The following is a 144,179-nucleotide window of genomic DNA, read 5'->3' as shown; positions in this document are numbered from 1 at the left end:
CATGGAAATTAAACAACCTGCTGCTGAATGATCTTTGTGTCAACAGCAAAGTCAAGATGAAAATAAAAAAAAAAAAAAACAATGTTGCATTGAATGACAATGATGACAAAAGCTATAAAAATCTCTTAGATACAGTAAAAGCAGTGCTGAGATAGAATTTTATAGCACTTAATGACTACATCAAAAAGACAGAAATATCATAAATTAACAAAGTAATGTCACACCTCAGGGAACAAGAAAAACAAAAACAAACTAAACTCAAAGGTAGCAGAAGAGAACAAATAACAAAGATGAAAACAGAACCAAATGAAATTGAAAAAAAAATACAAAGGATCAATGAATGAAAAAGTTGGTTCTTGAAAAGGTAAACCAAACTGATATACTACTAGCTAGATTAGCCAAGAAAAGAAAATAGAGGCTTCATAAAAGCTCAATCAGAAATGAAAAAGGAGACATTATAACTGATATCACAGCAATATAAAAAAATCATCTGAGACAAGTATGGAAATCTACATACACATAAATTAGAAAATCTAGAGAAATTGGTAAAATTTTTAGAAACTAATGACCTCCTAAGCTTGAATCAGGAAGAAATGGAAATCCTGAATAGACCAATAATGTGTAGGAAGATTAAATCTGTAATAAAAAGTCTACCACCACCACCAACAAAAAAGCCCAGGACTATCATGCCTTGTAGGTATGATAGGATTCACAGCTGAATTCTATCATACTTACAAGGAAGAACTGGTATCTATCCTACTGAAATTGTTCCATAATGTCAAGAAAGAGGGAACACTCCCCAAGTCATTCTTTTTTTTTTCCAACATGAATACATCTTTTAGACAATTCCCTAACTCATTCTACAAACCCAACATCACCCTGATACCCACTCCAAAAAAGGACACAACAATAAAAAAAACTACACGCTAATATCTTTCATGAACATAGATGCAAAAATAATTAACAAAATACCAGCAAACCAAATCCAAAAGCACATCAAAAAATAATTCACCACGATCAAGTGGATTTTATCCCAGGGATGTAAGGATGGTTCAACATAAGCAAATCAAAGTGTAATTCACCAAATAAACAGAATTAAAAACAAAGACCATACAATCACCTCAATAGATACAGAAAAAGAATTCAATAAACTACAGCTCTCCTTCATGATAAAAATCCTTAACAAACTAGGCTTAGAAGGAAAGTATCTCAAACTAATGAAAGCCATGTATGACAAACCCATAGCCAAAATCATACTGATTATAATACAATTAAAAACAATTCCTCTCACAACTCTAACAAGACAAAGATGCCCACTTTCACCATTTCTAATCAACATAGGACTGGAAGTTCTTGTCAAAGCAATCAGCCAAGAAAAAGAAATAAAGGACATCCAAATCAGAAAAGGGGAGGTAAAACTATCCCTGTTTGCTGATGATATGACCTTATATTGAGAAAACCCTAAAGGCTCCACCAAAAGAACCCTAGAATTGATAAATAAATTCAGCAAAGTGTTGGGTTACAAAATTAATGTAAGCAAATCAGTAGCATTTTTGTACACTAATGACAGCCAAGCTGAGAATCAATATGGTATGTATGTGTGTGTGTATACATGAATATATGTGTGTGTATATAAATATATATACATATATATAAACATATATAAATATATATTTCTATATATTATATTTATATATATAAATATATATAAATATATATAAATATGTATATAAATATACATATATATAAATATATATGTATATTTGTGTATATAAATATATATGTATATTTATATACACACAGAGACCCTATGAAATACTAATCAGCCATAAAAAAAGAATAAAACACTGTATTTTGCTGCAACTTGGGTGGAACTGTATGCCATTATTCTAAGTGAATCATCTCAGGAATGGAAAAATAAATATTATATACTCTCATTTATAAGTGGGTGCTAAACAACAGGTATATATGAGCCTACAGAGTGGTATAATGGATGTGGGAGACTCAGAAGTGGAGAAAGTGGGAGGGGTATGAGGGGTGAAAAAGTACCCATCGGGTACAATGTACACTATTCAGGTGATGGGTACACTAAAAGGCCTGACTTCACCCCTATACAATTTATCTATATAACGAAAAAAACCACTGTACCCCCTAAATTCATTGAAACAAAGAAAAACTTAATAAAAATACACACAAAAATAAAATAGTACTTATGAGACTATAAACATTTTACCTTTTTATCTTGTACATGTGCGTTCATGTTTTCATTTTAATACCCTTATGTGGTATATTGCTATGTGGTACATAGCAATCTACTCATACCTTGTCAAGCCAGGTTTTGTTTGTTTGCTTTTTTTTGTTTCCATTTCTGTTTTTGCAGCAATAGGAATACATAATAATAGATTCACAAAGGAACCATGATATAGCATAAGGTTGACAGCTATTTAATGGATTATAAATCAGAATTATAAAAAAACCAGCCAAGCTCTGGGTGCTTTCCTTTTCCTTCCTGCCTTCTGTCTTCCTGCATTAGTGCCAGCCTGCCTGATTCCAGCACAGCAGAATATCTTTGACTAACTATGAGATAAACCTAAAAGTCGATTTGTACTCAGCCAAACCTATTAATTATAGATATGCTAAACAGTAGTTTTTCATGTGTAGGCTTCAGGAAATTTGTTGGAAATGAAAATTACCATGACCCACCTTTTACCTACTAAATCAGAAACTTGGAGTAGGGCCCAGTAATCTGTGTTTTAACCATTCCTCCAGGTAACATTAAATTTTCAGAACACTGATCTAGTCGGTAATATTACAAAACAGTGATTCTACATCTCTTTCAATAGGACATTATTTTTATTTTACTATGAAAACCCTTATATCTTTTTTTTTAAATTTCCAATTGAATTGGTTACTTCCCTTATATCTTTTTAAATTTCTGATTGAATTGGTTACTTAAGTCACTGAAACAGTGATCTCTTGATTATATCATAATCTATTTAGAACCAGATAAAAGCATTTATTAAAATAGTATAGGTAGCCAGGCATGGTAGCTCATGTCTGTAATCCTAGCACTTTGGAAGGCAGAGGTGGGAGGATCACTTGAGACCAGGTATTCAAGACCAGCCTAAGAAAAATAGCGAGATACCATCTCTATAGAAAGTAGAAAAACAGTTGGACATGGTGGCATGTACCTGTAGTCCCAGCTACTTGGGAAGCTGTGGCAGGAGGATCACTTGAGACTAGTTAAAGGCTGCAGTTAGCTATGATGATGCCACTGCACTCCAGCCTGGGTGACAGAGTGATATCCTGTCTCAAAATAAAACTAAATAAAATCATAGTATAGGTAAGAATTCAATTTATGCCTCTAGAATGGGTGAAACTGGAGGAGGAGGGACATATATCTGGTCCCCACAGAGGTCACTCTGGGTCTAGATAGCAAGGATCATACTTTTCTTTCTACTATTTCAAGTCTTTTGTTTGCCATTGTAGTTTAGTAGCAAATCTATTTGGTTTAAATGAATTTAATCTCATTAAAGGACATAGACTTGAGAGTTATAGGTAGAGACAAGCAGTGAGAGCCCATCTGTAGAAAGAGAAATATGAAAAAATAAAATAAACACAAGCAAAGATGAAAGGCCATGAAGCAATAAGGAAAGAGAGAAACAAACTCATAGGATGAGTAGCTTTCAAATGGCTCTTCAGTCTATGCTTCCAGTGCTTCATGAGGCCTAATTGTATTTATACTCTTGAGGGTCTAAAGAAAGAAGTGCATTGTTACAATAACCGCTCCCCTGCCCTGCCCCGCTTATGCTAGTGTGAGTTTCCATTGCATACCACTCAAAACTAGCATGGACATTTTTTCTTTTGTGCCAGAATCTCTGTTCCATACTTTCTGTCACCCTGCTATGACTTCTAATTAATTTATTTCAATATGGTATAGTATCAGCTGGTAAATGCCTTTGTGTAAATGAAACTACTACGTTGAAATAAAATTAGGAAATAATTTCTTGTTATTATGACATTATATATTAAAGATGTCAAAGAAGAAATATGTTTTCTTCCTTAAATATTAATAGGTTTATTGATGACATCCTCTTATATGACTTGAAAGGTTCTCAGATAATAAGAGGATATTTTACAACTGAAGTGACATTGCTATGGATCATTAAAAATCCAGAATGAAAGCACTTGCTTCTGATCAAGTGTTTTCTCTAAAATATAAAATGAAGTTCTTGTTTGTTTTATGAAAAACACTCCTCATTAGAGTTATGTGCCAATGTTCTATGAGATGAAAAATATAATATTACAGTCATATTTGGCCTTATATTTATATAATTTCACTTAGGCAATTGAATTGTAAAATTAAAGATGAACAAAACAATGTTCTAAACTACTCAGTAAAGAGTAAGAAGTAAGTTGTGGCAAAACATCAGAGGTCACCCTGTATCACTTTGCTTCTGCCACCCAAGGGCTTAAAAAGACCCAAGTCTCGTCTTCAAGTTATATAGTATTTTAAACAACCACATGCCAAAACTTTCTGCCATTTCACACCAGAAATATAAGAATACTGCATTTTTTTATGATTTGCTTTATTTTACTTCCCAGATATTACATTTTTAAAAGAAAATTGAAGTTTATGCCAACTTTGAATCGAGCAAGTCTATCTGTGTCATTTTTCCAACAACATATGCTCACTTTATGTCTCTACATCAGGCATCCTCAAACTACGGCCCACGGGCCACATGTGGGTGTTTTTGCCTGTGTGTTTTTTTACTTCAAAATAAGATATGTGCAATGTGCATAGGAATTTGTTCATAGTTGTTTTTAACCTATAGTCTGACCCTCCAATGGTCTGAAGGACAGTGAACTGGCCCCCTGTTTAAAAGTTTGAGAACCCTTGCTCTACATCATCTTTTGGTAATTCTTGAAATATTTTAAACTTTTTATTATAACTATATATTATAATATGTGATCAGTTATCTTTGATGTTACCAATGTAGTTGTTTGGGGCCGCCATGAACTTTACCCATATAAGACTATAAAGTTAATAAATGTTGTGTGTTCTGACTGCTGCACTCAGTGGCTGTTCTGTCTCTCTCCTTTCTCCTTGGCACTTCCTATTCTGTGAGAATAGAGAATATTGAAATTAGGTGAGCTAATAACTCTATAATGGCTTCTAAGTTTCCAAGTGAAAAGAAGAGTTACACAACTCTCACCTTAAATCAAAAGCTGGAAATGATTATTTTTAGTGAGAAAGTGTGTCAAAAACCAAGATAGGCCAAAAGCTAGGCCTCTTGTGCCAGTTTGCCTAGTTGTGAATGTCAAGAAGAAGTTCTTAAAATAATTAAAAATGCTACTCCAGTGAACACATAAATGATCAGAAAGCAGAACAAACTTATTGCTAATATGGAGTAAGTTTTAGTGGTCTGAATAGAAGATTAAAGCAGCCGCAGCATTCTGTTAAGCTAAAGCCTAGTCCAAAGCAAGGCCCTAACTTTCTTCAATTCTATGAATGTTGTGAGAGGTGAGGATGCTACGAAGAGAAGTTTGAATCTGGCGGAGTTTGGTTTAAGTAAAAAAGGTTTAAGTAAAAGAGCTGTTTCTATAACACAAAAGTGCAAGGTGAAGCAGAAAGTGCTAATGGAAAAGCTGATGCAAGTTATCCAAAAGATCTAGCTAAGATAATTGATAAAGGTGGCTACACTAAACAAAAGATTTTCAATGTAGATGAAACACTATTCTAGTGGAAGGAGATGCCATCTAGGTATTTCATACATAGAGAGGAGAAGTCAATTCCTGGCTTCAAAGGACAGGCTGACTCTTTTGTTAGAATGTAAAGCAGCTGGTGACTTTAACTGAAAGCGAATGCTCACTTACCATTCCCCAAATCCTAAGGCCCTTAAAAATCATGCTGAACCTGATCTTCCTGTGCCTTATAAATGAAACAACAAAGCCTGGATGATAAGACATCAGTTACAGCATGATTTACTGAATATTTGAAGCCCACTATTAAGAGCTACTGCTCAGGGAAAAAAAAAAAGGACTTTTTTCAAAATAGTATTGCTCATTGACAATGCACCTGGTCACTCAAGAGTTCTTATGGAGATGCATAAGGACAGTAATGTTGTTTTAATGCCTACATATACAACATCCATTCTGTAGCCCAAAGATCAAGGAATAGTTTTGACTTTCAACTATTATTACTTAAGAAATACATTGCATAAAGATATAGCTGTATAGATAGTGATTTTTCTGATGGATCTGTGCAAAATATATTAAAACCTTTTAGAAAGGAATCACTTTTCAATGCTATTAAGATATTTGTAATTTATGGGAGGAGATCAAATATCAACATTAACAGGAATTTGGAAAAAGTTGATTCCTCATGGGTGAATTTGAGAGGGGTTCAAGACTTCATCTGAAGAATTAACTGAAGATGTGAGTGGAAATAGCAAGAGAACTAGAATTAGAAGTGGAGCTTGAAGATGTGATTGAATTGCTATGATTTCATGACAAAACTTAAACAGATGAGAAGTTGCTTCTGATAGATAAGCTAAGTGGTTTGTTGAGATGGAAACTACTCTTGGTGAAAATGCTATAAACATTGTTGAAATGACATAAAAAGATTTAGAATATATATATTTTTGAGTCGGAGTCTCACTCTGTTGCCTGGGCTAGAGTACCGTGGTGTCAGCCTAGCTCACAGCAACCTCAAACTCCTGAGCTCAAGAGATCCTCCTGCCTCAGCCTCCTGAGTAGCTGGGACTACAGGCATGTGCCACAATGCCCGGCTAATTTTTTCTATATATTTTTAGTTGGCCAATTAATTTCTTTCTATTTTTAGTAGAGATGGGGGTCTTGCTCTTGCTCAGGCTAGTTTTGAACTCCTGGCCTTGAGTGATCTGCCCGCCTCAGCCTCCCAGAGTGCTAGGAATACAGGTGTGAGCCAATGCACCCGGCAATAAAAACAAAATGGGAAGTATCAATTTAGCAGACTTCAAACTATACTGCAAGGCTATAATAATTAAAATAGCTTGGCACTGGCACAAGAACATGGACATTGACCTATAACAGAACAGAGAACCCAGATATAAAACCATCTTCGTATAGCTGTCTAAACTTTGACAAAGCAGACATAAACATACACTGAAGAAAAGAATCCTTATTCAATAAATGGTGCTGGGAAAACTGGATAGCCACACGTAGAAGATTGAAACAGGATCCACACCTTTCACCTCTCACAAAAATCAACTCACACTGGGTAACAGACTTCAACCTTACACGTGAAACTACTAGAATTCTAGAGGAAAACATTGGAAATACTCTTCTAGACACTGGGCTAGGCAAAGGATTTATGAAGGGGACCCCAAAGGCAATCACAGCATCAACAAAAATAAATAAATGGGACCTAACCAAATTAAAAAGCTTCTGCACAGCCAAAGAAACTGTCAAGAGAGCAAACAGACAACCTACAAAATGGGAGAAAATTTTCGCAAGCTTCACATCCGATAAAGGGCTGGTAACTAGAATCTATTTAGAACTCAGGAAAATCAGCAAGGAAAAAAATCAAACAATCCTATCAAAAAGTGGGCAAAGAATATGAACAGAAACTTTCCAAAAGAAGACATAATAATGGCCAACAAACATATGAAAAAATGCTCAACATCTCTAATCGTCAAGGAAATGCAAATCAAAACCACAATGAGATATCACTTATCTCCAGTGAGAATGGCCCTTATTAACAAGTCCCAAACAATAAGTGTTGGCATGGATGCAGAGAGAGAGGAACACTCCTACACTGTTAGTGAGACTGCAAACTAGTTCAACCTCTTTGGAAAGCAATATGGAGATACCTTAAAGCAACATAAGTAGATATACGATTTGATCCAGCAATCACATTACTAGGCATCTACCCAAAAGAACAAAAGTCACTCTATGAAAAAGACACATGTACTCGAATGTTTATAGCAGCACAATTCATAATTGCAAAGATGTGTAAAAAACCAAAGTGCCCATCAATACATGAGTGGATTAATAAAATGTGGTATATGTATACTATGGAGTACTATTCAGCTATAAGAAACAACGGCGATATAGCACTTCTTGTATTTTCCTGGATAGAGCTGGAACCCATTCTATTAAGTGAAGTATCCCAAGAATGGAAAAACAAGCACCACATGTACTCACCAGCAAATTGGTATTAACTGATCAACACCTAAGTGGACATATAGGAATAACATTTATTGGGTGTCCGACAGGTGGTGGGGGAAAGGATGAGTATATACATGCATAATGAATGTGATTCACACCAACTGGGGTATAGACACGCTTGAAGCTCTGACTTGAAGTGGAGGGCAAGGGCAATATACGTAACCTTAACATTTGTACCCCCACAATATGCTGGAAAAAAATAAATAAATAAATAATTTTTTAAAAAAGGGATTTAGAATATTCCTTAAACCTACCTGTTAAGGCAGTGGCAGGATTTGAGATGACTGACTCCAATGTTGAAAAAAGTTCTACTATGTGTAAAATATGATGCTATCAAATAGCATAACATGTTACAGAGAATTTTTGTGAAAGGAAGAGTCAATCCATGCAACCTACTTCATTGTTGTCTTATTTTAAGAAATTGCCACTGCCTCTGCAACTTTTAGGAACCACCAACTTCATCAGTCAGCAGCCATCAATGTCAAGACAACATCCTCCGCCATCAAAATGTTTATGACTAGCTGAGAGCTCAGGTGGTTGTTAGCATTTTTTAGCCACAAAGTGTTTTTAATTAAGTTGTGTACATTTTTTAAAAACTATAATGGTATTGTACACTTAATAGACTACAGTATAGTGTAAACATAACTTTTATGTTTACTTGGAAACCAAAAAATACATGTGAGTTCCTGTATTGTGATATTCACTTTATTGTGATGGTCTGGAATCAAGCCTGCCATATCTCCTGGGTATGTCTGTACTAAATTAGCAGTAATGGTTAAGAGTACAAGAAATTAATCTCATAGAGTGAACAATCTTGAGCTATAGTTAGCTAAATTTCTTCCTTTTTTTAGCGTATTATGGGGGTATGAGTGTTAAGGTTACATATATTGCCCATGCCCACTCTCCCCCCTCGATTCAGAGCCTCAAGCAAACCCTTTTAGGTGCAGCTTACCTCTTGCCTCATTTTCAGGATTTTACTTAATTTGACCCTGCTTTTCTACCCTCTAGGTCAGGTAGAGCCCACTTACTCAACTCTTTTAAATACTAAAGAATTAAGATCCTTTCTATCTGATCACTTAGGCACCAACTGACTTTTTAGTAGATTGCAGGGATTGGGTTACATTCATATCCATATTTTCGGAGCCACTATGTGCCCACATTTCACTTTTGTATAAAATGGTTGAAAGTGTCTCTTTTGTGGTAAATGTGTGCCCTTAGGTTCAAGAATTGATGAATGGATAATGGGCTATATTTCAGCTCCCCTTTACCCCTTAGCTGGGTACATTTTGCAGGGCACAACTTTTACAACCCTGCCTAGTGACTGTATAGCTTGCACAGAAACTTGCATGAGGCAAGCACTGGATACATATGCACAGATGGAATAAAAAGATCACCTATGCTTAACTAAAGTCCAGGCCATGACTTCACAGGTTAGGGGTAATTCCCTAAACTTCCTTTGGTCTCCAAACTCAGAAATCTCTCTGGCAAAAGAGAATCATATGTACTTTCATTTAAATACCTGCTGGTACCTCATAGCTGTGCTATGTTTCTTGCCAGCTTTTAAACCTTGGATAAATTACTCAATTAAAGTTTCCTCATTTGTTAAGTAGGAATAATATTTACTCAGTCTGCTGTGAGAGTTAAATAAAATTATGTATGCAAAGTACCTAAAAGAACATTTGGCATATTGCATGTTATCAGCACATGTTGCTTTCTTTCATTGTCTCTCTTCTTTAACCTTACTTTTCCCTTAATTGAATAGTTGTTTTCCTCTGGAAAGAATGGAACCTAAATCTCTCTGTTTTATTTTGTTCTGTGTTCTGTCTGGTAATAAACATCATAATAATATTTAATATTAATTAATTGATTACTGTATCCCAAGTACTATTCTAAGCTCTTCCGTTTATTATCTCATTTAATGTTCGCAACATTATGAGGTAGGGATTAATACGGACACCATTTCCCATTTGATGAAACGAATCTAAAGGAGGTTAGGTAACTTCCCCCAAATTATACAAGTAGCTATTGCCTGAGTTGGGATTTGAATTTAGGCACTCCTATTCCAGAGTCCTCATTCTTGATCACTCAAATTATACTGTATCCTAGGCTATCTCTGGTTCACTGCAAATTAAGGTTTATACTTTTTAACATGCACATCTATTTAACATGTACATCTTTTTAACATGTACATCTAAAATTTCTCTGTTTTGTGATCCAATAGAACATAACACTACATACAAATAACACAATCCCTCAGTTGAACACAGATTCATAAGAGACGTGGCATACTATTGTGAGATGCTAAGCTACAGATTCTGAGTACTGTAGTTTGAATATTCTTGCTATGTGACTTTGGGCAAATTGCTTATTCCCCATCCCTCTCCAGCTTCAGTTTCTTCATGTGTAAAATGAGAGTAGAAAACATCTACTTAATTTTTTTTTGTGAGGATTAAATATGGTCATACATATAAGAAACAAGCATTTTGAATAGTGTCTGGCATACAGTAAGAGCTCAGTAAAATTTATATAATAGTCTATATATTTCCATTTATGACCTAATTACCATATTTTGGGTTACTGTATGCATCCTAAGGAATTCTTTTTTTTTTTTTTTTGAGACAGACTCTCATTTTGTTGCCCGGGCTAGAGTGAGTGCAGTGGCATCAACCTAGTTCACAGCAACCTCAAATTCCTGGGCTCAAGCAATCCTGCTGCCTCAGCCTCCCGAATAGCTGGGACTACAGGCATGCAGCACCATGCCCGGCTAATCTTTTCTATATGTATTAGTTGGCCAATTAATTTCTTTCTATTTATAGTAGAGACGGGGTCTCGCTCTTGCTCAGGCTGGTTTCAAACTCCTGACCTCAAACAATCCACCCGCCTTGGCCTCCCAGAGTGCTAGGATTACAGGTGTGAGCCACCGCACCTGGCCAGAAATTCTTGTTATAAAAAAATTGAATTTAACAAAACTAATCATTTGGAGTGAGTTATGTATATTGATCTTTATTTTGAGAAAAAAGTCATCCCTTATAATTTTAAAATTTTCCCAGCATTATTAAGGTATAATTACAAATAAAAATTATATATATTTAAGGTATACAACATGTTTTAATATATGTGTACATTGTGACATGATCACTGCAAACTAATTATATTCATAACCTCACCTTTTTTTGTGCTGAAACCATTTAAGACTCATTTACTCTATTAGCAAATTTCAATATAATACAATATTATTAATGATAGTCACCATGCTATACATTAGAGGGAATCACTCTCCCCATACATGCAAAATGGGATGATTTGTAAAACTCCAAACAGAATACACTTTTCTAGGAGCAAAATTCACAGCTGCACTACTTATTTATTGCTGCTTTAACAAATTACCCGAAAACTTAGTAGTTTAAAACAACACTTACTTCACAGTTTCTGTGGGTCAGAGATTTGATCCTGGCTTAGCTGAGTACTTCTGACTTAGGGTCTCTAACATGGCTCCAATGAGAGAGGATTTGCTTTCAAGCTCACCCAGGTAGAGTTCAACAGGCTTTAAAAAATTCACTTCCAAGGTTGCCTGTGTAGCTATTAGCCAGACATACCAGTGCCTTGTCATTGGACCTCTCCTCAGAACTACTCACAATATGGCAGCAGGCTTCCCCAGAGTAATGGCTCCAAGAAAGACTATAAAAGAAAAAGAACGAGAGTGAGAAAGGGCAACAAATAATGAAAGCCAGAGTCTTTTTATGACCTAATATGGAGAAGTAACTCCCTATCACTTTTATCACTTTTTATATATACTATTTGTTAGAATCAAGTCACTAGGTCCATTCCACACTCAAGGAGAATGATTGCACAGGATGTTAATGCGAAAAGATAGAGTTCTTTGGGGCTATTTTAGAGACCACCTACCATACCAGAATGGAAAAAGAAAACAACAGATACCTATTCATCCATTTTGGAAAATCCAAATTATTAGTTAAGGACTAGTTTTTCTTTCTTTCTTTTTTGGAAATGCTATCAATTAGAAGTCTCTTACTAGTTTTTTCCACACTTAAGTATAACTTTCATCACTGTGCCTCCCTTGAAATCATTCTCCTTTCAATCTTCAGTGTCACTTCCCCTGGACTCTCATCTTTTCTTCCAGTTGTATTGGCCTTCTGCCTATGTTTCCCACCAAAAATGTTCAGGAAAAAGAGAACCAGTCAGCTAGACAGGCTGTATTAAATCAAGAACATAATTATTTTCATTTCCTCAAATGTGATACATAAGGCTAGGGGACTGAGTCATTTTCTCAAACTGTATTTAATTAAAAGACCAAACGTTAGTATTAAGATGGGGGCCAATTTTTACCATTACTATGAGACTCTAGATTAGAATAAGAGAAATCGCATCCAGAAATGACTTTATCGATGTCAGCTTGGTAGCCTACATTATACTTGAAGCTATTCTCCTACGATGCTATTTTTCTGCCTACTTATATGCATTGTAAAAATTGTCAAAATGTGTCAGAAACATTTAGACTTATTCTCATTTTTGCACACTAACAGTGGTGAAGTTGGAAGCTGACAGAGTTTGAATATTAATATATATTTTTGTAAGTTTAAGAAGCTATTTATGATTTTCCCTCACCTTTCCACATACCACTGTGGCAAATAATTCCCAATTCATAATGGAAATGGAAAGATTTAATGGCTCTATAATATGCCATATCTTCTACACTTCTGTTGCAGTGTTCAAATAGAGCTCCTCAGTGGCATCTGGAAATGTCAAGAATGTTGTGGAATCTGTTATATATGTATTTAACTAAACTGACTTTGTGCCTTTATCTGGCTCTGTAAACAATAAGTAAACCCAGGGGTTTTTTGATCATTACCTTGTGTACCAAACCTACCAAAAATCATTGATCACTGATTTCCTAGCTATCGATGCAGGCAGTGACAAAAATGAAATGCTGAGACTAGTGTTTTCTAAATAACTGTTCATTTTTTTCCTATTGAAAAAAATATCAGCTAGACAACAAAGTGAAAAGTAAGTATAGTCTCAAATCCCAGTCTGCCCTTTTCCCAGGAGTCCCCACTTTAGCATGTGTATATACTTTCAGGGTGGTTCCAAGAATCTACAAGCACCCATATCCAGCTATCTATGTAACTAACCTATCCAATCTTCATGTTTCTTATTTGCCCAGCTGGGATAGTAACATGCATGTTGTGTTGTAAATTGTTTTATTTGCTTAACAATATATCTTCAACAATTTTCATGGCAGTATAAATAGAGATAATGTTACAGCACACTTTAATAGCTGCATTGTATAATTGAACCATGATTATTTAACAATTCTGATGCTGATGGACATTTATATTGTCACCAATGTTTCCCTACTAAAACAATGCTGCTGAATATTTATATATATTTGTATATATATATATATGTGTGCCTGTGTGTGTGTGTATATATATATATATATATATATATATATATATATGTGTGTGTCTGTATATATATATATATATAAAATTTTGCCTACATGTGAGATTTGGTATGACACATATTTTTGAGTCAAAGGAAATATGCTTTATAAATTTTGATATAGATCACAAAATTATTCTCCAAAATATTGATATTAATTTATAATTGTGTGAATTCATTATGTAGAGTTTTCAAAATTGCAGAATCTACTTAAGGAATTTATATAAAGGGAAGACAGACATTTCTGAGAGTTGAACAGTATGGTATCTGAACAATCTTGAGAATATATACGTATTGCTTTCCTTGTTTAGCTTTCTTCTGAATTTGGATTTTGTGCCCATTGTGAGTAATTTTTTTCATAGTAACTCAGTATTTTTTTATTTTTATTTATTTTTTCCAGCATATTATGGGGGTACAAATTTTAAGGTTATGTATATTGCCCTTGCACCCCACCCCCTAGAGTCAGAGCTTTAAGCGTGTCCATCCCCCAGTTGGTGCACATCGCACTCATTATGTATGCATATACCCATCCTCTTCCCCCCACCTGCCCTCGTAATTTTTTTATCATCTCTGACTCTACCCTGATATCCAGCAGGAAAATTCTGTTCTTTCAATTATATTATTTAATCTTTCAATGAGTTGTTAAGTTCAATTTATGTTCTTAAACTGTGTGGTTAGTGTAGAGGATCCCTTTTTTTATAAGGTTTAATGTTCTGTGGGGAAAGCCTGACATAGCCTTAGAAAAGGTTAATAATATAAGATTACATTGGAGGTAGGTAGTGGTGTATGGTGGTTAGGTGCATTAGCAACTTTACCACTAGAATAGGACAAAACTTTGTTCAAATGCTTGCTCCTCCACTAACTAGATCTGTAAACTTGTGCAAGTTAATAAACTTGCTTCAGCCTCACTTTCATCTTCCCATATAATGGTGGTAGTAATAATAATACCTACTGCATAAGGATTTTAAAAATATTTAAAGGAATTAACATATTTAAAATATTTAACAGTGTCTGATACATATTAAGTATTTATTATTTCTATTACAGGACCTTAATTGAATGACAAATGAATTGAACTGCTTGAGTTTTTTTTTTAATTTTTTTTTTATTTTGGCATATTATGGGGGTACAGATTTTAAGGTTTCAATAAATGCCCATTTCCCCCCTCCCCCCAAAAGTCTGAGTCTCCATCATGACCATCCACCAGATGGTGCACATCTCACTCATTATGTATGTATATACCCGCCCCCCTCCCCCCTCCCACCTGCCCAATACCCTATTACTGTAGTACCTATGTGCCCACTTAGGTGCTACTCAGTTAATACCAGTTTGCTGGAGAATATATCTGGTGCTTGTTTTTCCATTCTTGGGATACTTCACTTAGTAGTATGGGTTCCAGCTCTAACCAGGAAAATATAAGATGTGCTATATCACCATTGTTTCTTAGAGCTGAATAGTACTCCATGGTATACATATACCACATTTTATTAATCCATTCTTGGATTGATGGGCACTTGGGCTGTTTCCACAGCCTTGCAATTATGAATTGTGCTGCTATAAACATTCGAGTGCAGGTGTCTCTTTTGTAGAGTGTCACTGGATCATTTGGGTAGATGCCCAGCAATGGGATTGCTGGATCAAATGGTAGATTCACTTGTATCGCTTTAAGGTATCTCCATATTGCTTTCCATAGAGGTTGAACTAGTTTGCAGTCCCACCAGCAGTGTAGGAGTGTTCCTCTCTCTCCACAACCACGCCAGCATTTATTGTTTGGAGATGTTTGATAAAGGCCATTCTCACTGGGGTTAAGTGATATCTCATTGTGGTTTTGATTTGCATTTCCCTGATGATTAGAGATGTTGAGCATTTCTTCATATGTTTGTTGGCCATTCTTCTGTCTTCTATAGAAAAATTTCTGTTCAAGTCCTTTGCCCACTTTTTAATGGGGTTATTTGATTTTTTCTTCCTAATTTTCGTGAGTTCTAAGTATATTCTAGTTATCAGTCCCTTATCGGATGCATAGGATGCAAAAATTTTCTCCCATTCTGTAGGTTGTCTGTTTACTTTCATGACTATTTCTTTGGCTGTGCAGAAGCTTTGTAGTTTGATCATGTCCCATTTATTTATTTTTGTTGCTGCTGTGATTGCCTTTGGGGACTTCTTCATAAACTCTTTGCCCAGGCCGATGTCTAGGAGAGTGTTTCCAACTTTTTCCTCTAGAGTTCTAATAGTTTCATATCTTAGGTTTAAGTCTGTTATCCAGCGTGAGTTGGTTTTTGTGAGAGGTGAAAGGTGTGGGTCCTGTATTAGCCTTCTACAGGTGGCTATCCAGTTTTCCCAGCACCATTTATTGAAGAGAGATTCTTTTCCCCAGCGTATGTTTTTGTCTGCTTTGTCAAAGATGAGATGGCTATATGAGGATGGTTTTATATCAGGATTCTCACATCTGTTCCACTGGTCAATATTCCTGTTTTTGTGCCAATACCATATTGTTTTAATTACTACAGCTTTGTAGTATAGTTTGATATCTGGCATATTAATGCCTCCCATTTTGTTTTTGTTGCCTAGAATTGCTCTTGATATTCGGGGTCTTCTTTGGTTCCATACGAAGCGTAAAATTATTTTTTCTATATCTGTGAAGAATGCTGATGGGATTTTGATAGGTATTGCATTGAATCTGTAGATCAGTTTGGGTAGTATAGACATTTTGATGATATTGAGTCTGCCGATCCACGAGCATGGTATGGATTTCCATCTGTTTACATCCTCTGCTATTTCCTTCCTCAGTGTTTCATAGTTCTCCCTGTAGAAGTCTTTTACCTCTTTGGTTAAATATATTCCTAGGTACTTTAATTGCTTTGTTGCTATTGTGAAGGGAATTGAGTCTTTGATTTGGTTCTCAATTAGATTGTTGTTGGCGTATATGAATGCCTCTGATTTCTGTATATTGATTTTGTATCCTGAGACTTTACTAAATTCATTGATCAGTTCCAGGAGTTTCTTGGTTGAATCCTTGGGGTTTTCTAGATACAATATCATATCATCAGCAAACAGTGAAAGTTTGATCTCTTCTGCCCCTATTTGGATACCTTTGATTCCATTTTCCTGTCTGATTGCTGTAGCCAAGACTTCCAGCACTATGTTGAACAGAAGTGGGGATAGTGGGCAGCCTTGTCTGGTTCCAGTTCTAAGTGGGAATGATTTCAATCTTTCCCCATTCAGTATGATGTTGGCTATGGGTCTGTCATATATGGCTTGTATCATGTTTAGGTATGTCCCTTCTATGCCTATTTTCTTAAGTGTTCGTATCATGAAAGGGTGTTGAATTTTGTCAAAAGCTTTTTCTGCATCTATTGAAAGAATCATGTGGTCTTTGTTTTTGCTTCTGTTTATGTGGTGAATTGCATTTATAGATTTACATATGTTGAACCATCCATGCATCCCTGGGATGAAGCCCACTTGGTCGTGGTGGATTATTTTTTTGATAAGTGTCTGGATTCGGTTAGCTAAGGTTTTGTTGAAAATTTTTGCATCTATATTCATTAGGGATATTGGTCTGTAGTTTTCTTTTTTTGTTGCATCCTTTCCTGGTTTTGGTATCAGAGTAATATTCGCTTCATAAAAGGTGTCGGGGAGGTTTCCGTTCTTCTCGATGTTGTGGAATAGTTTCTGCAAGATAGGTACTAGTTCTTCTTTGTAAGTATGGTAAAATTCAGGTGTGAAGCCATCTGGACCGGGACTTTTCTTTTTAGGGATATATTTCATTGCTGTTTCTATTTCAGCTGTTGAGATTGGTCTGTTCAGGGAATCTATTTCTTCCTGGTTGAGCCTAGGGAGGCTGTGTGTTTCTAGAAATTTGTCCATTTCCTCCACATTTTCTGGTTTGTGTGCATAAAGATTTTTGTAGTATTCATAAATTGTATCTTGTATCTCTTTGGGATCAGTTGTGATATCTCCTTTTTTATTCCTGATGGAGCGTATTAGAGATTTCTCTTTTCTGCTTTTCGTTAGCTTAGCCAATGGTGTGTCAATTTTGTTTATTTTTTCAAAGAACCAACTTTTTGTTTTATTAATCTCCTGAATAGCTTTCCTGTTTTCAATTTCATTTAGTTTTGATTTGATCTTGTTGATTTCACTTCTTCTGCTGGGTTTGGGGTTGGTCTGTTCTTCTTTTTCCAGCTCTTTGAGTCGTTTCATTAGATTGTCTATTTGTGATCTTCTTGTCTTTTGGTTATAGGCATTTATGGAGATAAACTTTCCTCTCAGAACTGCTTTAGCTGTGTCCCAGAGGAGTTGATAACTTGTCTCTCCATTGTCGTTTTCTTCATAGAACTTTTTTATTTCCATCTTGATTTCTTCATTTACGAAGTAATCATTTAGTAGGAGGTTGTTTAATTTCCACGTTTTTGTGTAGAAATGTGAGTTTCTGTTAGGGTTGATTTCTAGTTTTATTCCACTGTGATCTGAGAAGGTACATGGTATGATTTCTATTTTTTTAAATTTCTTGAGATTTTCTTTGTGTCCTAGGATATGGTCAATCTTAGAGAATGTCCCGTGAGCTGATGAGAAGAACGTATATTCAGTGGATTTTGGGTAGAATGTTCTGTAGATGTCTGTCAGACCCAATTGTTCTAGAGTTTTGTTTAAGTCCATTATTTTTTTCTTAATTTTCTGTTTGGAGGATCTGTCTCGTGCCGTCAGTGGGGTGTTGAAATCTCTGGCGATTATGGAGTTGCTATTAATCCATTTGCTTAGCTCCAGTAAGGTTTGCTTTATGAATCTGGGTGCACCTAAGTTGGGTGCATATATATTTAAAATTGTTATCTCTTCTTGTTGGACTGTGCCCTTCACCATTATATAATAACCCTCTTTGTCTTTTACTACTTTTGTTGGTTTAAAAACTAAATCGTCTGAAATTGGAACTGCCACACCAGCCTTCTTTTGGCTTCTATTTGCTTGGAATATTGATCTCCACCCTTTTATTTTTAGTCTATATGCATCCTTGCAGGTTAGATGTGTTTCCTGAAGACAGCATATACTTGGCCTGTATTTTCTTATCCATTCAGCCAGCCTATGTCTCTTGAGTGGAGAGTTTAAGGCATTCACATTTATTGAGAGAACTGATAGGTAAGGTACATTACTGATCATTCTGTTGGGTTGGATGTTGTTGCTATGATTTCTGTCTTGAGCCATTGTACTATCTGGCCTTTAATATCTTTGGGTTTTGGTTGTTTTTGTATTCATGGGTTATTATTATGATGTTCCCTGCATAACGCTGTTTTAAGTACTTCTTGTAGGGCTGGTCTTGTCTTGGTGAATTCTCTGAGCCTTTATTTGTCTGAGAATGTGTTTATTTCTCCTTCATATACGAAGCTTAGTTTTGCAGGGAATAATATTCTAGGCTGGGCATTGTTTTGTTTCAAAAGAGTGAGAATGGGGCCCCAGTCTCTCCTTGCTTGTAAAGTCTCATTAGAGAAGTCTGATGTTATTCGAATTGGCTTTCCCTTGTATGTTACTTGCTTCTTTTGTCTTACATCTCTTAGAAGGGCCTCTTTAGTTGATACTTTGGTTAGTCTGATGACTGCATGTCGTGACGTCTTCCTGTTTGCGTTGAATCTCCCAGGGGTCCTCTGAGCTTCTTGAACTTGTATATCAAGATTTTGAGCAAGGCCTGGGAAATTTTCCTCTATTATATCTTCAAACAACTTGTCCAACCCTTGAGTGTTGTCTTCTTCCCCTTCTTGTAAACCTATGACCCTCACATTAGGTTACTTCACATAATCCCACAGCTCTTGTAGGCTTTGCTCTTTTCTCTTGTTTCTCTGCTCTATTTCTGTGACTGATTTATTTAATTGGAGGGTGTTATCTTCAAGCTCTGAGATTCTTTCTTCTGTTTCATCTACCCTGTTCTTGAGACTTTCCACTGTATTTTGTAGTTCCTTGAATTGATTCTTCATTTCCAGGAGTTCGGTTACACTTTTCTTCAGTGTGTCTATTTCTTTTCTCATATCCTGGAGACTTTTTGTGGTTTCTTGGTGTTGGTTATTGAGTTGTTGTTGCAGCTGCGTGAGTGTTCTTATGTTCCTCATATGAAATTCCTCTTCTGTCATATTGGTTGCCTGATTTTGGTCGGTGTCCGTTTCTACGGGGCTGGTGCTCCTCTTTGGGGGTGTGTTTTCCGTTTGGTTCTTCATATTTCCTGAGTTCTTTTGCTGATTTCTTCCCATGTCGACCAGTTGTTGTTTCTTTCCTTAGGTTATTGTTTGGGTATTCACACACCTTGTTTAGTTTCTGAGGCTTTAGGTGGTGCCTGTGGGTGAAATTGGACCACTCCCTGTTTATTGAGTCAGTGGGTGCCGTGGAAAGGCTGTGCAAGATGCCGTCCCTTTCAGTAGGTGGCGTTTGCTTGGAGGAACAGGCTATGCTGTTGATTTTGTGTCCTGTTATCCGCTCTTGTTCTGGGTGGAGCTGGGTTGGGTAAGCCTGCCCTCAGGCAGTTAGCAGGGGTCAAAGTTCTGTACTCTGCTTCCAGGGAAAGCTGTCAGGGCGGGGCTGGAATGGTCCCGCTCAGCCAGAAAGTCTGGGTGTGGGGCTGGGGCTGTCTGAGACCCGCAGTATGCAGCAGGCCTCGCTTCTTTCCACCTTCTCCAACTCCGCAGCTATTCCTGGGCCTCTGCCAGCAGGCCAGACCACACGTCACCAGGCCTCCCCGGACTGTGCTGCCGGCGGGGAGGTTCCCTGCACAGGAACGCCACCTGTGTTGGGCACACGGCCTCTTCCTGGGAGGAGGGTTGCCCTCTAGGACACCGATCCGCCCCTGGAGGCACACAGACCTCAGTAGGCTGTTCACGTATAACCCTTTTGTGCCCCGGGCAATGCTAGCCCTCGGTGCAGGGGATCTGGTCTGCAGGTCCGACCTCTGGGTCCCAGATTTCAAACTGTATTCCCACCAGGGAGAGGATTTCCGGTCCTAATTCACCCACAGGGAGCCCAAGCTGGGTCTATGTCTCTCAGCCTCTGAGTCGGCACCGTTTTCCCGGGAACACGGTGCCAGCAGCACCTGGGAGGGCGGGCCGGGTCCCAAACGGGAAGGTCCCGTTCCCTGGAGGTGCCTCCGGCTGGTGGCTGTATTGTCTCTCTGGGCAGCCGCGGGTAGGGTCAGCGGAGGGGAGGAGGAGGCAATATGGCGCCTGCCGAGCGGCTCGGGTCCGTGCACATGGAGGTGCCCGGAGGAATTTGGGAACCTGGTGCCACGTCTGCTACAGGCTCACCGTTGGCAGGCGGCGGCAGTCTCTGGGCTGGTGTCCGCAGGTCTCTCCACCCGCTGGGGAGCCCACCAGCAGTCCCGAATGCAGGGGAGGGGAAACAGCAATTCCACCTACCCTTGCCGCTGGTCTCCGGGCTGCTCCGGTGGTCTCAGCCTCCAGTTCTCCTCCGCAACCTCCTCCCGTGGAGTCTCCCGGGGTCTCAGGTACCCCTCCTTCCGGCCCTTGTTCGCTGTATGCTCATCTTCTTGCTTCTTTCCTCTAGTTTCTGCTAGAATCTGTCTTTTCTGCAGAGACCCTCTGTCTGGCGATGTTATTCGTCCGCCATCTTGCTCCGCCTGTCTGCTTGAGTTTTAATTATGATCTGATATGAGTTTACTTTATTGATCCAAGTTTGTAAATTCAGTGTTTTCCTAACCTGGCTGTGGCTATGTCCCTTAGTGTATTTGCTATCACTCACAAATATATCTAACATCTATATTCTGACTCTTGCCTCAGTGCCACATTCTCTTGTCCATTCTTCAAGGTCTATTTTCACATTTTCAGAGAATACTCATTCAAAAGTTATAGGTAGACCTTTTTCTTTTGCTGGTCTGTTTTATTCTGGCTTTATTGAAGCATAAATATAGTAGTAAATGCTCAATAATTGGCTATCTGAATAAATGGATATGTACATATATGTGCATAATGTATTATATATTTTATGATATAAAGGTTGTATAACACAATTTATAAATAATAATAAAATATACTAGGCTCTTTATCATAAATTTCACATAATTAATGATTCTCACTGAAAGTTTTGACTGTTTTGGGCAAACTTGTATATCTGTGGCTAACCTGTGTTTGTAATTGACAAATGAGTGTAGTTCACACATGAATGTTGATTGATATTTTTGTTTTCCTCAATGAGTAAGATAAAAACAAGCAAAAAAATGGTGTCAGAAGTTAACATGTTCATTAATGATGTGAGTGACCTCTTTGTTGAATTGCATAATAATAGCTTTTGAATACTAGAAAAAGAGTTTCCTCAATTTTTTTTTTTTTTTGGCTATTCACAATAGAATGGCCACAGACACAATTTTTAAGTTTAATCATCATTGTTGAGATTTTCTCTATGTCTTCTTAGACAATCCACAACAACAAAAATATCAAAAATCAAGCCCTTATTTTAAATATTTGCCAATTTCTGTGGTGTAAATACTCCCACTATTGCCAATTTCAACCTACCAACATGATGTCACTAAACATAGAATTGAGAAAAGCTGTGCAGTAGCAAACCATTATATAATATTTCTACTATAAGATACAATTGATATAAATAATTTTGAGTATACATATCTAATATATTTAAATAATTAAGAAACAATTAGTTTTGAATATTTATTACCTTGGTTTTAATGTAATTTACTTAATTTTAAGTTTATATAATGTTTTAACGTGGCTGTGTTTAACAATGGCTTGCAAAATTCCTGAAAATTTAAAAGTTGACTCTCATGAGCCAGCTCCAGCATACCATTCTTAATAAATGTTCTAATTTTTTCCTTCCAAAAAAAAAGCAGCCTTTCATAACTCTTCTCTCTGGCAACTTCCTTCTATATCTCAATTTTTTGTACCTATGAGGCCAAAAAATCTTTAAAAATTGCTTTTATTTACTGTTTCTATTCTTTGTCTTCCATTCACTAACTCCAATTTAGCTTTCTGCCCCATCCCTCTATAAACATCAGTCTGAGGTCATCAGTATCACTAAATAAACTTTACAGTTCCCACTTTATTTGACCTCTTAGCAGCAATATTTACTGTTAACAAACTACTCAACTCTTATTGAAATACTCTTCTCCCTTAGGTTCTATAATACAATACTTATTTGTGAGTTATTTTTCTGCCTTTCTACCCATTTCTTCTCTGCTCCTTTGCAAGCTCATATTCCTCTACTCAGTTGTTTGTTATATGTTGTATTTAATCGAAATTTGTTCCTAGACCCCACTTGCTATTAATTTTGTAATCATTTCCATGTCTTTGATTGCTACATGTACCCAGATTTTATATATATATAAAATTATATGTATAATTTTATATATATATTTAATATATAATATATATATTATTTAAATATTTAAATATTTAAAGGGTAAAATCTGGTGAGCTTTACATATATAAACCATAATCAAAATCAAGATAATTAACATATAGTTTACTCTCAAAAGTTTCCTGGTACCCATTTGTAATATTTCCCTCTCAAGCTAATTCAACTACCATTTCCAAAGCAATCACTGATCTGCTTCCTAGTTTGGTTTGCATTTTATAAAGTTTTATATAAATATCCTATCCTATAGTACATACTCATTTTTTCTTGCTTTTTTTCACTCAGGATAATTAAAATTAATCTAAGTTGTTGCATATATCATCTTATTTATTTGTATTACTTAGTAGCATTTTATTATATCGCAACACCAAAATTTGTTCATCTTTCATCTATTGACAGACATTTAAGTGGTTTCAAGTTTGAGATTATTATACAGAAAACTGCTATGAACATTCATGTACAAATCTTTGTGTGTACACATGCTTTTATTTCTTTTGAGAGAATACCTGGGAGTGGAATGACTGATTTGTATGGCAGCTGTATATTTAATGTTACAAGAAATTACTGTTTTTAAAGTGGTTGTATAATTTTGTATTTCCACCAGCAGTTTTTCTGGTATTTTCATTTCTATATCCTCACTAATCCTTTGTATTGTTAGTCTTTCTTAGCTTTTCCAATGTGTATGTGGTAGTATTTTATTGACATATTCTTAATGGCTAATCATATTAAGCATTATTTAACATGCCTTTTTATGATATTAGTTTCTTCATTTAACAATTCAAATATTTTGCCCATTTTTAATTTTCTTGTTTATATTCTAGCAATTAAGTTGTGAAAGATATAAGTATTATAGATCGAAGTTCTTTGTCAGATATTTGCTTTGCAAATATTTTCTCCCAGCCTATAGTTTACCTTCTCATAACTGTTTCATTGTATTTTTAAGAACAAAAGCTTTAAATTTTGATGAAATGTGATTTAATAATTGCTTTCTTTATTAATTTGTACTTTTTGTTTTCAGAAATTTTTGTCAAATCCAAAGTTACTAAGATTACCAGCTATTATTTTCTAAAAATTTTATAATTTGTATATTTGCGTCTGGGACACATGTGTTAATTTTTATATATGGTATGAGACATGGTTGAAGTTCAATTTTTTTCACATGTCTATCTAATTTTTCCAGCATATTTGTTCAAAAGATCATCCTTTTCACAGGAGTCATCTTGGCAAATTTGTCAAGAGTCAATTGACTATATATGTGTGAGTCTACATCTGGAATCTGTTCTAGTCCATTTATCTATATGCCTATACTTTCACAAACACTAAATTTTCATGATTACTATATCTTTAGAATAAGTCATGAAATTAGGTAGTAACTCCCCCAAGTTTGTTCTTTTTGAAAAGTTGTGTATATATTAATATGTGAGTAAAGAAGCACACTAAAGCAATCATGAAGATAATTGTGATGATTCTCAATATTCTGTTGGTGGCAATAGCCATTGCTTAGTGTCTTCCAAGTATTTATTTTGCTATTTCATTTTCCTATAGTTGATATGGATGTGAATATTATGTAGGCCAAAAAGTGATACATGGAAACCTTCTACTTGGGATACGTAATTCTAATTGTGCCAGGCCATGATTAATGAAGTTAAGCCAGGACATTAATCTGCCAAGAATATGGTGACATAAATTCATGGCTTGGGAGGTCTACCTAAAGGAAATTCCTATGATTCCATGCCACTATATGATTATATTTTGTTAATTTTAACAGTAATTTTACTCAACTTTTTCATAGTTTCTGATTGATGTGATAAAAGTGACTACTAATGAATACCTATATTGCACCATTCTCTTAACCCTTTTCAATATGAAAAGAACTTTAATGTTATAGCTATACAAGCATAAAAGCAACCAGCTGCAATTTGAATAATTCATCCAATCATGTAACTAGATTTTTTTATGACATCAAACGACCAGTTTGACTTTCACTAAACTGACTGGTTGGTTGGCACTTTGAGGAGCATTAACTTGTCATCATCATCATTACCATGAAATAGTATTTATTAAGGATCTGCAGTCACAAGCAATATAAAGTTAGCCAAATAATCATAGACTCTGCCCTTTAGGAGTTTATGATCTGGAAATTCAACACATCCAGATGAGCTAGATGCCATTTAGCAGAGCACTGCTATAGGATTTTGAGATATGTTACTAAGTGGCTGTAAAAGATCAATTTTCTTCCCAAAGTGCCAAATTATCAACTGGAAAGTAAAGTAGTGCACATGTTGGGTGGGTGTAAGTGATCTTCTCATTTGAGATGGTGTTATTTGGGCTGAATTTGAACTAGAGATATCCTTTCCCCTCAAAAGATTGAAGCAGCACTTAAAAGAGAGATAATTACATGTCTGAGCTCATCAAAAGCAAACTAGTCCAGGAATCTGGGAGCAGGTAATAATGAAACGACAGCAGGGAAAATGGAATTTTTAACACCAGAATACTATGCTCTATTCTAGCTTTGTCCCTCATGAGTGGGCATTGGATAATTCTTTTAACTTTTCTGCATCCTAGTTTAGTCAGTAACCTATAAAATGAGAAAGTTGTAATCATGTTTTTGCCTTCATGATATTTGAAATGATGGTGATCTAGCACCTCTTACATTATCCTGGATGGATTTGGCGCCCATCCTTTGAAGTGAAGTATCACAAGAATGGAAAAACAAGCACCACATATACTTGCCATCAAATTGGTCCTAACTTATCAACACTAAGGTGCTCACATAGAAGTAATATTAATCGGGTGCCGGTCAGGTGCGAGGGGGTGGTGTGGGTAGGTAAACTCACAACTAAGAGGTGTGCTTGTAGCTCTGGCTTGAGTGAGGCAAAAGCATTATGTGTAACCAAAATGGTTGTACGCCCATAATATTCTGAAATTTAAAAAAATAAAAATAAAATGATACTATATTAAAAAAAAAAGAAACTTGTGCAGAGATCCTGCAGTGTAAAATGAACTGAAAATGAATTTATGTAAGAACAATCATGATAATGAATATTTCTTTTTAACTAGGCTGAGAGGTCTATGTTTTTTAAGAAAATTAAAATATTTGAATAAGATGTGATTCTATCTCTGCAGAATATTTTTGGGTTGCAATAGTTTTGCCTCTTAAAAATAATCCAGTTAAATGTATTCTCTTACATGGTTCAATTTAGAGTTTAGTTTTTGCTGTCACAAATGAACTATGCTTAATCAATAATTCATTTATTAGAATGTTTTGAAAATCATAGAATATAATCTTTGGTAAACCTCTTAGAAATAGTGTGATTCTACCTCTTTATATGAAAACAGGAATAGTTAAGAGTTAACTACTTACCCAAGGTCCAGCAATAAGCTAATAAGAAAGCCAGTGCCAGAATCCAGGTTTCCGGACTTTTTATCCTCGTATTTTTATAACTATTCCTGTCTCCTAATCTTTCATTTCTACAAAGAGAATGACATAGTGTAAAACCACTGTAGTAAAACAAATCATATGAACTAAAGAAGAGTAACTGGTGTTTGGGGAGAGGGGAACTACTATATGCTATACACAGTGCTAAAGACTGTGTATGTGCTGTTTCATGTAGTCCTCACAATTCTGATGAGGCATTATGAGCTATTCAATAGATAAGGAAACAAGATGAGAACATGTGAATAACTTATTCAGAGTCACACTGCTAGAAGTGGTAGAGTGAGGGTTCACACCTTAGTCTGTCTGACCAAAGAAGCACATCATCTTTCTGCTACATCATTCTCTCTCTCTCTGGGGAAAGTGCCACTACCATCTTGGTGTTCATAAGAGAGAATTACGGGTTGGTATTAAATTATAGACATTATAAACACTTGGCAATGTTGTTTACATTAAATAAGCTAATGAGTGTAAGTGTTTAACACATATATAAATGTTCAACAAGTTAATATCATATATTGCCTTGGATCTTATAAGAAAATGCAAAAAATAAAGAGAATCTGATTTAGCTTGGAGTTAGAAAGGTCCATTCTTGTTTTAGAGTTACTTTTAAAGATTGACTCTGAGAGTGGTGTGGGGGTAGAGAATTATGCAGATACAATATATTTTCTAGAACAACTTGTAAAATAATCTGATATGATCTCAATTTTCCTTGATATTTGGGATAAGTTAATAAAAATTACCTTTAACTAATGATATTATAAGTAAATCCCAAAGCCCTTAATTGTCAAAGATCAAACGTTTTCCCCCAGGCAGGTACGTGTAAGATAAAATATCATTGCCTGTCTTCCAATAAGCATGTTAAAATGTAAGGATTAAGCCTGCACATTTGCATGCCCTGATTACTCAAAATAGGAGAGAATACTGTATATTTTAATAGATAATTAAATTCAGCAAATAACACAGCAAATAAAGAAGGATTACTCATTTTCATTCTGGTGAGAAATAGTTTCTAAAAATACCCAGAATTGAATCCGCCTGGAGACATGTAATGAAAGCTTTTATTTGGCTTTAAAATCCTTGATACAAATTGAAACTATCAGGCAGATATGTTAATATAGGCTTTGTTACTGGCCAGAGTAGTATCTATATTGCTTGGACAGACTTCTCTGCCATCATTGCCTATTTATAGAAGAATGTAGCACAAGTTAGGCATATCTGTAGGACAAAATATTTTTTATTTCCACTCTAGGATTGTATATTAACCTGGAGTAGGAAGCTATCTTTTCCCATCACCTAATTTCAAAACAAATGCACAGAATAATTTTTCAACTTATATAAATCTATTATTTATATTTCTTTCACAAAACCTACTATTATGTTATCTCATATTTAGCTGAATGAATATGTAATTAATTCTAACCCTATAAGAAGTTTCACTACCTATAAACCCCAGAATTTAATGAATTTAGACTTCAGATAAGGTATAATATAAAATGCTAGATTAGATTTCCTTTTATAAATACTTAATTATATTAACTTTAAAAAGACTAGATCACTGAGAAAATTTGACACTTTATATAATCATTTGTATGCAGTGGTTTTAAAAAATAGACATGTCTCACTGCTACTTGAATGTATATCACTAAATACAGTGATCAGACAAAATAGTGATTTGGAAAACCATCTGATTTAATTTTTAGCAAATCATGTCATTCAGTGATTCAAATTAGTGGTGTACTTTGAAAATATTTTTGGGGGAGTAAAATTACACATAACCTATCTTCAGCTAATCAGACCCTTTAGCATGACTTTAAGGCATGTTTGATGATTTTTTAATATATATGAAAATGATGAACTGGTAATTTGAAACAGAATCTGATCTTAGGAAAGGAGAATTCACAAAATATGTGCTTTATCACAACCTGACCTCACTCAATCTACAAATAAGCATTTACTGAAGTGCTCTGGTTTCGGAAAGGACAGTGCATAACACAAGACACAGTGGGATCTATATGGACATGTCTGTAAATGTGTGTGGGTTGGGATTTAATGGAGGAATTGATGTTATCAGTATTAAAAATCTCAAGACTATCACTTTTCAGAAAACATCTCCTATTCAGCCTCTCCCTCTTCCATTATTCCAGTATCATGCTGCTTTTAACACAACAGAGAAGTGGAAGACAGACTGTACTAGTCATGGTTTAAAAGGTTTCTATTGATGCTAATAAGTTAATAAATAGATAAAAGGGCTTTCTGGGCCTTCCTCTTCATGCAAGAACCACACAAAAAGGCATTATTTAAAAAACAATGAAAAATAACCCATGACTTCAATCAGTTTTTTTCTCTTGTGACTGGTCTTTTTGTCTCAAAGAACTGTGTCAAATCTGGCCTGTTTTTTCCCACAATGTACCTATTGTGTGGAGTCAGCACTAGATAGCCAAAAAACATGGACTTTAGAAATAGACAAATTCGAACTCCACCAGTGTATGATCTTAGGGAATTTGCTTTACTTTTTTTTCTTTTCTCTGAGACTTAGGGTTTTTTTCTAATTTGTAAAATAATAGGGAGGATATAATTGTCTCTAAAAAAGTCAGTTTATCTTGTGTGAAATTCTAATGTACATGGACTTCTGTTTACTTTTTCCTTAGTGTAGTGTGCTTTGAGATATATCATGGATATAAGATTAATGATAGGCACAGGCCCACTCAAACATCTCACAGGACCTATACTATGTGTCACTTAGCTCTGTGATACAACCTAGCTTGGGGATTTACAGGGTCTCTATGACAATGGGACCTAAAAGCTTTGGTTGTCCTAGAGATAAGGTCGCTTCAGCACAAATTAAGCTTTGTATTAAGGTTTACCTACACAAGAATAGCTTAAACTCTCCTTATGAAAGAAATACCAGGTAACTGGCCTGGACTAAATACAGGTATAAGAGAGGGAAAGAGTTCCCCAAATTCTGAAAATGGTCTCCAAATGAAGACCCTCCTGGTCAGGTGATCATCTGACCTCTGACTGTATGTGGCCCATGCCTCCAGCCTACTCCTGTTATCCATCTTATAAGAGTGCTGCCAGAATAAACTGCCTGAACATCAGTATCTAAGACTCATCTTTGACATAACAGACCAAAGGGAGAATTCACCCCTGGGAAAGCTGGTCAACTAGGACCACCTGAGAGCCCCCAAAATGACACTCAGACATAAGAATTTTGGTTTAAGTATTTATTTGAATTTCAAGTTATACCTGATTAGGATATTCATAGATTAAAATAGGGATTCTACATGCAAATAGAAAAAGGAAAGTAAATTAAAGAGTAAAGACAGAGGGATTTTATACTGAAACTTTAAGCAACATAAAGGAAATAATGAAAATAACATCAGCTTTAGAATTTTCTTTCTCCACTTTTTGGAAATAAGAAAGCTAATTAGTGGCAGTGCCAAGGAGAAGGCTTAGCCCATCCATAATCTCAGCCCTTCACATATGTCTTGTTACCCACAAATAAAAATACTTTTAAAATCAAAACAATGTGCGGCATATGCAAATGCCACCCCAAGACAAATGCCCTACATCACCTATACAACCAGATTATTCCTATAAAGCACTTTTAGATAGAAATTCTGAAGCCAGAATTTATGGAGTTGAGACTTGCATAAGATATGACAGTAAATGCTTTAGCCTGAAATTATCCTGGGAATAACTAGCCATAACTACACTGGAAGGGACTGAGAAATAAAAATTCCATTGTGATTAGGATAAAAATCCAATAAAATATCTCAAATATCCAGGTGTCTCTTTGACCATGGTATAAGACTTGAAATTAAGGTTCAATATAATGTGTGCCTTGATATGTGGGGAATCTGAGAGGACCTTGAATGTACTACCTACAAGTTCTTCTTCTCATTGTGTTTCTGCACAAAAAGTCCCCTAGTAAACCAATCCTCTTTATCATATGAACCAGGCAAAGTGCCTACTTAACTCTGAGTAACAGCATTTAGTTTCCTATCAGTCAGTTAAATTGTTCAAACAAGCCAATTACATCTTCCTGTGGGAGTCAGGGGTCATCCCATCCTCTTTTTACTGCAAAGTCTGCCTACTACAGGCTCTGCTTGTTCACTCTGCTCCTGGCTGCAACACCCATGTGGACCTGGGTGATACATTACAACCCTCCCATTGGCTGTGAATACAGTTATGCATTGCTTAATGATAGGGATACATTCTGAGATATGTGTCATTAGGCAATTTTATCACTGTGCCAACATCACAGAGTGTACTTATGCAAACCTAGATGGGATAACCAACTACACACCTAAGCTATATAGCCTTTTGCTCCTAGGCTATAAGCCTGTATGCATATTATTGTACTGAATATTGTAGGCAATTATAACACAATGGTAATTGTTTATGTATCTAAACATAGAAAAGATACTGTAAAAATACAGTATTATAATCTATGAGACCACTGTTTTCTGTGTGGTCCATTGTTAACTGAAATGTCATTATGTATGTGGTGTATGATTATATATATAACTAATACACTGCTGTTCATCTCATCTATGAGCATCAGTGTCATGAGATGACCAAACCCCATAAACCTGAGGCAGAAACACCCTCACCAATGAGAGGAAGATGAGATGAGAAAAAACAACTAGTATTGTGAACAAGGTGGCCCAACAAAAACCAATGATACCCAGTTAGCTTTATACAGCAAAGACTGCCTGGAATGGAACTGGCAATTACTGGAAGCTTTGCTTTTTGGTTTTCAGGGCATTTTTTTTTTTTTTTGAGATGGAGAACAGTTTTTTATTTTGTAGTTCATCAAAAGACTAGGACTTATCAGGTGATTCAGGAACTACAAATAGGCACTTTGTTGTCTCTCGCTCATACGTTGTCATTTCTTCTTACCTACCCTAAAATATTCTTGTTCCCAAGATAAAACTTGTTAACTGGCCATACCCCAGAGTTACATGCCATTGGGTTCAGCCTGTGATAAGCCAATGGTCTCTGAGGCTTCTGACTATAAAGGTGGCAAAAACACTGTGCCCTACTCAGTTTGTGTTTGAGTCCCACTTACTAAAGGTTGGGTTGGTGACCATCGCTGGCTGTTTTGGGCAGCTGTACAAATATTGTTTGTGATTTTGCACACTAGGATTGGCCCAGGGAAAGCCCTTTGTGGGGAAGGAAGAATACCACTCCAGGGAGAAGTAAGCATTGCACCTTGATTGCTTAATAGCCACTGTTTTTTAGGTAAGGTTAGTAACCTTGCTTTTCTTCTGTGCTGTTTCCTTGCTACCATCATATGTTCTCCAGATCTCCAGGCTTTCAAAGTGGAAACCTATGGCAACTTGTGCCCCAGGCACTGACAAGAAAAGAAAAGGAAAAGGACTGTTTGATTTCAGCTTCTCCCAAAATACCACCAGAGGTAATTCAACAGCTCTACTAATGTAAAAGCCCTAGCCAGTGTGCCTGGGCTTTGCTTAGCACTGCTGTTTACAAGCATGTCAAAGGACTAATCTTGAAATTATGGTGTTTGAGGGATCTCAGCTGGGCCATAGACAAAACAAGCTTACTGGATGTGGACCTCAACCTGGGAAGACTGACTGGAGGAAGAGGTGACTGTCGGCCAAGTGGGCTACCAGTCTCCTGCACCTTTTTGTCACTACCCACAATATCCACACCATGAACAGACAAACAAGAGCTTAAAGCTTCAACTTTATGTGGCTAGAAATCCAAAATATTCTGGGAGAATTTTTCCAGATAGAAAAGGAAGGAAGGAGAAAGGGAGAGAAGGGAGGAAAGAAAAAGGGAGGGAAGGAAGGACATAAGGAAGGAGAGAGAGAGGGAGGAAAGGAAGGAGGAAGGGAGAGTTGGAGGGAGAAAGAGAGGAAGGAAGGAAGGAAAAAGGGAGAGAAGGAAGAAAGGGAGGAAATGAAGGAGAAAGAGAGCATTGGAGGCAAAGAGGGAGGGAGGAAAGAAGGAAAGGAGAGAGAGAGAAGGAAGGAAGGAAAGAGAGAGAAGGAAGGAAGGAGAGAGGGAAGGAAGAAAGGAGAGAAGGAAGGAAGGAAGGAAGGAAGGAAGGAAGGAAGGAAGGAAGGAAGGAAGGAAGGAAGGAAGGAAGGGAGGGAGGAAAGGAAGGAGAAAGGGAGGGTTGGAGGGAAGAAGGAAGGAAGAAAGGAAAAAGGGAAGGAAGGAAGGAGGGAAGGAATGAGGGAGGGAGGGAGGGAGGGAGGAAGGAAGGAAGCCTGAGCAGAAAATGGTTTTGAGCCATGAACATCGGAATTAGGGTCCCAGTGCTTTTCTGTTGCACCACTCTGCTGCCTGTGTCTCTATGGCAACAAAAATTCTGAATCCTAGTTACAGGGAGAAAAATCCATGGTAACCATGTAGCACATTGAAGAAGTTAATTCAACCCCAACTTGAACCCTGGTTCCTTAAACTATACAACCATTACCATGGAGGATGCCCTTAAATTTGATAACACTGATTTGAGACTCTCTGTAGGAAAAAAATTATAAATATGAACAGGATAAACAGAATTCTTATCCCTGAAGTATATTCAGTGACAAACAACAGCAACAGAAAATAAGATAAAATAAAGAAAATTGTATACTAGAGAAGAAAACAAACAAAAGAATTAAAGATCAACAATTTGACCTAATTGGCAATCCAAAATTCAATAAAATAATATTAACAACAAAGATAAAAGGGTGCTGTTTGGCTTTTGTACATGTACAACATAGGTTCTGAATTAAGTGTTAATACTTTCTAAGTTGCACCAGCTGGCAAACCTTCATTGACTTAATACTGGGGCTTAAATTAGAGTTATACCTGGGGATACACTGAAGTTAAATATGATTTATAAAAGTTACAAAATAAAAATTAGAAGACAAATAGGTATGCCTCACCTTAACCATCAAAACTATTTCCTAAATTTCCCATGGTCATAATGCCCATTGACCTAAAATAGTCCATAGTGGCATGGATGCTCTGACCCAATGAGCAATAATTAAAATTAAATAAAGTAGTTGGTATTTACAAATTGACTTGACAAAGTGGGATTCCATAGATACTCCTTCCTAGCTTAAAATAATTAATATGGCCCAATATAAATTAAAAGAGACTTCAAGGATGAAAACTTGTTATAAAAGACATAATTAGTGAAGGGCTGATTATCCCCACTGTTTCTCTATTTAACAGCCCAAAATGGCCTGTTTTTAAACCTAGACAGAATGAGTGGTGCTTCACAATGGATTACTGCATATCTAATACTGTGGTTCCATCCATTAAGCTCCAACACCCAACATCCAGTATTACTGAAATTGCTGTCTCCATTAAATTACTAACCAGTAAATATTTTGCTACTATAGATTTGGCTAATATGTTCTGTTTAGTGCCTATTTCAACAACCTCTCCACAGCAGTTTTCTTTCACCTCCAAAAGGACTCAACACTCCTTTACCAGGCTAACCATGGTATACTTCAGCAACTTTGCCATTGTACACTGTCGTTACAGGCAAAATCTTAACTGCATACACCTCTCTCCAAGAGCACATGTATGACATTATGTTAATGACAGCCTCCTCTGAGAAAGCTTATTTCACAAACTCACTAAGGACATATAAATACGAAGGAGCTTACAGAAAGGAAATGTACCACTGCCTCACGTATAGTGCAACTCCACCATTTCCGCCTTTTCTGTTAAATTATATTTCTGCTAAAAATTATTTGGTAAACCATGGGCTGATTCATCGTTGACACTGTCATGAAACAGCTATTGACTCTTTCAGCACCCACAATATTAATTTAAATCTAACATCTTTTACTCCCATTTGAATTCTGGAGGCAACAAATTCCTCATTAACAATTTTACTTAATCTAATTGATTCCCTTTCTTGTATATGGGCCTATATTTTTTATTTCAGAATATTATGGGGGTACAAATGTTTTAATTACATGGATTTCTTTTGTATTAGTTGAATCAAAGTTGTAAGTATGCCCATCAACCAGATACTGTACATTGTGCCAGTTAGGTGTGATTTCACCCATCCCCTCCTACCCCCTCCCACCTGCATGATTTTCATTGAATTTTATGTACATCTATGAACTTGAGTGCTTATTGATTAGTTCCATTGATTAGTTTAATAGTGAGTACATATGGTGTTTGTTTTTCCATTCTTGTGATACTTCACTTAGGAGAATGGTCTCTATTCCTGTCTATATTGTTGCCAAAGGTATTAATTCTTTTTTTAATGGTTGAGTAGTATTCCATGCTGTGTGTGTATACATAAATTACATATATAATTATATATAAATTGTATATATAAAACTTTTATCTATATAAAATTATAAATATATAATTAATCCACTCATGAATTAACAGGTACTTGGATTGATTGCAGTTCTTTGTGACCGTGAATTATGCTGCAATAAGCATTCCAGTGGAAGTATTTTTTGGATTAAATGACTTTTTTTCTTTGGGGTAAATACACAGTAGTGGAATTGCTGGATCAAATGGTATGTCTACTTTTATTTCTTTGAGGAATCTCCATACTATTTTCCATAGAGGTTACAGTAGTTTGCAATCACACCAACAGTGAATAAGTGTTCCTTTCTCTTCACATCCATTCCAGAATCTATTGTTTTAGGACTTTTTAATAAAAGCCATTCTCACTAGGTTTAGGTAACATCTCTATTTGGTTTTGATTTGCATTTCTCTGATGATTAATGACATTGAACATTTTTTCATATGTTTATTGGCAATTAGTCTATCTTTTGAGAAGCCTCTTTTCATGTATTTTGCCCAATTTTTAATGGAGTTGTTTGTTTTTTTCTCGCTAATTTTATTGAATTCCTTGTAAATTCTGGTTATTAGCCCTTTATTGGATGTAGAGCATGCAAATATTTTTTCCAATTCTGTAGGTTGTCTATTTTCTCTGTTGATTTTTTCCTTGGCTGTGCAGCAGCTTTTTAATTGTATCAAGTTCCACTTATTTATTTTTATTGTTGCTGTAATTGTCCTTGGGGTCTTCTTCATAAATTCTTTGCCTAGGCCCATATCTACAAGAGTTTTCGAAACCTTTTCTTCTAGAATTCTTATGGTTTCATGTCTTAGATTTAAGTCTGTTATTCATGTTGACTTAATTTTTGTGAGTGGTAAGAGATATGGACCCTGTTTCAGTCTTCTATATGTGACTATACCATTTTCCCAACACCATTAATTGAATAAGGATTCTTTTTATCCAGCATATATTGTTGGCTGCTTTGTCAAAGATCAGATGGCAATATGTGGATGGCTTTATATCTGGGATATCTGTGCTGTTCCATTGGTCTATGTCTCTATTTTTATGCCAGTACCATGCTGTTTTGGTTACCACCTTGTAGTATAGCTTAAAGTCTATTAAAGTGATGCCTACAGATTTGTTCCTTTTGCTTAAGTTTGCTTTGACTATTTGGGCTCTTTTCTAGTTCCAAACTATGTATAAATTTATTTTTTCTAGAGCTGCAAAAAAATGACTTTGATATTTTGATGGGGATTGCATTGAAACTATAAATCACTTTGGGTAGTATGGACATTTTAATGATGTTGATTCTGCTGATCCATGAGCATGATATGTTTTTCCATTTGCTTACATGTTTTTCCATTGCTTTCCATTTGCTTACATATATTTGCTGCCATTTCATTCCTCAGTGATTTGTAGTTCTCTTTGTAGAGATCTTTCACCTCCTTAATTAAATATATTCCTAGGTATTTTCTTTTCTTTTTAGCTGTTGTGAAAGGTATTGTGACTTTGATTTGATTCTCAGCTTGACTGTTGGTGTATATAAATGCTACTGATTTGTGTACATTGATTTTGTAGCCTAAGACTTTGCAAAATTTATTTATCAATTCTAGGATTCTCTTGGTGGACTATTTGGGGTTTTTTAGATATAAGATCACATCAGCAGCAAAGAAAGATAGTTATACCTCCTCTTTCCCCATTTGAATACCCTTAATTTTCTCCTCTTGCTTGATTGCTTTGGCTAAGACTTTCAGCACTATGTTGAATAGAAGTGATGACAGTGGGTATTCTTGTTTTGTTCCCATTCTGAGTGGGAATGCTTTCAACTTTTCCCCATTCAGTGTGATGTTGGCTGTGGGTTTTTTGAATGTGGCTTTTATAATTTTGGAGTCATGCAGATCACCTGGGACCTACTGGGCCCCTGTGGCTCCTGCAGTCTGGACCTCAGTTGGGAAATATCTGTGTGGAAATGAGCAAGGCAAAACCTCAGGAGTTGAAGCCCCCTGGGGTGGACAAAGGTGTAATGGGTAGAGAAGCAATATATGGTACCTGCTATCCAATCTCGGGTCTGTGGAGATGGGAGGTGCCCCAGGGGGCTGTTGGGAGCCCAGTGACCTGTCCACAAGAAGCTCCCAGCTATGCCTATTTTGTTTAGAGTTTTTATCATAAAAGGGTGCTTACTTTTGTTCAATGCTTTTTCTGCATCTATTAAGGTGATCATATGATATTTCCTTTTGCTTCAGTTTATGTGGTGAATCACATTTATGGGTTTACTTATATTGAATCATTCTTGCATCCCTGGGATGAAGCCTACTTGGTCATGGTGGATATATATATATATATATATATATATATATATATATATATATATATATAGATGTGCTGCTGAATTCAGTTTGCTAGAATTTTTGCATTTATATTCATAAAGGATATTGGTCTGTAGTTTTTTTGTATTTTCTTTCTTTTTTTTTTTTCCTTGTTGTTGTTGTATCCTTTCCTGGCTTTAGTATCAAGATGATACTGGCTTCGCAGAATGAGTTCAGGAGGATTCCTTCCTTCTCAATGTTATCAAATAATTTCTGCAGTATGAGTACCAATTCTTCTTTGTATTTCTGATAAAGTTTCACTGTGAAACTATCTGGTCCAGGACTTTTTTTCTTGGAAGAATTTTTTTTTATTGCTGCTTCAGTTTCATTGCTCATAAGTAGTTTGTTCTAGAGACCAGAGACACCAGACGTCAGAGTGTCTCAGTAAGAAGGAGAAATTTTAGATGAAAAAGAAAAAAATGAACAAACTGACAAATAGAGATCAGGTGTGAATCTGAGGGAAGGGTGCCAGAACCTTCAGGAAACTCCATGGGAAGAAGTTGCAAAGTAGAATGGGAAAGAGCAGGGTATCAGCAGAGATCAACCCCCAAGAGTCTTGGTGTCCAGTGAGAATGGTAGGTAGAGCAGTTTGTTTCTCCCTTCCTTGTATCTTTGACAGTTAGTGGATTCCCAAGCTGCTGGAGAGACTTTCTGCTCACACAAGCCCAGAGGCTGCTGCCACCAATGAGCTGGGAGCTTCTCATGGACAGATAACTGGGCTCCCAACACCCCCTGGGGTGCCTCCCATCTCCACAGATCCAAGCTTGGATAGCAGGCACCAAATATTGCTTCTCTACCCACTGCACCTTTGTCCTCCCCAGGGGGCTTCATCTCCTCAGGTTTTGTCTTGCTCGTTCCCACACAGACATTTCCCAACTCAGGTCCAGACTGCAGGAGCCACAGGGGTCCAGTGGGTCCCAGGGGAATCTATGTGACTCTAGAACCTGGACATTCTGGGTGTGTGGCCTCACAAAGTATGGGATGGACCCAATCAGAGTGCTAGCTTTCCTTCATTCAGATTTTATTTACTCTTCTTTGCCTCCCCCACACTCAGCTTCCAAGAGAGACAATTGAACGAACACACTGAGGCTTCCACAGAGAGTGGAGCTCAAACCTTTCCTTCTGGGGTCCAGCAATAGACTGAGGGGTGCTCAGACTCTGAGCTCCTTGTGTGCTGGCCCTCCCTGGTGCTGCTTGCCTGGCAACTCTATCAGAGTGAGGCATGCCCCGAGGTGGAAAGACATTGAATCTGTTTGATCACCCTGTGGGCAACTGGAGACCAGTGTGCTTACCCTGGCATAGTCAGGGATTGATCTTCAGGGACTCAGGGATGGGCCCACAGGCCAGATTCTGTATCCCCAGGTCTCAATCACATTGCTCAGAGGCACAGAGAGAAGATTGGATAATTAGCCTGGGGAGGCAAGGAAGCCCACATGGGTAGATCAGGGGAGAGAATGTAGTGTGGATCCTAGCTACAGCATGCTCACAAGGCACCCCTCCCCACCACAGGAGGGTCATGCTGTCAGCTCTTCCTGGGATCCTGGGCAGGTAACTTCATGGCCTGCATCACAGTTGTGGGGGAGCTAAGCTGGCTTCAGCTCTTGCCTGCAGGCAGAAGCTGGAGGAAAACTATAGAGCAGGTGAGGATATAGAGGAGCAAGACCTGCTCCAGACTGCCAGATTTTGAATCTCAAATGGCCCACCTCCACAAGCAAACATGGGCCTATCTTGAGTGAGGTCTCCTCCAACCAAAAGCTCTAGAATCTGTCCAAATTGAAATCAACAGGCCACTCTTATTAGGGCCCTCAGAGAATCCTACACTGTTGAGGCTTTAGCAACCTCTTCTTATGGCTCCTGGATTTTCTGGACTGTCTACCATGGCCATAAATAGCCCATGGGTATCTGATGCAAGAAGTTGAACTTCTCAGCCCTGTACTATTTACCACTGAAGTGGGAATTGCTGGCCACATACTACGCGTTTTTGGAAGTAGAGACTTTCATAGATTTTAGGCCTATGACTCTATGTACTCAGCTGCCCATTATGCGTGGGATCATGGAAACAGTACCACACAAGCTCAGCACAACTACCAAGTCCTGTTGTTACACTATCAATCCACACCTGGGCCCTTTGGCATACACCACCTGAAGGAAAGGTGGCCTCCCCTGTCCTCAGTCTTTTGTCAAGTAGTATGTTCCTAAAGGAGGATTTCCCTCCCCCCAAACCTTTGGCTACATGTCAAGCCCCTTGGGATCAACAAAGTGAATAACAGTGGTTTATATACTTTGCAGCTGACGTTGCCATTATCATACACAATAGAGTTCAGTGGAAGGTTGTTGTTTGTCCCTTAACCAAATGTCCCTGATACAGAGTGAAGCCCAATTGGCCACATTGTCAGACAGCACAGAATGCTCTGGCCAGCAAATGGCCTCATCTGTACATTTTTACAAACTCTTGGGACATTACCTAAGAGTTGCCACCTTTAGGGTAAAAAATTCTGGGGAGGTCTTGCCTTACAGATATCCAAATTGTAAATCAAAGTAACAGATGTCTCTACATTTGCTAAAGCCACATTATAAGGCCTTAGCAGTACACTCCTTATCCTCTTTGGAGTTCCAGTCATTGTTGATAGTGACAAAGGTACTCATTTTGCTTCTCAGAATATACAATGCTGGCTCTTGAAGAAGGAATTCAATGGCTCTTCCACCTTCTCTATCAGTCCTTGGCAGGTGATTTCACTAAGACATAATAGGCTCCTCAAAGAATTCATATTTAAGTTAGAAAATGTCACATAAACCTCATGCTGGGTGTCAGTGCCACAGGCATTGATTAGTCTAAGTTTATGCCCCCAGGGACAGGTACTCCCTATACCAATGCCATATGTGGACTTTAAGTGCCTTCATTGGCCATAAAGGGGGGCATTGCTAAGAATTATCTTACTATGTGGCCCTCTCCCTCCTGGTCAAATGCCTGCTTTGCTTCCTAGGGAGGTATTTCTCCTATTCCCCAGTTTAAAATTGATGTCAAGGCTTCAATGTGTCAATTGTGGTAATAGGACTATAAATATAGCCCAATATTATATGAGCCTTGACATCTGGGGAAAACTTGAAGGGCATCCAATGCCCTAACTACAAGTTCCCCTTTCCAGATGCTTCCATTGATAAGGTCCCCTAGTTAAACCTCTTTGTCACAGGGACCAGGCACAATGCCTGCTTTTACAGATTTCAATTTCCTCCTAGACAGAATTGTTCAAATAAGCCAATCACATATTCCCACAAGAACCATGGTACACCTTCTTGCTACTGCAAAACCTGCCTTCCACAGCTCCTGCTTGTTCACTCTATTCCTGGGTACAATACTGTGTGGCCCTTCATGGCACAATGTCCTCTTCCCCCAGGCTCTGAACATATGTGATTAGTAAACTGCTATGGATCTAATATGTCAGTCGCTGGATGTATTGTTTTAACTATCCACATAACCTAGAAAGGACTCCCTCCCTCACTAGCAGAGTGAAGCAGAGGTGAATAAAACATTGACTACTCTAGGATCAAGGAGATAGACATTAATTTTTAAAGATATAAATCAGTACAGAATGGATAAAGAGTTTTCTGGAAAAAAAATGTAACAAGGGAAGCCTCACCAGATGAGATACTAAAATGTACTCTGCAGGCACAGTAAGTAAAACAGTTTGGTACTGGCACATGAATAGATAGTCAGATCAATGGAGCAGAAGAGTTCAAAAGTTCACCCAAGTAAATATGGGAATTGAGTATATAATATAGTATTTCAAAAAAATGATGAAAAAATAAATTTATCAATAAGTGATGTTGGGATCACTGACCATCCATTTTAAGGGAAAAAGAGAAAAACCAACCTGGATTCCTACCTCACTTCTTACTGAAAAATAAATGTCAGATGGCTCAAAGATTTAAACATAAAGAATATATTTGGAATATATTAGAAGAAAACATGAGAAAATATTTATATTCATAGAAACAAAAAATCCTGATTTAAAAATGAGCACAATAGTATGACTATAGCAAGAAACAATTCAGTGTGCATCTCAATATAGATAGAAGAGAAGATTTTGAATGTTGTCAGCACAAAGAAATGATAAATGTTTAAAGTAGTGGATATGGTAATTATCCACTTTGATCATTATACCATGCATGTATACATGTATGCATAGTATAATGCATTGAGGCATCACATTTCTTTCCATAAATATGTAAAATTAATATATGTCAATTATAATAAAAACTAAAAAGTATTACTAAAAAACAGCCAAAATTTAGATATTTTTCCAAGGAAGACATTTCAATGTCTAAGACATATATGAAAAAGTTCTCAACATCACTAATTACCAGGGAGATCAAATCAAAACCACAATAAACATTTATACCCCTATAACATTCTGAAATTTAAAAAAATAGAAATTAAAAAAAAAGGTATTACCTTACACCTGTTAGAACAGCTTTTATCAAAAAGTCAAAACGTAAAATTGTTGGCAAGGATGTGGAAAAAATGGAATCCTTACACATTGGGAGAATGTAAATTTGTATAGCCCTTATGGAAAAGAGTATGAAGGTTTATCGAAATTTGAGACTGGAACCATATGTTCCAGCAATCCTGATTTTGGACATATATCCTCAAGAAATGAGATCACTACCTCAAAGAGATATCTACACTCTCATGTTCATTGCAGCCTTATTCACAATAATCAAGATATGTAAACAACCTAAGTATCCATTGATATGTGAGTGGATAAAGAAATTGTGATGTGTGTGTGTGTGTGTGTGTGTATACATATACACAATAGAATATTATTCGGCTATAAAATAAAGATATCCTGTTATTTGTGACAACATGGATGAACCTGGAGGGAATTATGCTGCGTGAAAGAAGTAAGCCAAACTGAGAAAGACAAATATCATATGGTATCACACACATATAGAATCTAAAAAATAATAAAAATTAAATTCATAGAAACAGAGAGTAGAATGGTTTTCAGAACCCGGGTGGTGGAACAAATGGGGAGATGTTAGTCAATGTGTACAATTTTCAGCTATCAGATATATAATTTATTAGAATTTAATATAGAACATGGCAATAGTCATTATAAATACTGTGTTTTATACTTGAAATTTGCTAAGAGTGTAGATCTTAAGAATTATCGCAAAAAAGGTAACTATATTAATTAATCAATGATGTTTCAATTAGCTTGATTAGGGCAATCATTTCATAAGGTATCACATATATCAAGTAATCATGTTGCACACTTTAAATACATACAATGTTATTGTCAATTATAGCTCAATAAAACTAAAATAAAAAGAAGATGGCATTTTCAGACTCATCATCCCAGGTAATCACCTAAATTGCAAAAATTTTCTTTTGACAATTGGTAGATAGCTTGTTTTCCAAAATCTGAGCTCTTTAACCCGGTGATCATATAGAAAGTATTGAGTGCTTAAGTGGGTCTATATGACATGGTTGTGCCTTTTGAGAAATTTGCAATCTGGTTCAGGAGATAGATTACTTTTTCATTGTCTTGTCTATCACTTTATTGAAAGTGTCTCATACTTCTGAATTTGTATATAGGTGGTGTTTACCAACCATCCTGGTTTGCTCTGAGCTGTCTAGTTTTAGCATTGCAATTCCCATCCTGAGAAACCCATCAACCCTAGACAAACTGGATGGTCATCCTAAGATACTCAGTTTCTTCATCCTTTTCATAAACCAGAACTAGGCCAAAAATTTGTATGTATACTGTTGACATAAATTCTGTCCTTACCGTGCTTTCTAGGAATACATGTAGAAGGGAAAGGGGGTGAGGGCTAATTTAAAAGGGAGTCCCCCTTCTCTGAAGATCAGTTTGTTTCCCAAGGAAAACTAATGAATAGGGGTTCTAACTGATATTTTGGATTCAGGGCCAAAAATCACAGTTTATCTTGTTAAGGGAAAGAAGTCAGATTTTTTTTAAAGGATTATTTATGGTTTTAGTTAGTTGGAGTAACAGAAGTGATCTTTTTCACAGACAGGTTTCCTTGCAGCCCAGTGCAGACTGGTCCAAAATGTCAGATATTAGGAATAAGGGAAAAGTTAACTATGGGGAGAATGCAGTTGATATAATGAAGGGTACACTGTATGAGGGGGCCAAATATATTGATTTAAATCTAATTCTACTACATATTAACCATGAGGCTATATGCAAGAGTTCATCTCATGTTTTAGTTTCATTATTATTCATATAGAGTTAGCAGAAGTAATGTAAAATTAAATTAAATTTGGCCTAAAGTAGCCTCCATATGTAGCAAACTGCTGCTTAATTTAGTATGTTAACAAACTGCAACTTTACTTAACAGTATATTCTGTAACTGATAGTCGAATCTTAACCTATCGCAGCATCACAGCAGCCAAGCTTCAGCCAATAACAGGCTGCCAACTGATCAGACCAAGTCCACATAAGGCAAATGCCAATCTGTATTGAATCAAGCTGTTTTTGTATGGCATTTCCTTTTTTTTCTGTCTACAAATACTGCCTGCCCACATTTGCTGGGTGGAGCTCTCTGAACCTCTCCTGGTTCTGAGGGCTGCTTGATTAATGAATTGTTCTTTGCTCAAATAAAGTCTGCTAAATATAATTTGATGAAGTTTTTCTTTTAAAAGTAACTACATCAAAGGGCTGTGAGTAGAATCAAATAATGTAAATGAAACATAATTTTGGTGTGTAATTTTTTTATTTCAGCATATTACAGGGGTATAAATGTTTAGGTTGCATATATTGCCTTGGCCCACGCGAGTCAGAGCTTCAAACATGTCCATCCCCCAGATGGTGCTCACCACACCCAGTAGGTGTGTATATACCTATCCCCACCTTCCCCCTCCCTTCTTCCCAACACCTGATGAATGTTACCAGCATATATGTACATAAATGTTGACCAGTTAATACCAATTTGATGGTTAGCACATGTAGTGCTTGTTTTTCCATTCTTGTGATTATACTTCACTTAGCATAATGAACTCTAACTCTATCCAGGAAAATGCAAGAGGTGCTAGATCACCATCGTTTTTTTGTGGCTGAGTAGAACTCCATGATATACATGTACCACATTTTATTAATCCACTCATGTATAGATGGACACTTGGGGATACTGAGAGACAGGAACACTCATACACTGCCGATGGGACTGCAAACTAGTGCAGCCTCTATGGAAAGTAATATGGATATACCTCAAAGAGATGCAAGTAGAACTACCATTTGATCCAGCAATCCCAGTACTGGTTGTTTACCCGAATGAACAAAAGACATTCTATAATAAAGACCACCTGAATGTTTATAGCATCAAAATTCACAATTGCAAAGATGTGGAAACAGCTCAAGTGATGTATAAATTATAATACAAACTTCCCTTTAGTTGTGATAAGGGGTCATTAGGCCAGTGGGATAACAATAAATCAAATGAAAGACTTCCATGTGTTTTGACCCTTAGTGCTATTGATAAATGGTAAAATCAGCATCTAAAGGGGACATTATTATTTATTCACATGATTATTGCTTTCAAGATAAACATTTACTCAACACATACTACATGTCAAGCAGTATGTTGAAGGAAGATTGATAGTTTATGAGGAAATCAATAATAACTAATCTTAGTTTTAATGAGTTCATAGTCTCAGAAAATGTATGTGAACCTCTTTGTTACCTTTTTACATTAAAAAGGAAAGTGTTCTAATCTTAGATGTATGATTGAGGGGACAATGGTATGCAAATTTCTAGATACCAGATGGTAAGGAAAACTTGGAGTGTCTTTGAAACTAGCTGAAATTACTTATGGAGTCTGTCCCAGGTTATTTGAATAGACTGACTGGTAACACATTTTTTTGTGTGTGTCACATTTATTTTCAGAAGCAGCCAAAATTTGGAACCAAAACTGTGAATAAACTAGGTAATTGAGCCTGGGAATATAACTTTGATTTTAAACAATTGTTTGTTACTGTTAAAATAATGGTCACATTTTTATGTGGCTTATAAACTTACTCTAAAGACATTTGTTTTTTTTCAAAAAAGAGCTTGGAGTTATAGCATAATTGTTGGAAAATGTGTATTTTTCTAAGGTGACAGCTTTAAAGGAACAAACTTCTATTTGTTGTATACTTTTTTCAATGTTTGTGTTTTTCAATCACATCTATTCAATAACATATAAGCCCATTATTAAAACTAGTTAAATGGTAGAAAATAATGCCTGTAACTCTACCATCAAAACAAAAAGAATGTTTTTGTGTTATATTTTATTACATAATAATCACTTTTGCTAATATATTATTATCCCTTTATAAGATGGAATTTCATTTTCAGGTATATATCTCAGCCACATGAAGCCCTAACTTAAAAAATAAATAAATAAACAAACCAAAAAGAAAACACACATGTTTAAGGCTGAGAAGACTATCCATGATTTGCTGCCCTTTTGGATACAATTAGTAAATGCTATGTTACTCACAGTATTTTGTGTATCTTCTTTCATTTGAAACTTTTGGATATGCATTTTTGGTAGGAATGTTTAGACTCTCTTGCTTCCTGCTGTGATTTCTAGTTTCCTAGGCATGATTCAACTTGAGGAGTCTGTAGCTGGTCAAATGAGAATTATGATATGTGACTTCATGTGGCTTACCAGGAGAATGACTGGGCTCTCTTTTGTAAAGCAATATATTTGTAGAATCTGGCAGAATAATGGAACACACACAGGAAATTCCTAATGTTGTCTTGTAAACACGATTGTTAGTAGACTTTATGCAATAAAAATGTCTGGTACATTATTAGAAGTTAGAACTTGGTGTTACTGTTACAACTGTCCTTTGAAAATGACCATGACCATTAATAAGGAATATGAAAATAATTACAGTGAACACAGAATTACTAGGGCCGAACCTGTGCAATTGTCTATAGGAAAAAAAAACAACTTTGATTTTGTTATTCTTTTATAAAATGCAAAGGAGCACGTCCTTACTTTCTGACAGTACAAGATGTTCCAGGCTCATTTCATATTTTCTCTGCCCCAGACACAGAATCAACCACTTCTCCATTTCAAAAGGGTAAAGACATCAACCTAAAATAACTTCTTAGTTTATTCAGTGTGCTAAAACAAAATACCTTAGACTGAGTAATTCATAAACAACAGAAATTTGTTGCTCATAGTTCTGGAGGCCGGGAAATCCAAGATTAAGGCACCAACAGATCCAATGTCTGGTAAAACTTGTTCTCTGCTTCAAAGATAATGTTAAAAGAGAATAATAGTAAATGTATCCTCCAATGTTGGAAGGGGGTGGAAAGCATATTTGAGCTTCTTTTATAAGGGGACTAATCCCATTCATAAGGGCAGAGCCCCACCTCTTATTACCACCAAAAGGAGGATTAGGTTTCAACATGAATTTTGGAGGAGTGCAAGCATTTAGATCATAGCAATTCCCAAGGACTCAAGATGCTATTTTTATCTCCTCCTCTTCACCCCACTAATGAGGGAGAGATTCTTGCCAAAGGGTTATGGGTATACTGAATACGTGACACATGGCACTAGACAAATGAGATTGATAACATTTTATTAGTCACATATTTTCACAGACCTGGAGAATAGGACACTACACAACCTGCAATGCCACAGGGGTGTTACTGTACTTAGAAACAAACTGAATAAGCAGGGGCTATGGAAGGAAGGTTTTGAAATATTGAAGAGAATGGGATGGCCCTTGATTCCTGCAGGAAAGTGTGTTTGGATTGTCTGAATAACTACATGAGCTGGCAAGGAACTGAAACTTGCTACCCAGCAATAAGTACAAGTGATGCCTGGTTCTCATGATAAGGAGAATTGTTTGGCTAGGGAACAAATCTGAAGGTACCGAGTAAGAAGGGGAACTTGCACTTATGCCATTTGAGGCCCTCCTAATTTCACCAGATGTCAAAGCAGCACAAAATATTAGGTCTTAATTTTTAAGCCTTACATTGTGAGTGTAATAATTTGAGTAATAAAATAAATAACAATATTATTGTTATTCATAGAATAAAATATCCACAAGTTCATACTAATGTAAATAAATAACTGGATAAAGAACAGATCTTCTTTACAGAAAAAATATAATTAATATGTATATATAAAGTAGATAATAGAAAATCATTATTAGAAAACCACAGTAATAATTATTGCTGATAAGATCTAAAGGATACTAACACCAGTGGGCAAAATTTTGTGGAGCTACAGTATATTTTTATAGTTTCAAAGTAACTTCTCCAAGATATTTATTACTAAGAAGAGAACAGTAGTAAATTTACAGTGGAAAAAAACCATCAGGCACTACCTTAACTGAGTGATCAAATTTAATGTCACCAGTAATAAGACATAAAGGCATGGTAAAACCCTTAATATGATATACTGATAATGGCACAACACCACCTCTGTGGCATTCTCACAAAAATGCATAATCTCAATCTAATCATCAGAAAAAATAGAGAAATCCTTGTTGTGAGACATTGTAGAAATTAACTGGTCAGTACACTTCAAAATTATTAGAACATAAAAGATAAGTAAAGATTGAAGAATTCTCACAGCTTGAAGGAGACTAAGAAAACATGATAATGCAATATGGTATCCAGGATTCAATACTGGAACAGAAAAAGGACATTAGTGGAAAAACCAGTAAAATCCAAATGAAATATATAGTTCATTTACTAGTACTGCATAAATGTTAATATCACAGATTTTATAAATTCTTCATGGTTATAATATATAAGATGTTAACATTAGAAGAAACCAAGTGAAGAATATATGGGAACTCTCTGTACTAGTTTTATAATATGTCTATAAATCTAAAGTTATTCAAAATATATTTTTAAAGAATCAAAAGCATAAAACAAGTGAATGACCACCATATGATCCATATGGTAATATTATTTCAAAGTTTTGTACTTTTGTTGTTGTTAAATTACATGAACTATGGAATACCTATTCTTTTTTCCTTCCACATTACAAAAGTAAGATGGAGTTTAGAGGATTCCATATTGTTTTGACATAGGAATAGGTGGTATGGACCCCAGCAACATGTTTGTCCTATATCTTCTGCCAGTATTAAATTAAGCTGTAGCTAACTGCTATTGTTGTTTAGGCATCCACCCCCACTGACATTTGCTATGATGATCCTAGTCTCACTGTGGCCTCTGGTTAATAGTCTGTGCACTATGCATCCTCTTTATCCCAACCACTATTCTACATCTGCATGGCCTGCCTTATTTCAACTTCCTCTGCACCCATTGGAGACATAAGGATATTGAAAAGCTCTACAGCGAGGTTCCCAAAACTCAGTAAGGCTACCCTCAAGGTCCATCTGCTTTGTCTTTCATTCAACCATTGCTATTTGAGTGTTCCAGAACCATGCTGAATGCATGTCTTGCAATATCCTCAGTTAACAATCTGGGGAACAAGACAGAGATTGCCTTTGCTTTGAAGAGCACTGTTCAACTTATCTGGAGCTTCCCATCATCTCTCTACCTGGGATGAGTGTGGAGAATGTAAGATTCCTTATTAGAGATATTCACTGTCTTCTAACTCTATTGCTCTCCTCCTCCACCCTCATCACCTTGCTTCAAACTCATCTACTCAATTATTTTCAGGGAGATAAAGTAGTGTTGTATAATCATGAATTATTCCCTAACTCATTTTTATGACATAAGTGTTATGCACAGTCTTTTAAGCCATCAGATATTTGTATTTATGCTCATGCTGCTGTAACCATAAAACATTTTCTATCCCCAAAGTCTTTTTTTTACCCCAAAGTCTTAATATAGATTCTAGAAAATCAAAAAAAATTTGGTTTTCAATACTATTGACCATTTTCTGTGAGTTTTACAAATTTATTTAAAAACTCAATTGAGATGTTAATATCAGCAAGGTAGTGTAGTAGTAGATAGTAACTTTTTGACCCTCACTGTCTTAGTCTGCTTTGTATTGCTTGTAGCAGAATACCTAAAACTGTATAAACTATGAAGAAAGGAATTTATTTCTTATAGTTCTGGAGACAGAAGTCCAAAGTCAAGGGACCATCTCTGCTGAGAGCATTCTTGCTGTTAAGGACTCTACAGAGTCCCAAGGAAATGCAGGGCATCAAATGGTGAGGGGGCTGAGCATTCTAACATGGTAACTTAAGTATCTCTTCCTCTTCTTTTAAAGCCACCAGTTCTCTAATCATGATAAACCATTCATCCATTAATTCAAGACTTGATCCATTCATGAGGGCAGAGCCTTGTGATACAATCACCTATTAAAGGCCACACCTCTTAATATTGCCACATTGGGGATTAAGTTTCACCATGAGTTTTCAAGGAGATACATATTCAAACCATAGTACCCACAAAAAAGCAATAATTATACAGTTATCCATGCACAATAATAGCCTTGTGAGGACTCAAAGTCCATTTAAGAACTTGCAGCAACACAGTGAAGCAAAAAAAACAAAGAAACAAAAAGTAGTGAATAATGGCACAGAATGGATTGCTGGGTACATTGGCATAAACTGAGATGTCTAGGGATTGTAAGAACAAAGACAAAGGTCAGTGGTTATCACTATCATCCAGGCAGCAGGAGACATTTATGCCTGGTGGCCTGCTTTGCAGAGAAAATCACCATCTTTTGCCACTGAGCTAACTAACAGCAATCCCCTACAAGAACCTACAGAAAGGTAGATGTGGCTATGCCCCACCCTCTATGCCCCAACCTCCCAAGCAGGAGTTGCTGTTGTGCTGCTCCAAAATTGGAGCCACTATTCCTTCCAACCCTTTGCACACCCCTGGCCCTAAAGCTGCTGCTTCTCTGCATGTGTCCACACTCCCAACACCAACTCCATAGCCATACCTCACTTATGTATGTTTTAGACCTTGGCTCTTTGGCCAAGCCACACATACCCCATGCCTCAAACACCAGAGATACTTCAGCTACAGACCAGCCCTGACCCAGTCCCTGGAGCTTTAGTCACTCTGTGCATGCCTGCACTACAGACCCCTGTTCCACAACCACTCCATGAATACCCACACCTATGATATCTGAGCCAGAGTTACAGCAAACTAACCACTACATGAACTCCAGAGCCACTGTAACTTCTCTTGTACTCAGGCACCAGACTCTGACTCTATGACTGTACTGTATACCCAATTGTGTATCTACTATAAGTTTTTTATTTTGTGGTCACTATGAGACTCCTTACAGTTAGACTACTTTAAGCTAATAACAAATTAACTTTGACTATATTAAAAAAAACTCTGCACTGTTACTCCACCCACACACATTTTATTTGATTTATTTATTATTTTTAATTTCAGCATATTATGGGGGTACAAACGTTAAGGTTACATACATTGCCCTTGCCTCTCTTCCCCCCTTGAGTCAGAGCTTCAAGCGTGTCCATCCCCCAGACAGTGCGTATCACACTCACTATGTATGTAAATACCCATCCCCTCCTCCCCACTCCCATCTGCTGGACACCTGATAATTTTTTTTAACATTTTGGTTACATTTTATATCTTTGCCTCTCACTAGCAAGGGTTAGAGGTATGCCCTTCCCCTCCACAATGCTCACCACATCCCTCAGATGTGGGACTACCCCCCCAACCCCCAAATCCCTGGTGAACACCATGACCCTTTGAGCACCATAGTGTTAATCAGTCGGTACCAATTTGATGGTGAGTACATGTGGAGCCCATTTTTCTGATCTTGTGTCACCTCACTTTGGATAATGGGCTTAAGCTCAATCCAGGATAATATAAGTGGTGCTAGCTCACTGTTGTTTCTTAGAATTGAGTGATATTACATTGTAAACATACACCAAATTTCAATAATCCACTCATGAATTGACAGACACTTGGGTTGTTCCCACGTCCTTGCAATAGTGAATTGTGCTGCCATAAACATTCGGGTGTGGATGTCTTTATAATAGAATGTCTTATGCTCTTTGGGGTAGATGCCTAATAGTGCTATTGCTGGATTGAATGGTATTTCTATTTTTAGCTCTTTGAGGTATCTCCAAATTCTTTTCCACAAAGGTTGCACTAATTTGCAGCCCCACCAGCAGTGTAAGAGTGTTCCTGTCTCTCCACATCCTCGCCAGCATTTGTTGTTTTGAGATTTCTTGATACAGGCCAATCTCACTGGGGTTAGGTGATATCTCATTGTGGTTTTGATTTGCATTTCTCTAAAGATTAGCGATGCTGAGCACTTTTTTTATATGTTTGCTGGCCATTATTCTGTAGTGTTTAGAAAAGTTTCTGTTCATTTCCATTGCCCATTTCTTGATGGGGTTGTTTGATTTTTTCTTGTTAACTATTTTGAGCTCTAGATAGATTCTTATTATCAAACCTTTATCAGAAGTGTAGAGAGGAAATATTTTCTCCCATTCTGTAGGTTGTCTATTTGCTCTAATGATAGTTTCCTTGGCTGTGCAGAAGCTTTTTAATTTGATCAGATCATTGAAGATTATTGAAGATGAGAGTCGATGCCCTGCCAAACCATCTTGAACATTTTATTTTTTGATGTCACAATTTACATATTTTATATTGTGCATCCATTTGAAATTATTATAGTTATTTTAAATATTTATATATTTTATAAATATATATATAAATAATATTTATATATTTTATAAATATATAAATATTTATATATTTTATCCCTTATAGTGAAATTATTAAATATAAGTGATTTACACTCCACCATTATGAGTATTCTTTTCTTAAAAATTATTTTGTATTTGACACTATACCTATCTGTACCAGTGAATAGTAATGTACGGTAGATATATAAAATATAATTAGAAAGGAATCAAAGCATACCACTACAGGAAATCTTCAAATCACAAGGGAAGACAGCAAGAGAATAAGAAAGAAAGAAATGATCTACAAAGAAACCAGAAAACAATTAACAATATGATAATAATAAGTTCTCACCTATCAATAATCCTTGAATGTAAATGGATTAAATTATTTAATCCAATGACAGAGTGGCTGAATGGATAAATAAAAAAGATCCAATTATATCCTGCTACAAGAAGCTCACATTAGCTTTAAGGGCACATAGAAACTAAAAGTGAAGGAATTAAAAACGATATTGTGTGGGAAAATAAGCCAAAAAGAGCAAGGGTAGCTAAAATTCTATCAGAAAAAGTAAATTTAAATAAAAAACTGTGACAAGAGACAAAAAGAGTCATACATACCTTCCCCTTCCCTCCCACTCCCATGACTGCTGAGAGAGAGACAATTGAGCCATCACACCGAGGAGTCTACAGAGAGTGGGGCTCAAACCACTTCCTCTTAGAGTCTTGCAGTGGACTAAGGAGTGCTAAGACTGTGAGCTCCTTGCTCACTGGCCCTCCCTGGTGCTGCATGCTCAGTGGCTCCATCAGAGCAGGGCACACCCCAAAGCAGAGGGGCATCAAACCTCTTGAGCACCCCATAGGCAAATCAGGACCAACACTTCTCCCTGGCATGCTCAGTGATTGATCTTTGGGGACCTGGGGGCAGACCTTCCAGCCTGATATCATACTCCCAGCACTTGATTGTCTTGCTCAGGGGCATGGAGGGGAGGTTTGTGAACTAAATTTGAGAGGCAAGGGAACCTGCATGGGCATAACTAAGAGGAGAGTGCAGTGTGGGTGTCAGCTGTGGCATACTTATGGAACACCACTTCCCCCACAGATATGCTGTACTCTCAGCCCAGGCCAGTATCTTAGGCAGGAAGTTCCCCATCCCGCAGCAGAGTCTTGGGGGAGCTTAGCTAGTTCAAACTCCTGCCTGCTGGCAGACATGAAAGAAAACCACAGATCAGGGAAGTGAGGAGAAGAGTGAATCCCACACCCAACAGATTGTGACTCTTGGACGGCCCTTTGTCCACAATCAGGCTTTCTGGCAGGGTGAGGCCACTTCAGCCCTTCCCTAGTGGCTTTGCCCAGAAACTAGCTGTGGGCCTTCAACCCTTGCCATAACAGCTACATTGCCCACTTTTGTGGAGGCTGCGGATGGGCTCATTCTACCCAGTGCCAGGCAGGCTCACTCCCCAACCCACTTCTGCTGTGACAGAGATTAGGGAATCACCTGGAAGCTCAAGTGCTTCTCTAGACCAACTAGAGCAAGTTACAGGTCCCCAAAACAACAATGAAGCTTGTGCTTTCTTGGAAGCACCACCTACTGACAATGATGTCAATCTGCACAGCCCTTGACAACATCTATTGACTAGATCATACAGGGTGTGGTTGATTCTCATCCAAGAGCACCACCTACTATCTCAGAGATTTCATTGGACATGCCAACATAATTCACACTGTTAAGAAGACCACAGACTGGGGAAAGAGAAAGGATTTCAAAGACCTCCATCCTCCCTCATCAAAGAGAGAAATAGAATCGGACCCAATCACATAGCTCACCATGGCTATAGCCTACAAACAACTAGCAACTGAGAAAAAGACGACACCAAGGATATCTATAATTATAATGAAGGCATCCATCCAGAAACTAGAGCATCATCAAAGCACCCACAAGCAAAGCCAAAAGGTCTTATCCAACATACATTACAAATACACCCATACAAATGAGGCCAGAGGGAAAAGCCCCATTTAAACAAAGAAAAATCCCAAAATAAGCAACAGCTGCCCCAGATAAGTAGGAATCAGTGAAAGAACTCTGGAAATATATAAAATCAGTGCAAAAGTACACCCTCAAAATGGAATACCAGTTCTCTAGCAATGGATACAAACAAAACAAAAATACTGAAATGACAGAAAAGAATTCCTAATGTGATTATAAGGAAGATCAACTAAATCCAAGAGAAAATGGAAAACTAACTGAAAGAAACCAGAAAAACAATGCAGGAAATAAATGAAAAATTTATTAAGGAGATTAATATATTATATAAAAAAAGAAACAAATGGAACTTCTGAACTGAAAAATTTGTTTAAGGAAATAAAAAGCACAGTGGAGAGTTTTAAGAGTAGACTAGACCAGGCAGAAGAAAGAATCTCAGAACTTGAAGACAACTCTTTCAAATTAATTCATTCAGTCAAAAATAACAGAGAATTGAGAAGAATGGAAAAAGGCCACGAGAAATATGGGATTATGTAAAATGGCCAAATATAGTAATCGTAGGTATCTCTGAGGGTGAAGAAGAAAACACAAAAACGTTGAAAAAGCTATTTCAGGGAATAATCAAGGAAAACTTGCCTGATCTTGCTAGAGATCTAGACATCTAGGTACAAAAAGCTCAATTAACACCTAGGGGGTTCATTGCAAAGAGAAAATCTCCAAGACACATAGTCATAAGACTGGCCAAAGTCAACATGAAGGAGAAATTCCTGTGAGCTATAGGGCAAAAACATCGAGTAACTTACAAAGAAAAATCTATCAGTCTAACTGCAGATTTTTCAACAGAAATTTTACATAGCAGAAGTGATTGGGGCCCCATCTTCAGTTTTCATAAACATAACTGCCAACATAAATTGTGAATTCTGCAAAACTGTTTCATACATGAAAGAGAAATAAAGACTTTTCTAGACAAGCAAACACTGAGGGAATCTGTCATGACTAAACCTTCCCTGCAGTAAATACTCAGATCTGCATTATACCTGGATTAGCAAAGGAGTCAGCTGTCAGTGTAAAAGCACCGAAAAGCTAAATCTCAGAGCTCAGATAAAACAATAGTACAAGAGTGAAAAACAAAGCAATAAGTTAGTACCCAAAGAGGTGAACAGAAGGGCATCCTACATGTCAATTCTATCAGTCATTGATCACCATCAAATATAGCTGACCATTGATCACCATCAAAACACCAATATCGCACTTCAACAGATCTAGAAAAAAATCTATGTTTGGAAGCAGAAAAGAGTTCAAATAAAATAGAAATCTTAAGCAAAAGGAACAAATATGGATGCATCACATTAGCATCCTTCAAAATACTACATGGTTTATAGTAACCACAACAACATGCTTTGGGTACAAAAATAGTGACATAGACCAATTGAACAGAACAGAATACCCAGACATAAAACCGTCTACATAGAGCCAACTGAACTTGACAAAACAGGCAATATACACTAGGGAAAAGAATCCCTATTTAATAAATGTTCCTGGATCAACTGGATAGCCGCATGGGGAAGAATGAAAGAGGATCCACATCTCTCACCACTCACAAAAAATTAATTCAAGATGGATAAATGAAAGGCATGAAACCATAAGAACTGTAGAAGAAAATGTTGGAAAAACTCTTCTAGATATCATCCTAGGCCGAAAAAAAATATATGAAGAAGACCCCAATGGCAATCATAGCAACAAAAACAAATAAATAAATGGGACTTAATTAAATTAGCTTCCCCTTGGGTAAGCCAATGGGATTATGGCACCTCAGGTGGCCAGATGATTCTATTTCCATTGAGAAGAGAGCAACCAGTCTGTTGCTTAGGAGCTGTCTTAAATCCTACTCCAAGAAATAAGAAGAAATACTATAAATAAACAAATAAATAAAAGCTGACATAAGAATGGGCACAAATAAGGGATCAAACAAGCCATCTGAAAGTCCCAAGATAAAATCTTACACATATGAGAAAACCAGAGGATAAAAGAAGCAACACACTTCTCTCCATGATCCAGTTGAAGAATTTGGAATAGTATACCAAGTACTCCATTCTAAATTCACTTCGTTAATCATGTCTTCTGAAATTTCTACAACAAATCATTTTGGTTTCTGATAGAAAAACAAATAGTCTTTGGTGTACAGTGATACTTGGATGAAATCATATTTAGAACATGGATGAAAACTGAATAATTAGAATCCATAGAGTACTTCTAGCCTTTGTTGCCTTATTTTTCATTTGATTGAAAGTATACCCACTGAATAAGGGTGTAAAGTCTCCTAGACAGTAATACCTGATAAATTATAAGAAATATAGTTAGGTGACAAAAAAATCTGGATGATTTTATACTTCAAAGAATATGTCCAATATTTCACAGAATGATAGGATGTCAGATTTGTAAACAATCTCAGACAGCATATAATCCAGTTTTCTCAATTTGCAATGAGGGAGCTAAATCCCAAAAAAGGTAACTGCCTTGCTCAAGGTTTTATACGTAATGATGTCACAGCTCCAAAATGTCAAATTAACTTACAGAGAATACAACATACTTATTTTTTGTTATGAATAAAATGAGAGAAATGGGTGAGAAAAACAATCTCTGAGCCTCATTCTTTCAAGAAGAACCAATAGATACAAAGAGATAAGACTGTATATAGGAGTTAAAAAATTTATAATCTGTTTCAATTAAATCAATTAATTTTAGAAATATAACTTGATCTATGTGACATATTTAAATGTTGGGTCTATCCCTTCAATATAGTTTAAAATAAATCCACTTGCAATGTTTCAGTTAATTTGTATTCATTTGCATATTTAAAAGCTATTATATGAATTCTAAATGAATGCAAATTATTTTTTAAGCTATAAAGTATGAATGAAAGTAAGTTATTAATAGTAATTTTCCCAAATAATGTTTTGTTTTTGTTTTTTACTTTTCAATCTATATTATGTTCTTATAATTGTTTCTTGAGATATTTTGTATTTAAGTGAAGTGGTTCATAACAGTCAAGCAATCTATTATTTTTGAATGTATTATTATTTTAAATTTCCATGTCAGTGTTAATATATTGGCACCCTAATTATACTCTTTTTATACTCAAACTATTTTTTGACTGTTTGTTTTACCCCATATGTAATGATATTTATGTACCATATACATTGATCTAATTTACATTCTCTTCCCTTTATTTTCATTTCAAAGTAGAAAGAGAAAATTATGCAAGCATCTGGATCCCAAAGTGTTTCTGGAAACCTTTGCTAAATTATTATATTCTCAACACTATTTACTAACAATTAGTGACTCAGATTTATCCAAGAATCAGGGGTCAGTGTGACTGAAATTGAAATCCCCTATCATTTTCCCCATCCTTCAGGAATTTTTTCCTGCTTAGAAGCAAAAAGTGATAATCTGAAAATCACTAAAAGGCATGATTTACATCTAGGGTTCCTATCATTTTAGGTTTCAAAAGCAATATTACCTCACACTAAAACTACATGATGTAGAGGACATGTAATTTATTTATTTTGTCTTTGCTTAATTTAGTGTTTCTCTTAAGTGTTCCACTCAGTAGTAGGTGGGAGTAAAAACTATTTAATGTCCAATTTAGTTTAAACTTTAGTCTGATCTAAGAAATTAATCTGCTTAGGTGGCATTCGGTTTCTCTTGGTAAAACAATTAGTTTCTAAGACAGCTTCCCCTTCCCTGCTTTTCTCCAAGGTTTAAGTGTAGTTCTTTGAGAGGCAGATATCCGGCTTATGTGACCTCATTGCAGAAGGAATGTGGTGGGACCTTTGGGTGTTAGTTTCCTGACCACTTCTGGTTTGTTGTCCATCTGGTTGCACATGGCTGTGCTGTCATTTACAACTACAGATGTGGCTAATGTAACTCATAATCCCTGCCTCTCTATTGGCTTAGTGAAAGGTAGTGCCATTTGTAACTAAGTCAAAGTCACCTCTCTGTATCTTCCATTGAGCCAACTGGCCCAGACTGTGCTGCTGGGTCACCTTGTCATATCTTGGAGCATCTATAGGCAGTGTCACTGGTTTTTAATCTAATATCTAAGCCGTGCAGGAAAAAGGTAACTCAGTAGAGTTAAACACCAAAAGTTCACTTTGCATAGATAAAATGATATGGCAATGCCCAGGTTAATGTAGGGTTAGCCCAAGAGGTATTTATTTCCAAAGTCTTAAGGTGGGGGGCAAGGGGGAAGCACCCCTCCTGCTCTCAGGGTTACTATTGCTGTTTTAATATAATAATTGGGACCCACAATTTGGCTGCCACTTATTTAATAAATACCATTGGTCTTCTTGCCAAAATCTTCTGGGGCCAGAAAGGTAAGATAAACCTTCCCTTCTTCCTCATGTATGCATATTCTCTCTATAGTACTCCAATCTGGCTTGACACTTAATATACTAAAGGTAGAAGAAAGAGAATTTGCAAGACAACTCCTTGGATTTCAGGGCTATTTTTCTGCACAATCAGATTTTGAAAGCACAAAGATGAATATCTTCCTTTCTTACATACTTTTTGTGGTATTTTGATTTTTCCTGACATTATCACCCTCTGAAGATACTTGTAAGTGTTCCGGGTTAATTAGAGTTGTGATTCTAACCTGGGAAAGGCAAAAGGGAGAAGCACATTGATAATTTTCAATATAGAGTTTTGTAAAGGCAGGAACAATGGATAACTTTCCTATACCTATGACAGAGAAGATAGAAATAGATACACATGCTGCCATCTTTGAATGGAGTCCAGAACAGGAAAAGACTATTTCACAAGTCTAGGCTGTGGGGTCAGCAGCCTTTTTCTACTTGGGCCATATCTAGCAGATCCTATGATATTTGAAGTATTATTGGTGAGGAAAGATGCCATGTGGCATTTATTGCAAACCTTAGTGGGAAAATAATAACCTGGGGCCATGACACCATTTCTTGAGTAGATCAGCTAACAACTTTCTGGTAAATTGGCTATATTGGGTTCTTTTCATCCTGAAAGGGTCATCGGTTTGTATTCTAGATATAGTTTGTCTTTCTTGCCTGTAAGGATTCAGCTAGCACCACTGTCCAGCAGCTTACAGAATGTTTGATCTAGCATGGAATCCCATATAATATTGCATTAGATCAGGTGGCCTATTTCACAGCAACAGGAGTGCGGGAATGGCTCATGACCACAGGATCCATCAGTCATATCACATGGTGCATTACACAGAACCTTCTAGCATTAAAAAATATTGTGATGGTCTACTGAAGATGTAGCTCAAGCAGCAACTCTGAACCAATATTCTTCAAGGATGGGAGTATCATCTTCCAGGACTCAGTGTTTGTATTAAATCAAAACATTCATATGGTACTTTGTACCCAGCAGGAAGAATACATAGTTCTGGGAACCAAAGTATGGAAGAAGGCATGATTCCACATATAGTCACTTACAAAAATCCACTGGGGGACTTTGTCCTCCCAGTTTTCACAACCCTGTAATCTGAGGGGTTAGAGGTTCTGATTTTCAAAAGGGGTATATTTTTACCAAAAGACACAACAGAAGTCCCATTAAATTATAAGCTGTGGCTGCCAACTATCACTTGGGTCTCGTTTGGTCCAGATTCCATCAAGCAAGAATAAGAGTCATCATCTTGGGGTAATTGACCCCTACCTCAGTGTGAGGTAGGGCTGTTCTTATACAATGGGGCAGGGAGGATATGTATAGAACCCAGATTTCCTGGGCCCTGCTTTCAGGGAAACTATCTGCTAAGCTTTCTCTTCCAAGTTTCTGCTCAGTAAAAGAGGCCCACTAGAATCCTGAAGGAGCTGTTCCCTGAATGTATGTGGATAAGTGGATCTAAGAAGTGTACTTTCTGATAAACACAGAAATGAATTTACCAGCTCCCCCTTTAAGGCCTAATTTGCTACTTAGCTATGGGAAGTAGAGTCAGCAGTCAGTTGAGAGATGTTAGCTCCTCTGATTCAGTACACCATTTCCCAGGCTGCTCACATTCAGTGACTGTATGAGTTGGAGGTATAAAGACCCAGCCATTTCAGCCAACTGGGTGATGATTCTGACAGGTAATACTCCAGAGTGTTGAGTGGGTTTGGGCAAAGGTTTGATGGGCCTGCATTGAAGTTTGACTTCTCCCCCTGCTTGATACTTCCCCTTTCTCTTCAAAGGTGTTGACCTATAAGAAACAACTTGCAATCCCAACTCAATTTCAGGATCTGCTTATGCATAACCCTACCACAACAAGGGATTTTCTTTTTTTTTTCATTAACATGTTTATTTCATATATACATAGGAGACAGACATCCAGAGAATGAGCAGTTCTCAAAGAGGTGGCTTTGAATTCTAGGTTATATAGCATCTTCAACCAAGAACAGTAAGTTTAGAGAAGTGACAAGACAAAGGAAAAGGATTTTTGAGTCTCTATGAGGTGGTAACTTGGGAAAAAGCAAATAAATGGCAGATAAAAGCTAGTTTGTAAAGGCTGCTAATATAAATTCCTCTGGTATCATCTCTAGGTCAATGAGCATCTAAAGCTGTCTTCGGTGATTAAACTTTGTTCTCTCTGGTAGAGAGGGGGGCAGGAGACCCTTTATCTTTGTAAATTTATGTCCTGCTTTTAGGCAAATGGAGGGCAGAGAGCTCTCTTGTATCCGTTTCTTTTTAATTGCCTTCAGCTCAACAATCCTTCATATTTGTGGAGGCATAGTCTGGTCTCCCATAAGGGGAAGGCCCTGATTTGGATCATTTGCTGATTTCTGCAGTATAACTACTCCCACCATGGCCTGTTTCAAGCTACAAATGGTTTAATAACTTGCCTGAAAAATTCCTCCAGCACAGTATTGTTTCTCTGCCTAAAATATTCCTCCCAGCCCCCAAATCTTATAATCATTCCTGAGGTCTCAGTTTTGATATCATTTAGATTCCTACATGGAGTCATCTCTGACTGTCCCTATGTATTCTTATAATAGCCTTACTTCTCTTCATTGTCTTTATCACTTTGGTTACAACTATTTTCTGTTCTGTATGCCTTAAAGCTTAAAGAAAGCAAAGATCACTGTATTCCTAGCACATTATCACAGAGTTCCTGGTGCATAGTAGGTCAATAAATACTTGTTCCACTAATAAGTGAATTTATTCATAAAAGTTTCATTATCTTAAATCCTTATCATTTCATTATATAACAGAAATCAGTGATAGTAACAAAATGGAATCTAATGCTCCAATTGTTCAGAAAATAAAATATATTTGAAAACATATTGTCAAAGAATGTGTGCGATTTTTTACCAGTAAGAAAAAGGTGCTCATAAGTGTGCTATTTAAAACTTGTTTTAGAAATCTATTAGAATAAATGCATCTCAGGTATTGAATATTGCAGCTAATATTAATTTCAAGAGGTTACCCTAAGATTTCTGGCCAATATAAGTACATAGTATGCACTTAAAAAATCTGGGGATAATTGAATTAGTAAACCTACAGAACTAATGTTTCATTAAAGTGAACAGGGTACCAGATTGATGGTATGCTTCCTTCAGGGACATCCCAATGAACCAGCTTTGCTAGATTGTATAAAACCCAGTGATAAGTAATTAAAAAGACAGGAATCAAAAGAACTAAGAACTTAAGAAGTCACAGCTGCTCACAGACCAACTGGAGAGTCAGTTCAGCTGAGGAGTAAGCAGTAATCAAGAGCTAGTGTGCAAAAAGAGGCCAGTGAGTTTAGAGATCCCAGTGAGCTTTCTCTTATGCAATTAAAGCAATGCACGTGGAAGAAATGTGACTTAGCCAAAAAAAAAAAAAGTTCTGTTTATTGGAAAGACTTAGAATTTTCTGCCATCGGGATCTACTTAAACTTTCATGATTTGGAGTGGGAGCCTTTGGGTAATGGCAATGACTAAGGCAAAATTGTTAGACCTTGAAAGATTCTCAGAAAATGTTGGTTGGATCAAGGTTGTGGGTAATATTTTTGCCAATACTCCATTATGGATGGAAAATCAAGCCACTCTGATTTCAGTCTCTGAATTAATACTTTCAGTTTTTCCTACTGTGAATTAACAAGAGATAGCCATTGATCTATGACCTTTTGTGGGGAAACATGATGTGTAAGTTCACACAGAAAGCAGGTTCACACAGTAAACTGGAGGATGCATCAGTAGGTGTTTAGGCCTTTAGCATGTTGTCTTAGTATCCATCAAACACGGAGTGTTGTGAATGTGAAACCATGACATTTGCTCCTTTGATTTTTTTCTCCATGCAAGCAATAAAGTCCGTCAACCTCTGAGTTCACGACATTTGAAGAAATAACGTTGCAATGTGTTGGTGAGTATCAGCCTTTGGAGAGTGCAACCCATACCCCTCATTGCTTCTTTGTTCTTCTTGCTGCCATCCTCACCTTCACATACTATGCGCTGCTCACTTCTTTCTATTTCATGAACCTACCTGCAAAAACCCAGAGCAGCAACAGAAGGTTGAGGGATCAGGTGAAGAGAACAAGAGTATGGAAAGTCAGCTTCTGCCACCCACAGAAGGCCGTCTCCAGGATAAGCATGGCTGCAAATATAGAGGAGATGCTGAGCGAGATGACACTGAAGCTGCTTTCAGAGTCTTCCCCTGAGATGTATGAGACCCTTCCCAGACTTCACAGATGTAACAATATGCTGGTAATTCTTTCTGGACCTATCTTTTTTTTTTTTTTTTTTTTTTTTTAGGAAATTTATTTATTTATTTATTTAGTTCGGGATATTATGGGGGTACAGATTTTAAGGTTTCAATAAATGCCCATTCCCTCCCTCCCCCCACAAGTCTGAGTCTCCAGCATGACCATCCCCCAGATGGTGCACATCTCACTCATTATATATGTATATACCCGCCCCCCTCCCTCCTGCCCAATACCCTATTACTGTAGTGCCTATGTGACCACTTAGTTGCTGTCCACTTAATACCAATTTGCTGGTGAGTATATGTGGTGCTTGTTTTACCATTCTTGGGAAACTTCACTTAATAGTATGGGTTCCAGCTCTAACCAGGAAAATATAAGATGTGCTATATCACCATTGTTTCTTAGAGCTGAATAGTACTCCATGGTATACATATACCACATTTTATTAATCCATTCTTGGATTGATGGGAACTTGGGCTGTTTCCACAGCCTTGCAATTATGAATTGTGCTGCTATAAACATTCGAGTGCAGGTGTCTTTTTTGTAGAGTGTCACTGGATCATTTGGGTAGATGCCCAGCAATGGGATTGCTGGATCAAATGGTAGATTCACTTGTATCGCTTTAAGGTATCTCCATATTGCTTTCCACAGAGGCTGAACTAGTTTGCAGTCCCACCAGCAGTGTAGGAGTGTTCCTCTCTCTCCTCATCCACGCCAGCATTTGATATTTAGAGAATTTTTGATAAAGGCCATTCTCACTGGAGTTAAGTGATATCTCATTGTAGTTTTGATTTACACTTCCCTGATGATTAGAGATGATGAGCATTTTTTCATATGTTTGTGGGCCATTCTTCTGTCTTCTTTAGAAAAGTTTCTGTTCAAGTCCTTTGCCCACTTTTTAATAGTGTTATTTGATTTTTTCTTCCTGATTTTCGTAAGTTCTAATTATCAGTCCCTTATCGGATGCATAGGATGCAAAAATTTTCTCCCATTCTGTAGATTGCCTGTTTACTTTCATGACTATTTCTTTGGCTGTGCAGAAGCTTTGTAGTTTGATAATGTCCCATTTATTTATTTTTGTTGCTGCTGTGATTGCCTTTGGGGACTTCTTCATAAACCCTTTGCCTAGGCCGACGTCTAGGAGAGTATTTCTAACTCTTTCCTCTAGAATTCTAATAGTTTCATACCTTAGATTTAAGTCTGTTATACAGCGTGAGTTGGTTTTTGTGAGAGGTGAAAGGTGTGGGTCCTGTTTTAGCCTTCTACAAGTGGTTATCCAGTTTTCCCAGCACCATTTATTGAAACGAGATTCTTTTCCCCAGCTTTTGTTTTTCTCTGCTTTGTCAAAGATTAGATGGCTATATGAGGATGGTTTTATATCAGGATTCTCAAATCTGTTCCACTGGTCAATATTCCTATTTTTGTGCCAATACCATATTGATTTTATTACTACAGCTTTGTAGTATAGTTTGATATCTGACATATTAATGCCTCCCATTTTGTTTTTGTTGCCTAGAATTGCTCTTGATATTCGGGGTCTTCTTTGGTTCCATACGAAGCGTAAAATTATTTTTTCTATATCTGTGAAGAATGCTGATGGGATTTTAATAGGTATTGCATTGAATCTGTAGATCAGTTTGGGTAGTATAGACATTTTGATGATATTGAGTCTGCCGATCCACGAGCATGGTATGGATTTCCATCTGTTTACATCCTCTGCTATTTCCTTCCTCAGTGTTTCATAGTTCTCCCTGTAGAGGTCTTTTACGTCCTTGGTTAAGTATATTCCTAGGTACTTTAATTTCTTTGTTACTATTGTGAAGGGAATTGAGTCTTTGATTTGGTTCCCAATTAGATTGTTGTTGGCGTATATGAATGCCTCTGATTTCTGTGTATTGATTTTGTATCCTGAGACTTTACTAAATTCATTGATCAGTTCCAGGAGTTTCTTGGTTGAATCTTTGGGGTTTTCTAAATATAATATCATATCATCAGCAAACAGTGAATGTTTGATCTCTTCTGCCAGTGTTTAGATATCTTTGATTCCATTTTCCTGTCTGATTGCTGTAGCCAAGACTTCCAGCACTATGTTGAACAGAAGTGGAGATAGTGGGCAGCCTTGTCTGGTTCCAGTTCTAAGTGGGAATGATTTCAATCTTTCCCCATTCACTATGATGTTGGCTATGGGTCTGTCGTATATGGCTTGTATCATTTTTAGGTATGTCCCTTCTATGCCTATTTTCTTAAGTGTTCGTATCATGAAAGGGTGTTGAATTTTGTCAAAAGCCTTTTCTGCATCTATTGAAAGAATCATGTGGTCTTTGTTTTTGTTTCTGTTTATGTGGTGAATTGCATTTATAGATTTACGTATGTTGAACCATCCCTGCATCCCTGGGATGAAGCCCACTTGGTCATGATGCATTATTTTTTTGATAAGCGTCTGGATTCGGTTAGCTAAGATCTTGTTGAAAATTTTTGCATCTATATTCATTATGGATATTCGTCTGTGGTTTTCTTTTTTTGTTGCATTCTTTCCTGGTTTTGGTATCAGAGTAATATTCACTTCATAACAGGTGTCGGAGAGGTTTCCGTTCTTCTCGATGTTGTGGAATAGTTTCTGTAAGATAGGTACTGGTTCTTCTATGTAAGTGTGGTAAAATTTGGGTGTGAAGCCATCTGGACCGGGACTTTACTTTTTAGGGAGCTTTTTAATTGCTGTTTCTATTTCAGCTGTTGAGATTGGTCTGTTCAGGGAATCTATTTCTTCCTGGTTGAGCCTAGGGAGGCTGTGTGTTTCTAGAAATTTGTCCATTTCCTCCACATTTTCCAGTTTGTGAGCATAAAGATTTTTGTAGTATTCATAAATTATATCTTGTATCTCTTTGGTATCAGTTGTGATATCTCCTTTTTTGTTCCTGATGGAGCTTATTAGAGATTTCTCTTTTCTGCTTGTCATTAGCTTAGCCAATGGTGTGTCAATTTTGTTTATTTTTTCAAAGAACCAACTTTTTGTTTTATTAATCTCCTGAATAGCTTTCCTGTTTTCAATTTCGTTTAGTTCTGATTTGATCTTGTTGATTTCACTTCTTCTGCTGGGTTTGGGGTTGGTCTGCTCTGCTTTTTCAAGCTCTTTGAGTCATTTCATTAGATTGTCTATTTGTGATCTTTTTGTCTTTTGGTTATAGGCATTTATGGAGATAAACTTTCCTCTCAGAACTGCTTTAGCTGTGTCCCAGAGGAGTTGATAACTTGGCTCTCCATTGTCATTTTCTTCATAGAATTTTTTTATTTCCATCTTGATTTCTTTATTTCTGAAGTAATCATTTAGTAGGAGGTTGTTTAATTTCCATGTTTTTGTGTAGAAATGTGAGTTTCTATTAGGGTTGATTTCTAGTTTTATTCCACTGTGATCTGAGAAGGTACATGGTATGATTTCTATTTTTTTAAATTTCTTGAGATTTACTTTGTGTCCTAGGATATGGTCAATCTTAGAGAATGTCCCGTGAGCTGATGAGAAGAACGTATATTCAGTGGATTTTGGGTAGAATTTCCTGTAGATGTCAGTCAGACCCAATTGTTCCAGGGTTTTCTTTAAGTCCATTATTTCTTTATTAATTTTCTGTTTGTAGGATCTGTCTCGTGCCATCAGTGGGGTGTTGAAATCTGCGGTGATTACGGAGTTGCTATTAATCAATTTGCTTAGATCCAGTAAGGTTTGGTTTATGGAACTGGGTGCGCCTAAGTTGGGTGCATATATATTTAAAATTGTTATCTCTTCTTGTTGAAGTGTTCCTTTCACCATTACATAATACCCTCTTTGTCTTTCACAACTTTTGTTGGTTTAATAACTAAATCGTCTGAAATTAGAACTGCCAGGCCAGCCTTCTTTTGCCTTCCACTTGCCTGGAATACTGATCTCCACCCTTTTACTTTTGTCTATATGCATCTTTGCAGGTTAGACGTGTTTCCTGAAGATAGCATATACTTCGCCTGTATTTTCTTATCCATTCAGCCAGCCTATGTCTCTTGAGTGGAGAGTTTAATCCATTCACATTTATTGAGAGAACTGATAGGTAAGGTAGATTACTGTTCATTCTGTTGGTTTGGATGTTGTTGCTTTGATTTCTCTCTTGAGCCATTGTATTATCTGGCCTTTAATCTTTGGGTTTTGGTTGTTTTTATATTCGTGAGTTTTTATTATGGTGTTCCGTGCGTAAGAGTGTTTTGAGTACTACTTGTAGGGCTGGTCTTGTCTTGGTGAATTCTCTGAGACTTTGCTTGTCGTAGAATGACTTAATTTCTCTTTCATATATGAAGCTTAGTTTTGCAGGGTATAAGATTCTAGGCTGGGCATTGTTTTGTTTCAGAAGAGTGAGAATGGGGCCCCAGTCTCTCTTTGCTTGTAAAGTCTCATTAGAGAAGTCTGGTGTTATTAAAATTGGCTTTCTCTTGTATGTTACTTGCTTCTTTTGTCTTACAGCTCTTAGAAGGGCCTCTTTAGTTGATACTTTGGTCAGTCTGATGACTGCATGTCGTGACGTCTTCCTGTTTGCATTGAATCTTCCAGGGGTCCTCTGAGCTTCTTGAACTTGTGTATCGAGATTTTGAGCAAGGCCTGGGAAATTTTCCTCTATTATATCTTCAAACAGCTTTTCCAACCCTTGAGTGTTATCTTCTTCCCCTTCTTGTAACCCTATGACCCTCACTTTAGGTTTCTTCACATAATCCCACAGCTCTTGTAAGCTTTGCTCTTTTCTCTTGTGTCTCTGCTCTATGTCTGTGATGGTTTTATTTAGTTGGAGGATGTTATCTTCAATCTCTGAGATTCTTTCTTCTGTTTGATCTACCCTGTTCTTGAGACTTTCCACTGTATTTTGTAGTTCCTTGAATTGATTCTTCATTTCTAGGAGTTAGGTTAAACTGTTCTTCATTGTGTCTATTTCTTTAGTGAACTTTTGTTCTAGGTCCTGGAGGCTTTTTGTGGTTTCTTTGTGTTGGTTATTCAGTAGTTGTTGTAGCTTGGTGAGTGTTCTTATGATCCACATACGAAATTCCTCTTCTGTCATTTTGGTTGCCTGATTTGGATTGGTGTCCGTTTCTAGGGGGCTGTTGCTCCTCTTTGGGTGTGTGTTTTCTGTTTGGTTCTTCATATTTCCTGAGTTCTTTCGCTGATTTCTTTCCATGTCAATCAGTTGTTGTTTGTTTCCTTTAGGTTTTTGTTTGGGTATTCACACATCTTTTTTAGTTTCTGAGCCGTTAGGTGGTGTCTGTGGGTGAGATTCAACCACTCCCTGTATAATGAGTCAGTGGGTGCTGTGAAAAGGCTGTGCAGGATGCTGTCCCTGTCAGTAGGTGGCGCTGGCTGGAGGAACAGGCTATGCTGTTGATTTTGTGTCCTGTTATCAGCTCTTATTCTGGGCGGGCTGGGTTGGGAAAGCCTGCCCTCAGGCACCACCAATGCTATTAGCAGGGGTCAAAGTTCTGTTCTCTGCTTCCAGGAAAAGCTGTCAGGGCGGGGCTGGAATGGTCCCGCTCAGCCAGAAAGTCTGCTTATGGGGATGGGGCTGTCTGAGACCTGCAGTCTGGAGCGGGCTTCGCTTCTTTCCACCCTCCCCAACTCCGCACCTACTCCTGGCCTGTGCCAGCAGGCCAGACCATATGCCACCAGGCCTCCCCAGACTGTGATGCCAGCGGGTAGGTTCCCTGCGCAGGAATGCCACTTGGGCTGGGCGTACGGCCTCCTTTTGGGAGGAAGGTTGCCCTCTAGGACACTTATCTGCCTCTGGAGGCACACACACCTCAGCAGGCTGTTCACAAATATCCCTTCTGTGCCCTGGGCAATGCTAGACCTCGGTGCACGGATTTGGTCTGCAGGTCCGACCTCTGGGTCCCAGAGTTCAAACTGTATCCCCACCAGGGAGAGGAGTTCTGGTCCCAATTCACCCACAGGGAGCCCAAGCTCTGTCTATGTCTCTCAGCGTCTGAGTTGGCACCGTTCTCCTGGGAACACCGTGCCAGCAGCACCTGGGAGGGCTGGCCGGTAGGGAGCTTACAGTCTGAGTTCCACTTAGTCAGCTTAGGGTCCTAAAAGGGAAGGTCCCTTTACCTGGAGGTGCCTCCGGCTGGTGACTGTATTGTCTCTCTGGGCAGCCGCGGGTAGGGTCAGTGGAGGGGAGGAGGAGGCAATATGGCACCTGCCACGAGGCTCGGGTCTGTGCACACGGAGGTGTCCCGAGGGAGTTGGGAGCCTGGTGCCGCGTCTGCTACAGGCTCACTGCTAGCTGGCTGCGGCTGTCTCTGGGCTGTTGTCCATAGGTCTCTCCACCCACTGGGGAGCCCACCAGCAGTCCCAAATGCAGGGGAGGTGAAAGGTGACTGATCCACCTACCCTTGCCACTGGTCTCCAGGCTGCTCCGGCGGTCTCAGCTTCCAGTTCTCCTCTGTAGCCTCCTCCCGTGGAATCTCCTGGGGTCTCAGGTACCCCTCCTTCCAGCCCTCGTCCGCTGTATGTTCGTCTTATTGCTCTTTTTTCTAATTTCTGCTAGAATCTGTCTTTTCTGCAGAGACACTCTGTCTGGCGGTGTTTCTCATCTGCCATCTTGATCCTCTCCGGACCTATGTTTTTCAGGGATTTTTAATTTAGGTTTTTAAGCTTTCATCAAAAGCAACTTCAGAATTTGGCAAATGACATGAAGGGGAAATTGGTCATGTGCTTGAGTCTTTCTGTCCAATTTTTCACTATACCTTTGATTTTTTTTATTATTTCCTCAAATGATGCCCTCTGCAGGTGCAAAGCCAACATTTGCAGCCTTCTGCCTGCTTCCAGAAATGATAAATTCCACTGCATAAAATGATGTCAGAAGATAGCTTATTACTCAGAACTTCTCTCCCTTCTCAAGTCTTAGCTTTTCTAGTTCTTGTTGACTCTGCCACTCTACATTCTTTTCATTAGATTTTTGTATTTTTGCATTTACCTTTGGACCCAAGGAGAAAAAAGATATGGAGAATGAGAAAAAGTAATTGTAATCGAGGTTAAAAAAATATATGCAAATGAAATAAGAGGTACTTAAAAATCAAATAAATTTAATGAAAGTCTTTTAGATAACCAAAGACCAAAGAGAAATTTAAACATACTTTTCTGGAAATGATCCTCAGTGGTAACCTTTTTTTTTTTTTTGGAGACAGAGTCTTACTCTGTTGCCCCAGCTAGAGTGCCCTGGCAGCGTAACTCACAGCAACCTCAGACTCCTGGGCTCAAGCAATCCCTCTGCCTCAGCCTCCCAAGTAGCTGGAACTACAGGCATGCACCACCATGCCTGGCTAATTTTTTTCTATTTTTGGTAGAAACACAGTCTCACTCTTGCTCAGGCTGGTCTCGAACTCCAGAGCTCAAATGGTCCGCCCACCTCAGCCTCCCAGAGCGGTAGGATTACAGGCATGAGCCACTGCAACCAGCATATATTATATTTAAATTTTTACATATTTATTGTTCTTTATGCTATTTAGCATTTTGAAGATGTTAATGTTGGTAAAAAAAAAAAAGCTGGAGTAAAATTTTTATAGTTAAAAACTATTCCTAACACGAAGAAATGATAAATGCCTGAGGTGATGAATACCCCAATTATCCTGATTTGATCAATTCATATGCATGCCTGTTTCAAAATATCACATGTACCCTATAAATATATACAACTATTATGTACTCATAGTAATTAAAAATAAAAAAGTTAAAAACTGGATTCGTACATAAACAAGTTATTGTTTTTGTTAGGAGAATCTCAGCTGGTAGGAAACATCTTTGATTTGGAGTCTGATTCAGTACTCCACTTGATATAAAATGTCTCACCAATATAGACAATTCCCCATTATATTTATGTAACCACGGGATAAGCGATCTGTGTATCTCATCTATGAAGTAGAACTGTCAAGAAAACAATCCTTTATTCTTAATAATAATAATAATGAGCAGCTGTTTTTTGAGTTTTGAACTTTATTTGCAATAGGCTTATCTGAAATCTCCTGCCGAAATTGACACTAGAAACTAGGCCTCTGTAGTTTGAGGGTTATGTCTTACCTTTATATCTCCTTACTACCTAACACAATGGCTAGCTTTAAAAATGTAGTTAATAAATTTTTATTAGACTGCTACATATTATACAGTACAAATTTTTTTCTATATGAATGAAACATCACTTGGTAAAATGTGAGTTTATACAATATTAGCAAGTTTACATAAACATTAAATGCATTCATGTAATCAATCAAAAATAGTTGTTATATATCTGCTGTACATGAAAGGTGTCGATGGTAAAAGGTTGTCCTTATTCTCAAATATCTTATAAACTAGTTATGTCATGATGTAGCATAACGTATTTATCAAACTAATATTGCCCAGTTCAATTTAGTAAATATTTATTAAGTAATGTGTCTATATTCACTATCAGGTTGAGCAGCTTGAGTTCCTCGGGATTTTTGTTTTATTTTGTTATTGATCTTTGTATCTACCTCCTCATGGCTAAATCTGATGACTTTCTCAAACTTTATCCTGATACGGCTCTTAAGTAGCTGACTTTATTGACTGCTATGGGGTAAACCCTCACATTACTAGGGAGCATTCCACTTCCCATAGGGGTGACTGTTGAGTGGAAAACTCAAAGTTCAAATGTCATATCCTTTTACTGTGTGTTTTCTGGGGTAAGACAGGTCAGAGAGTTCTGAGAATGGCTGTAAATTTTAATGACCCATCCTGTGGCTTCTATCAGAGGGAAGTTGTAGATTTCATAAATGAACAAATACATTGAAATAGAGTTAGTCCAGACTTCTACATGATGCAAATGTGCAAATCCAGGCATGATTTGGATAAGTTGCAAGACATCATAACTGATTCAGCTATACCTGGAGCCATCAAGGGGTCTTGTGCCTGGAGCATCCTGGCCCTGGCAGTGCACTTCACTGAGAGAGAGAAGCAAGAGGATACAGAAAAGGTAAAGAATCCCCAGGATCATTTCAATGACCAGAAGCTGTTCACCAATATCTTGATAGGGATAGTGAATAGCCTCAGGAATACACGGAAAAGGAAAAGGGAAAAGGCCCAGTTTGAATTCCAAAGAAGTCTAACAATCCTTCATAAAGTAGAGAAGGAGCAAAATTTACTCAGGGATGATCTTATTAGGGTAGTAAGTACTCAGTCTCAGAAGCAGAAGGGAACTAAGGAAGAGGAGTAGAAGAGAAAGGAGACAGAGACATTAGGTATGTTTGCATATGCTCAAACTTTGGCAAGTTACTGGACAAGGGAAGAAACAGTGAAGGTATCAGGCCAGGATGCTGCTGTTGCTGCTGCTTCTGGGGAAGAGACAAAGGAGGAGAATGAGATTTCTGTATGGGATATTAACAAGGGGGTAGGTATTTTTCCTCCTGATATTCTGTGTGTGTTTCTGTAGCTCCTGTAATCTGATGCTCCTAATTAACATGGTAAAAATTGCCAGGCACAGTGGCTCACACCTGTAATCCCAGCACTTTGGAAAGCCTAGGTGGGAGGATTGCTTGAGGCCAGGAGTTAGAAACCAGCTTGGGCAACATAGTGAGATCCTATCTCTTAACATTATTCCCAATCCTTTTTTTTAATACTATGTACTAGCTTTGTCTATTCATTCCTTAAATGGATTTATTTTTCTAGTCTATTCAAAGGAACCATCTCCTGATTATATTTATTATTTCTATTATATATGTACTATCAAATTTATTCATTCTTCTCCCATTCCTATTATTTTCTTGAGAATTTGTTATTTTTGTTCATATTCTTAAGCTCCTGATTTTATGCACAGTTCATTTATTTTCATTTTTTTGTGTAGTGCTTAAAAATGATAAATTTCTACTAATTGGAACTTGTTCTTTATCTCATAAGAATTGTTTGTGTTGGTGTGTGTGTGTGTGTGTGTGTGTGTTTCTGTAGCATTCTAAACTGATGCTCCTAATTAACATGGTAAATATTGCCATGCACATTGGCTCACATCTGTAATTACAGCACTTTGGGAGGCTCAGGCAGGAGGTTTGAGCCCAAGAATTCAAAGTTGCAGTGAGTGCCACTACATGCCACTACACTTCAGCTTTGGGTGACAGAGTGAGACCCCATGTCTAAAACAAAAAGCAATAATAAAATAGTAAAAATTTTTGAGAGGGAATGAATTTTACTTGGTAAATTTTTTTAGCTATGTTTTGTGACTGCATTTTAAAAAGTGACTTCATTTCAACTGTATGGTGGCTTCTCAATTACCACAGACTGCAAAATTGGGAGAACATGCGTGGGTATTTTAATTCATTGAAAGATTAGGGCATTTTACTAAATTTGTCTGTTGTAATAGCTTTCTGAATGCTCTGTTTATTTTGATATGGAAAAAACCTTTTGAAATATATAAAATATCTGCAATTGTTTTCAGGGAGCATATAATGTAAAATGAACATGTAATAATAATTAGAATATATAGTATTTTAATTTGTGTATTTTAAGATGTGAAAATGTATAAGAAAGCATAGGAATTAATCCACATGAACTTGTTGCATGGGAAATTTAAAAGTTGTAATTGTAAAAACATTTTTCTATTGAATCTCAATATGAATTTTATCATGTTTCCTGACATCTTAGGTTGCTTTGAGGGATTTTGAGGTAATAAAATGCTCTGGCAATGGATCAAGTCTATCTATATATATCTAAGAACCACTGAAACATTAATGTTCACTGCTTAAAATTGTCTATGGGAGCAATAATTTCAATAGCACTAGTAAAACAGTTATGATAAAAAAGACTTATGTTTAAAAGTAGGCACAAAAATAAATCAATAGGTCTGTATTTGGGCCAATGAAAATGAAAATTGAAATTTTAAACAGATAATTGAAAGCTAGTATTTTTAATATTTCCTTTCATTTTATATCTATTAAGCAATGTTTTATCTGTAGATAGTAGATAACCTATGTTTTCAGATTTCCTACTATTCCTGTAGGGGGAGAATTACCAGATAAGATGTGTGGATGCTCAGTTACATTTGAATTTCAGATAAACAAAAGATATTTTTTTAGTATAAATATGTTCCCAATATTGCCTGTATTTTTATTTGCTAAATCTAACAAGACTATCTGGATAGAGATTGATATTTATTTTCCTTTATATGTAAAAATAGTATAGATGGTTCTGGAAGAGAGAAGCATTTGGACATTTACTCTTTTAAATTTCTTTTTATTTATTTATTTTTTTTATTTAGGCATATTATGGGGGTACAAATTTTAAGGTTTCAATAAATGCCCATTTCCCCCCCTGCCCCCACAAGTCTGAGTTTCCAGCATGACCATCCCCCAGATGGTGCACATCTCCCTCATGCATGTATATACCCACCCCCCTCCCACCTGCCCAATACCCTATTACTGTAGTACCTATGTGTCCACTTAGGTGCTGCTCAGTTAATACCAATTTGCTGGTGAGTATATGTGGTACTTGTTTTTCCATTCTTGGGATACTTCACTAAGTAATATGGGTTCCAGCTCTAACCAGGAAAATATAAGATGTGCTATATCACCATTGTTTCTTAGAGCTGAATAGTACTCCATGGTATACATATACCACATTTTATTAATCCATTCTTGGATTGATGGGCACTTGGGCTGTTTCCACAGCCTTGCTATTATGAATTGTCCTGCTATAAACATTTGAGTGTAGGTGTCTTTTTTTGTAGAGTGTCATTGGATCTTTTGGGTAGATGCTCAGTAATGGGATTGCTAGATAAAATGGTAGACCCACATGTATTGCTTTAAGGTATCTCCATGTTGCTTTCCACAGAGGTTGAACTAGTTTGCAGTCCCACCAGCAGTGTAGGAGTGTTCCCCTCTCTCTCCGCATCCACGCCAGCATTTATTGTTTGGGGACTTTCTGACAAAGGCCATTCTCACGGGAGTTAGGTGATATCTCATTGTGGTTTTGATTTGCATTTCCCTGATGATTAGAGATGTTGAGCGTTTTTTCATATGTTTGTTGGCCATTCTTCTGTCTTCTTTAGAAAAGTTTCTGTTCAAGTCCTTTGCCCACTTTTTGATGGGGTTATTTGATTTTTTCTTCCTGATTTTCCTGAGTTCTAAGTATATTCTAGTTATCAGTCCCTTATCGGATGCATAGGATGCAAAAATTTTCTCCCATTCTGTAGGTTGTCTATTTATTTTCATGACTATTTCTTTGGCTGTGCAGAAGCTTTGTAGTTTGATCATGTCCCATTTATTTATTTTTGTTGCTGCTGTGATTACCTTTGGGGACTTCTTCATAAACTCTTTGCCCAGGCCAGTGTCTAGGAGAGTGTTTCCAACTTTTTCCTCTAGAGTTCTAATAGTTTCATACCTTAGGTTTCAGTCTGTTATACAGCGTGAGTTGGTTTTTGTGAGAGGTGAAAGGTGTGGGTCCTGTTTTAGCCTTCTACAGGTGGCTATCCAGTTTTCCCAGCACCATTTATTGAAAAGGGATTCTTTTCCCCAGCATATATTTTTGTCTGCTTTGTCAAAGATTAGATGGCTATATGAGGATGGTTTTATATCAGGATTCTCAGATCTGTTCCACTGGTCAATATTCCTATTTTTGTGCCAATACCATATTGATTTAATTACTACAGCTTTGTAGTATAGTTTGATATCTGGCATATTAATGCCTCCCATTTTGTTTTTGTTGCCTAGAATTGCTCTTGATATTCGGGGTATTCTTTGGTTCCATACGAAGCGTAAAATTATTTTTTCTATATCTGTGAAGAATGCTGATGGGATTTTAATAGGTATTGCATTGAATCTGTAGATCAGTTTGGGTAGTATAGACATTTTGATGATACTGAGTCTACGGATCCACGAGCATGGTATGGATTTCCATCTGTTTACATCCTCTGCTATTTCCTTCCTCAGTGTTTCATAGTTCTCCCTGTAGAGGTCTTTTACCTCCTTGGTTAAGTATACTCCTAGGTACTTTAATTTCTTTGTTGCTATTGTGAAGGGTATTGAGTCTTTAATTTAGTTCTCAATTTGATTGTTGTTGGCGTATACAAATGCCTCTGATTTCTGTGTATTGATTTTGTATCCTGAGACTTTACGAAATTCATTTATCAGTTCCAGGAGTTTCTTGGTTGAATCTTTGGGGTTTTCTAAATATAATATCATATCACCAGCAAACAGTGAAAGTTTAATCTCTTCTGCCCCTATTTGGATACCTTTAATTCCACTTTTGCTGTCTGATTGCTGTAGCCAGGACTTCCAGCACTATGTTGAATAGAAGTGGAGATAGTGGGCAGCCTTGTCTGGTTCCAGTTTTAAGTGGGAATGTTTTCAGTTTTTCTCCATTCAGTATGATGTTGGTATGGGTCTGTCATATATAGCTTGTATCATTTTTAGGTATGTTCCTTCTATGCCTATTTTATTAAGTGTTCATATCATGAAAGGGTGTTGACTTTTGTCAAAAGCTTTTTCTGCATCTATTGAAAGAATTATGTGGCCTTTTCTTTGCTTCTGTTTATGTGGTGAATTACATTTATAGATTTACATATGTTGAACCATCCCTGCATCCCTGGGATGAAGCCCACTTGGTCGTGATGCATTATTTTTTTGATAAGCATCTGGATTCGGTTAGCTAAGATTTTGTTGAAAATTTTTGCCTCTATATTCATTAGGAATATTGGTCTGTAGTTTTTTGTTTTGTTGCATTCTTTCCTGGTTTTGGTATCAGAGTAATATTCGCTTCATAAAAGGTTTCAGGGAGGTTTCAGTTCTTCTCGATGTTGTGGAATAGTTTCCGCATGATAGGTACTAGTTCTTCTTTGTAAGTGTGGTGAAATTCAGGTGTGAAACCATCTGGACTGGAACTTTTCTTTTTAGGGACAGTAATTGTATATATTTATGAGATAAAACGTGATGTTTTCATATATGTACACATTGTGGAATAATTAAAAGCTAATTTTATCTATATCCTCACATACTTACCAATTTTTGTGGTTAGAACATTTAAAATCTACTCTTTTAGCAATTTTGAAATATACAATATGCAATAGATATAAAAACTTTTTTCTTCCTAACTGAAACTTTATATCTTTTGACTAAGATGTCCCCATTTCCCTGGTCTCAACCTCTAGTAACCACTATTTTACTCTCCATTTCTGAGTTTAACTGTTTTAGATGCTACATATAAGTGATATCACACAGTATTTGTTGTTCTGTGCCTGTCTTATTTTGGACCTTTACAATTTGGGGAAAATTTCAAGATCCATGAATGAAAAGCCCAAAAGAAGAAATAGAAGTGGAAGCTCCTAAACAATGAAGTCTGAATGCATGAGTTGGGTATGACAATATAGAGCATGATATGGCACATCAGGATTGGTGAAAGATTTAGAAAAAGTAGAGATAAATTAGAAATATGAGATCTTGCCCTGGAAGTCTGTTCTGTCATTGCAGTAGCCTAAATGGCCTCTAAAGTTGCCTTACTCATTACTAGCAGCATTGTAGAAAAATCTATACTGTATCCTAGTGCCCAAATTTTGGCTCCTTATACTATTCCCTATGAAAAGGGACCAGGACTCCTTGGAGGATAGTTAGCACCAAATCTTGGGGCTGGAGAAAGTAGGATGATCCTCGAACATCTTGCATTTTACAGAAAGTGAGAATGCTGACTGGGGGTTCAAAGGACAAACAGGCCCAAAGAAAGTTCTCATAGGACAAAGAGGGATACATTGAGCATTAAAAAAGAGGCCCACCTGAAGAAGCTTCTCACTGGGCCAAGATTGAAAATTCAGCATCAGAGAAAAGAAAGAGAGGAGAGGAGAGGAGAGGAAGGGAGGGGAAGGGAGGGCAGGGCAGGGCAGGGCAGGAGAGGGGAGGGGAGGGAAAGGAAATGCAACAATTGTATTTAATTGGAACAGTGGAGTGCTAGAAAATGATACATCTTTATGATATTAAAAATGTAAAGATAATGTAAAGTATGCTAAAAGATACTTAAACTACTTAGAATACACACATGGATTTTCAATATTGGTTATAAAAATGCTGTATATTTACTGATCCAATTTATGCAACTCCTACACTCAACTTTTTTGTCAATAATGAAGTTACAAATGGTGGAGACATATGGACTACATAATTATTAATAACAACTACCAAGGCATTAATTTTAAATTGCAAAGATAAAGATGTGGGGTAATGCAAAGGTGAGCTTTTAGTGAGGAGATAAATATAGAAAGACATATACAAGTGGGAGCAATACTCTTCAGAATACAAATGTAATCTTTTATAATTTGAGACTCTATTGGGTTACACAGTTTATAAAGGCTTTAAAATATTTTGTTGACATTTTAGGCATGATGATTAAATATATAAATATATATAAATGTGTTATATTACTAGAAACAAAATGTTTTAAATGATTGGATTTAATGGGGTAGGAGGGTTGGGGGTTGATAAGCTCACAACTAATGGACACAATGAGTGTTGTAGGGGAGGAAGGGCACGTCTCAAATCATAGTTGTGATGTGGCAAAGTTATAGCATGTAACCAAAATGTTTGTACCCCCACAATTTCCTGAAATTAAAAAAAAAATTAAAAGTTAAAAAAAAATATGATTTTTAGGTCAGTGATATATATGAAGAGATATATAAAAAGGAAGATGCTAGATAGTTTCCATTTTTTGACCACATATTGAGCTTGCATGATCAATAGTGTCTGAGGATTACATTTGTCTAATGTTCATCTAGCTGGTATGATCATAACTATTAATAGCATAAATAAACCAGTTATTGTGAACCCACATTACCTCATTTGTCTTGTGTGTTGCTATTGCCATGTGAAAAGCAATCTTGGAGCAGGATAGGTTGAAATATTTTTACAACTTCATTTCTCTTATAAGCTGATCACTTGAAATCATTTTTTCTGCCTATCTTCTCTCTTAAATAACATTAATTTTCTGCTTTGGTTCATGATTGTTAGTAATAATAAAAGCGTAAAATATAATAAGTGTTGGGTTCTAAAGTCACCAATTTATCTGAGGAAACTGTGGAAATTGATTCTTACATTGTAAATTTATTAAAAGAACATCATTTATTTTGGGAAATCAGCTGATTTATCTATAATTTTGCAGATATGGAGCTGGTGTTGGGATATTTTTGTTTCCTTATGTAATTAAAGCATTTGGACATGTTGTATAGATGACTGACAGGGTTGGGATATTCAATCTTTAGATGTGCTTTAAAAAAAAAAAGGAACAAAATCAGTCTCAGTAGAAGATGCTGCCAGATATAGCTGATGAAAGAAAACCAAACTTGATTCACTTGAGTGAGATCCTCTGGCTGAAACTGAGTGGCATTAAAATAAATGGGATAGGGTACAGTGACTTTATACGTATGATGAGACCTTAACTGGCTCTTGGAAATATACAAGAGGATATTCATTCTATTGGACCTTTTGCTAAGGGAACAAAAAATTTAACTTATAATGGTTGCTGTGAATGTAGTATATTTCTGATAAGGTGATTAGAAATTTGGGGTACTGTAAGCTTTGTATTACATAGACTTTTGTCTGCTGCACTTCATATTATTTAATAATCTTGACTAGGTAATATATCTTGTAATTTGACAAGGTGTGTAGACTAATGGTAATATCTTGGCATAAAATATAGAGTGACCTTGAGGAAAATATAATTGAAGTTCACCCAGATTTTTTTTTGTGTGACTTCTACTATCAAAGATACATTTGCCAACACTTTGAGGAGGCATGCTTTCTATCCAATTTGACCCAGTTAAACACGCATGGACCATGTAAAGTTTTGGAGAAGTAGCTTCACCACGGCACAGAAAGGATTTTCTGATGTATCATTGATCTACTCCCACATTTTCAGGATAATTTGCATTTAACAGAATGCTTAGCAAGTTGGATATCATTTTATAAGTTTGTTGGCTATTTGAATTACATTTCCCATGGAATGTCTTTTTCTATTCTTAGCACATTTTATAGTGAACTCTTTGCCTTTTTGCTTTTTAATCTATAGGCACTTTCTGTAATATAGAAATTAATGCCCTGTCTCAATTTGTAGTAATTTTTTCTCAACAACCATTTTTTTCTTTTGTTTTGTTTGTTATATTTTATCAAACCAAAATCTTTTTTTGAAAACTAAGCATTACAATCCTATCTTTCATAGTTTTTAATTTTCTGATTAGCTTAAAAAGGTCTTTTTCTAAGTTTCTTTGTTTTTTTATTTTTTTTTTTTTACAGTTAAAATGCCTGCTGTGCCTAAACTATTTTTTATGGTATGACATTGTGATCTGACTTTGTTTCCTTTCAATTGGACAATTTTACCAGAATCTATTATTCTCCAGAATTGAAATGAACCTTTGTTAATTACTAAAATATTATACATTTTTATGTACATTCTATTGTGTTCCACTCATCAATTATTATTTAAAAGCTTGATCCTTTCTGGCATTTCTGTCTTTTGATATAATTTTAAACTTTTTGAAAGCTTACAAGAACATAAATCTTTACCCATATTCACCAATTATTTCCTGTTGAGTTTTGGTGGATAGTCTTTATCAAGTAGTTTCACAATATTTCCATTTTGATTACAGTTTTTTTAAAAATAAAGAATAGATGCTGAATCTTTCAAATACATTTGCTGAATTGATCAAATTTTTGTGTTTTAATTCACTGATAGGTTTTTCTAAAATTGACTAGTTAAGACATTCCAGAAACAAAAACTTCTTGGTCATACTATATTGTTTGATGCACTGATGGTTTTGATTTTTAACATTTTGTTTATATTTTTTCATCTGTTTTCAAAAGTTAGATAGTTCTGTATTTTTTCCTTTGACTATCTATATAAGGTAGTATAAAGGCTATGTTACCTGGATAAAATAAATTTGTAAGCTTACCATCATGTACTGTACTATAATGGCATACATTTTTATTTAAATGATGTTCTTCTGTATAGGTTATTTGCTAATATGTTCCAAAGAGCAAAATTAAATAGACAACATTACGAAGTCTCATTTTCACTCTGTTTCTATTTACCTCTTCCCTAGTGCACCCTGCAGACCCCACAGTTAAACATGTTAATGGTTTTTAATCCCTCCTGTGTTCCTTTATGCAAGTACACTCATATGCAAATATGCATTTTTATTCCCACCATTTTTACAAAAAAGGTAGCATTTGCATAGTCTAAAATGTAATTTGTTTTTTCATTTAATGTGTAGTAGGGTTTTTGCATATCATTACAAAGAAATCTTCCTCACTTTTTAACCTGCGTAATACTTGATCATGTAGCTGTACTACAACCCTACTCATGGCCACTAATTTTTCTGAGTATTTTGTTATGAAAAATTACACTTCAAAGAATAACCTTATACATGTGGCATTTCTTACTTGTGTAGACCTATCTATAGGATAATTCAAATTCATTGAAATAAGATTCCTGGGTAAACAGATAAAATGTTTGTAATTTTGATAGCTGTATCTAAATTACCCTCTATTAGACATAGGATCATTTTGCATTCCCTAAAGCCATGCGTTTTGAGAGTACCTGTTATGCCGTAGCCTGGAAAATTCTGAAATAACACCATCAGTTTTCATGAAAGGTCATCTAGGTTGCAGTTTTATAGCTGTTGCAACAGTGCTAAAAAAAAATAAATGACACAGATTCTTCCTCCTTGGTCTGAGTAAAATAAGAAAAATTTTCAAAGATGGGCAAAATGCTCTGTAAATAAAGTAGGACACTTTTCTCACACTATGGGAGCAAGGGAATAGAGATGTACTTTGTCAGAAATTTAATTTACCTCTAGGAAGAAAAGATTGGAAATTGATTGGATTGTATAATGATCAATTTTATAGGGAGATAAGTGCTGAGAGTTTCCTGTTATTTGTAGTGTTAGCTACTTTTATCTGATAAACATTTTATAACCACTTTCTTTGGTAAACTAGGTTGGATAATTTACTTGTACATAGTTGAAAATGGGAAACAGAATGGAGGTGACTTTTTGGTCTAATTAGTATTACAGAATGTGCATTTGGCTGGTGTTTCCATGTTGGTATGTGTGTGTCCTTACTGAAAATACTGTGGCAGGATTCAGGGCTGTGGGGTCTGACTAAACATCTTTTTCATCTAAGAGGTCTAAGAGGGGTCACCAGCTCTTTCTTCTTGGAACTCGTTCTCCTCTTGACTGTGAAACTACTTCTTTTTCCAGCATCTCCTGCACTGTGCCAGCTGACTTTCAATCTCTCCCTCTGATTCTTCTTCCTTTAACTTTCCTCTCTACATGTTTATATCCTATAGCGTTTTTCAACTCTTTCCTTTTCCCTTTATATTAATACTTTCTCTAGAAATGGTTTCATCCCCTTCCCTTCATCTGACTCTAAATGCTATATCTCTAGGCATATCTCTAGACCTGTATATCAAGCTGGATATACCACAACATGGGTGAAACTGAATTAATTAATCCTTTCAAGCTCTTTTTTTATTTCAGCATATTATAGGGGTATAAATGCTAAGGTTACGTATATTGCCCGTGCCCCACCTCCCTGCTCCAGTCAGAGCTTGAAGCGTGACCATAGCCGAAACGTTGCACTTCTCACTCACTATGTTTGTATATACCCATCCCCTCCTCCCCCCTGCCACCTGCCCAACACCCGATAAATGTTATTGCTATATGTCCACTTAGGTGTTGATCTGTTAATACCAATTTGCTGGTGAGTACATGTGGTGCTTGTTTTTCCATTCTTGGGATACTTCACTTAGTAGGATGGGTTCCAGCTCTATACAGGAAAATACAAGAGGTACTATATCACCATTGTTTCTTAAAGCTGAGTAGTACTCCATGGTAGACATATACTACATTTTATTAATTCACTCATGTATTGATGGGCACTTGGGTTGTTTCCACAACTTTGCAATTGTGAATTGTGCTGCTATAAACATTCCAGTGCAGGTGTCTGTTTTATAGAGTGTCATTGGATCTTTTGGGTAGATGCCCAGTGGTGGAATTGCTGGATCAAATCGTAGATCTACTTGTATCATTTTAAGGTATCTCCATATTGCTTTCCACAGAGGTTGCACTAGTTTAAAGTCCCACCACCAGCAGTATAGGAGTGTTCCTATCGCTCCGCATCCATACCAACATTTATTGTTTGGGGACTTTTTGATAAAGGCCATTCTTACTGGAGATAAGTGGTATCTCATTGCAGTTTTGATTTGCATTTCCCTGATGATTAGCAATGTTGAGCATTTTTTCATATGTTTGTTGGCCATTACTTTGTCTTCTTTTGAAAAATTTCTGTTCATGTTCTTTGCCCACTTTTTGATAGGGTTGTTTGATTTTTTCCTTGCTTATTTTCCTGAGTTCTAAATAAATTCTACTTATCAGCCCTTTATTGGATATGTAGCTTCAAAAAGCAGAAAAGTCAAACTCTTTTTAAAAGTTCTTTTTCCTTGATTAAATTTGAAACCTGGAAATCACTTTTGATTATATTCTCCCTCAAATCCTCATATCCATTTGGTTACAAAGTCCTGATGATGAATCTCTCATGACCTTTCTTTTCCATTCCCACCGACCCTAATTCAGACTCTTATTCTCTCAAGTAAAATGTGAAGAAATAACTTTCTGAGTAGTCTCCATGCCTCTCGTCTCTGCTACCTTCCCATTGCCACCCCCCATCAGAATATACTCTACACTTTGCAGCCAAAGTGATCTTTATATAACAAATTTCAGCATGTCCATCCTCTGATCAAAAGCCTTTAATGATGCCATATTGCTGACAGGACAATGTCCAAGATTTTTAGTTGATCATTGAAGGCTTTCATGATTTGGCCACAGTCTTCATTTTTACCTCTATCTCCTGCCATTGTTTCATACTGAAATGAAAATAGCATTAAAAAAGAACAGAGACCTTGTCTGTTCTATTCATTTTTGTATTTTTGGTGCCTACAACAGGGCCTGGAACATATAAGCGCCCAGTAAATATTTATTAAATGAAAGCTTTACTTTTATCAGAGAAATGCTTAAAAGTGCGATATGCTTTTAAATTGCTAGGTCTGTTCATGCTATTCTATTTGTTTGAAATATTCTCCCACATGAATATTTTTCTGATTTTCCAAGATCTAACTCAAATGTATGGTTTCTGTAATACTGACACATCCTGCTCTAGCACTCAGAATTAATTGCTCTTCTCTGTTTACTCAGAGCTCATTTCTATATAATGTTTCCCTTTTATGTTAGAGTCTAAATTGTCTAAGGTTAGCAATTCTATGTGTCCTAACTGCCCTCCCAAACCCCAGCTATTCAAGACATTTAAAAACAGGTGTTTGAAGTTTGTTGACTTAAAAGAATTCCAAGCTTGTAAAGCTTTTTCTTTTTACAAATTTCGAGTTAGTAATCAATCCTGTGTTGTTACAGGACTGAAGTCTTCATTTCACTGAAGGCTTTAATGTGGAAGCCACCCATAACATATAGAGGCTTCTCTCTGGCCCTTGTACATAGTTCTCTACTTCCCAGAATCAGCAGTGAAGTAACAAATCCTTCTCATGATGCTATCTCTCTGAACCTTCTATCACTACATCCCTCTCTCACTGCAGCAAGAAAAGGGTCCCAGCTTTTAAGGACTCGTGTGATTAGATTATGCCCACCCAGAAAATCCAGGACAATCAATGTATTTTAAATTCCATAATGTGATTCCATCTGCAAAGTCTATTTTGCCATGTAACCTGACAGATTTAGAGATACCATAGATTATGACATGATAATCTTTGGTGGGGTATATATTCTACTTAGCACACAATGGAAGGGGAGGGGTGATTTGTGAGAGAAAGTATAAAATATTGGATTTGGTAGCTAACTTACTAAACTTTGGGGTGAAACATGGCTCATAATTATAAAAATAAGGGACAGGGAGAGTGGTAGTATTTTCTCATGAGCCCAAATGGGGTAATATGGAGGGTATTATAGTTTGAGGTCATTAAAAGTTTCAGATAGTTGTGTTTGAGCTTACAGTAAGTGACAATATCCTGCTAAGTGTTAGAAGATGATATTTCTCCCTGTATCCTGTCCCTAATGCTAACTGTATTAAATTGAATGCTGGGTTTCCTCTAGTATCGGTCTATATGTCAAAGCTACATTTAAGCAAGAAGTAGAAGAGATGATTTGGGGGGAGAACTGGCTGTCATTTAGGTAAACATTTCTCTGTGAAAAAATTGCATTGAAAAATACAGCTATTACTTGACCAAGTTTTGAAAATGTGAGAACATTGGGGTAAAATAATCACTAAATATTTATTAGGAAAAAACAAAACTTTCCAAATTACTTTTATTTATATTCTCTTCTCCTTTGGCTTCAACAGGATTGATACTGCAGTTTTAGGTGGAGCCTGAGCTGTGGATGAGGAGGGGAAGTGTACTGATCATTGATTTCTTCCCGAAGTTTGTACTCTTTCATTCAGAAGCATAGTGAAATTTTTTAACAGTACTTGTTACTGCTTCTCTGGTCTGGCCAATTCCCCCAACCAAATTAAGCAACTGTTTCTAGAAGCTTGAAAAAAATAGTTTTATTAGGGATAAAGCAAGAAATGCAGAAATGTTATAACATAAAATGGGTCATAGGTAGCATTACTTTTGAGTGTGTAAGACCTGACCCTCAGCCTTGTAGACTAAAAAATCAGATACTGACAATTCATCAAGAGTGCATTTGTGTCTTCGGGGCTGAATATTACATGCCAATCAATGAGAACTTTATGCTTAAGAAGTAACCATTTCCAGATTAAAGTGTTCTGTTCATGCATCTTTACACAAAGAAGGAGCTGGACAAATCAAAGTCCAAATATCTATTTCTAGTTCAGTCAGATTCTTCCTCATAATTGGACAATAGAAATGCAGAAACTGTGTCTTACTGAGCTGAAAGGTCAGGTGAACTCAATGACCTTTCATTGAGCTCTTTCAAGGGCCATGACCTTTCAAGGGCCTTATGACCCTTTGTAATTTGACATGTGAACAAAAATAGCTAATCTTCAGAATAAGAACAATGAAAATTTGCAAAAAGAAGCAGAGGTAAGAGAAACCCTATGACACCTGAGAGATGAAAAGTAATTTGAGTTTTTGACTTTCCAGTTTTAGTCCTTGGGAGGCCCATTTTCTTCCCTTGGATGTCAGTTGAATTGACAACTGTACTCATATAATAAATGTCCTTTTCTAAAGATGTGTTTGGGCACAATAAAAATATTTGACAAGAATATAAATAAGCTCACATTATTTAAGGCCGTAGAGTCTGTTGTAGTAATATACTAGCTATACTCAGCATATTATATGCCATTCTAGATGACATGAGAGTTATTCATGAAATATTTTAGAGATGAGAATGAAGGAAGCTGTATATTAATAATTTATGCAATGTTACATATCTAGCAATTTACTTGGGCCAAGACATTAACCAAAATAATTTTACTTCTGAGCCTATGTAGTATATTACCCACTATGATATACCACCAATGCCTCTTCTTTGTCTATGGTCTGAGTTCACTCTTTTCTGCTTGGTTCTCTGTTTGTATCCCTCAGTTTTCCTTTATGTCTAAAACTACAGTAATATTTTCTCCCATTATTGATCTGTTAAAAGAAATATGTTTTGCCCTTACTACCTGTGTTGCTGAAATTTGGGGTCTAAAGCTGTGATAGCATAGATGTATGGTACATGAGATCAGATCAAGGATATGTTGGAAGGATAATTTACCAAGTGATACAGCAATTTCTGAAAGAGTTCCTGTCTTCCACAAAGCAAACAATATTTTCTTCTTCTCATCAATTGAGTTTAGACTGTGATAATATTTTGGCTTCTTTGCTTTAGTTTCTGTTTGAACTAAAGTTTGTATTTGTCAAAACTGTCCTCAGAAGGATGCTTTCCTTTATCTCCGAGGAAAAAATTTCAAAGCTATGTTGACCCAGTACTGATTGTTTTAGTTTATAATGGGTTATATTCACACAAGAAATCTGAATTAAATGGCACTGGCCCTGCCTAAGGACATAGACAACTTCTTGGGCTAGAACTCATATTTGCTCACTTTTTCCTATATCCCGAGGCCTCATGACCTTCTCATTCTCCAGTATTCACTATGCAACAAATGACATCAACATCCATGGAATATTTCTTTTCTTTTTCATTTACTTCACTCCTAGGTTTAATCACCCAGTCTAGCTGAATTTACCTTCAAAATATATGTCTTTAATCCATCCTCTTCCTTTCACAACCATCTATCACCACTGTAGAACAAACCGCCACTTTATCTTGTCTGGATTTATTGCCCTAGCTTCCTAACTGTTTTACTTGCATCCACTCTTTTCTCCTTCAGATACATTCACTACCTAGAAGTCAGATATCTATTTAAAATATACTTTTTTACCATGTAATTGTCTTACTTGAAGTTGTTCAGTGATTTCCTCTTCATCTACAGGGAGGCTAAAATTCTAATGTTCTTAGCATAACTTACAAAGTAGTTTATGCCCTGACTACCTCTGCATTTCATGTCACACAACAGTTATATAAAATTGTCTTTAGATTCCTGCATACTTTATGTAGTTTTTGACTTCTGATGTTTTTATTCCCTCTGCATGCAATGCCTTTATCTACTCAACTGAATAGCTTTTAATAATATAATATTTTAAGACTCAGTGAAGGTATTACCAAGAAGCCTTTCAAGACTACCTCTCCCAGATAAATCTAGAATTGATTTCCCTTTTCTGAATTACTATAGCACCTGGTATTTACATTTATCCTAGTATTTAACATGTAACATGTTACCAAATAACTGTCTGTTTACATGACTGTTTTTATCCTTGAAGAAAGGGTAAATATCTGCTTCATCTTCATTTTTGCAATGCATAAAAGACTCCCTGGCACATGTATATGTTCATTGAAATGTTTCATGAATGAATGAGTAATGTAATTAATGCATTTAATAGAATTTTATTTACACTAAAGTACACATATATAATAAATAATAGCTGTTGAGCTGAGGGCAGATGAATACTGAAGGGCCTAGATGACATTGTTTAATGGTTAACCTGGATTACCTAATGAAACACCTTATTGTGTCAGTATGACTACTTAGAGCTGAAGTAATTTCAGACTGATCCCAGTATATATTGACTGATTCAGGTGTCTCAAGGGATATCTTGTTTATTAATTCATCCTTTTCTTTGAATATAGTTCATGTTGGCTCATACACCTTCACCTAAACAGCTCCACAGTGTGTCATGATGCCAAGCCAGGAGTCTGCTTCCTCTGGGTCTGGGTTCTGCTGAACAATAGTCAAAAGTGATCCCAATTGATTATAAAGACTCTTGACATCAAGAACACGATACAATACTATGTACCTGAACTATAAAACATCCACCATAGTATAGCACCTCAGTCAATTGGACTATCGTTGGCTTTTAGAGTGTTTTCTAATAATGTCATTTATATTGACAGAAAGCCTTCTATCCTTGACATAAAAATAGTATTGCTTGAAAAGATGGCATTTAATAAACCATAAACTATAGTACCAAGAGAATCTGGCTTAGAATTCAATAATGCTTAGTAGGAATAAAATAAGTCCATATATCTAATAGGATTCCATGTCAATTCATTAATATTGTACAGCATAATTATTACTGGTAGAATTTCAGATTCATTTTTAGGGCTAATGTAGCACAACAAAATGTTAGAGTTTTACCCATGAATGATTTTGAGAGATGATACAATGTTTTGTGCTTGTGACTATAAAATTGCATCAAATGAATCATAGAGTTTTAGCTGTATATTTTCCTTCAGTACCTTTATCATCTGCTTCCCAGATGTGAGTGGCCTATCAGGATGACTGAAATAGTATGGTCATCTATACCTTGTGTTGTTCCCTATCAGGTAGGTATTTATATATTTTCACTTTGGGTTCTAAAGCTAAATTATCATTCTATCGTGCTAAAAAACAGCACCATCCCCTGTCCAGGTAGCTCGAGTATTGACTGACTTGAATAGCTAAATACATTGCAGGGAGATGGTGACTATTGTTTTTATGTGTGTTTTCGGTGTTAGGAGACCAATTTTTAAGAGACACATTTTTAAACGCAAAGCCGCATACTTTTTTTCCACAAAGCTTTTGTAATCAAATTCTCAAATGTTATTTATCACATTTATAATGAAAATACTAGAATCCATGTATATATGAAAACTTGGCATATGACAGATGTGGCATTATAAAAATGTCAATACAAACTCAACTTGGTCATGATCTTTCTTATACACTGCTAGATTTGGTTTTTTGTTTTGTTAGGAGTTTTACATTTATGCTCATGGGGAGATTGGTCTATAATTTCCCTTTCACACATATTCCTTGTCAGGTTTTGGCATTAAGCTTATGTTAGCATCATAAAATGAATTGGGATTATTTCTTCTTTTTCTATGCTCTGAAAAGTTTGTAAAATATTGGAATTATGTGTTCCTACTAACTCGTGTATACGTTCTTATATAACTATAGCAGGATATTTTTATGTATGGGAAGTTTTTAATTACTGATTTTATATCTTTGTTGGGTTTGCAGGAATCTTCAGGAATAATTCCTCTGAAATAAATTTAATAAATTATATTAATTATTAATTAATATTTTTTCTAAGTATTTCATCTAGGTTTTCAAACTTATTGCTATAAGGATATTCTTAATATCCTCTTGCTATTTTTAAAAAAATATTTTTAATGTCTGAGGTTAAAAGTCCAGAGCTTATTAGGTGGGATGGGGTTGGGGAGAGAAACTGGGGCAGCCAGTAAAGGCTTTATCTAAGAGTTTACATTTGAACGGAGTTGTAATGAGTTAAAAAGATATTCTTATGTAGGAGGAGGTTGAGGGAGGGCAGCATTCTAGGAAACAGCATGTTTAAATGCAGTGTAAATATAAATATAAAGAAAGTAACACAGAAATCTGTCACTTGCTTAGAAGGTCACTTGCCTTCGTATATTCATCAAAGCATTGTGTTAAATTGTGAAAATTCAGATGCCCATAATCTAAAGAATGAATTGATTCATTGTGGTATATTAATACAATGGAATACAATACAACAGCAAAAGTGAATGAACTAAACGTACACATGTCAACATGGATAAACATCATAAACATAACAGTGAGTGAGGAAAGCAAGTTTCAGAATTTCAGACAGAGTATCAAATCATTCTTATTAATTTGGAAATGAACACATATGCATGTGTTGAAATATAAGAAAACATAAACTGCAGCAAAACCAAATTCATGATTATTATTACCTTTGAGAAAGGAAGAAGAGATTTAATGTTGCAGAGTAGAGCATAGAGTAATTCAACTTTGTGATGTTTTATTTCTTAAAAAAGTCTGAAGTTAACATAAGTATTCATGTAACTATGGTATTTACCTTTTATTAAAATTGTGATAATAATAATTAAACAAAGGCCCTGAGATAGAAAGAGCTTTTTAAGGATCATAAATATAGCTACCATGACTAGAATGCAATTAAAGAGGGATAGAATGCTATGAGATACAATTTTTTTTCACTTTTTTTTTTTAATTTTTTTTAAATTTTGGCATATTATGGGGGTACAGATTTTAAGGTTTCAATAAATGCCCATTTCCCCCCCTCCCCCCAAAAGTCTGAGTCTCCATCATGACCATCCACCAGATGGTGCACATCTCACTCATTATGTATGTATATACCCGCCCCCCTCACCCCTCCCACCTCCCCAATAACCTATTACTCTAGCACCTATGTGTCCACTTAGGTGCTACTCAGTTAATACCAGTTTGCTGGAGAATACATCTGGTGCTTGTTTTTCCATTCTTGGGATACTTCACTTAGTAGTATGGGTTCCAGCTCTAACCAGGAAAATATAAGATGTGCTATATCACCATTGTTTCTTAGAGCAGAATAGTACTCCATGGTATACATATACCACATTTTATTAATCCATACTTGGATTGATGGGCACTTGGGCTATTTCCACAGACTTGCAATTATGAATTGTGCTGCTATAAACATTCGAGTGCAGGTGTCTTTTTTGTAGAGTGTCACTGGATCATTTGGGTAGATGCCCAGCAATGGGATTGCTGGATCAAATGGTAGATTCACTTGTATCGCTTTAAGGTATCTCCATATTGCTTTCCACAGAGGTTGAACTAGTTTGCAGTCCCACCAGCAGTGTAGGAGTGTTCCTCTCTCTCCGCAACCACGCCAGCATTTATTGTTTGGAGATTTTTTGATAAAGGCCATTCTCACTGGGATTAAGTGATATCTCAATGTGGTTTTGATTTGCATTTCCCTGATGATTAGAGATGTTGAGCATTACTTCATATGTTTGTTGGCCATTCTTCTGTCTTCTTTAGCAAAATTTCTGTTCAAGTCCTTTGCCCACTTTTTAATGGGGTTATTTGATTTTTTCTTCCTAATTTTCGTGAGTTCTAAGTATATTCTAGTTATCAGTCCCTTATCGGATGCATAGGATGCAAAAATTTTCTCCCATTCTGTAGGCTTTCTGTTTACTTTCATGACTATTTCTTTGGCTGTGCAAAAGCTTGGTAGTTTGATCATGTCCCATTTATTTATTTTTGTTGCTGCTGTGATTGCCTTTGGGGACTTCTTCATAAACTCTTTGCCCAGGCCGATGTCTAGGAGAGTGTTTCCAACTTTTTCCTCTAGAGTTCTAATAGTTTCATATCTTAGGTTTAAGTCTGTTATCCAGCGTGAGTTGGTTTTTGTGAGAGGTGAAAGGTGTGGGTCCTGTTTTAGCCATCTACAGGTGGCTATCCAGTTTTCCCAGCACCATTTATTGAAGAGAGATTCTTTTCCCCAGCGTATGTGTTTGTCTGCTTTGTCAAAGATGAGATGGCTATATGAGGATGGTTTTATATCAGGATTCTCACATCTGTTCCACTGGTCAATATTCCTGTTTTTGTGCCAATACCATATTGCTTTAATTACTACAGCTTTGTAGTATAGTTTGATATCGGGCATATTAATGCCTCCCATTTTGTTTTTGTTGCCTAGAATTGCTCTTGATATTCGGGGTCTTCTTTGGTTCCATACGAAGCGTAAAATTATTTTTTCTATATCTGTGAAGAATGTTGATGGGATTTTAATAGGTATTGCATTGAATCTGTAGATCAGTTTGGGTAGTATAGACATTTTGATGATATTGAGTCTGCCGATCCACGAGCATGGTATGGATTTCCATCTGTTTACATCCTCTGCTATTTCCTTCCTCAGTGTTTCATAGTTCTCCCTGAGGAGGTCTTTTACCTCTTTGGTTAAATATATTCCTAAGTACTTTAATTTCTTTGTTGCTATTGTGAAGGGAATTGAGTCTTTGATTTGGTTCTCAATTAGATTGTTGTTGGCGTATATGAATGCTTCTGATTTCTGTGTATTGATTTTGTATCCTGAGACTTTACTAAATTCATTGATCAGTTCCAGGAGTTTCTTGGTTGAATCCTTGGGGTTTTCTAGATACAATATCATATCATCAGCAAACAGTGAAAGTTTGATCTCTTCTGCCCCTATTTGGATACCTTTGATTCCATTTTCCTGTCTGATTGCTGTAGCCAAGACTTCCAGTACTATGTTGAACAGAAGTGGAGATACTGGGCAGCCTTGTCTGGTTCCAGTTCTAAGTGGGAATGATTTCAATCTTTCCCCATTCAGTATGATGTTGGCTATGGGTCTGTCATATATGGCTTGTATCATTTTTAGGTATGTCCCTTCTATGCCTATTTTATTAAGTGTTCGTATCATGAAAGGGTGTTGAATTTTGTCAAAAGCTATTTCTGCATCTATTGAAAGAATCATGTGGTCTTTGTTTTTGCTTCTGTTTATGTGGTGAATTGCATTTATAGATTTACGTATGTTGAACCATCCATGCATCCCTGGGATGAAGCCCACTTGGTCGTGGTGGATTATTTTTTTGATAAGTGTCTGGATTCGGTTAGCTAAGATTTTGTTGAAAATTTTTGCATCTATATTCATTAGGGATATTGGTCTGTAGTTTTCTTTTTTTGTTGCATCCTTTCCTGGTTTTGTTATCAGAGTAATATTCGCTTCATAAAAGGTGTCGGGGAGGTTTCCGTTCTTCTCGATGTTGTGGAATAGTTTCTGCAAGATAGGTACTAGTTCTTCTTTGTAAGTATGGTAAAATTCAGGTGTGAAGCCATCTGGACTGGGACTTTTCTTTTTAGGGAGATTTTTAATTGCTGTTTCTATTTCAGCTGTTGAGATTGGTCTGTTCAGGGAATCTCTTTCTTCCTGGATGAGCCTAGGGACGCTGTGTGTTTCTAGAAATTTGTCCATTTCCTCCACATTTTCTAGTTTGTGTGCATAAAGATTTTTGTAGTATTCATAAATTGTATCTTGTATCTCTTTGGGATCAGTTGTGATATCTCCTTATTTATTCCTGATGGAGCTTATTAGAGATTTCTCTTTTCTGCTTTTCGTTAGCTTAGCCAATGGTGTGTCAATTTTGTTTATTTTTTCAAAGAACCAACTTTTTGTTTTATTAATCTCCTGAATAGCTTTCCTGTTTTCAATTTCCTTTAGTTCTGATTTGATCTTGTTGATTTCACTTCTTCTGCTGGGTTTGGGGTTGGTCTGTTCTTCTTTTTCCAGCTCTTTGAGTCGTTTCATTAGATTGTCTATTTGTGATCTTCTTGTCTTTTGGTTATAGGCATTTATGGAGATAAACTTTCCTCTCAGAACTGCTTTAGCTGTGTCCCAGAGGAGTTGATAACTTGTCTCTCCATTGTCGTTTTCTTCATAGAACTTTTTTATTTCCGTCTTGATTTCTTCATTTACGAAGTAATCATTTAGTAGGAGGTTGTTTAATTTCCACGTTTTTGTGTAGAAATGTGAGTTTCTGTTAGGGTTGATTTCTAGTTTTATTCCACTGTGATCTGAGAAGGTACATGGTATGATTTCTATTTTTTTAAATTTCTTGAGATTTTCTTTGTTTCCTAGGATATGGTCTATCTTAGAGAATGTCCCGTGAGCTGATGAGAAGAACGTATATTCAGTGGATTTTGGGTAGAATGTTATGTAGATGTCTGTCAGACCCAATTGTTCTAGAGTTTTGTTTAAGTCCATTATTTCTTTCTTAATTTTCTGTTTGGAGGATCTGTCTCGTGCCGTCAGTGGGGTGTTGAAATCTCCGGCGATTATGGAGTTGCTATTAATCCATTTGCTTAGCTCCAGTAAGGTTTGCTTTATGAATCTGGGTGCACCTAAGATGGGTGCATATATATTTAAAATTGTTATCTCTTCTTGTTGGACTGTGCCCTTCACCATTATATAATGACCCTCTTTGTCTTTTACTACTTTTGTTGGTTTAAAAATTAAATTGTCTGAAATTAGAACTGCCACACCAGCCTTCTTTTGGCTTCTATTTGCTTGGAATATTGATCTCCACCCTTTTATTTTTAGTCTATATGCATCCTTGCAGGTTAGATGTGTTTCCTGAAGACAGCATATACTTGGCCTGTATTTTCTTATCCATTCAGCCAGCCTATGTCTCTTGAGTGGAGAGTTTAAGCCATTCACATTTATTGAGAGAACTGATAGGTAAGGTAGATTACTGATCATTCTGTTGGGTTGGATGTTGTTGCTATGATTTCTGTCTTGAGTCATTGTAATATCTGGCCTTTAATATCTTTGGGTTTTGGTTGTTTTTATATTCGTGGGTTATTATTATGATGTTCCGTGCATAACGCTGTTTTAAGTACTTCTTGTAGGGCTGGTCTTGTCTTGGTGAATTCTCTGAGCCTTTGCTTGTCTGAGAATGTTTTTATTTCTCCTTCATATACGAAGCTTAGTTTTGCAGGGAATAATATTCTAGGCTGGGCATTGTTTTGTTTCAAAAGAGTGAGAATGGGGCCCCAGTCTCTCCTTGCTTGTAAAGTCTCATTAGAGAAGTCTGATGTTATTCGAATTGGCTTTCCCTTGTATGTTACTTGCTTCTTTTGTCTTACAACTCTTAGAAGGGCCTATTTAGTTGATACTTTTGTTAGTCTGATGACTGCATGTCGTGACGTCTTCCTGTTTGCGTTGAATCTCCCAGGGGTCCTCTGAGCTTCTTGAACTTGTATATCAAGGTTTTGAGCAAGGCCTGGGAAATTTTCCTCTATTATATCTTCAAACAGCTTATCCAACCCTTGAGTGTTGTCTTCTTCCCCTTCTTGTAACCCTATGACCCTCACATTAGGTTTCTTCACATAATCCCACAGCTCTTGTAGGCTTTGCTCTTTTCTCTTGTTTCTCTGCTCTATTTCTGTGACTGATTTATTTAATTGGAGGGTGTTATCTTCAAGCTCTGAGATTCTTTCTTCTGCTTCATCTACCCTGTTCTTGAGACTTTCCACTGTATTTTGTAGTTCCTTGAATTGATTCTTCATTTCCAGGAGTTCGGTTACACTTTTCTTCAGTGTGTCTATTTCTTTTCTCATATCCTGGAGACTTTTTGTGGTTTCTTGGTGTTGGTTATTGAGTTGTTGTTGCAGCTTGGTGAGTGTTCTTATGTTCCACATACGAAATTCCTCTTCTGTCATATTGGTTGCCTGATTTTGGTCGGTGTCCGTTTCTAGGGGGCTGGTGCTCCTCTTTGGGGGTGTGTTTTCCGTTTGGTTCTTCATATTTCCTGAGTTCTTTCGCTGATTTCTTCCCATGTGGATCAGTTGTTGTTTCTTTCCTTAGGTTATTGTTTGGGTATTCACACCCCTTGTTTAGTTTCTGAGGCGTTAGGTGGTGTCTGTGGGTGAAATTGGACCACTCCCTGTATATTGAGTCAGTGGGTGCCGTGGAAAGGCTGTGAAAGATGCCGTCCCTGTCAGTAGGTGGCGTTTGCTTGGAGGAACAGGCTATGGTGTTGATTTTGAGTCCTGTTATCAGCTCTCGTTCTGGGCGCAGCTGGGTTGTGTAAGCCTGCCCTCAGGCCGTTAGCAGGGGTCAAAGTTCTGTTCTCTGCTTCCAAGGAAAGCTGTCAGGGCGGGGCTGGAATGGTCCCGCTCAGCCAGAAAGTCTGGGTGTGGGGGTGGGGCTGTCTGAGACCCGCAGTCTGCAGCAGGCCTCGCTTCTTTCCACCCTCCCCAACTCCGCAGCTACTCTTGGGCCTCTGCCAGCAGGCCAGACCACAAGCCACCAGGCCTCCCCGGACTGTGATGCCGGCGGGGAGGTTCCCTGCACAGGAACGCCACCTGGGTTGGGCGCACAGCCTCCTCCTGGGAGGAGGGTTGCCCTCTAGGACGCCGATCTGCCCCTGGAGGCACAGGACCTCCGTAGGCTGTTCACGTATAACCCTTCTGTGCCCCGGGCAATGCTAGCCCTCGGTGCAGGGGATCTGGTCTGCAGGTCCGACCTCTGGGTCCCAGAGTTCAAACTGTATTCCCACCAGGGAGAGGATTTCCGGTCCTAATTCACCCACAGGGAGCCCAAGCTGGGTCTATGTCTCTCAGCCTCTGAGTCTGCACCATTTTCCTGGGAACACGGTGCCACCAGCACCTGGGAGGGCGGGCGGGGTCCCAAACGGGAAGGTCCCGTTCCCTGGAGGTGCCTCGGGCTGGTGGCTGTATTGTCTCTCTGGGCAGTCGCGGGTAGGGTCGTCGGAGGGGAGGGGGAGGCAATATGGCGCCTGCCGCTGGGCTCGGGTCCGTGCACACGGAGGTGCCCGGAGGAAGTTGGGAACCTGGTGCCACGTCTGCTACAGGCTCACCATTGGCAGGCGGCGGCAGTCTCTGGGCTGGTGTCCGCAGGTCTCTCCACCCACTGGGGAGCCCACCAGCAGTCCCGAATGCAGGGGAGGGGAAACAGCAAATCCACCTACCCTTGCCGCTGGTCTCCGGGCTGCTCCGGTGGTCTCAGCCTCCAGTTCTCCTCTGCAGCCTCCTCCCGTGGAGTCTCCCGGGGTCTCAGGTACCCCTCCTTCCAGCCCTTGTCTGCTGTATGCTCGTCTTCTTGCTTCTTTCCTGTAGTTTCTGCTAGAATCTGTCTTTTCTGCAGAGACCCTTTGTCTGGCGGTGTTATTCGTCAGCCATCTTGCTCCGCCCCCCCGAGATACTATTTTAGAGGTATGCAATTGCCAATCTATGCAGGGTTTTGAGGCCATGGTGAAAATTTTATATTTCATTTAGTGTTATTCATGGAAGAAACATCTGTGACAAAGGAAGTATGATAAAACCTTGTGGTCAGTAGTAGAAACAGTAGTAAAAATATTGCCTGCCATGTGGCAGGGGGCAGCTCAATTTGATACCTTGCCCATTCCTCTGAATGCTATCATTTTGTAAAGTAATGAAGATAGGGATCTTTGCATGCAGAAACATTTTTCCTCTTATGTTCTTAGTGCCTAATACAAAGAAGGACAAATAATTGGAATGAACAAGTGGAATGAATGGTTAAGTGTATGGATTCAGGAATCAAACATACTATGTCTAAATCTCAAATCTACTGTTTCTTGCTGTGTGACTTTGTGTAAGGTAACTTAATTTTCTTAAATTGTTTTATTTTCTATAAAATTTGAATAATAATAGTACCTACCTTAAATGATGTTTAAATCATGAAGTTAGAGTGCACACATGAAAGTATATTATTGAACACATAATAAGTACTCAAAAGATGCCAATTATAGCTTATTATTGCTAACTAAAAAGTTCACAGTTTGTTAGGTGAAATGGGGCCAAGGAGGGAAACTGGGGAAAGATTATAACTGATACCACACAAATAAAAAGGATGATAAGAGACTACCATGAACAATAATATACAAACAAATTGGATAACCTAGAAAAAAATGGATAAATTTCTGGAAATATACAACATACCAAGACTAAATTTTGAAGAAATAGAAATCTGAACAAACCAATGACAGCTAAGGAGATTTAAAATGCACTCAAAAATCACCTAACGAAGAAAAGCCCAGGACCGAATGACTGGTGAATTGTACTGAACATTTAGAGAATAATTAATGCTAATGCTTCTAAAACTTTTTCAAAAATTTGAAAAGGAAGAAATACTTACAAGCTCATTTTACAAGGCTAGCATTACCTTCATACCAAAGCCAGACAAAGACACTGCAAGAAAAGAAAATTATAGGCCAATATCCTTGATGGACATGGATGCAATTATCCTCAACAAAATTTTAGCAAACTGAATTCAATGGCACATTAAAGGGACCATACATCATGATCAAATAATATTTATCTCTGGGATGTAAGGATGGCTCAATATGCACAAATCAACAAATGTGATAAGCACCATTAACAGCATGAAAGATAAAAGCATATGATCATCATAATAGATACAGAAAAAATATTTGACAAAATTCAACATTCTTTCCTTGTAAAATGTCTCAACACACTGGAAATAGAAATAATGTACCTCAACATAATAAAGGTCATATTTACAATCCACAGGTAACATACCCACTGATGAAAAGTTGAAAGCTTTTCCACTAACATCAATATGAAACAAGGATACCTAATCTCACCACTTCTCTTCAATACAGTACTGGAAGTCATAGAGAAAGCAATTTGATAAGAAAAAGAAATAACAGATATTCAAATCAGAAAGAAAAAAATTAAATTTCTCTGCTTGCTAATAACATGATGTTATATATAGAAAACCCTAAAGACTCTACCAAAAAAACTATTATAACATATAAATGGAGTAAAATTGCAAGATACAAAATCAACATACAGAAATCATTTGTATTTCTGTACATTAACAGCCAACTATCCAAAATAAAATAAAGAAAATCTCATTATAATAGCATTAAAAATAATAAAATACTTAGGAGTAAATTTCACTAAGGAGATAAAAGATCTATATACTGAAAACTATGAAACTTTGATAAAAGAAATTGACAAAAATAGAAATAAATGGAAAGATAGCCCATGTTAAAAAGATTGGATGAATTAACATTGTTAAAATAGCCATATTACCCAAAGCAATCTGCAGATTCAATGCAATCTCTATCAAAATTTTTGCATTTTTTACAGAAATAGAAAAAACAATTCTAAAATTGTTATGGAACCATAAAAGACTCCAAGTAGCTAACACTATCTTGAGCAAAAAGAAAAAGCTGGAGCCATCACACTACCTGATTTCAGAGTCTACTACAAAGCTGTGGTAATCAAAACAGCATGGTACTGCCATAAAAACAGACACACAGCCCAATGCAACAGAATAGAGAGCCCAGGAATAAAGCTACTCATTTATGACCAATTGATTTTCTACACACATGCCAAGGACACTCAATGGGGAAAGAACAATCTTTCCAAAAAATGTTATTGGGAAAATTGGATATTCATATGCAGAAGAATGAAATTAGATTCTTACTTCACACTATATTCAAAAATCAACTTAGAAATGGATTAAAGACTTCAATGTAAGACCTGAACCTGTAAAACTACTGGAACAAAGCATAGAGGAAAATCTCTATGACCTTGGCCGTGGCAATGACTTTTTGGATATGACCCCAAAAGCACAGAGGATAAAATCAAAAATAGACACATTAGACTAAAAAGCTTCTACACAGCAAAGGAAACAATCAGTTGAGTGAAGAGACAGCCTATGACATAGGAGAAAATATTTGCAAACTATACATCTGATAAGAGGTTAATGTCTAAAATATATAAGTAACTCAAACAACTCAATAGCAAGAAAACAAGTAACACAAATAAAAAATGGGCAAAGGACCTGAATCAATATTTATCAAAAAAAGATGTATAAATGATCCGGCAGGTATATGAAAAAATACTCAACATCACTAATTATCAGGGAAATGCAAACCAACATGAACTACCATCTCACACCTGTTAGAATGGGTATCACCAGAAAGTTTTATAGAAACAAGGAGTAGAGGGTGGTTACTAGGGTTAGGGGATGTGGTAAATGGGGAGATACTGATCAATGTGTACAAAATTTCAGGTACAAAATTAATAAATTCTGAAGACCTGTACAGCATAATGACTATAGTTAATTACAGTGTACTGTATGCTTGAAATTTGGTAATACAGTAGATATTAAGTATTCTCACCACACAAAAAAGGTAACTATATGAGATGATTGGTATTTTGATTAACTTTATTATGATTATAATTTCAAAATATATATATATATATATTAAGTCATCACAGTGTACACTTTCTATAATTGTATGTATCAGTTATACCTCAAAACTGGGAAAAAGTAAAAATTAAGCATCATGCATTTCATCCATGTAGCAAAAGCACTTGTAACCCCCTTAATATTTTGAAATAAAAAAACAAAGTAATCTAATAAATACACAAATGCCCAAATAAATGCTCATTAAGTCTCCAGGATATGTAATGATTGTTATGTCCCTGGAACATCACACAGTCTCTGGCATATTACATATTGGGCAGTCAGTGAATTTTCATGGCCTAGATAGATGAGTGAATAGATCAACAGCAGGAAGCACTGTGGTTTTCTTGGGTAATGGAATATATGGTTAAGAGGTGAGTTATTCTGTATGGTGATGCCAAAATTCTAACACTACCATGTAATCACTTATGCAGTCATAGTTCATTTTCTTAGCTCGTGTGTCATGTTTTAGAGAAAGCAGTGATAATTTTCTCCATATTCTTTAAGCCTATGTAGTACCGTTCAGTATTTTCTATAAACCCTAAACTGCCTCCTAATCTCTCTCAGGATCAAGTCACTCGCTACAGGCTTTGTATTCCAGCAAAGTCATTTTCTGCCAGCAGTGGGTCCCCTTCCACATCTGTGCATAGAGTTGTTTTCAAGCAAATTTGGAACTAGGCTATTGACAGTTTAGGAGTTGGTACTTAATTATAATGTCTATAAAAGGACTATCCAACTTTGGTATGAAAAAGCTATGGAAATTTTATGCTTGTGTAGAGATCAAAATGACCAGATGTTAGGGGAGAGTTACAGCTGGCCACAAGCATCCTACAAAGCTAGCTTAGGAGCTCTGGCCTGGTTCTTGAAGGGATTCATTTTGTTCATAGCCCATTGTTACTAAGCATGTGTGTGTAGCTTTGGGGAAGAATGAGGGTAATGCTAACTGCATTGCTGAAATGAATCACAGATGGTAGAGAGTGAGAGATAGTCAGGGATAGTTGGGGAGAAGGTAAGGAAGATAGAGTTGAGGGAAATAAATGGGCATTTGTTGGGTTATATGGAGAAGATGAGTATTTTTAAAGTAATGAATATGTTAGCTATGGGAAATAACCTTCTGTGATTATATGGGGAAGATGAGTATTTTAAAAGCAATGACTATGCTAGCCATGGGAGAAAACCTTCTGTGGTGGCAAAATCCTAGTATTATTTGGTCCAGAGTAAGTGTGTTATTTTGGTCTCAGTCTCTTCAACTGTAAAATACGGGGATTTACTAGCATCTATCTGCAGTCCTTTTCAGCTTCAATATTCTATAATTTTATGATGGAAATGATGCTGAGCAAATTATAGATTGTCTGGCTCAAATGACTCATAGGATGGTAGCTTGGATCTTGGCAATTGGCACAACTTATTTACACAAGTAAAGCACCATCATATTGTTTGAGGAACAACAATATAACCAACCCCAAAGAAATCAAGATTGCTGCTTTGCAGGGGGTAACACATTAATATTAGATGAATTAGTATATTAATGAGCAGAATGAAAGTTTACTACAAGTGTATTTCCCAGGACACCACTGTTTGAAACAACAGAATTTTCACTGAACACGCCCAAGGTTTAAATGAAATGGGGCTCGTAAAATCTTAGCCATTCTAATCCTTCTCTGGTAGGTAGAAGGAAAGGAATGGTTTCAAGATATTTTCCATGGAGGGCTGTCTAGAAAAACTATATATCCATCACCACCACCACTACCACCACACCACCAATCCCTAACAAAACATATATTGGATGCCTATGAAATGAAGTTAAAATGAGCATCAGTAACAGATTTGAGGATAAAATCAGAAATGGGAAAGTTATATAATGAGTGAGAAACACCATGGACAGATAGGGAGAGCCAATCTCACCATTTTGCCTTAGTGATCATATTGAAACCAAGGTTATTGTATAAGTATTATATATATACATCAGCCTCTTTATATTTTTAGCAATAGCTAGTGGGAATCACCTTTTACTCTCTATCATTTTTTTTTCTGAGTGTCAGCCCAGTTCTGGCAGTATCAGGACCAGAGAATATGGGGGTCAGGACATTTAGAAAAAATAAGGGCTGTCCAAGTCTGCTTGTGTGATTGGTGTCAGCTAAGTTGGCTGACACCTACATTTATTTATTTGTTTATTCATTTATTCAACAAAGGTTTATGCTGGGACCTGTGTTATGCACTGGTTATTAAAATAATAAGTAAGAGTAATATGGCCCTTTTCTTATAAATTTTATCATCTAGATAATAAATAATCACACAAGCACATATATACAAACTATGATGTGTTAAAAAAAACAGCTTTGTAGACTGTTTAACAAGAGTATAATTTAGAAATGGAAAGAGGAAGGTTAGGGGAAACTTTTCTATAGAAATGACATTGAACTGAGATATGGCTGCTGAGTAAAGCAAAGACTAGGTTAAAAAATATGAGGTAGTAGAAGCAACATGCACAAGAACCCAAAAGCAGACAGCACTTGACATATTCAAATAATCAAAATAAGATTGTAAGAATAAAATAAGTCAAAGACTGTTATGGTGTTCCAAGGGTCCAGCTCAACTCAGAGAATGAATGATTTTGCAATAGGTACTGCTAGAGCCTGAGAAAGTCAAACTGGAGAAATGGGCCAAAAAGGGAAAATGTATATTTGGGAATAGGAGAAAAATGCAGGTCAGGATATCAGGTGAATTCAAGAATGGAGACAGGAGCAAGGTGGAAATCAGATGAGAATTTCTGGAATTTTGGCCAAGACGGCCAGTGGAGTGCATGAGCTTTGTTTAATGAATTTAGGAAATTCAATGTCAGGTATCAGCACTGGGTCCTACTTGTGCTCCTCTGGCAGGCTAAGAGAAATGACATCAAGGTCTGTTTTAGCCTTATCCATCTATGGAAATATGAAGGGAATTTTAAATGTCTAGCAAAGTTTTCAGAGGAGGAATTTTAGGTATTTAACTTTCAGAAAACACATGATGAAAGTTCTGCTTTTCTTTCTTCATCTAGGGAAAAATAATGAGGTGGGGAGGCTGAAAAAACTTTTATCATCTATCAGCAAAAAGCAAAAAGCATAGAAGGTTGACTCTTAATAAACTCTAATGAGTTGTGCCATTCCCAATTTGACCTCAATTATAGGATAGACTGTTCTTTTTGTAAGCCTCCCAAATTGGGGTGGTTTATTATTTTTTCTCAAAATTTTTATTATAGTGAAATATACATAAGACAAAATTTACTATTTTAGTGATTTTAAGTGTACAGTTGAGTATCATTAAATACTTTCACATTATTGTACAACACCACCACTATCCATCTCCAGAACGTTTTCATCATTTCAAACTGAAACTCTTTACCCATTAAACAATAACTTCCTCCCCATCCCCCCCCCTTTCCACCAGTGCCTGGCAGTCACCATTCTACTCTCTGCTTTCATGAGTTTGACTTTTTTAGATGGCACATATAAATAAGATCATATAGTATTTGCCTTCCGATGTTTGGCCTTTTTTACTTAGCATAATTTCCTCCAGGTTCATCTACATTGTTGCAAATGATAGGGTTTCGTTCATTTTAAGGCTGAATAATATATATATATCTGCTACATTTGCTGTACCCATTTATATGTCAACAGACAGATTGTCTCCAATTCTTGGCTATCATAAGCAATTCTGCAATGAACATGGGATTACTAATATATCTTCAAGATCCTAATGTTAATTCTTTTAGACAAATACCCAGAAGTGTGATTACTGGATCATATGGTAGTTCTCTTGTTAATTTTTTTTTATTTCAAAATATTAAGGAGGTACAAATGTTTCTGGTTACATAGATCACTTTCATAATGCTTGAGTCATGGCCATAAGTGTATCCATCACACAAATAGTGTTCATTGCACCTGTTAGTAAATTTCTTCCCATCCCCTCTTCCCTCACTCCCCTGCTTGATTTCCACTGAATTTTACTTTCCTCTGTGCACATATGTGTTCATAAGTTAGTTCCAATTTAATAACAAATGCATGTGGTGTTTGTTTTTCCATTCTTTAGATACTTCACTTAGGAGAATTGTCTCCAGTTCTTTCCAACTTATTGCATAAAGCATTAATTCATCCTTTTTATGGCTGAGTAGCACTCCATGGTATATATATATATACCACATTTTTTAATCCACTCATGAATTGATGAGCACTTGGGTTGATTCTGCATCTTTGCAATAATGAACTGTGCTGCAATAAACGTTCAAGTACAGGTGTCTTTTTGATAAAATGACTTCTTTTCCTTTTGGTAGATACGAAGTAGTGGAATTGCGAGATTAAATGATAGGTCTACTTTTAGTTCTTAGAGGAATCTCCATACTAATTTTCATAGAGATTATACTAATTTGCAGTCCCACCAACAGTGTGTGTTTCTTTCTCTCTGTATCCATGACAGTAACTATCATTTTTGGACTTTTTAATAAAAGCCATTATAACTGGGGTAAGGTGATATCTCATTGTGGTTTTAATTTTTAAATTGGATTTTTTCATTTTTGCTATTGCCTGAGTTCCTCATATATTCTGGATATTAAACATTTTCCAGATGTATAGTTTGCAAATATTTTCTCCCATTCTGCAGGTTGTCTCTTCACTCTGATGATTGTTTCATTTGCATTACAGATGCTTTTTTAGCTTGATATCGTCCCAAGTGCCTATTTTTCCTTTTGTTGCCTATGCTTTGAGTGCTTATCTATAAAATCTTTGTGCAGACCAATGTTCTGAAGCATGTTCTTTATGTTCTCTTCTAGTAATTTTATATATTCAGGTCTTACATTTACATTTTTAACACATTTTGAGTTGAGTTTTGTATGTAATGAGAGATATGGGTCTAGTTTATTCTTCTGCATGTGGATATACAGTTTTCTCAATAGCATGTATTGAAGAGACTGTCAGAGAAATGACAGACCTTTTTGTGGTTCCCAACTATCTACTAGGTGAATGAAATTTATCACCCGGTTGTAAATATGTGGATTTATTTCTGGTTCTCGATTCTGTTCCATTGGGCTATGTGTCTGTTTTTATGCCAGTACTATTCTATTTGGACTACTATGGCTTTGTAGTATATTTTAAAATCAGTTAGTGTCATGCCTCCAGCTTTTTTCTTTTTACTCAGAAATATTAAAGTATTTTGAGGTGTAGAAAAACCTATGGCCTTGGGGCCACATGTGGTCTTCTGGATTCTTGAGTGTGACCTTTTGACTGAATCCAAATTTTACAGAACAAATCCTTTTAAGGCAGGGATTTGTTTTGTAAAGGTTGGATTCAGTTGAGGGGACACATCTGGGGATCTGGAGGGCCACATGTGGCCTTAAGGCCATGAATTTCCCACCCCTTTTTGCCTGGATTGTGGTAGCAATCTCTTATCGGCTTTATCTGATAGAAATTCCCTCCTTACAATCATCACATTGTCAACTATTATCTTTCTGTAACATGTAACATAAACCTTATTGTTTCTTGTATAGAGCTAGAGATAGCAGATGCAAACAACAAGCACTAGGTTTTCGTATGTAAGAGTCTTTCCATTCCTCTGTTACAGTGTTTTGTGTATTTATATCCTCATATACGTCTAAAATTTTCCTACTGAAACGACAATGGAGAGACAAGTTATCAACTCCTCTGGGACACAGCTAAAGCAGTTCTGAGAGGAAAGTTTATCTCCATAAATGCCTATAACAAAAGGACAAGATGATCAGAAATAGACAATCTAATGAAACAACTCAAAGAGCTCGAAAAAGAAGAACAGACCAACCCCAAACCCAGCAGAAGAAGTGAAATCAACAAGATCAAATCAGAACTAAACGAAATTGAAAACAGGGAAGCTATTCAGGAGATTAATAAAACAAAAAGTTGGTTCTTTGAAAAAATAAACAAAATTGACACACCATTGGCTAAGCTAACGAAAAGCAGAAAAGAGAAATCTCTAATAAGCTCCATCAGGAATAAAAAAGGAGATATCACAACTGATGCCAAAGAGATACAAGATACAATTTATGAATACTACAAAAATCATTATGCACACAAACTAGAAAATGTGGAGGAAATGGACAAATTTCTAGAAACACACAGCCTCCCTAGGCTCAACCAGGAAGAAATAGATTCCCTGAACAGACCAATCTCAACAGCTGAAATAGAAACAGCAATTAAAAATCTCCCTAAAAAGAAAAGTCCCGGTCCAGATGGCTTCACACCTGAATTTTACCATACTTACAAAGAAGAACTAGTACCTATCTTGCAGAAACTATTCCACAACATCGAGAGGAACGGAAACCTCCCCGACACCTTTTATGAAGCGAATATTACTCTGATACCAAAACCAGGAAAGGATGCAACAAAAAAAGAAAACTACAGACCAATATCCCTAATGAATATAGCTGCAAAAATTTTCAACAAAATCTTAGCTAACCGAATCTAGACACTTATCAAAAAAATAATCCACCACGACCAAGTGGGCTTCATCCCAGGGATGCAGGGATGGTTCACCATACATAAATCTATAAATGCAATTCACCACATAAACAGAAGCAAAAACAAAGACCACATGATTCTTTCAATAGATGCAGAAAAAGCTTTGGACAAAATTCAACACCCTTTCATGATAAGAACACTTAATAAAATAGGCATAGAAGGGACATACCTAAAAATGATACAAGCCATATATGACAGACCCATAGCCAACATCATACTGAATGGGGAAACATTGAAATCATTCCCACTTAGAACTGGAACCAGACAAGGCTGCCCAGTATCTCCACTTCTGTTCAACATAGTACTGGAAGTCTTGGCTACAGCAATCAGACAGGAAAATGGAATCAAAGGTATCCAAATAGGGGCAGAAGAGATCAAACTTTCACTGTTTGCTGATGATATGATATTGTATCTAGAAAACCCCAAAGATTCAACCAAGAAACTCCTGGAACTGATCAATGAATTTAGTAAAGTCTCAGGATACAAAATCAATACACAGAAATCAGAGGCATTCATATACGCCAACAACAATCTAATTGAGAACCAAATCAAAGACTCAATTCCCTTCACAATAGCAACAAAGAAATTAAAGTACCTAGGAATATACTTAACCAAGGACATAAAAGACCTCTACAGGGAGAACTATGAAACACTGAGGAAGGAAATAGCAGAGGATGTAAACAGATGGAAATCCATACCATGCTCGTGGATCGGCAGACTCAATATCATCAAAATGTCTATACTGCCCAGACTGATCTACAGATTCAATGCAATACCTATTAAAATCCCATCAGCATTCTTCACAGATATAGAAAAAATAATTTTACACTTCGTATGGAACCAAAGAAGACCCCGAATATCAAGAGCAATTCTAGGCAACAAAAACAAAATGGGAGGCATTAATATGCCAGATATCAAACTATACTACAAAGCTGTAGTAATTAAAACAATATGGTATTGGCACAAAAATAGGAATATTGACCAGTGGAACAGATGTGAGAATCCTGATATAAAACCATCCTCATATAGCCATCTCATCTTTGACAAAGCAGACAAAAACATACGCTGGGGAAAAGAATCTCTCTTCAATAAATGGTGCTGGGAAAACTGGATAGCCACCTGTAGAAGGCTAAAACAGGACCCACGCCTTTCACCTCTCACAAAAACCAACTCACGCTGTATAACAGACTGAAACCTAAGGTATGAAACTATTAGAACTCCAGAGGAAAAAGTGGGAAACACTCTCCTAGACATTGGCCTGGGCAAAGAGTTTATGAAGAAGTCCCCGAAGGCAATCACAGCAGCAAAAAAAATAAATAAATGGGATATGATCAAACTACAAAGCTTCTGCACAGCCAAAGAAATAGTCATAAAAGTAAATAGACAACCTACAGAATGGGAGAAAATTTTTGCATCCTATGCATCCGATAAGGGACTGATAACTAGAATATAATTAGAACTCACGAAAATTAGGAAGAAAAAATCAAATAACCCCATTAAAAAGTGGGCAAAGGACTTGAACAGATATTTTTCTAAAGAAGACAGAAGAATGGCCAACAAACATATGAAAAAATGCTCGACATCTCTAATCATCAGGGAAATGCAAATCAAAACCACAATGAGATATCACTTAACCCCAGTGAGAATGGCCTCTATCAAAAAATCTCCAAACAATAAATGCTTGCGTGGTTGCGGAGAGAGAGGAACACTCCTACACTGCTGGTGGGACTGCAAACTAGTTCAACCTCTGTGGAAAGCAATATGGAGATACCTTAAAGCGATACAAGTGAATCTACCATTTGATCCAGTAATCCCATTGCTGGGCATCTACCCAAATGATCCAATGACACTCTACAAAAAAGACACCTGCACTCAAATGTTTATAGCAGCACAATTCATAATTGCAAGGCTGTGGAAACAGCCCAAGTGCCCATCAATCCAAGAATGGATTAATAAAATGTGGTATATGTATACCATGGAGTACTATTCAGCTCTAAGAAACAACGGTGATATAGCACATCTTGTATTTTCCTCGTTAGAGCTGGAACCCATACTACTAAGTGAAGTATCCCAAGAATGGAAAAACAAGCACCAGATATATTCTCCAGCAAACTGGTATTAACTGAGTAGCACCTAAGTGGACACATAGGTGCTACAGTAATAGGGTATTGGGGAGGTGGGAGGGGGGAGGGGGGCGGGTATATACATACATAATGAGTGAGATGTGCACCATCTGTGGGATGGTCATGATGGAGACTCAGACTTTTGGGGGGAGGGGGGGAAATGGGCATTTATGGAAACCTTAAAATCTGTACCCCCATAATATGCCGAGATTAAAAAAAAAAGAAATAATAAATAGGGTCTTGCAAACTGATATTTGAGAATATTAAATATTCTCAAAAATCTGATATTTGAGAACATTAATCTTATGATTTTTTTAATTTTTGGTGCTTGGATCAGTCCAGATTCTTCTAGGATATCTGTGACTTGGAGACAGAGAAGTGAAGGCTTCAGTCACATAATTAAGATCAAGTTGTATATTTAAAATGATTTCCTGAACTCTATGTGTAGGAATAAAGCCAAAAATATTCATGCAATCATCACAAATAAGGTTTCTATGTTTCATAGTACAGTTTGAAGTCTGTTAGGCATTTCCATAGTACCTAAGTTGCCAGTCAGCTCCAAATGTTGCTCCAGCTGAGGCTGCTCAGGTAATGAAACCAAGGTCACCTAGCAGAGGGAAACCCTATCGTAAACCATGTTTAAAAACATTTTTTGGTTCTTGACTACCTACTAGGTAAAGTCTAACTTCTTTGCTATACATCTAAGGCTATTTATAATCTGTTCCCTACCAAGATCTCCAGCCTCAACTATTTGATCCTTGTCCAATATATGATATGCTCCAACTGCAGCAAATGTCTCACAGCTCTCTGAAGAGTTCATACTCCTTTGCAACTCCATGCCTTCACCAGTCTTATTCTCTCTGCCTGAAAGCACTTCTGTCTCTTTTATGACTAGCAAATTTTTCTGTTTCTACCCACAAAATACAAGTCATATATTATCAATTCTGTAAAACTTTCCTCAAATTTTCTAAGTATTTTCATTTTGTACATATAGCATTTATCAACTTTATATGCTGCCCCCCTTTACTATCAATTTCTTAAGGTAGAAAATTTGTAATACAATAATCCAATGTTTAGTATAGTAAGTACTCAATAAATATTTGTGGAATATTAAATGAATTGCAAGTGTGAATATTTTGTTTTCCCGTAGAGAGCTTTATGTCACATAACTTAGATAAAAGAACTCTGATGTGCATGCATGTGCTTGCTTGTGTACCTATAATGTATACACTCTACCTACAGGTAAGTCTACTAAGATGCTACTTGATACCAAATAACTCCTGTGAAACACATAGCTGGTCTACAAATGAAAACAAAGGTAAGCTATGTGATCTCAGGTCAGAAAAGGAATGCACTTTCAACAATAGTTTTCCATGGAAAGCAGCTGGTTAGAGGTGTTCAATTATTTTGGATATTTGCTCATTTTTCACTTACTCCTTCAAGCTGTTTGTGAACTGAGTTGAGTTAGGAGAAATGCACTCTAAGAAGTTGAAGTGGTCACTTGATCCTAGATGGTTCACTGCGGTTCCCAGCCCCAGGGCCATCTACATCCAGTTAGGGATGGGGTGCAGAGCTCTGCCACACTCCCCCACCATTCGTGGAATAATTTTCTTCCATGAAACTTAGGAGTAGGGGCACACAGGAGGAGGTGAGCTAAGGACAAGCTAAGCAGGTGAGCTAGGTGAAACTTCATTTGTATTTATAGCCACTCCCCATCACTCTCATCGCGGCTTGAGGTCCGCTCCCACCCACACCACCAATCCGTGGAAAACTAATCTTCCATGAAACCAGTCCCTGATGCCAAAAAGGTTTGGGCCACTTTCTAGGATACTACACTTGATTTTCTCCCCTCTGTCTTCAAATAATCTACTTTCTTTGAGGAATGCCCGTTTATTATCCTAGAGGTGATATTTTCTAAGGTCAATGTTTTATTCTAATGGAAATTAGCTCTTCAACTACTAAAATGCAGTGCTGTGGCTTAGAAGAATGCAGGGTTTTTTTTCTTTTTAAATATAGCCTCCAGCGTCTCACAGGCTAAATCAGAAACAGGAAAGCAGGAGCTGAAACATTAAGAAACCACTTAGCTTGTCATATCTCTATCCTGAGTCATTTGCAAGGTAAGTTTATACTTACCTCCTTTGAGGATGTATAGATAAATAGATGGTGAACTATATTTACAAATCTAGGGCTTGGTTTAGAGCACTTTGTTTTTAAAAAGTATTTATAAATGGAAGAAGAGGATTGAGAGAGCTCAGTGATGCAGATTTATAAAAACAAAAGCCTTATTCATCTGTCTATGTCAGACAAATTTCGGAATGAATAATCTAATTTCCATATTACTTCATGTTATTATGTGTGTGAGACAATGAAATAAACCCATTTCCTTTCATTTAGCTTCCTTTCAGCTTGAGAAATGGTATACTCAATTTAATGCACTGTTGGAAAGCTGAACAATCTCTTCTAATTTCCTAATTTCAACTCCATTCAACAAACATTTATTGAGAGCCTACTGTGTGTCAGGATCTGAATTTTAAAATTTAAATGAGTCAGATTTAATATTTCAGTAGTGTATTTTCATGACTCCATACCTCTGTCAAACAATTATGAATGTACACATTTAGTTGAAAGGCTAATGCAATCATAACAAGCAAACAATTTTAACCCAGCTGCATGACAATTAAAACAACTGAATTTGATTTTGTCCAACTTGGCCCTTACATGAAAAGTGATTTTCATACTTGCTTGTGTGCCGGAGCTGAAACTACTAGCTTAAGCCCTGCCTTCCTCAGAAATAGCTGGGTCTTCTGTCCTAAGCTCTGGAGTCAACTTTACTATTGAATAAATAACAGCATATTTTTGTTCATGTGAGTATATTGCAACTAGCAAAACTAGATGCAAGAAAGTACTTTGCATGTCTGTCACCTCTTAGGTGTTTGTGGCTAACTTTAAGTCTCTGGGTATTAATACCCTATGGATTCATAATATTTGTTGTTGTCATCATTTTCTAGGGTCCCTACCTGCTTTTTGTTTTCTGTAATTTGAGATTTCTTTCCCTTCACTAACCGTATGATTTTGGCCCGTCACCCTCATTCCAACTCATTAAGCATATGCCTGACCAATTTCCTTTAGATATTGACCCTGAATTACTTTCCTAGATTAGTCCACCTCATTACTCTTTGTTGGACAATGTACATACCATAGAGGTGCCCTTCTAAAATGCACATCCTCCACCAGGACGAGAAGGTTAATAATAAATGCCTGGTTCAGTGAATACTCATTGCAATATTCTTTCAATTCTTATTATACCACATACAGGCAAAATGATGAGGTCCTAAAAGTTTCTTGGTGGTACTCTCTTACTTTTCATTCCCTCATGTCTTCCTCCATGCTGAGATACCTGGTGTTCTCAGCCTCCTCATATTTCTGCTTTCTCAAAGAGGCCAATGATAGTTTCATTCACACTCATGTAACAGAGCCTTATGTGGTACTTATAGCCAGGTCCATATTTTGAATAAACTGTACTCAAAACATATATTTAGCAAGATAATTTTGTAAGATACTGGGCTATAAGGACAATAGACATCTTCCAGGTTCTGTTTACTGCTTGTTTGCTAACCGCAAGGCATTATGAGTATATTATGGGATGCAGAGGAAAAAGACAAAGAGAGCAGAAACCTGAGTCTCTCAGCTAGGACCCGGAACAGGTTAGGGCCTATCAGGGGCAGGCTGAAGTAAAAATCACTGTGGGGGTGGATGCATGACCAGTGTGTAAACAACTAAGTTATAAAAGGGGACTAACACACAAAGGAGGGTCCTTGCCCGGAGAAAAGGTCACTGCGCTGGCACTCTGGGGGCTTGGACCCTAGCTCGAGCTAGACAATAAAACTCCTTTTGGTAATTACAGCCTCGGTGACTCTGTCTCTTTGTCCTGCAGCCTTGTGAATATCGAATATAACAATTTCACCATCAGGACATGATATAATTATGAATGGGAGTGCCATTTAGATACTCCACAAATCATAGTACACTTGCTCAGCAGCTTTTAGCACATTGACAAAACACATAAGCAGGTGTTCAAAGACCCACAGGTAAAAGGAGATTGCCAGGCCATAACTCCTGCAAGGCCATAACTTGGTCCAGTGGACTTCTGATCTTTACTGAGAAGAGACCTCCATGGTGTATTACATCCAGAATGGTCTTTTAAATTATTATTTTTATTATTTTAAAACATACATATATATTTTTGTATATGTGATAGATTTTTATAATAAAAATACAAGAAATATATATATACACCCACCATCAATCCTAAACAATAAAACATTATCAGTTTCTTTGAAGTCCCCTCTATGCTGCTGCCTAATGGTTTTCCCTTCCTCCACCCAAAATAAATTAATATCCTGAATTATGTATTCATCATCAAATTGCTTACATTTATAGTTTTACCATATGTACATATCCTTTAAAATATATATAGTTTCATTTTCTTTTTACATCTTAGTTTTTATATAAACAGAATCATCCTTTATCTATTCTTCCATGATTTCTTATAGATCTGGTTCATTCATTTTCCTTGCTGTATAGAATTCTATTCTGTGATGTTATGGTTTGAATGTTTTTGTCCCCTCCAAATTTAATGTTGAAATTAATCACCAGTGTAACAGCATTAAGAGGTGGGGTTTTCAGGAGGTGAATACATCATAAGGATAGAGCCCTTGTGAATGAAATGAGCTACCATTATAAAAGGGCTCAACAGAGGGAGTTCATCATCCCTCTTGCCCTTCTACCTTTTGTCATGTGAGGACACAACATTTCTCCTCTCCAGATATGCAATATTAAGGCATTATCTTGGAAGCAGAGTACAGCCCCCACTAGACAACTGAACCTAATGGTGCCTTCATCTTATACTTCTCAGCCTCCAGAACTGTGAAGAAATACATATCTTTTCTTTCTAAATTAAACTACCCAGCCTCAGGTATTTTGTTATAGCAGCCCAAATGGACTAAGACATGTGACTATCACAATGTATATATTCTCCAGTATCTAGACATTGTGATATTTCTGATTATTTATAAGTTTCATAGTTTTTAATCTATTAAAACAGCTTTGTCAATATGTTTATTGGTGCATATTTCTAATAGTTTATTTGGAGTATTTAATAGAAGTGTAATTGCATAGGTACTATTTTACTATTAATAGATAATGCCAAGTGTTTTTCCTCACTGTACCAATTTACAGTTTATTACAATGTAAACAACTAAATTCAGAAGGGTCTTTGTGGGAAGAAATACAACCGGTAGTCATCATATTATCTGCTAGCCATATTCAACAATGGAATAAGTTACAAACTTCAACCACCTAGATATCTAAGTTCACAACCTTATCTAGCTTCATATCTCATGGCTACAGCTTTAGAACATGGCCCATAATTCAGAAAATTCTATTATATAAAAGCCCATGAAAAGGCATGATGTATTTTATAGGCTAAAACCTTATAACCCAGTAAAGGAAGAAGAAAAAAAGAAGGAAGATCAAGGAGAAAGTGAACACAACACTCCTCTATCATGCCCCATCTGTTGCTATTGCATGGCTTGACTTTTTATTTTTTATTTTTTTATTTTTTTGAGACACAGTCTCACTTTGTTGCCTGGGCTAGAGTGCCGTGGCATGAGCCTAGCTCACAGCAACCTCAAACTCCTGGTCTCAAGCAATCCTACTGCCTCAGCCTTCCAAGTAGCTGGAACTACAGGCATGTGCCACCTTGCCTGGCTAATTTTTTCTACATATTTTTAGTTGTCCAACTAATTTCTTTCTACTTTTAGTAAAGATGAGGTCTCCCTCTTGCTCAGGCTGGTCTTGAACTCCTGAGCTCAAGCAATTCTCCCACCCTAGCCTCCCAGAATGCTAGGATTATAGGCGTGAGCCACCACACCTGGCCATAGCCTGGCTTCTATTTGTGTGTTTTTCATTTTGTGACAAAAGTTTTCATATTTCTAAATGATGATTTTTAATGAAAAATTTCAAACATCTGCACTTGAATGTTTATAGCAACACAATTCACAATTGCAAAGATGTGTAAACAACTTAAGTGCCCATCAATACATGAGTGGATTAATAAAATATGGTATAAGTATACCATGGAGATCTACTCAGCCACAAAAAACAATGGTGATGTAGCACCTCTTGTAGTATCCTGGATAGAGCTGGAGTCCATTCTACTAAGTGAAGTATCCCAAGAATGGAAAAACAAGCACCGCCTGTACTCACCATCAAATTGCTATTAAATGGTCAAAACTTAAGTGTACATATAGGAATAACATTCATCGGGTGCCAGGCAGATGGGATGGGAGGAGGGGATAGGTATATACATACGTAATGGGTGTGGTGCACACTGTCTTAGGGATGGCCATGCTTGAAGCTCTGACTCAGGTGGGGCAAAGGCAGTATATGTAACCTAAACATTTGTAGCCCCATAATATTCTGAAATAAAAAATAAAAAAAATCTATTATGAAAAAAATTTCAAACAAGCTAAACTACAAAAAATAATAGATTGAACACCTTGTGTTCACAAGTTGGCTTTAATAAATGTTAAAATTTTGTGTATTTTCTTAAGGATGTGTATATAAGTTTATATGAATATATATACCTATATATATATATATATATATATATATATATGCTTTAGGATATTAATATTCTCTTAGTCCATTTATGTTGCTGTAAAAAATACCTGAGACTGAATAATTTATAAATAATAAAAATCTATTTCTTATAGTTCTAGAGGCTGAAAATCCAAGATCAAGGCAACAGCAGATTCAGTGTCTGGTTAAGGCCTGGTCTCTGCTTCTAGGATGGTGCCTTGTTGCTGTATTCACTGACAGGAAAGTTTGTTATGTCCTCACATGGCAGAAGGGACAGAAGCCAAAAAAAAAAAAAAAAAAAAAAAAACACCAATGTTAGTGCAGCCTTTTTGTAATGTCACTAATCCCATTCATAAGGGCCATGCCCTCATGACTTAATCACTTAATTACCTCCAAAAGACCCCACTTGATATTATCACATTGGTGAATGCGTTTCAATATATGAATTTTGGGACTCAGTCAAATCAGACATACACACACACACATAAATATATATAGATATAGATATGAAATTTATTTATTGAATCTGAGTGGTAAATACACAGATGTTCAATCCATTGGTTTTCATAGCTTTAGTTTGCTTAACATTTTTCATTAAAAATCATTTACATATATAAAAATTTTGTCACAAAATGAAAAACAATAAAAGCTTACATATATGAAATATATATGAAATAAAATATTACAGGTAAAAATGAAGCCTTTTGTAATCTCTGATCTCATTCTTCTCCCATCTTTCTTCCCCGAAGTCGTTGTATATCCTTCCTTTTAATGTATCAGTATATATATGTGTCAATACAGAATTCTTTTTACTCATTTAAAATATGTATGTAACTGATATCACATTATATTTATCACTTGGTAAATTTTTTAAGTTCAACATTTGGTTTTTTACATTTATACATATAGTATAGTACTACCTCTTTAATCATCACTTCTTATATTATTCCATTATGTGGATAGAACAAAATTTATTCATTGTCCAATTGATGTGTTCTTTTTGTTCTTCATGCCTCACTTTTCACTGTTGTGACACTGCAATGAAAATACCAGTGCACCTCTATAGATTCATGTGTATGAAAGTTTTCAACAATATCCCCAAAAATGGAATAACTGGATTGTAGGGTATGAACATTTTCTACTTTACTACGGATTCCCACATCACTTCCAAACCTGAATGACTATGTAAACTGTCTCAAAAAGTGTATAAACATTCCTGTTTCCCTCTCACTAATACGTTCTTTATCAGAGTGTAGATTGTGAGGGGATGGGGGATAGTGGACTGAGAAAAGGTGAGAGAATAGGCAAGAGCTTGTTCATGAAGTGACTTATAGAACATCCTAGGAAACTTCAATCCTGAGAGCCCACTGAAGGATTTTTGTCAGGAGAATGTTATGATCAAATTTCTCCTTTAGAAAGATCACAGGATGCGATATGGAGGGGGGATTATGAAAAGGAAGACTTTATGGAAAGCCCTTGCGGGGTGTAGGAATTGAGAGTTACCTAAATTTTACCTACTTCCATAGATCTCTTTGTTTTGTTTCTCAATGAAAAGAATAAACTCTCATCCCCACATTAATTGGTTTTCCTCTAGTGGCACTTCAAGGTCATGAAACTCTAGCCTAAAGGAAAGGAGACAGGTTTTATATCCATTGTTTGGCAGTTTTATAAAGGACACACACTGTGCAGAAGAGACATACAGCCTCTGTCAATTGCACAAACCAGTAAACACACCTTTATTGCTAATTACCATTTTCTTTTTGTGCTACTGTTTGCCAAATGGCATTGAAAGCTGAAGCACAGATGCTCATTAACATCCTTCTTGATTTACTGATAATTCAGCACTGATAGTTTAATAAGCTTAGGATTCAACCCAAAGATTATTTGTCACCACATTTTGGAGGCAGTGCCTTTTCTCACCTCTTGAACTGAGCAGCCTCTCCACTTTTATAATAATTGTACACATTGTATAAGTGCTTTGAATTTATATTTTTAATGAAGAGCTTAAAACACATCTCCCCCATTCTTTAGTTTACCTTCACAATAATCTCTCATTTTATGAACCTCCTTTCCCATAAGGAGAAACTGGGTGACATGCCCAAATGATGTTAAACTTATTTGATTTGTCTATAGCTGCATATAGAGAACAAAATATGTTAAGTTCTTTGTCTGAGGGATAACAGAGTTCTTAAAAATGTGGCTTTACCTCCTAGTGGATCCCCTTGGTGGAGAAATACTGAATGTGACTGAATAAACTATTCTTGGACTCATCTTAAATGGCTAGCTTATTGTGCGACTTTCATATTTATTCTTTTGAGGAAGGGATCCCAAAGCATGGTCAGGCCTCAGAAGATGTTCCTGAGATATTAATAATTATAAATTTCCCAGACCCCCCCAAATCCTATTATGCTCTGTTCTGTTCTTTGTGTTGGCAATAAGAGACAGTTTCATACTGATCAATTTGTAAATCATCTGACACTCCATAACTCCATAAAGGAGAATATTTTAAAATATGCTTATTCTTCTCTACTAAATCCCCCTCTCACACATATTCCCTCAATACATGACCTTTAATCCCCACTGGATTTAATTAACATAGGATCACTGGACAAACTTTCTGGTGAAGGATATACCAAGGCATATTCATTGATTGGTTAATATATGCTAGCTGGTTTTATGTTTTCATTTAAGGCATTAAAAAACACTAAATATAAGGCCCAAATGATACAAAAACTTACACATATCAGGGTAGGATAGTGGTGATAGTAGTGGTGGCCCACTTTTTACAGATTATTTTCTACGATTAAATCCTTTGGTTGGGATTTTGATTTGGAACTTTCCTTTCAGCAAATTTAATAGTGGATGCTAAGTCTTTCTTTCCCCTTTTTTTGTATAAAACAAAATGGAATGGCAAAGGATAAACAGATGTGCCATAAGTACTGAGTACCCAGGCAAGATTTTCAAAGAAGGTAGCCAGTCAGATTCCTTGTGATCTTAGTGGTTCTTCAATATTCTTTGTGTTTAACTAGTGAATGGATAGATCAGAGCAAGAATGGTTCTGCCCCCTGAAAATTAACCAACTGGAGGCTAGTACTAAAAAATGTTTCTCAAGAATAGCCTCAAGTAAAGAAAAAATCTGTCAGTAAGCATGAAGGGGTGTAAAAAGAAATATCCAGAACCTAGTAAATTTATGTCTTTGAGGCTGTATAGTGTTTGACAGACAGAATTGGCAGGTGGAAAGTATTCTCCATTTGGAAACAGTAAAATATAGATTTGAATTCATACTATGTGATCTTGAATGAATTAATTCATCAGACATTTTAATAATACCTAACATTTACTGAGCACTTACTATATGACAGGTACTTTTCTAGTTACTTTACAAGCATTATTTTGTTTAATCATCTCACAAACCCTGTAACATAGATACTAAAGTTAACCCCATTTTATGCCTAGGGAAACTGAGGCACAGAGAGATTAATAAATACTCAAAGTCGCACACTCAGTAAACAATGGGGCTGGAATTATAATACAATAGCTTCCTCATTGGGTCTCCATTTCCTCAATAATAAATTGAAAATGACACAACTGCTTTGTAAACATACAGATTATTGTGAAACATTAAGTAGCTAGTACATGTGTGCATGCTTTGAAGTCCTAAAAAAAGTGCTGTATTATTTGAATTAAAGGGAATTTTTTTTGTCCTAATCTTAGTACTTAATATTTTTTCTCTGTATATATATCACTATGTAGTATGTTCCCTACTGTCAATCAGCAATCACTTTTCAGTGATTAATAAGTAAAATACAAGTTCAGGCACTATTAGACATGCAAAGAAAAGTTATAATTCCTGCTTTCAAGGACTTTACTAGCTGAGAAGATAAGTTAAATAACAATATTTAGTGGTCATTTGAAAACCAATCAGCAACATTAGACTCACTTATACCTGCTTAGTTACAATTTGGTAACCATTATAAGAATCAAATGGATTCTAACTTCTTCTGGAAAGATGGAGTAGATACACTGTTTCCTATTCCTCCCACTAATTACAGCTAAAAACCCTGGAAATTATATATAAAACAAACAAAAGAAGATGCTAAAAGTGTGCAGAAGAAGACAGACTGGCTAGAGAACTCATAATCTGAGGAAAAACACAGTGGTGAGTTCCTTGGGTTTTTGTTTTGCCTAACATATACCAGAATAGGTACTGGAAAAACTAATAACCCAGAAATGCCACTAGGTACAGACAAAAAAAACCCTAAGTAAAGCCTTCTCTCTCTCTCTACAGGACAAGAAAAAGAGCAGCCTAATAACACAGAAAATACTTAAATAATAACTACTTTACTCCAACCAAATACCATAAAATAAACCTGCAACAAAGGCTGAGTAGGGAGCCTAGGCTTTCACCCTTATTTTATTCTGAAGAGATGCTCTTCCTCCCCCTCATTGTGGTGGTGTCAGAAGGGGCATAGTGGATAATCAGGACATTAACTACTGGCCAGGAATAATAAGGTCATCCTTCACCATGTCAGTGGAGGCCATTTGGGAAGCCAATACTCCTATCCTAGCCACCAATATTAAGTACTTCTTCCCACTCTAGGGTGTCAGTAGAAGCTGAGCATGGAATCTTAAATTCAACCACCATTTGACAGTAATGAGGAGGTACCCATTTTTCTTCACTGGCACCCTGTCAGAGGAGGCCTTGCTGACACAAAAGATTTAATGAGTTTCAGCATCTCAAAACATAATACCCAAAATGCATAGAATTCAATCAAATATTATTCATCAAACCAAGAACCCAGAAAATCTCAACTTGAATGAGAAGAGAAGAGATGCCAATAAGATGATATTGATATTAAAATTATCTGAAAGGATTTTAAAGCAGTCATTATACAAATTTTTCAATGACTAATTATACTCTAAAAGCAAATAAAAAATAGAACAACCACATCAAAGAAATAGAAGATATAAAAGAAATCCAAGTAGAAATTTTAGAACTGAAATACATAATAACCAAAAAAAAAAAAAAGACAAACAAACAAACAAAAAAAACCCTCAGTGGATAGGTTCAACAGCAGAATGGAGGAAACAGACTAAAAAAATCAATGAACTTGAAGATATAATAATAGAAACTACCCAATCTAAACAGAAAAAAATTAGACTGGAAAGAAGCAAAGAATTCCACATACCCTTCAGGGATATGTAGAACTGTATCAGAAGATATTCATGTTATTGGCATCCCAGACAGAGAGGATAAAGAGTGGGGAGCTCTGCAAGTATTCAAAGAAATAATTGCTGAAAATTTTTTAAATTTTGGTGAATGCACAAACTACAAATGCAAGAAGCTGAGAAAACTGTAAAAAAGATAGATCTGAAGAAATTCATATCAATACGTTAAATATTCTAACTTTGGAAAACTAATAATGAAAAATAAATATTGAATACAGTGAGAAAGAAATGACACCTTACCTATAAAGGAACACCAAATCAAAGGACAGAGAATTTCTCATCAGAAACTATGAGGATCACAATATTTTCAAATGCTAAAAGAAAAGACTAAAACCTAAAATTCTATAACTAGTAAAAATGTCCATCAGAAATGAAAAGGAAATCAAAATATTCTCAAATGATAGAAAAAATTAAGAGAAGCTGTTTCTAGCAGTAAAATTTTGGCAAGTACAATAGACATTATTTCTCTGCTTGAAGTTTCTAAATTCTATTTGATGGCTGAAGCAAAATTTATAATGATTTACACTGTTTGATGTGGTTCTTTATGTAGATGAAATCTTTAAAAACCATTATAAAGGGAGGAAGACAAAGGGACATAAAGAGAAGTATGGTTTCTATACTTCACTCAAACTAGTACAGTATCATTGAAAGTAGTTTGTTAGTTTCTTTAAAAAACTAAACATACACTTACCGTGATACTCAGCAATCACACTACTGAGATTTATCACAGAAAAATGAAAACTTGTGCACATACAAAAACTTGAATGAAAATGTTCATAGCAGCTTTATTGGTAATAGCCCAAATTGGAAACAAACAACAGTAACAACAACAACACCCTATAGTAGGTGAACAGTTAAACTGTCATACATCCATACCATGAGATACTATTCAACAATAAAAAAGAACAAACTATTTGTAATATATAACAAATATATATATATCAAATACAATATGCTGAATGTAAAAAAGCCAATCTTAAAATGTCACATACTGTATGATTGCATTCATATATCATTCTTTTTATTATTTTATTTTATTTTTTTATTTCAGAGTACTACAGGGGTACAAATGCTTTTGTTACAAAAATTGCCTTTGTACCATCTGAGTCAGAGCTAGAAGCATGTTATCCCCCAGACAATGGGTACTGCATCCATTAGGTGTGAATTTACCCATACCCTCCTACCCCTCCCACCTACCCAACACTCTATGAATGTTACTTCCAATATGTGCACATAACTGTTGATCAATTAGTACCAATTTAATGGTTAGTATATGTGGTATTATTTTATCCGTTATTGTGATATTTCACTTAGAAAAATGAGCTCCAGTTCCATCCAGGCTAATACAATAAGTAGTTCATCATTTTTTATGGCTGAATAGTATCCCGTGGTATATACATGTGACATTTTATTAATCCTTAATGTATTTATGGGCCCCTGGGTTATTTCTACATCGTTGCAATTGTGAATTGTGCTGCTATAAACATTCAAGTGCAGACATCTTTTTTATAGAATGTCTTTTTTTTTTTTCCTTTGAGTAGATACCAAGTAGTGGGATTGCTGGATAAAAAGGTAGTTCTACTTTAAGCTCTTTTTTTTTTAATTTTTTAAATTTTTTTTATTTTGGCATATTATGGGGGTACAGATTTTAAGGTTTCAATAAATGCCCATTTCCCCCCCTCCCCCCAAAAGTCTGAGTCTCCATCATGACCATCCCAAAGATGGTGCACATCTCACTCATTATGTATGTATATACCCGCCCCCCTCCCCCCTCCCACCTCCCCAATACCCTATTACTGTAGCACCTATGTGTCCACTTAGGTGCTACTCAGTTAATACCAGTTTCCTGGAGAATATATCTGGTGCTTGTTTTTCCATTCTTGGGATACTTCACTTAGTAGTATGGGTTCCAGCTCTAACCAGGAAAATATAAGATGTGCTATATCACCATTGTTTCTTAGAACTGAATAGTACTCCATGGTATACATATACCACATTTTATTAATCCATTCTTTGATTGATGGGCACTTGGGCTGTTTCCACAGACTTGCAATTATGAATTGTGCTGCTATAAACATTCGAGTGCAGGTCTCTTTTTTGTAGAGTGTCATTGGATCATTTGGGTAGATGCCCAGCAATGGGATTGCTGGATCAAATGGTAGATTCACTTGTATCGCTTTAAGGTATCTCCATATTGCTTTCCACAGAGGTTGAACTAGTTTGCAGTCCCACCAGCAGCGTAGGAGTGCTCCTCTCTCTCTGCAACCATGCCAGCATTTATAGTTTGGAGATTTTTTGATAAAGGCCATTCTCACTGGGGTTAAGTGATATCTCATTGTGGTTTTGATTTGCATTTCCCTGATGATTAGAGATGTTGAGCATTTCTTCATATGTTTGTTGGCCATTCTTCTGTCTTCTTTAGCAAAATTTCTGTTCAAGTCCTTTGCCCACTTTTTAATGGGGTTATTTGATTTTTTCTTCCTAATTTTCATGAGTTCTAAGTACATTCTAGTTATCAGTCCATTATCGGATGCATAGGATGCAAAAATTTTCTCCCATTCTGTAGGTTGTCTGTTTACTTTCATGACTATTTCTTTGGCTGTGCAGAAGCTTTGTAGTTTGATCATGTCCCATTTATTTATTTTTGTTGCTGCTGTGATTGCCTTTGGGGACTTCTTCATAAACTCTTTGCCCAGGCCAATGTCTAGGAGACTGTTTCCAACTTTTTCCTCTAGAGTTCTAATAGTTTCATATCTTAGGTTTAAGTCTGTTATCCAGCATGAGTTGGTTTTTGTGAGAGGTGAAAGGTGTGGGTCTTGTTTTAGCCTTCTACAGGTGGCTATCCAGTTTTCCCAGCACCATTTATTGAAGAGAGATTCTTTTCCCCAGCATATGTTTTTGTCTGCTTTGTCAAAGATGAGATGGCTATATGAGGATGGTTTTATATCAGGATTCTCACATCTGTTCCACTGGTCAATATTCCTGTTTTTGTGCCAATACCATATTGTTTTAATTACTACAGCTTTGTAGTATAGTTTGATATCTGGCATATTAATGCCTCCCATTTTGTTTTTGTTGCCTAGAATTGCTCTTGATATTCGGGGTCTTCTTTGGTTCCATACGAAGCGTAAAATTATTTTTTCTATATCTGTGAAGAATGCTGATGGGATTTTGATAGGTATTGCATTGAATCTGTAGATCAGTTTGGGTAGTATAGACATTTTGATGATATTGAGTCTGCCAATCCACGAGCATGGTATGGATTTCCATCTGTTTACATCTTCTGCTATTTCCTTCCTCAGTGTTTCATAGTTCTCCCTGTAGAGGTCTTTTACCTCTTTGGTTAAATATATTCCTAGGTACTTTAATTTCTTTGTTGCTATTGTGAAGGGAATTGAGTCTTTGATTTGGTTCTCAATTAGATTGTTGTTGGCGTATATGAATGCCTCTGATTTCTGTGTATTGATTTTGTATCCTGAGACTTTACTAAATTCATTGATCAGTTCCAGGAGTTTCTTGGTTGAATCCTTGGGGTTTTCTAGATACAATATCATATTATCAGCAAACAGTGAAAGTTTGATCTCTTCTGCCTCTATTTGGATACCTTTGATTCCATTTTCCTGTCTGATTGCTGTAGCCAAGACTTCCAGTACTATGTTGAACAGAAGTGGAGATACTGGGCAGCCTTGTCTGGTTCCAGTTCTAAGTGGGAATGATTTCAATCTTTCCCCATTCACTATGATGTTGGCTATGGGTCTGTCATATATGGCTTGTATCATTTTTAGGTATGTCCCTTCTATGCCTATTTTCTTAAGTGTTCGTATCATGAAAGGGTGTTGAATTTTGTCAAAAGCCTTTTCTGCATCTATTGAAAGAATCATGTGGTCTTTGTTTTTGCTTCTGTTTATGTGGTGAATTGCATTTATAGATTTATGTATGTTGAACCATCCCTGCATCCTTGGGATGAAGCCCACTTGGTCGTGGTAGATTATTTTTTTGATAAGTGTCTGGATTCGGTTAGCTAAGATTTTGTTGAAAATTTTTGCATCTATATTCATTAGGGATATTGGTCTGTAGTTTTCTTTTTTTGTTGCATCCTTACCTGGTTTTGTTATCAGAGTAATATTCGCTTCATAAAAGGTGTCGGGGAGGGTTCCGTTCTTCTCGATGTTGTGGAATAGTTTCTGCAAGATAGGTACCTGTTCTTCTTTGTAAGTATGGTAAAATTCAGGTGTGAAGCCATCTGGACCGGGACTTTTCTTTTTAGGGAGATTTTTAATTGCTGTTTCTATTTCAGCTGTTGAGATTGGTCTGTTCAGGGAATCTCTTTCTTCCTGGTTGAGCCTAGGGGGGCTGTGTGTTTCTAGAAATTTGTCCATTTCCTCCACATTTTCTAGTTTGTGTGCATAAAGATTTTTGTAGTATTCATAAATTGTATCTTGTATCTCTTTGGCATCAGTTGTGATATCTCCTTTTTTATTCCTGATGGAGCTTATTAGAGATTTCTCTTTTCTGCTTTTCATTAGCTTAGCCAGTGGTGTGTCAATTTTGTTTATTTTTTCAAAGAACCAACTTTTTGTTTTATTAATCTCCTGAATAGCTTTCCTGTTTTCAATTTCGTTTAGTTCTGATTTGATCTTGTTGATTTCACTTCTTCTGCTGGGTTTGGGGTTGGTCTGTTCTTCTTTTTCCAGCTCTTTGAGTCATTTCATTAGATTGTCTATTTGTGATCTTCTTGTCTTTTGGTTATAGGCATTTATGGAGATAAACTTTCCTCTCAGAACTGCTTTAGCTGAGTCCCAGAGGAGTTGATAACTTGTCTCTCCATTGTCGTTTTCTTCATAGAAGTTTTTTATTTCCGTCTTGATTTCTTCATTTACGAAGTAATCATTTAGTAGGAGGTTGTTTAATTTCCACGTTTTTGTGTAGAAATGTGAGTTTCTGTTAGGGTTGATTTCTAGTTTTATTCCACTGTGATCTGAGAAGGTACATGGTATGATTTCTATTTTTTTAAATTTCTTGAGATTTTCTTTGTGTCCTAGGATATGGTCAATCTTAGAGAATGTCCCGTGAGATGATGAGAAGAACGTATATTCAGTGGATTTTGGGTAGAATGTTCTGTAGATGTCTGTCAGACCCAATTGTTCTAGAGTTTTGTTTAAGTCCATTATTTCTTTCTTAATTTTCTGTTTGGAGGATCTGTCTCGTGCCGTCAGTGGGGTGTTGAAATCTCCGGCGATTATGGAGTTGCTATTAATCCATTTGCTTAGCTCCAGTAAGGTTTGCTTTATGAATCTGGGTGCACCTAAGTTGGGTGCATATATATTTAAAATTGTTATCTCTTCTTGTTGAACTGTGCCCTTCACCATTATATAATGACCCTCTTTGTCTTTTACTACTTTTGTTGGTTTAAAAACTAAATTGTCTGAAATTAGAACTGCCACACCAGCCTTCTTTTGGCTTCTATTTGCTTGGAACATTGATCTCCACGCTTTTATTTTTAGTCTATATGCATCCTTGCAGGTTAGATGTGTTTCCTGAAGACAGCATATACTTGGCCTGTATTTTCTTATCCATTCAGCCAGCCTATGTCTCTTGAGTGGAGAGTTTAAGCGATTCACATTTATTGAGAGAACTGATAGGTAAGGTAGATTACTGATCATTCTGTTGGGTTGGATGTTGTTGGTATGATTTCTGTCTTGAGCCATTGTAATATCTGGCCTTTAATATCTTTGGGTTTTGGTTGTTTTTGTATTCATGGGTTATTATTATGATGTTCCGTGCATAACGCTGTTTTAAGTACTTCTTGTAGGGCTGGTCTTGTCTTGGTGAATTCTCTGAGCCTTTGCTTGTCTGAGAATGTTTTTATTTCTCCTTCATATACGAAGCTTAGTTTTGCAGGGAATAATATTCTAGGCTGGGCATTGTTTTGTTTCAAAAGAGTGAGAATGGGGCCCCAGTCTCTCCTTGCTTGTAAAGTCTCATTAGAGAAGTCTGATGTTATTCGAATTGGCTTTCCCTTGTATGTTACTTGCTTCTTTTGTCTTACAGCTCTTAGAAGGGCCTCTTTAGTTGATACTTTGGTTAGTCTGATGACTGCATGTCTTGACGTCTTCCTGTTTGCGTTGAATCTCCCAGGGGTCCTCTGAGCTTCTTGAACTTGTATATCAAGATTTTGAGCAAGGCCTGGGAAATTTTCCTGTATTATATCTTCAAACAGCTTGTCCAACCCTTGAGTGTTGTCTTCTTCCCCTTCTTGTAACCCTATGACCCTCACATTAGGTTTCTTCACATAATCCCACAGCTCTTGTAGGCTTTGCTCTTTTCTCTTGTTTCTCTGCTCTATTTCTGTGACTGATTTATTTAATTGGAGGGTGTTATCTTCAAGCTCTGAGATTCTTTCTTCTGTTTCATCTACCCTGTTCTTGAGACTTTCCACTGTATTTTGTAGTTCCTTGAATTGATTCTTCATTTCCAGGAGTTCGGTTACACGTTTCTTCAGTGTGTCTATTTCTTTTCTCATATCCTGGAGACTTTTTGTGGTTTCTTGGTGTTGGTTATTGAGTTGTTGTTGCAGCTGGGTGAGTGTTCTTATGTTCCACATACGAAATTCCTCTTCTGTCATATTGGTTGCCTGATTTTGGTCGGTGTCTGTTTTTAGGGGGCTGGTGCTCCTCTTTGGGGGTGTGTTTTCCATTTGGTTCTTCATATTTCCTGAGTTCTTTCGCTGATTTCTTCCCATGTGGATCAGTTGTTGTTTCTTTCCTTAGGTTATTGTTTGGGTATTCACACCCCTTGTTTAGTTTCTGAGGCGTTAGGTGGTGCCTGTGGGTGAAATTGGACCACTCCCTGTATATTGAGTCAGTGGGTGCCGTGGAAAGGCTGTGAAAGATGCCATCCCTGTCAGTAGGTGGCGTTTGCTTGGAGGAACAGGCTATGGTGTTGATTTTGAGTCCTGTTATCAGCTCTTGTTCTGGTCGCAGCTGGGTTGGGTAAGCCTGCCCTCAGGCCGTTAGCAGGGGTCAAAGTTCTGTTCTCTGCTTCCAAGGAAAGCTGTCAGGGCGGGGCTGGAATGGTTCCGCTCAGCCAGAAAGTCTGGGTGTGGGGGTGGGGCTGTCTGAGACCCGCAGTCTGCAGCAGGCCTCGCTTCTTTCCACCCTCCCCAACTCCGCAGCTACTCTTGGGCCTCTGCCAGCAGGCCAGACCACAAGCCACCAGGCCTCCCCGGACTGTGATGCCGGCGGGGAGGTTCCCTGCACAGGAATGCCACCTGGGTTGGGCGCACAGCCTCCTCCTGGGAGGAGGGTTGCCCTCTAGGATGCTGATCCGCCCCTGGAGGCACACAGACCTCAGTAGGCTGTTCAGGTATAACCCTTCTGTGCCCCGGACAATGCTAGCCCTTGGTGCAGGGGATCTGGTCTGCAGGTCCGACCTCTGGGTCCCAGATTTCAAACTGTATTCCCACCAGGGAGAGGATTTCCGGTCCTAATTCACCCACAGGGAGCCCAAGCTGGGTCTATGTCTCTCAGCCTCTGAGTAGGCACCGTTTTCCCTGGAACACGGTGCCAGCAGCACCTGGGAGGGTGGGCGGGGTCCCAAACGGGAAGGTCCCGTTCCCTGGAGGTGCCTCGGGCTGGTGGCTGTATTGTCTCTCTTGGCAGCCGCGGGTAGGGTCGGCGGAGGGGTGGGGGAGGCAATATGGCGCCTGCCGCGCGGCTCGGGTCCGTGCACACTGAGGTGCCCGGAGGAAGTTGGGAACCTGGTGCCACGTCTGCTACAGGCTCACCGTTGGCAGGCGGCGGCAGTCTCTGGGCTGGTGTCCGCAGGTCTCTCCACCTGCTGGGGAGCCCACCAGCAGTCCCGAATGCAGGGGAGGGGAAACAGCAATTCCACCTACCCTTGCCGCTGGTCTCCGGGCTGCTCCGGTGGTCTCAGCCTCCAGTTCTCCTCCGCAGCCTCCTCCCGTGGAGTCTCCCGGGGTCTCAGGTACCCCTCCTTCCGGCCCTTGTCCGCTGTATGCTCGTCTTCTTGCTTCTTTCCTCTAGTTTCTGCTAGAATCTGTCTTTTCTGCAGAGACCCTCTTTCTGGCAGTGTTATTCTTCCACCATCTTGCTCCGCCCCCCTACTTTAAGCTCTGTAAGGTATGTCCATATTACTTTCCATAGAGCTTGTACTCCTTTGCAGTCCCACCAGTAGTGTATGAGTATTCCTATCTCTTCATATCCATGCCAAAATTTGTCATTTTGGGATTTTTAGATAAAAGCTATTCTCACTGTAGTTAAGTGATATCTCCTTGTGGTTTTGATTTGCATTTCCCTGATGAATAGAGATATTGAACATTTTTTAATATGTATGGTGGCCATTAGTCTATCTTCTTTTGAAAAGTTTCTGTTCACATACTTTGTCCACTTTTTAATGGGGTTGTTCGATTTTTTCTTGCTGATTTTCCTGAATTCTATATGAATTCTAATTATCAGTCCTTTATTGCAAGTATAGTGTGCAAATATCTTCCCATTCTGTAGGTTTTCTATTCACTCTAATTATGATTTCCTTGGCTGTGCAGAAGCTTTTAAATATGATCAGGTACCATTTATTTATTTTTGTTATTGCTGTGATTGCTTTGGGGGTATTCTTCATAAATTCTTTGCCTAGGCCAATGTCTATTAGAGTTTTTCCAACATTTTCTTATAGAATTCTTATGGTTTCATGCCTTATCTTTAAGTCTGGTATCCATCATGATTAGATTTTTGTGAGAGGTGTGAGGTGTGTATCCTGTTTTGGTCTTATACATGTGCCTATCCAATTTCCCCAGCACAATTTATTGAATGAGGATTCTTTTCCCCAGTGTATGTTTTTTGTCTACTTTGTCTAATATCAGGTGGCTATATGAGGATGGTTTTATATCTGTGTTCTCAGTCCTATTCCATTGGTCTATGTTTCTGTTCTTGAACCAGTACTATGCTATTTTGGTTACTATAGCATTTTAGTATAGCTTGAAGTCTGCTAGATTGATGTCTCCCAATTTGTGATTTTTGCTAAAAGTTACATTTGCTATATAGGATTTTCTCTAGTTCCATCACCACTTCTATTCAACATAGTGCTGGAAGTCCTAGCCAGAGCAATCAGACAAGAGAAGGAAGTCAAGGGTATCCAACTGGGGACAGAAGAGCTCAAACTATTGCTCTTTGCTGATGACATGGCCTTATATCTAGAAAACCCCAGAGAGTCTGCCAACAGACTACTGAAATTGATAAATAAATTTAGCAAAGTCTCAGGTTACAAAATCAATGTACACAAATCAGTAGCATTCCTATACGCCAACAACAGTCAAACTGAGAACCAAATCAAAGACTCAATACCTTTCACAATAGCAACAAAGAAAATAAAATACCTAGGAATATATTTAAGGAGGTGAATGACCTCTACAGGGAGAACTATGAAACACTGAGGAAAGAAATAGTAGAGAATGTAAACAGATGGCAAACCATACCATGCTCGTGGGTCAGCAGAATCAACATTGTTAAAATATCTATACTACCCCAAGTGATCTACAGATTCAATGCAATCCCTATTAAAATACCGTCATTATTTCTCACAGATCATATATCATTCTTAAAATGACATAATTCTAAAGATGGAGAATATATTATATGTGATTGCTGAAGTGTAGCAATGGTAGTAGACAAAGAGATGGGTCAGGGGAGTGTGCAACTATAAAGGAGTAGCATACAATATCCTTGTGATGATGGGATAGTTCAGCATCTTGATTCTCGTGATGCTTACATATGATAAAATGGCGTGGTACCAATGTCAGTTTCTGATTTTGCCATTATAACATGATTACCTAAGATGTAACCATTGTGGCAACTGGGTGAAGATTGCACAGTGTATCTATCTACTACTGTCTTTGTAACTTCCTGTAAATCTATAATTATTTTAAAATAATTTTTTTAGAAAATCAGATAAAAAATCAAACTGAAATAAGTCAATTCTAAAAAATGTGGAACAGTTCCTCAGAAGCATTAGGTTTAGTCAAACTTTTGTTTTAACTAGATACATAGATATTTAAGTGCTATAATAATTTCAGATGGAAAATTCTTATGTACTAAAATTATTCAATCATGGCTTAATCACTTCAATTTGCTTTAAAAATATTTGTCTTTTTATTCTACTCTAGTCTAGCAGTATGAATAACCTTGGAATTTTTTCATTTAGAACCAAACCCTCTTCTCTTTACTCCAAGAATGTATACATCATGGATATTGATTAGAGCTCATTAAAACTAGAAAAGGAATCCTAAATAGTAGTATGGAGGGGATTAAATCTTAAATTTATGCTGAGTGGCCAACATTTCACCAGGTGGCAGTAGAGCATTATTACTACTAATCTAAGAAGTATTCATTAGAGGGGCAATATTCACCAGGAAAAACTACTAAAATTCTGGGATATCCTCCATACTTTCAAATATCCCTGTAATGGCACAGATTAAGTTTAGGGAAAAGCATTTGATTAAGAGATTACCTTTTCCTTTGTTTCAAATATAAAAAGCACATTTCTCTATCAAACAGCTAAATTAACAACTTTAATCCGTAAAGCATATATCTTTTAGAAACAATAGTTGAAAATGAATCCATGTCCATATATAATTATATAACTATTTCAGTAAATGTAGTTATGTAAATGCTTATAGAGTGATAAATAGCATTAATAATGATACCCAGGGGCCAATGATACCCATTTGTCAGATCATATCTATCCATCCATTCATACCTACAACATTTTGTCCAAATGCTTTGAAAGAATAACAAAAATATCATGAAATATGATTCAAGGAATTAAGTGATTTTCTTACGACTAAAAGTAAATAAACTTGTAATACCAGATGTTAACTCTCCAGAAGGGATTTGCTATGTGTTTTCCAAAAAACATTCAGAGGGATAGAAAAGGTTACAATGGCAGACTTCTGTTTAATCTAAGAGAAAACCTTTGAATGGATAGACTTTTGGTCTAATCGTGGTATAATCTGCCCCAGTAAGTGGAGAAGTCCCTCCTTTTGTGGGGGGTTTCAAATAGAGACTCAAGCCTAGGTTCCCTGTCAGTGATACTGTAATACTTAAATATTCACATTTTATTATATGTTTTAATGATATCCTTTTCCATACTTCATAATAAAAATAGCTAACTTTTTTTAGTGCCTATTGTCTGTGAGGCACCTTTCTAAGAGGTTTTCATGTCTTAATTATCAAATATTTATTAAACAACTACAATACGCCAGTAATAATTTTAGGCACGGAGATATAGCAATGAAAAGAACAAGTAAAGTTTCTCTCATGAAGCTTACATTCTATTGGGGGGGAGATGATAAATAATTTATCAGGCAGTAATATGTGCTATGATAAAAAATGAAACAAAGTGAAACAGAGGATGATGTTATTTTAGGTTGGGTGATTAAGGAAGGCTTCTCTGATTAGATGACATTTGAGCATAGGTTATTAATACAATGAAGTGAGGGAGAGAGCCCTCACTTACTTTTTGGATTTTTAGAGGAGGAAAGTACTAGGTAGGGGGAACAAGGGATGCAAAGACCCAAAGACCTTGAGACCAGAGCTTGCTTGATATGTCCAGGGCACAGAAAAGTGTCTTTGATTCCTGCCTAATCTATTACCTCATTTTGCACACTTTCTACCATTGTTATTGTATTATACATTAGCCATACTTACTTTAAGAGTGTGCTAGCACATCCTCTTTCTATGCATTTTCATCTGCTATATTCTTTTCCTGAGCACCATTTCTCACGTCTCCTTTTTGTCTAGCTATCACCTGCTCATCATTTAAGCTTTTAACTATGGCTTTCTTTGGGAGGTTGCCCCTGAATCCCTAGGACTGGGTTAGATGTCTCCCCTCTTAGACCCTATAGCAAAGGTGGTCATATAACTTAATATCCAAACCAGAACATTTTTGAGGCTGAAAAAGTTACTATCAGTAATTATTTTGAGTCAAAATAATTTTGAGCTATAAACTCTACCTATAGCAGTCTACATTTTTCATGTCATCATACTTTTCACAGATTATGATTTTTGGTTTACTCTTCCTTATCCCTTACCAGTAGGGAACTTCATAAGGGTAATGATCGTATATATCTTCCTCAAGTTTTTATCCTGTAGGTCTTTTGAAATGTCTGCCTAAAAGATTTTTACTCAATAAATTTTTAATAAATGAATCCATAAATGGATATAGTGTGATTTTCCAGAAGAGAGAGTTGATTCTGGAAACAGTTTGTTCCTTATCTACAGAAAAGTGATCATATATGTAGTAGCATATCTTGTGTTTTGGAGGATACAGTAGTCCCTCCTTATCTGTGGGGGATATGTTCTAAGACTGCCAGTGGATGCCAGATAATACTGATACCTATGTTTTGTCCTATGCATGCATACTTATGATAAAGTTTAATTTTTTGATTAGGCACAGTATGATATTAACAAAAACAATGAATAATAAAATAGAATAATTAAAACATTATAGTAGAATAAAGTTATGTGTTTTGATCTCTTTCTCACATAAACAATATCTTATTGTATCATACTCATCTATTTTCTGACTTCATTTGATGGTGTATAACTAAATCTGAAGATAGTGAACCATGGATAAGGGGGGCAAATGTACGTGGTGGTTGTTGTGGGGAGTGTGTGGTGAAGATTGTGAAATTAAACTGAAAGAAAGGAGAAAAAGGTCAATATGGCTTGGGACATTTTCTCTTTTTGCAAGACTCTGCTAGCAACTAACAATGCCATTGCAAACATCAGTTTGGGAAAACTTTTTTTGAAAAGAGAAATACCATGGAAATTTAAGGTATCAATATCACACTTAAAGAAGCAATTTCACATCTGATGCTAGAAATTATAGTCTAGGATTTCCAGCCATTCCCAGAAATAAGATGTGAATTTGGTCATTATTGACTTGATATCATTTTCCCAAATATGTCTGAGGTTTTCACAAGCTTTACCAGTGGAATTCTGCCTTCTCTTTCTTTTTCTTGGAGTCTTTATATGCTCCCTTTCCATGCATCAGATGTCTCCAAATCACTTTACTCATATTGTTCTCCCTTCTACTTTGATTCAGTTCTATATTTTCCACCATCTGGTTTCAAGCTTTTAAATGAGTATCTGGAGGCTAATATTTCCACATTCTAGTAAGAAATGGTAATTAAAAAATATGTTGCTTTTATTACCCTGTAGTGACTGAAGGAAAACATAGGCAAACAGCACTACATTTTCTCTCATTTTAATGCAGCTGCATGTCAATCAGAATATCTGCTACTTATGGATTTCTTTTTTTTCCTGCTAGGTCAATAGAGAAATTATATTTCCCAATAAATCGAATGTATAGCCTCCCTCATGTCACAGAAGCCAGGGTGATTTTGTCAGCTCTAGGGCTAAGTATTTCATTTGTTCTCTGGTTCTCAAGAAAAAATTATTCTTCTTTGGGACACCAGGAAAGAAGACATGTTATTATCATATGTTCTCATAAATAACATAGATATGACAAAATCAATTATGTATATATATATATATATTTAATAGCTATTGATATAATTTATATTCACTCTTAACAATAACCCCTTCAAAAATGATTACTACTCAGGCAGTTAAGAAATGAAAAAAATGTATTATGTCATGTGGAAATGAAGAATATTTACCTCAAGTCATGGTCAGCTCTAAGATATCACATACAAAATTAAATATTTATCTAAGTTTCAGTAAAAAATGGTATCAACTATTTTCTACATGATTCTCAAATAAACCTAAATTTATATCATGAACAAGAAAATAAATAAATGGGACATGATCAAACTAAAAAGCTTCTGCATAGCCAAAGAAACAGTCATGAAAGTAAATAAACAACCTATATAATGGGAGAAAATTTTTGCATCCTACACATCTGATAAGGGGCTGATAACTGGAATATACTTAGAACTCAAGAAAATCAGCAAGAAAAAAATCAAACAACCCTATTACAAAGTGGGCAAAGGACTTGAACAAAAACTTTTCTAAAGAAGACAGAAGAATGGCCAACAAACGTGAAAAAATGTTCAACATCTCTAATCATCAGGGAAATGCAAATCAAAACTACAATGAGATATCACTTAACTCCAGTGAGAATGGCCTTTATCAATAAGTCTCCAAACAATAAATGCTGGCGTGGTTGCGGAGAGAGAGGAACACTCCTACACTGCTGGTGGGACTGCAAACTAGTTCAACCTCTGTGGAAAGCAATATGGAGATACCTTAAAGCGATACAAGTGAATCTACCATTTGATCCAGCAATCCCATTGCTGGGCATCTACCCAAAAGATCAATGACACTCTACAAAAAAGACACCTGCACTCGAATGTTTATAGCAGCACAATTCATAATTGCAAGGCTGTGGAAACATCCCAAGTGCCCATCAATCCAAGAATGGATTAATAAAATGTGGTATATGTATACCATGGAGTACTATTCAGTTCTAAGAAACAATGGTGATATAGCACATCTTGTATTTTCCTGGTTAGAGCTGGAACCCATACTACTAAGTGAAGTATCCCAAGAATGGAAAAACAAGCACCACATGTACTCACCAGCAAACTGGTATTAACTGAGCAGCACCTAAGTGGACACATAGGAACTACAGTAATTGGGTATTGAGCCGGTGGGAGGGGGGAGGGGGGCGGGTATATACATACATAATGAGGGAGATGTTCACCATCTGTGGGATGGTCACGCTGGAAACTCAGACTTGTGGGGGTAGGGGGGGAAGGGGCATTATACATAACCTTAAAATTTGTACCCCCATAATATGCTGAAATTTTAAAAGAGTTAAAAAAATAAAAAAATAAAAAATAATTAAATCTTATGATAAAAAAAGAAATGTATCTCACAATAATAGAGTAAGGGAGAGACTATAAAGTTTGTAGACCTTCTGGTTCAGAGCCCTCTTGTACTTAGTTGACTAATAGAAGGAATGCCATAATAGAACTGATATGCTTATAATTAATAAGGTTTAATCCATTTTTAAATGTGAATCTAGTTGGGAAGAGAGAACTATTGATCCTTACCAGTCTGTGATTCCTAAGTTTTAATGAGCTTATCATATCATTTCTTGAAAACTAAAACTTTAAAACGAGGAAGGAATGTAAACAGGAAGACTTTAAGAGCACTAAGTGTCCAAGGATAGTTAGGACATTGTGCCACTTGTGAGAAAATAAGGAGATGGAAAGAAGTGGCCAAAAAAACCTAAACTTCTATTTGGTCAATTTCACAGTTGTGCTGATAAAGTGTCCATTCATTCATTTATTCATTCATTTGACAATTATTCCCGAGGCACTGGGAATATAAGGTGAACAACTTAGAGTCAGTACTCTAGGGCAAAAGTATGGATATTGGCATGTCATCCTTGTGCAGGGGCCATGCTAATCTTCTCTGTATCATTCCAATTTTAATATGTGCACTGCCGAAGCAAGCACAAGTATGGATATTAATAAGCAAACAAATAAATGACTACAAACTAAGTTTGATGATAGGAAGAGGGAAAGAGCATGACAGAGAGATTTGATCTGAGTTTTGCTAGATGACTTGAATGGCAATGGGATACAGTGTTTTAGAAAACAAGGAGTAACATATCCAAAGACCTTGTAAGTACATTAGTGAACATGGCAGGAAAGAAAGCCGAGAAAAAGCCCTGTGTAGCTGAAGTACAGCGGGATTGGGGAGTGTAGCACAAGAAACACTTGAAAGATAGGCAAAGGCCAAACTACACAGAAGGTTTTTAAAAGGAATTTTAACTTTATCCTAAGAGCAATAGAAGAAACATTGAAAGATTTTAAATTGGGAGAGGAGCCACTGATAAGGTTTATGTTATCATTTTTTTGGCAGAAGTTGAAAACAGGATGGGGGTGATAGTGAATATGATGGGACAAATTTAGAAAGCTGTCATAATTTGTTGAAGAGATGATGTTGGCTTGCATTAGGGTGGTGGCAGTGGAGGTGAAGAGAACTGGATGGATGTGACAGATTTGGGAGGTAAAATCCATGAGACTTAGTCCTGGATTAGCTATGGGGTAGGAGTTAGTTGGTGTCAAGAATGAATTTTGACATCTTGCTTGTGCCAATTGATGCTTAGAGGTGCCATTCTCTAAAACAGAGGATCTAGGTACAAGACCATATGTGGTGGGATTGTATGTGTGTGTGTGTGTGTGCGTTTGTGTCTATGTGTGATGTGTTCAGGGTAGGTGGAAGGACCTTTAAAACAGCTAAGAAAATATGTAGAACAAATATTTGAATATCTTGATTTGGATCATAGATGTCTGGGATAAATATATCTATATTTTATTCACTTGGGTATATGTGCTAATCGAAGCCATGGGAAAGATTATAGATTGAGAAGCCAATGGGGTTTATAAACAAACCTTGATTAATTGGAACAAACAATGGCTGAGAAGAGGAGAATGAACCTGCAAAGGAGCAGAGAAAGAAAATAACAGATAAGTATTGTATTGTGGAAGCAAAGGGAAAGGAGTGTTTCAAGAAGGGGTGTGTAGTTTAACAGTAAATATTGGTGATAGGAGGTCAAATAAATTGTGAACTGCAAAGTCTATTTTATTTGGTGACACTGGTGACATTAACCAGATCTGTTTTTAGATCTGGAGTAATGGGGCAGAAAACTAAATTGAAGTGGGTGAATGCGGAAATAAATAAAGTGGAGACTATAAGTATAAATAATGTGGATGGATTAGCTTTAGAAAGAATAAAGGACAGCTCCTTTGTCCTAGTTGGAGAGGATGATAGGTTGTTTGAAGATTTATGCTGCAAAAAGAATACTTTCTTCTGAAAGTTCTTTCCATCCTCTATTTTCAAATCTATGACCCCTTCCTTACTTTTCTGCATAGGCACACAGTGAGAGAGGGAGTCAATAATTTGAGGATAGTGGAGAAGTTTTGAAATAGTGATTTTAGAAGCAAAACAGGAAGAGTACTGAGGAGGGATGAAATCCTAAATAAAGTACTGAAGTCCTAAATGAGTATAAACTTGCACTGGGAATAATTGGCTGGATATTATTGAAATGCTGGGTCATTTCAATAATAATAATCTATACTGGGTCTGTGAAATCTATGCTGGATAAGGAGGCAAGTGATGAAAGGAAGGGGCAAATGAATGGGAAAATGTATAGGAATCAGTAGATTGGAAGTCTCCATGATCCTAAGGGATGATCATAGGAGTGTAATGGAAAATAAAACTTTTGGGACGCCCCCACTCCTTATGCAAAATAGAAAGTCAAGCCTGGAGACTGAGTCATGCTACACCCCCTTCCAAATAAATAGCTGTTACTAATATTATACATTAGCCAGATGTCTACTGACAGGTGAAAGGCTTACGGCATCTACAAGAACTGCCCCCATAGATCATACATTAAGGAAATTCTTTGCTGGCCTTTCATAAGCCAGGACATGAAAATTATAACTTTGGGTCTGCAGGCTATGTCTAGCTGCTAAAACTAAAGTCTGTTCAATTCCACACTAATAATGAATTACAAGTTTGTCTTTCCAGGTATGGAACGGAGACAAGACAAGATCAAGCATTCTTTTACCTACCCAGCAACATCTATAATACATAATTGATGCTTCCTTCACTCCTTTTTTCTCTTCTAACATTCACATTATCTTATGTAAAAATGTAGATTTCCTGGGCCTCACAAGAATGTCACCTTTTTGTCTCACTACCCATCTCCCTGCTCCTTTTTCTTTCTGTATACCCTATCCTCCTTAAATACTGAAGTTCCCAAATTCCTCTTCAGAAAAACAGTCACATATGCTTCTGTGGTTTGTGTTTTTCTTAGAGGAATCCTCAAACTATGGCTTAACAAACCCCCATTGATTGAGATTTTTCCCTTTCTCTAAGTCATTTATTTTGGGTTGTCAGGAAAAGCAATTGAACAAGCAAGCTAGAAGGATAGGAGGTTGGAGTCAGAAAGACTTCAAGGAAAGACTTGAGTTAATTATTTACTTTGTTAGAGCAGTTGTCAGTGACTGTGAGGTCCAAGTCACAATTGTGGAAATGACTGATTCACAAGGAATGGAAGAAAAAGTTATTGGTGTTAGTTGAAGAACTGAGAGTTCCGAGTATTATTAAGTGGATATCTCTGTAGGTATGAGAATCAGCCAGGATGAAGGTAAATCTTCTGAGATGAAACAACAACAAAAATCTATGAGCCCAATGACAAACTGTTTAATAAATGCAGGGGAGTGGCAGGGAGATGGTAGGTGACAGTGACTAGGAGGGGAGGAGTATGATAAAATGGATTGGCATAATTGACAACAGAACAGGAATTTGTTGTTGCTCTTTTTGTTTGTTTCAAAGAGGTTGGAAGAGTAATGATTGAAAGTGGCAATGGGCAGCAAAGAAGACACAACCCTGTCTCTCAACTCTATTTTATAGGATGTGAGAAAATTAACAACACCACTTTAGATTACTGTAGGGGAGGTCATCTGAGAAGAGGGCTAGGATTCAGTTAAGGTAAGAAAATGACTGTAATGCTCACACGTATTTCAAGTAGTATGCATAGGACAGTTTGCTAAATATGGAGCAAAAACCATTTTGCAGAGGGCTTAGTGAAAGGATTTTGGAAGGGTGGGGACTTTAGTCACAGGCAAAGAAGTACAGAACATCACAGTGGGTAGACAGCCTAGGAGCCCTGGCATTTTGGGTGATGAGTTAGGAAGATGAGGATGAGATGAGCTGCTTGGCCTGCATAATTTTTGCATCAGGAGCTTTTTTTCCATGTGACAGATATATAAAATAAATATTTATCTTCTATTTCCAAATATATTTTTCTCTTTCTTTATTGATCTGTAAGGAAACAAAGAGAAGCTTGAAAATACAGCAGTAGATGCTATGGTCAGAATATTCATGTCCCCCCATTCATATGATAAAATCCTAACACCCAAGGTGATGATATTAGGAGACGGGGCCTTTGGAGGTGATTAGGTCATAGAGACAGAGCCCTCATGAATGATTTTAGTGCCCTTATGAAAGAGGCCTGAGAGAGACCCCTCACCCCTTCTACCATGTGAGTACAAAGTCAGAAGACACCATCCATAAGCCAGAAAACAGGCCCTCGCCAAATACTAAATCTGCCTCCATCTTGGAGTTTTCAGCCTCTAGAACTATGAAAAATGAATTTTTGTTTGTTTATAAGCTACCTAGTTTATGGTATTTTGTTATAGCAGCTCAGATGGACTGATACAGTAATGATCTCATTAGTGAAAGGCAGTTTCTTGGTCCATGGCCCTTCTAAGACTTGATTCCTACTCTGAAACTCTTACACAATCATGCATCCCTAATATAGGAAAAGATATCTTTTTCTCTGTATTCGTGAATTTCTGTTCAGATAAGTTTTCACAGTATAAAACAATGTGCCTTGCTCTCTAATACTAAATCTTGCTGAGATCTATCCCTGCTCTGGATTCTAGGACCATTTCATTCCAAGACATGAGAATCTGAAGAGTTTTAGGTCAGTAATTCAGTATCCTTGGAGCATTAGCCTTACTGATATTCCTGTTCTTCAACCAGAATATAGCATCCTTTCCCATTTTTTAAATAACATTTTTATGATGCCAAAAGCCATTCTGGGGTTATTGGTAAACTATCTCGGCACACTTGTAACCTATTTGCAGCACACCAAAGTGCTGTACTAGTTGGGAAGCTCTGGGTACTGGAAAAGCTTGATATTCTAGTTCAAGTTTACATCTAGAACACCATATCAGGAGGACTTGAGACAAATATTTTAAATTTATTTGATAAGTTTGTAAAATATGACATAATAAGCTTTTTTGTTATTTTTTTTGCTATCCCTACTCTATCCTATTCATGAAAATGTAAGGTTATCATTCCATACTCACTGCCTTGAGGGTATAGTTATAATGGCAGAAATTCAAAGAGAAAGAAAAGATTCAATTCTTAGCTTTTGAGTTCCAAAATAATATTTGAAGTTCATAGCAGAGATAACAACTTGCAAGAAAAGGTTTTTGAATCTCAAAATGTCTGGCTTTTGATATTTGAAACAGAAATATCCAAATAAATCAAGCTAATAGACTATCTCTAGAGGAAAGGCAAGGCAAACCACAAATGTAATGAATTTATCTTGAAATAAATAAGAAAACTCTGAATTATCTGATTATATTTACCCTGAATTAACAAGATTAAGTATATAACCATGGAATAAAACAAAGGCTCAAGTTGGAAACCAATATCAGTTATAGAAGTATGGTCCTTTTGTACATTAAAGTTGTATATTAAGAGAGATTTTATATTGGTGCATGCCCAAATCCTTTGATATGTATCATTTGAAAAAATAACTCCTGAGTTAATACTGATAAGCCCACCCATAATACTCCATCCCCTAACTGAAAAATCATTAGACTAATACAATCCTAGGTGTACTAATTTAGCAAGCCAACATTTTTCTAGTCTTAAGACATTTCCTCTATCCTTTTATAGGTTCACACTTTTTCTAATTTACTAATAATGAAGTCATTTTACAACAATAGCTAAGAAAATCCTGAGGAAATCCAGGGTTGCTGAACTCAGATTGTTTAGGTAAGAGGCAATATTTTTTTTCTGACTCAAGTTTGAACATTTTACCCTCTTATTAATATGCTTCTTTCTCTGGTTATCTGATCATAGTTGACCTTTTAAAGTTTTAAAGAATTCTAATTCCCTGATTTCCAAAATTTGTTATCAGGTAATAATTACCTATACAGTTTCACCATGTATCATCTGTATGACTTTGAACAACTTACTGAATTTCCCTGAGCCCCTTTGCCTATGAAGTGGCCATAGTAAAACAGTTGAAGAACCAAACTAGAAGATAGCAGAGAAAGGGAAGAAAATGAGATCCTTTATATGGTGATTTTGGAAAGATATTGGATATGGCCTTCAAAATAGTAAGGAAAATATTTTAGAGGATTGCAGAAATAATTTAGTAGGTGCTTGATGTGTACTCTGAAAACATACAAAGATGTCACCAGAGTTATAATATTAACTAATATTTCTTCTTTACTATGTATAAGTGTCATGCTAAATGACTACATATAACCTCATTTAATCCTCACAATAACCTTATCAAATTTTAACATTTATTATTCCTCACTTTAGAGATGAGGAAACTGAGGCTCTAAGAACATAAGCAATTTGCCCTAGTTTTCACACCTGGTAAATGGTGAATCATGAGTCTAGCCCTGGCAAGGATTGTTAACTACTAGATTGTACTGCTTTACCCTCATTCCTGAGTAAGACTTCCTCATCTGTACAATTCCTCTTAAATCATCTTCATCAAATATTTTCTTATATTCCCTTATATAAACTGAATATTATATCTTGTCTTGTGCTTTATGTTCCTATATTTCCTTAGTAGTCTTATTTGTACTTAGACTTAATTGATTTTTGCATTCTTGGTAATTCTTTAAACCTTATAATCCTTTCTACTATTTTGGATGGAAACATTATGGGAATTTCTTTTGTCTCCTCTTGTCTCAGTTTGTTCTTTTTCTCAATATACATTATGTTTAAAGACTATCTGCCTTTGGAATTATTTTAAGTCTTCAAATTTATCTATGTTGTTGATAAACACACACATGAATTATATATATATAGGAGAATTGAGAAAATTATCAAGATAATTCAAAAAAACCATTCACTTATGCAGTAACTTCTAGGAAAAGAAGACGTTATTGGTCTGATTTATCTGTACAAATACTCTGATAAACACTTCCTATTGTACACCTGCGCTAGCTCATTTACTTACAGTGGGAAACATCACCACCTATTTTTTTCATTTTGCTGATATGTTGATTTAAAAACATTATATTACGGGATGTAAGGCACCAAATAAATAATCTGTGTCACTACCAAAAAACTAGAAAAAATAAATCCAATGCATGCAAAAAGAAAGAGATATTTTAATAAAAATAAGTACATAAATCAATTCTATTAAAAAGGGGAAAACATAGAAAAATCAAAGAAAGCTGGTTTTAATAAAAATTAAACATCAATAAACTTTTTAACAAGATTGAAAAATAATAAAAAGCAAGGAGATAAAAATTACTAATACCAGAAATAAAGAATATCACTATACATCTTCCCGCCATCAAAAAGATATATGTAACCTTAACAATATTTGTACCCCCATAATATGATGAAATAAAAATAGAAAAAAAAGATAATACAGAAATACTGTGAATACCTTTAGGCTCATAAATTCAACAACTTAGAAAAATGAAACAATTACTCAAAAATCACAAACTACCAAATTCAACAAAATAAATAGATAATCTAAATAGCTCTTTAACCATTAAGGAAATTTAATATGTAATTTACAAACTTCTGAGAAAGAAATATCAAGCCCACATAGTTTTTCTGGATAATTCTACCTAACACTTAAAGAAGAATTAACACAATTTTAAACCAATAATTGCTAATATTTTGTTGAGGTATTTTGAGTCTATGTTTATGAGAGTTATTATCCTGAAGTTTTCTTTTTTGTACTCTTATTGTTTGGTTTTGGTATCAAGTTAATATTGACCTCATAAAATAAGTTAGCAAGTGTTCCATCCACTTGGTTTTCTGGAAGCGATTGTGTCAGAGATGGTGTTGATTTTTTTTTTTAATATGTTTTCCTATGCCTGGTGACCCTAAATGGGAGCAGGAGACACTGGGCCTCCCTCACTGTGTGCCTATGCAGAAAAGTAAGGTCATAGATTTGAAAATAGAAGATATAAAGAACTTTCAGAAGAAAGTATTCTTTTTGCAGCATAAAACCTACATAGAATATGTCAGATCCCCTGGTACAAGCTCCCTCTTGATTTCTCTTGGTGCCGCATGTAGGGGCAGAATGTGCTACTCCAGGCCACTGGGTGCTACAAAGTCAAGGTCAGGAGTAGCTGGGCCTATGAGAAAAACAAAGTTTCTCAGGTCCTGCTCTTTAGGCTGTTCAGTAGCCCAGCTGGGCTACCCATCTATCAAGACACTAGGCCTGGTATATTTTCTTTCCCTTGGAAAGTTGGGAGACATTGGGCCTGGGTTTGCTTACACCTCTGAGTGGGTGTCAAGAGACCCTGAGTTGTTGTGTTTTCCCTCAATACTGGGGTCTCATTGGCAGTCTGCTTTCTCTTTTTACCCTTAAAATTCTCCTATGACTATCTATTAATATCATGTTATTTACATGCTTTTTATTTGTACTAAGTGGAGAGGAGCTAGAAGAGATGACTCTATGCCATCTTATCCCAAGTCAGAAGGCTGTTTTATATTATTTTAATCCAGGTTTATGGGTTTATTGTTTCCAGAGAAAAAGGACTAGTAGGCTCCCTATATCACTTTACTTCTGGAAATGGAAGTTATATATCCTTAAACCCTTAGCCTAAAATGAAAAATTCTCCATAGATTCATCCTCCCTTTCATATATTCCCTATAAATTTATTTCTCATTCTTTAAAACATCACCCCTCTCTTTAGCCAAATCACTATTCTTATTAATATATCTTGCTCCCATCTGCTGCCATGTCTTTTTTTTTATTACTTCATATTATGGGGGTACAGATATTGTTAGGGTTACATATCTTGTCCCTGCCCCCTCCCCCGTCCCATGTCTTAATTAATGTCATTACCACTGTCTAGAATGTTCATTATTCTCCTCAATTTACATCAAGTTGGTTAAGAATAAAATTATAATCATCAACCATTATAAAACTACTTTACTGACTTAATTTTTTGCCCAATTTTTAGCATCTGCAGGAGACCTTTTAATCACCATGTCTTCAACACTAAATAAGTAGTATTTTTCTTTATATATTTTCCCTTCTTCATGAGATTTTTTTTTATACTTTCACAGAATCTGGGACAGTATTATACATTGAAGAAAAAAGCTAGTAATTGTAAGACAATCATTTTTACTATTTTGGTAAAAGCATTTCAAACAATCTGCTTTGTATTGATGAATGTTTTATACATATTTTATGAATTTTGTTTAGGTTTGGGTGTGCAGAGTAACTGAAGACAGAATAATTTAGATACTAGG

At 36.6% G+C, this 144,179-nt stretch overlaps 1 pseudogene; it reads right to left on the bottom strand.

Moving 5' to 3' along the window:
* Positions 1 to 135,480: 135,480 nt before the first annotated feature.
* LOC142866046 (uncharacterized) lies at positions 135,481 to 135,575 on the bottom strand (annotated as a pseudogene).
* Between the last annotated feature and the right edge of the window lie 8,604 nt (positions 135,576 to 144,179).

This window comes from Microcebus murinus, chromosome X (genome assembly GCF_040939455.1).
Source record: "Microcebus murinus isolate Inina chromosome X, M.murinus_Inina_mat1.0, whole genome shotgun sequence".
Lineage (NCBI taxonomy): Eukaryota > Metazoa > Chordata > Mammalia > Primates > Cheirogaleidae > Microcebus > Microcebus murinus.
Note: the sequence above shows the minus strand (reverse complement) of the source record. Positions and strands in the feature narration are given on the sequence as shown.